The 144,179-nt window shown below is 43.8% G+C and overlaps 1 protein-coding gene across 1 annotated transcript; it reads left to right on the top strand.

The window, feature by feature from the left end:
- Positions 1 to 23,752: 23,752 nt before the first annotated feature.
- On the top strand, positions 23,753 to 143,678 carry CDKL5 (cyclin dependent kinase like 5). The gene is made up of 18 exons (XM_065422287.1): positions 23,753 to 23,816; positions 24,822 to 24,856; positions 73,762 to 73,807; positions 76,384 to 76,520; positions 79,892 to 80,012; positions 81,431 to 81,490; positions 85,578 to 85,668; positions 97,282 to 97,471; positions 111,071 to 111,151; positions 114,501 to 114,661; positions 118,391 to 119,351; positions 125,048 to 125,052; positions 126,630 to 126,726; positions 126,944 to 127,049; positions 127,775 to 127,898; positions 135,322 to 135,424; positions 142,142 to 142,261; positions 143,286 to 143,678. The coding sequence occupies exons 1-18, from the start codon at positions 23,753 to 23,755 to the stop codon at positions 143,676 to 143,678; spliced, it is 2,895 nt and encodes a 964-aa protein (XP_065278359.1).
- The last annotated feature ends 501 nt before the right edge of the window (positions 143,679 to 144,179 follow it).

Raw genomic sequence — 144,179 nt, 5'->3', positions numbered from 1 at the left:
CCACATCTAGGAGCAATGGAGAGTAGAGCAGGATTTTGTGTGTACAACTTTGACCCTGGGGCAGATGCCTTTGTGTTTCTCCTTGCAGACTGATTCCTTCTAATACTTCTGCTTACTGGATAATCTCACCTTTTGTCTTGCCTGGACCGATCTTTGTCCAGTTACTCATGATCTTGGTTTTTGCTTCACAGAGGCATTGTGCTATATCCTGTTGGGCACAGTCCTGGACACAATAATCCATATTAGGGTTGCCACCTTTCTAATTGCTTGTAATGGACCCTCAAGGCTTCACCCCCTGCCTCGCCTCTTTCCTGGTGCCCCACCCCTGCTCTATCTCTTTCCCCAAGGTCCCATCCCCATTGCTCATTCCTTTCCCTCCCTCCCTCCCTCGGTCACTTGCAGTATCGTCTCAAGGAGCCTACCTGCATGTAGGAGGCAGCCCTGGCTGAGCAGGGTCTGGCATGGGTTAATAACCCGGCATCTCTTTCCACCTTGTTTTTGGTTTGGGTGCCATTTAGGGTTGCCGGGTGCCCGGTTTTTGACCAGAATGTCTGGGCATCTGGTAACCCTAAATGGCACCTGAACACAGAAGCCAAAAACTGGACCGTCCGGGTAAAAACTGGACGGGTAGCAACTCTAAAAGGGTTTGACTTCCAAACTTGGTCATTACAACTTTTATGTAAGAATAAAGTCCCACACCCTGAAAAGGTTTCATTTGGTATAAAATGCAGCAATTTATTTATCTGAGCAACCCAGATGGTCATGAGTAAATCACTCCAGTGCTCTGCTCTCTGCATTGGATCTTCATTGAATGCAGAGTCCGCTTCAGGTTTTCTGGTCTGATATTAACAGTCTTCTCTCGGACTGGCCTTGGTTACTCAACAGATTTGTCTCTTCCTCCATGACCTCCTAAGATTGCTATATTTCAGTGGAACCAGCAATCTTCCCCCACCCCCCCAAATGAGAGGCTCATGACTAAGGCTGCGAGTCTGTCACAGAAGTCATGGATTACGTGACTTCTGCAGCATGCTGGTGCGCCTGACCCCACTGCCTTCCCTCCTCCCCCCCCCCCCCAGCAACAGTGGCAGTCTGGGGCCAGCCCCGCCACTGGCCCCCCAGCAACAGTGGTTGTCCTGGACTGCTGCCCCCGGAACACAGTGGGTGCCCTGGAGACCCCCCCCCCCCAAACACCCAAGATGTAGTCATGGGTATATACAAGTCATGGACGGGTCACGGAGCTGTGAATTTTTGTTTATTGCTTGTGACCTGCCCATGACTTTTTTACTAAAAAATACCCATGACTAAATATTAGCCTTACTCATGACTACTGTGACAGTTTTCACAGGCGCTGGATGTGGGTTACTGAACTCCTGCAAGAGATAATGACTGCATTGAGAACTACTCGCAAAACTCAACCCTACGACTTGGCTTTCCCGCAATGAATTTCTGACCCACAGGCTCTCACCCACCCATACAAAAATATCAAGCGACTATAGGCTGGGAAAAAGAGAAATGTCATTTCTATTTTTAAATACATGTGTAGTGCTTAGGGTCACTATCACTGTAGTATCTATAATGACCTAGTTAGAGCATACTAAAAGTGCTATCAAACGTAGCAAATAAGAAACTTAAAATTTTTTTCCTTCTGATGTCTGTTTATTACATTCAGGTGTGTTTAACGGTGTCTCTTAAAACTGTAAAAGTTAGGGGCAAACTGACTTGAATTAAACTTTCAGGCATATTGACTTAATAATGTTGAGATAACATTGTTGCATATATGAGTCAACAATGTGATGCTGTTGCAAAAAAAGTGAATGCGGTTTTGGATTGCATTAACAGAGCATAGCATGCAAGTCATGGGAGGTGATAGTATCGCTCTACTTGGCGCTGGTTAGGCCGCAGCTGGAGTACTGTGTCCAATTTTGGGCACCGGTGTATAGAAAGGATGTAGAGAAACTGGAAAGGATGCGAGCAACAAAGATGATCAAAGGGATAGAATGCAAGCCATATGAGCAAAGGCTGAAGAAACTAGGTAGGTTTAGTTTGAAAAAGAGGAGATTAAGGAGAGATATGATAACTGTTTTCAAATACTTGAAAGGCTGCCATAAAAAGGATGGAGAAAAACTGTTTTCTCTTGCCACAGAGGACAGGACAAGAGACAGTGGATTCAAGCTACTGCATACAAGATTTAGATTAAATCTCAGGAGAAACTTCCAAACTGTAAGAACAATAGCACAATGAAACAAACTGCCTAAGGAAGTTGTGGAAGCTCCTTCACTGGAGGATTTCAAAAAGAGGCCAGGGAAGTCCTTTGCCTTGGATGGTTTAGATTAATGGTTCTCAAACAGTGGGTTGCGACCCCATTTAATGTGGTTACCAGGATTGGCGTTAGACTTGCTGGGGCATGGGGCCGAAGCCCGAGCCCCACCACCCAGGGCCAAAGCCCGAGCCAGAGGGCTTCACCCCTGGGTGGTGGGGCTCAGGTTACAGGCACTGCTGCCTGGGGCAGAAGTTATAGGGCTTTGGCCCTCCCCCGCCTGGGGCAGTGGGGCTTGGGCTTTGCTCCCCCCCCACCCCCGGGTGGTGGGACTCAGGCAAGCTCAGGCTTCAGTCCCACCTCTGGGGGTTGTGTAGTAATTTTTGTTGTCAGAAGGGGGTTGCGGTGCAGTGAAGTTTCAGAACCACTGATTTAGATCCGTGATACTCAGACTGAGGCTCACGAACTGAAAGTGGGGCTTTAATGGGTCTCTTGTGGCTCTTTGCAGCACGTGATATTAAAACACTGTATGATTTAATTACTAACCAATCAGGATGCTTTTACTATGTTGTTATCCAGTTGTAGTGGATAAAATAAGAATATTTGGTGTGTGTGTATTTTTATTTATATATATATATATATATATATATATATATATATATATATATATATATATATATATATATATATATATATAATTTTTTTTTTAAATGAAACGAATTCACACTACTGTATCTGTTTTGGGTAATGTTGATAGTTAATTTGTCTTCTGAACCACTGAGGTCTGATTATTGGTGGTTTAAAGACGACAAATCCTGCATTTTGGCAGGGATTAGTTTAGATTACCCTTGCGGTCCTGTCTAACCCTATCATTCTATGTTTTTAAATTTGTATTATGCAGGATATCTTTTGAGAGCAAGATGCTTTGGTTTTGTGTTTTGTTTTGTTTTTATTTGTCTTTCTCCCCAGAAAATTCAATTTGGTCTTTAGTTTTAAAAAGCCTGTATCCTACAGCGCACATGGATTATTCTTTTCTGCATCTTAAAAAATACTTAACCCACATTCTGGACCATTTATAATGATTTTTAATTCCTTTTGGTAGTTTTTGTGTAGTAGGCTATTGGCAAGGTAGCTTCTTCTTCAAGTGACGTCCCTCTGGGTGCTTCACTGTACGTGTGGCAGTGCCCCCTGTGCCTGGGATCAGAGATCTTCATGACCAGTGCCCATCGGACTGCACATGCACACCTCCCCCTTTTCGCGCTGTGAGCGGGATGTATGTTTAGCGCTGTATGGTCCAACCGCTCCCCACTTTCTTCTCTACCGCCTTTGGTCTGGGACGGACATGGCAGCAGAGCCTGCTTCTCCTTTTCCCTCAGTAGATAGTGCCTTACCTGTCAGTTTTAGTGTAGTTAGTACTTTTTCTTTTTCTTTTTCTCTCTGTCTCTCTCAAAAAAAAAATCCTCAATTTTTTTATTTTCACTTTACCTTTATAGTTATTCTATAGATTACGTTTTTGTTTCCCCGCTTCTGGCCCTCTCAACTGGGAAGCTTTTTCCCTCACCCTTATGCCTGGATCTCCTGGGTTTAAGGTACATCTCTTGTGGAGCTTCCATCCCAGTAACAGTCGGCCATGTGCAGTGTATTTGCTGTGTGGGAGAGGGACATGTACCACAAAAGTGTTCCCACTGCCACGACTTGACTGCCAGGGCCAGAAAAGACCGGGACGTTCGGTTAAATCTTCTTCTCATGGAGAAATCACTGCATCCAGCATCGGACCTGGGCTCAGACTCTCCCCCTGTGCTGTCTTCAGGTTTGGCCAGTTCATCCACTAATCCTTATTCTCTGCGTCCCGCCAAGAGAAAGCGCTCTCTCTCTCTCTCTCTCGTTCTGATGAGAAGAAATTGGCTTCCTCCTCACACTGTGAGGCACAGCCCTCCAGGACTCAATCCCCTGTGAGGTCAGATGCTTCAACATCTTCCAATGGGACATGGCTTCGTGGCGCATCCAAGAACCTCCAGAACAAAACAACCATCTAAAGACCCTAACCAGGCTGACCTACAGCCCTCAGTACTGTCCCTTGGTTTTGGAGACCAAGACAAACCAGCTGCAGGAGCTATGGCACCCACAAAACCATTGGCACCTGCATCCTTTTCAGCACGGAGCAAGTCCTCAGCACCATTGAAACCACTGGCACTGAGCAAGTCATCAGCACCAACCAAGTGTCTAGCTCCACCTGCTGGCTGCTCAGGGGAATGCATCTCTCTTTCAGCAATGAATCATACACCGGCACTGATGATGCCGCCGCCGCCGCCTCCTCCTCCTCCACGGGAATTCATATACCCGAAAGACCCGCTTGTATCTGACGCTCCTGAATCACCTCTCCTCAGGCACGGACTTCCACCACTCCCACCCTCCTCTGCGGACTCATGACACTCCTCCCTTTCTCCTCCAAGGATGGCACCTCCCTTCCCTAGCAACAAGGAGGGCTCCATCGCACCTTCTTATTCAAGATAGGCTCCAAGATTTTATCTATGCATCCTCACTATTTGCAATCCGCATCCAGACCACAATCCTGGTATGGACCACCATGGATGCAACCACACATTCCACTTCCTGTATAGTGGCCATATTGGGACCGTTGGGCCATTTACAGAGCACCATTTGGGAAACCTCCCGTGGAGCAAAGCCGGAGACCTACATCTCTCCCTTCTGCATAGGTCTCTTGCCTGCCAGAAACCAAACCTCCACCGGTACCGGTTGAGGAAGAACAAGAGAAAGAAGCTCCACCAACACGACATTTCTCTTCTTCCCAGATGAAGCTATCATGCCTCCATCTTCTACGGCTGCTGATGACTTCAGGAATTATTCTGCAGGATTGCAGACTGCCTCTAGATTCCTTTGGAGGAAGTTAAATATCGGCAGCATAAACTGGTTGATACTCTCCGCACATCCTCTTCCTCCAAAATGTGCTACCTATCAACGAGGCGCTTCTTGAGCCCACGGAAGTGCACTGGCAGACCCTGGCGTCCATCCCTCTGACCTGCAAACGCGCACACAAAAAATATTGTTCCGGCGAAGGGTGTGGAATTCCTGTTCTCGCATCTCACCCCAAATTCTCTGGTAGTTAATGTGGTGCAAGAGAGAGGCCAACAATACCGATCTCGTTTTAACAATCAAGACCGAGACTGGGAACGCTTAGATTTATTCAAATGCAAGGCTTATTCATCTGCCATGCTCCAATTTCAAATATCTAATTGAGGCTCTTATGGCTAAGTATAACTATCTTAACTACTCCAAATTAGAGGAACTCTGCCATGACCTTTCTAAGGCCAAGAAAACAATTTCAGATGCTAATATCTGAGGGACATCTCTTGGTCCGTACTGCCCTACAAACCTTGTTAGACTCTGCGGACACTGCCACCTGCACTCTCTTAAAGACTCCTGAACAACTCTCTGCTCTCTCGGCATTTACATGCCAGTGCCGAAGAGACGTCTGGGGAAGTATCATTTCCCCCCACAATCCCAACCACCGCAGTACACTCCTCAATGGCACTATGGCACCCAGTGTCGAAGACACAGGCCCTCTGTCAAATATAGACAGCCCATTTCTCAAGGGGCCTCCTCTCATACACCGCCAGTCAAGCAACAATTTTGAAGGTGTGGTCGAGGCCCTGAAAAGCCTCCCTCTTTTCCAGTCATTCCAACCATCTTCAATACTCCACCAGTTTGGTGACTAATTAGCTCCATTTCTTCCATCATGGAGACTAATCACCTTGGCCAAGTGGGTTCTAGAGATAGGAAGGGGATGGAGTATCCTTCTCTGTCTATCCTGCCCTGCCACCCCCCTCCCTGTCCCTCTTCAGGGACCCCTCTCGCAATTTATTTCTCCTCACAGAGTTTATCTTCTACAACTGGGTGCCATATAACTGTTTCCTTTCCAACACGGGGGATGGGATTTCTACTCCCATTATTTTCTGATCCAGAGGAAATCCGGTGACCCATCCTGCACCTTTGAAATCTAAACAAGTTCGTCAAACTGCAGTGCTTCAAGATGGTTACCTTCTTCATCATTATCCTAGCACTTGAACAGGGGGGACTGTTTCTCAGCCCTCGACCTCCAAGACTTCAACATCACAATACACCCTGCCCAGAGATGGTTTCTCCAGTTCACCATGGGCACCGATCACTCTCAGTACAAGGTACTGCCTTTCAGACTGTCAATGGCCCCATGTGTGTTCTCCAAAGTCCTTGCAGTAGTCGCTGACTATGTCCGGAAACAAAGCATCATCATCCTTCCTTACTTAGATGACTGTCTCCTCAAGGCTTAATCCGAAACAGACGCTCTTTGACAATGGACCTTTTAATGAACCTGCCCCTTTGCATGAACTTGGACAAGTCTACTTTAACGCCACTACAACACCTGGAGTTCATCAGCACACAACTAGGTGCCATACAAGCCAGGGCCTTCTTTCCACCTCACAGATTCTTGACTATAGTGGATCTTGTATCCACGGTATGACCCTGCCCTCAGATCTCTGACAGAATGTGTATCCAGCTATTAGGCCACATGGCAGCGGACACATTGGTGGTAAAACATATATGGTTACACATGCAATGTCTTCAGGCATGGCTTCGTATAGTATATGTCCCTCACAAACATAGCCTCCACAAAATTTTATTCATGCTAATGAGGGTTAAGGACTCACTACTATGGTGGATGCAGCCCAAGAACGTCTGCATTGGGGTTCCTTTCCTTCGACCAGCGCCGACAATGATTCTCACAATCAATGCTTCCTTGATCGGTTGGGGCGTGCACCTTCCCAGTCAGACAGTGTAGGGCAGGTGGTCCTTAACCAAATCCACCCTACACATCAAACTCCTAGAGCTACAAGCAGTTCACAATGCCTGCTGACATTTCCTTCCACTACTCAAACATTGCACCATCAGAGTCATGATGAACAATATCACCTCCATGTTTTGTATCAACAGGCATTGTGGAATGAGGTCCCATTCCTTATGTTCGGAGGCACTGAAATTATGGAACTGGTGTATCTGACACAACATCACTATCTCAACCACATACTTTCCAGAACACCACTGCGGACTCATCGAGCCGGAGATTCTCCCACAGCCACAAGTGGTAACTGGATATGCAAATCCTTCTGCTCGTTTTCAGCTGATGGGGATTCCCTACCAAAGATCTTTTGCCACTCCACAAAATGCCCACTGCCCTCCATTCTGGTCAAGAGTGGGACTGCGACTTGGATCTCTGGGAGATGCATTCCTCATCACATGGGATGCACCACTTCCTTGTTCCCTCCCTTCCCCCTTCTGTTTTGAGTATTCTGCAAGACACAGGAGGACCGAGCTCACGTCATCCTTAGAGCTCTAACATGGCCATGACAGTTCTGGTATACACACCTCATTCACATGATGGAATGCTGGCTGATCTCTCTCCATCCAGTGCTGTGGCTCCTTTCACAGGACACGGGGCACACCCTCCATTCCAGTCCACAGATACTCCACCTCAAAGCCTGGCTCCTCCAGGCTTCTAGGATTCAGAAATAGCCTGTTTAGAAGCAGTTAAACAGATACTTTTTGAATATCGGGCACAACACAACTAGACACACTTACCTTCAGAAATGGATTAGATTCCAGTGCTGGTGCGCCTCCCATCACGTCGAGGCAGTACATGCTCCACTACCACTTATTCTGGGCTATATATTATACCTTAAACAATCTGGACTATCCACTAGCTCCATTTGGGTGCATTTGGCCACAATCACTACTCTTCACTACTGCTACAAAGACGGACATTCCATCTTCACACACACTCACGAAATGTTTTCTAAAGGGTCTCCATATTTTTATCCCAACATACGAGACCCCACCCCAGCCTGGGACATGGCCTTGACCTACATTCTCTAAGTAGACCTCCATTCGAACCAATGGCAACGTGCTTTTTTTATTCCCTTTTATCAATGAAAATGGTCTCTTTTGTTGCCATCATCTCTGCCCGAAGGGTCGATGAAATTGCGGCCCTTCTGGTATAGCCCCTGTACGCACTTTTTCACAAAGTTATGCTACACTCACATCCAAGATTTTTACACAAGGTTCCATCGTTGTATCATCTCAATCAATTGATTCACCTTCCTTGCTTCTTCCGAAGCCTCTCAGCAACCAGCAGGAGGCAGCTCTGCACACCGTAGATGTCAGACAAGCATTTCTACTTGGACAGGACTAACCTTTCCGAAAATCACCACGTCTATTCCTTTCAATGACCAAAAGATCCAGTGGTGCAGCCAGCTGTAAACAATGCCTTTCTAAAGTATCTAGCAATGCATACATTTGTCCTACGAACTACACAATAGACAACCTCCTACTACAATTAGAGCACAGTCTACCTGTTTGATGTCCACCTCCATTGCTTTTCTCAATAATGTTCCCATTGCTGACATTTGTAAGCTACCACGTGGGAATCAACAGACACTTTTGCCCATCACTACGCTATTACTCACGACGCAACAGTGGACATTCTCCTAGAACATGCTGTCCTATCATCTGTAGTAAATGCTTCTCCAAAGCCCCAGCCTTCCGATTAGGGGCACTACTTTCTAGTCCCCTGGAGTGGAGCACCCATAGGGACATCACTCGAAGAAGAAGACGGGGTTACTCACCTTGTGCAGTAACTGAGGTTCTTCGAGATGAGTCCCTATGGGTGTTCCACTACCTGCCCTCTGCTTCGGAGCTGAAACATAAGCTCTATGGCAAAGAAGGACTGGGGGACAGTCGGACCGCACAGCACTACACATACACACATACACACATACACACATACACACATACACACATACACACATACACACACATATATATATATAGGGGTGTGTGTGTGTGTCCAGCTCACAGTGTGAGAGGGGGGAGGTGCGCATGTGCAGTCTGACAAACACTGCTGATGTAGATTTCTGATCCCAGGCTCAGGGTGTTGCCGCACCTACAGTGGAGCATCCACAGGGACACGCATCTTGAAGAACCTCAGTTACTGCACAAGGTGAGTAACCTTCTCTTTCATTCTCTATCAAATAATCTCTTGGAAGGTGGAGTCGAAATATTTCTTTATCAAAACCATATTTCTTTTCTTCGTTAATGTATGCTTATTCATGAGTGGACTACTGACTTTTTGTTTTCTTGAGTTGATTTGGAAAAGGTAGGGGGTGGGGAGAACACGCATACTTATCAAATAGGTAAAATTAAAAAAGAGAGACTGGTATTTTGGATCCTGCCAAACTTGAAATAAGTTTCTCAAAATCTAATCTCTGTAGTATTGTACTGTGCATAATAATTCTTCAAACGATATCAGACCTGCTATCAGTTTTATAATCTAATTGAACTCTCACTAGTCTTCAACATCTCCATAGAAATACAAACACAAAATCTATCTTCAAATCAGTTAGAACTTGTTCTAACCCCTCCCCCCTACTACTTCTGAGAAATGCATCTGACTGTGACATGATGCTAATGCAATGCACTTGAGCCCTAGCTGTATAGGCATTCTTTTTTCCTTCCCTTTAAATGAAAACTACAATAAAATATAAAATATTTTAACTTCTGTGCCAATTCCAAAGAAGACTAAGTTCCTTTATTAAATGTAACTTACAAAGGGATGCCATCAATTTAAATTTTACTTCCTTTTGGAAATTTTCCACCCACTTTCCTTATAACAACTACATTTGCTATAACTAAAGGACATTAGAGAAAAGCTGTTTATTTTCTGCTCTTTCAGTATATTTATCTTGTGCATTTAACAGAACCTTGTATACACTCAATTTCCCTTATTTGTATGTGTCTGTTGCAGAGCAATAGGGCAGAGGGACATTTAAAAAAAAAAAAGGAATATGATTATAACCCCCCTCCCCCCAAATTGGCAAAGAATCTTAGGGCTGGTCTACACTGGGGGTGGGGAAGAATCGATCTAAGATATGAAACTTCAGCTACGCTATTTGCGTAGCTGAAGTCGAAGTATCTTAGTTCGACTTACCTGGCTGTCCTCACGGCAGCAAGTCGACCGCCGCAGCTCCCCCGTCGACTCCGCTTACTCCTCCTGCCAAGGTGGAGTACGGGCGTCGATTCGGGGATTGATTTATCGTGTCTAGACAAGATGCGATAAATCGATCCCCGATCGATTACTACCTGCCGATCCAGCGGGTAGTGTAGACATGGCCTTACAGGGTGATAGTACCTGAATGTTTTAACTCTTCTTGAAAATGACTGACTATAAATATAAATGTAAATATAATTAAATGAGTAGTTCATAACTCATCTTTTTCAGAATGAAAATTTAAGGTGGCTTTTAGCATCCTCACAAGGTAACATGTACCCAAGAAAAAGTTCAGGCTATTAATATTTTTTAATTAGCCATACCATGATTTAAATCTTAGATTCAAAATTTGAGTAAAATAGGCTTTCTACACAATTCATATTTTAATAAAATACTCTGTTCTTTCTCCCTCTTTCCCCTTCTCTTCTTATTCCATTCTGTGTTTTGATGTTTTTTTAAAATGTATTCATTGCCCAAGTTGTCCCCTGACTTGACTAATTTTTAGAATTTTTTGTATGTTTTCTTTAAAATGTTCCACTTTTTTGCCTTTTTTAAACTCTGTGCCATTGTTGCCCCACATCCTCTCCTTTTCCTTACTTCCCTACAATGTTTCCTGCTCTGTGCTTGCTGATTTTACCTTGGGTTGCTTCTCCTTTTTGAAGCTCCTTGGTTCTCCTGCCCCTTTCTTGATTCTCTCCTCATCTCTCCGCTGTAAATACAGGGAGAAAATAGAGCAACACATGAGTGAATACTCTTTCCCACTACTCTCACTTCCTGCTGCAGGTGGGCTTGTCTCAAGAGGGAGTAGTGCTATGAAGGAGGCTGAGAAAGAGGGGAAACAGTATGAGGGATATAAAAATGGTGATGTGCCAGGGAAGAGCTGGGCTGGCTTCCCTTCCTGATGGTGAGTTCATGGCCCTGGAATTAACAATTGAATCAGCTGATGTCATAGTCGAACAAAGTTTGAGAGTCAGGAAGTGCAACCAGTGAGTCAGGAAGAATTCAAAGTAACGAAGTTTACTACACTAGAAATTTCTTTAGGTTAATTTTAAGTGTGTGGAGGATAAGTAATCTTGAGTCAAGTAAGTAAAATATGATACTTTTGTTATCATCATGGCAAATGGCAAGTGAAGCGTCTTTTCTTTTTGGCATGTTCTGGATACATTTTTATGTTTAATTTTTTATGAGGTTGGCTGAGAGGGAAGTTATTAATTTAAAAAAAGAAAAAGAAAAAACATTCTCTGTGGGTCTGATTTGAAAAAAGCATCAAGAATGAATAGTAGAAATCTAGTAAATACTTCTAAGGGCTAGTTACACATTACATTTTTGTTCACTAATAGCAGTATAGTACCTGATGCTATTAATTTATAATTAGACATTTTGGGCTTTTTTTGGACCTCTTGGTGGTTTATTTTTAGCAGATGTGTGCTTTTTTTGTTTGTTTAAGAAAATGATTTCATGGGTTTTATTTAAAAAAAAAAAATCTGAATAATGAACCAACAATCAGAGTAATAATAGGGTTGAAAATTACATGGGATAGCAGTCATTGTGGTTATTTTGGTCTGTGTTGGAATAACCACAAAGTTTAGTTCCGGCATTCATAGGGTATTAATAAATACTCTGTATGTTCACCTTTATTTAATACCTTATTTTTCTTGTACTTTAAAGACTAAGAACCAAAAGTTCTCATTTATCCTGCAGTGTGGAGTGGAGTAAATCCTGTAGATTAATGAAAATTAGGCTCTGCGAGAAAAATGGAGAGCAGAAGATCAATGAGCAAGTGTTTATTTTTCCTTTCTACTTTGCCCTGTTCAGGAGATGTTGGTAACCCTTCTGAGTCACCATAGGCATTTTGGGCGCTATGTGATTTGGGGGCAGGCCTGCTCACAGTGGGGGATTTAAAAGTTGTCCTAAGTGGCACTGTCTCCTACTGCTCTCATTTTTCTTTTGTGTGCGTGATTAATTTTTTATTGATTTTTTCCCCCCCCCCCTTCCCCTTCCTCCCCCCCCCCCCCAGTAAAGAAACAGACAATGAAAGGAACAAAAAGTGAATGACTTACAGCTTGTATATGTTCTCAAATACTTGCACACTTCATAGGGTCTCCAATTGAATTATGCAATTTTACAACTCATCAAAGCTGCAAGACCAGACAGACAATACAAGACGAGAGAATACTACATAGACATAACATGTTATAGTTGGAGTTTCCATACTAAAATAGGAGAAGACAATACATGAATAGGGAGAGCAGGGAAGGAGAGGACCGGTCCAGGAGGAGGGAATGAGGATAGGAGGGGTTAGGAGGAATGGAGGTCTAGCATTCTTTAGGCGCGTCTAATGTTTTTATCCAAATCTGTCTAGAAACTGGGTCCAGATACCTTCAAATTCATATAACTGGTCACTAGGGTGATAAGTTGTGTTTATAAAATATGTTAGGCATCCAGTTTTGAAAATTTTGGCCATAGCTCTCTGAGGTGCTCACAAGTCTTCTTCGAGTGCTTGTTCATGTCAATTCCAATCAGGTGTGTGCATGCGCACCTGCACAGTAGCCAGAAGATTTTTCCCCTAGCAGCCTCCATGGGGGTTGGCCTGGGTGCCCCCTGGAGTCATGCCTTTTACGCCCAATAAAGAGCCTTGCCATCCAGCCAACCCCTCAGTTCCTTCTTACCGCCAGTGACGGGTAGCTGGAACTTCCCCTTGCTCTTGCTTCGGCAAGCGGCTTAGCAGTACTTTCGGTTTTCGCTGTAGATAGTTAATTCTAGTTGGTTAGTATAGCATAGTTAGTTCACTTACAAGTTTCAGTTACAAGCGGGTTCCCCCCCCCTTATTTGACACCGGGGCATGCCACAATCCCCTGGCTTCAAGACTTGCCAGAACTGTGCGAAATGCATTCCTAAAAGTGACCCCCACTTAAGGTGTCTGGGCGAGGGTCACCAAAAAGACCGCTGCAAGATCTATCAGGAATTCCGACCAAGAACTCTTAAAGAGAGGGAGCAGCAGCTTAAAATCCTCCTCATGGAGGCAGCTCTCCTGACCTCAGTCAGACCCAGGCGCCGAGGATCCTGCTCCCAGTACGTCGTCTTTGGCGCAGAGTGCTCCAGAGCCATCTTTGAAAGATCTGGTGTCAAAGAAAGACACTCCCAAGGAGGCTCGGCACTGTCATGAAGCCTCTCGGGGCACTCCAGCCTTCGGCACCGATCCTAATTGCTGGCGCAGAAGAAGAGAACAGAAAGAGGCCAATCCCCCTTGGCAAGTCTTGGCTCCGAGTCTCAGAGTGGGGCTACGTCGACTCCTGCCCAAGTGAGGTAGTCGAGTCCAGGCCCGTCGCGCTTGCTGAACCCCTCTGAGCCGCTCCCATCCACCCCATGCTTTTGAGGCAGCTCAGGACCTGCTGAGTCTCACAGTGTGGTTCTTGCCCCCGACGCAGGAGGATGCGCTAGCACTGCAGGCTCCATCCCAGTGGTGACTCTCTGGTGGTGGACGCTGCTAACCAGCAGGAGAGGCAAGGCTTTCGGGGCCCTTCCCTCAAGAATAGGGATGCTACAAAACTAGACCTATTCGTGCAAAAGGTGTACTCAACGGGGGAACTATAACTCCGAATATCTAACCAGCAGGACATCATCAGCATGTACTCCAATACCTGCTCAGTGATGACTAAATTCACGGAGTTGCTCCCCTCGGACTCCCGTGCCGTATTTTCAGCTTTGGTTGAGGAAGGGAGACTGATCTCCAGGATGTCCCTACAGGCAGCACTTGACGGGCCAGATGCTGCCACAAGGGTTATGGCCACAGGAGTAGCCATGAGAAGGGGCTCATGGCTCCAGGTTTCTGGTCTCCGCTATGAGGTCCAGCAGACCATACAAGACCTGCCTTTTGAGGGGGAGACTCTTTTTGGAGAAAATGGACAAGACGCTAAACAGCATAAAGGACTCTAGAGCCACACTCAGGTCCTGTGTCTCTGTACACCATCGACAGAGTGGAGACACTTCTGTCTGCGGCCTCCTCAGTGGTTCGGTCACGAACCTCCAGGGGACAGGTCCAGAAGGAGAAGCAGGACCGGCAGGAGAAGGCTGCGTCAACCCTCTGGCCAGGGCTTGGGACAACCCAAGCCGTATTCAGGGTCCAGACTGGCCTTCTGAAGGCACGGTTGAGGACAGTGTACCACACCAAAGATTGGATCCACCCCGCCTTACCTTCTCGTCCTGACTATCCCCTTTCTACTGTGCATGGTCCCGTATCACCTCAGACCGCTGGGTGCTCTGCATGGTAGAGAGGGGATACTCCATCCAATTCTGTGCTCTCCCACCCTTACACCCCCCTTCCCCGTCCCTCTTCAGTGACCCTTCTCACGAGGCACTCCTTATCCAGGAGGTGCAGTTGCTCTTATCTCTAGGGGCAGTGGAGGCGGTTCCTCAGGAGCACAAGGGTGAGGGCTTTTATTCCCGATATTTCCTAATACCGAAAGCCAAAGGTGGCCGCAGGCCCATCCTGGATCTGCAAGAACGCAACAAGTTTGTGAAGAAACCCAAGTTCCATATGGTTTCGTTGGCCTCCATCATCCCCTCACTGGATCCAGCAGATTGGTATGCTGCCCTCAACTTGAAGGACACTTACTTTCATATTGCAATCACTCAGCCCCACAGGAAGTACCTCAGGTTTGTGGTGAACAATACTCACTACCAATTTACAGTCCTTCCATTCGGCCTGTCAGCAGCACTTTGAGTCTTCACCATGTGCATGGCAGTTGTTGCTGCATTCCTGTGCAGGCACCAGGTACAGGTGTTTCCGTACCTCAATGACCAGGACCCAAGTGGAAGCTCAAGTCAAATTCATCAGGGCCACCTTTGACAACCTGGGTCTCCTTCTAAACAAAGCAAAATCGACTCTGTCCCCTGTTCAGAGGATAGGGTTTATAGGGGCAGTACTGGACTCAACTCAAGCCAGGGAATAACTGCCGGAAGCGAGGTTCCAGACCCTGGCCAGTATCATTCGAGGTCTGACAGTTTCCCACCACCACAGCAAGAAACTGCCTGAAGCTTCTGGGACACATGGCTGCCTGTAGCTACATGGTGCAACATGCCAGACTGAGGCTCTGATCGCTCTAGTCCTGGTTAGAATGGTGTATCAGTCAGCCCGGGACAGCTTGGACAGGATCGTGACCCTGCCTTGCCCGGCCCTCAACTCCCTCCTGTGGTGGCTCGACCCTCAGGAGGTGTGCTTAGGGGTCCCCTTCACCAGTCCACGACTGTCTCTTTCGCTAGTGATACATGCATTAGAATAGGGCTGGGGAGCACATCTAGGAGACCGCAGGACTAAGGGTCTCTGGTCTCAGGCGGATCTGGCTCTCCACATCAATGTCAGAGAGCTGAGAGCGGTGCGCGTAGCGTGCCAGACCTTCCGGGCATACTTAACGGGACAACGTGCACCAATTATGATGGACAACACCACGGCAATGTTCTACATCAACAAACGGGATGCACGCTCCTCTCCCCTGTTCCAGGAAGTCCTCATGCTGTGAGACTTCTGTATAGAACATTTCAATACACCTGCAAGTGTCGTACCTCCCCGGGGTACAAAAGGAGCTGGCAGACCACCTCAGAAGGTCTTTTCACGGCCACGAGTGGTCCCTTTGCCCGGACATTGAATTTTCCAGAGGTGGGGATTCCCCAGATAGACCTCTTCACTATGTGATGTAACAGGAAGTGCCAGCAGTTCTGCTCCTTCCAAAAATCACAGCCTGGTCTCCAGCATGGACGCGTTGCTCCTCCCTTGGGGAGGTTGTCTCCTATACGCCTTTCCACCCATACCGCTCGTTCACAAGGTACTCCTGAGCTCATTTCCTCCAGATCTTGATAGCTCCAGCCTGGCCCTGCCAGCACTGGTACATATCTCTCCTAGACATGTCCATGGAAGCGCCAGTCATCCTGCCGCTCTTCCCGGGCCTTCTGACACAAGATCAGAGTCTCCAACATCCAAACTTTGGGTCGCTGCACCTCACGGTATGGAAGCTCCGTGGTTGAACCCGGTAGAGCTTTCCTGTTCAGACCAGGTTAGACAAGTCCTCCTTGGCAGCAGGAAACCCTCTCTGAGAGCTACCTGCCTTGACAAGTGGAAGAGATTTTTAATCTGGTCGGCACAGTGCCATTTGTTCCCAATGCTAGTCTCAGTGCCACTTATTCTGGACTACTTCCTCCATCTGAAGCAGCAGGGGCTTTCGATGTCATCAGTAAGGGTTCACTTGGCTGCCATCTCGGCCTTCCACCCAGTCGTGGAGGGCAGTTCTGTCTTTGCTAACCCGATAGTCAGCCAGTTTCTAAAAGGCAGCCTGTCCCGGCTTGGGACCTCAACCTGGTCCATTCTAGACTCATAGGACCACCCTTTGAACCCTTGGCGTCGTGCTCCCTGCTCTCTCTTTTACAAGGTCATGTTCCTGGTAGCGATAACCTCGGCCAGGAGGGTGTCTGAACTTAAGGCCCTAATATCAGAGCTCCCTTACACTGTGTTCTATAAGGACAAGGTTCAGCTCAGACCTCATCCTGCTTTCCTACCAAAGGTTGTATTGCAGTTTCACATCAACCAGGTCATCTTTCTCCTGGTATTCTACCCTAAGCTGCATTCCAGTGGCAGGGAGCAAAGACTTCACTCAGTGGATGTCGGTAGGGCGCTAGCCTTCTACATTGAGAGAACGAAGCTGTTCAGAAAATCAATCCAGTTATTCGTGGCAGTGGCAGACAGAATTAAAGGTCTGCCTGTGTGGTCGCATCGCATTTCATCATGGATCACGCCCTGCGTTTGTGAGTGCTATAGCCTGGTGGGGGTTCCTGCACCTCCCATCACTGCGCACTTCACCATGGTGCAGGCTTCATCAACAGCATTCCTGGCTCAGGTTCCCACTCAGGAAATCTGCAGAGTGGCAACATGGTCCTCCGCATAGGTGTGCGCACGGGGTGTGCCGGGTGTGCCCAGGAACACCCTAATGCAGGGGTGGGAAAATGGCCCCACTCTCCCGCTGCAGCAAGCCGTGGGGTCCGCGCTCCCAGCTGGAGCGCCTGGCCGAGCGCAGCAAGTCGCCGCCCCTCCCCCTCCCGCCTTCCCCTCTCCCCTGGAGCCATGCTGCTGCATGCGCAGCGCTCTGGGGGCCGGGGCTGCGCGCTCCCGCGGGGCAGTGTTTGGCTCCACGGGGAGGCAGACATGCTCCCTGCTTATCCGGAGCCATGCAGCCGCGCGTGCAGCATTCTGAGGGGCGGGGCCGCAGTGTCTGGCTCTGCACAGAGCCAAACATATGCTGCTAGGAGCCTCATGATAGGGGGTCCGTGGACGGGGGGTTGGATAAGGGGTGGGGGCAGTCAGGGGACAGGGAGCAGGGTGGGTTGGATAGGGTGTGGGATCCTGGGGGGGTGGTTAGGGGTGGGGGGGTCTCTGGAGGGGGCAGTCAGGGAGCAGGGGGGGTTGGATGGGGCATGGGAGTCTGGGGGTCTGTCAGGGGGCGGGGGGTGGATAGGGGTTGGGGCAGTCAGGGGACAGGGAGCAAGGAGGGTCCTGGGGGGGGCAGTTAGGGTGGGGGGGTTTCTGGAGGGGGTGGTCAGGGGACAAGGAGCTGGGGGGGGTTGGATGAGTCGGGAGTTCTGGTGGGGCTGTCAGGAGGCAGGGGTGTGGAGAGGGGTTGGGGCAGGCAGGGAGCAGGGGGGATGGTATGGGTTGGGAGTTCTGGGGGTCCTGTCAGGGGGCGGGGAGCGGTTGGATAGGCGTGGGAGTCCTGGGGGGTCTGTCTGGGGGCAGGGGTGTGGATAAGGGTTGGGGCAGTCAGGGGATAGGTAGGGGGTAGGGTCCTAGGGGGGGCAGTCAGGGGACAAGGAGCAGGGAGGCTTAGATAGGGGATGGGGTCCTGGGGGGCAGTTAGGGGACAAGGCTTAGATAGGGGCATGGGTCCCAGGAGGGGGTAGTCAGGGAACAAGAAGCAGGGGGGGTTGGGGGTCCTGAGGGGGGCAGTCAGAGGGTGGGAAGTAGGAGGGAGTGGATGGGGGCAGGGCGGGGCTAGGGCAGTGTGGGGGCGGGGCTAGGGTGGGGCTCCCTGGGTACACACCCTAATGAAATGTGCTGCGCACGCCTATGGTCCTCTATTCATACTTTCACCATGCACTATGCGCTTATCCAGCAGGCCAGAGACAATGCAGCCTTCGGACGAGCAGTGCTCCAATCAGTGGACAACTCCGATCCCACCTCCTGAACCTGAACTTGAACTTGTGAGTCACCTTATTGGAATTGACATGAACAAACACTCGAAGAAGAAAAAACTGTTACTCATCTTCTCGTAACTGTTGTTCTTTGAGATGTGGTGTTCATGTCCATTCTAATACCCACCCTCCTTACCCCTCTGTCAGATTAGCCAGCAAGAAGGAACCTGAAGAGGTGGCAGGTTGGCAGGGCCATTTATTGGGCGCCCAGGGGGCGCTCAGGCTGACCCCACGGATGCTGCTGGGGAAAAATCTTCCAGCTACTGTGCACGTGTGCGCGCACACACGCCTGATCGGAATGGACATGAACAACACATCTTGAAGAACAACAGTTATGAAAACATGAGTAACCGTTCTTGTCCTGCATCTTTATCTATGATTTGAACCTGAATACAAAGTATTCAGGACAGCTTTGTTTTATTTTTGGAGGTGGACTCTCATATAGATGAAGTAGAGGATTAACAGAGCCAAACAAAACACAGAACCTGAATCTTGGCTGATAGTTCAGTCTCTAAGCTCATTCAGTCCTTTCCCCTCTCTACAGAGAATCTCAATATGTGTTCCAATTCTGGGTGTGACTTTTTCCAGTGTCCCTTTGTTTGTCTCGATGAGTGAGCTATACATGGGAACAACTGAAGTTCTAGTGATATAACTGTAAATAGGGGCTTGCTGGATTCACGTTAGTATGCAGTGGTGGTGTAGCAGTGTTTTTTCCCAGGATGTTAGAGAGACAAAAGATGGATGAGAGAATCTTTTATTGGACCAACTTCTGTTGGTGAGAGAGGCTATGTACACACTACAGTTTAAGTGGATATAAATTATGTCACTCAGGGATGTGAATAAAACAACTCCCTGAGCAAAGTAAGTTACACTGACCTAAACACCAGTGGGGACAGCGCTCCCACTGACATAGCTACTGCCACTTGCTGGGGCCGGAGCAATTAAGTCGATGGGAAAGCTCTCGGCTTAGAGCATCTGCATTAGTACTACTTAGGGTGACCAGATGTCCCAATAAAATCGGGACTGTCCTGATATTTAACCCTTTGCCCTGCGTCCCGATCAATTTACGATCGGGCCGCCATTTGTCCTGATATTCAGGTAAGGAGGCGAGCGGGAGGGAGGGCCTTACCCCACGGGTGCTCCGGTGTGTGGATGAGCACACACCCAGCAGAGGGGAAGTAGGCGCTGTAGGGGTGAGTGGCGGGCAGGGGGGGTGTGAAGAGGTGAGCAGCAGGCGAGCGAGCGGGCGGGGAGGTGAGCAGTGGGTGGAGGACTGAGGAGGGACGCAGCAAGCCAGCGGCAGCCGGGGGATGAGGAAGGGAGGGGGGAGGGCGAGTGGGTGGGACCTGGGGCAGAGTGGTGGCGGAGCCTGGGAGGAGCGGGGGTGGACTGTGGGCGGGGCTGATGGCACCCCAGTGTGTCCCGATATTTTAGTGTGGTGATCTGGTCACCCTAGTTACAGCTGTGCAGCTGAGCTGCTGTAAGCTCTGTAGTTAGCCATAGCCTGAAGCAAGCTTTCGAGATTATACAGAGCTCTTCTTCAGGTTTTCCAGACCTGAAGAAGAGCTCTGTGTAGCTTAAAAGCTTGTCTCTCTCACCAATATTACCGCACCCACCTTGTCTCGCAAACGTTAGTAGCAGTTTCATGCCATGAACAGGTTTGAGCAGCCTTGGTATTTGTTCTTAAGCAACTAAGGTTTGGCTGTGTTAAAATTTGGCTAGTTCCCTTGTTGTTTGCTTTTACAGTAGTACCTTGATAAACTGTGTATGGACACATGTTCTCTGCTCAGGTATATTACTAGATCCTAGGTTGCTGCTGGATATCTGAGTTAATGGCTATCACCTTTTCTTATCTGGATCTTGTAATGATTATTTATGCCTTTGTCACCTCAATATTAGATTGGTGTACTGTCCTTTCACTGGCGCTACACACCTGAGGCTGTGTCTGTATGGCCTCACAGTTCGGACTACGGGGTGTGTGAATAGCAGCGTGCTGAAACTCCCCTGTGTGGAAGCTGTGGGCACAAACTATAAGGTACCTAGTTTGTGTTTGATGTAATTTTTTTCAAACAGAACTACACTAATGCCAACTAGGAACAGTTTACTTTGCACCCGGTGAGTTCATATGGGGAAGTTACAGTGCAGCACTTCAGCGTGCACTGCTATTCACACCCCCTGTGGGGTAGCGTAGACAGAGCTTTAGACTGTTCTGAAGCTGAAACTAGTGCAGCAAATGGTAGTACACTTACTAGTGCAGTTTGACATCAGGAGCACAGTTGCACCTGTGCTGTGTGATCTTTGCTCATGGCCAATATGTTTTCAGGTGGAATTTGAGGTATTAGTTTTAACTTACAACCAATAATTTGTACATTGTAATATTAACTGTTGATATGCAGGTAGACTGGTTTGTGGAAGGAAGCTCATACTAATTTTTTTTAAAGTGACCTTGGCAATGACTCTCTTGCTAATCTAGCCTTTATCCCCAGTAACATATGGAACAAATATTGAAAGAGAACCAATCAAGAAAAATCAGTAAAAGAACTGAACCATAAATAGTAGGCAGCATGGCTTTATGAGGAACAGGTATTGCCAGACTTGAATTGCTGTTTTTATAGAATTTCAGAGGGTTCTTAAAGCTTTAGATATAGAGTCTCATGAGAGATTATTTTCCACTAATTCCTAATGGCTTCAATATTATCATGTACGTTTAAAACTGGATAAAGAACAAGAGCTGTTAAGAGGGTAATTATAAACACTAAAGTACCAAGTTTTGTGACTGGATTGTTAGTTATCACCGGGACTGGTGTTAGTCCTGTTTAATATCGTCATTAAAGAAATTGTTGACTGATACTAATAAAAAGTTGAAAATAAATTCTATTTTCTGAGTTGATCCTCTTTCTCTCTGGCAACTTTTTTTTCTTTTGTATAGAATGCAGCTTTTTTTAGTTTATTCTCATATATTCTCTAGCATCGTTGGTGTTTTCAGCACCAATCTGGCAGTAGTTTAATTACTAATACACAATCTGCACATAGAACACTAAGATTTGTGTATGTGCAAATGCTACAATGGGGTGGACAAAACACAGCCCATTATAGGCTGTAGTGCAGGGGTTAACAGATTAGATATCTTTCTGTGGTTTCTTTAGTTGTTTTGTTACTGTTACCTTAAAGATTGAAGGAGCTGCAAAGGGGGAGAGAGAGGAAAAAACCAAACATATATTGGGGGGGGGGGGAAGAGTGTGGAAGGAAGGGTGCAGGTTGGGAATGGAAAGAAATGCCATCTCTTTAACAGAGACTCAGGTAAAGAAAATGGTTTCTCCTGCCCGACTAAAATAACTATGAAAATATTTCAGTAATGAAGGAATAACTTTTTAAGCTATTTTTTCCCTAGCTGTTTAATTTAGGAAGACCATTCTTATCTTCATGTTATAATCACTTTAAGAGAGAGAAAATTTGGTTCTAAGATACTGTATTTGATTCTCTTTTTTTAATGTAGCTTTTGGTTTCTTTACAAACAAGTTTGTCTTCCAGGTCTTTTGACAAGGCCAGCATTGTGGTGTTTTTGCCATATCTCATACCTCTCCTCTTCATTATGTTTGGCTCACAGCAGCACTCTCGACAACATCCATTGGCAACACTAAAATAGTGATGTAGCTTTATGTTTCTCTGTGTGCAGAATCCAGCAGAGTTAGGTCTTCGATCTCTGTGGCTACATCTTCACTACCCACCTGAATCAACGGGTAGAAATCGATCTCTCGGGGATCGAATTATCGCATCTCGTCGGGATGCGACAATCGATCCCCAAATCGACGCTTGTACTCTACCAGCGCAGGTAGGAGTAAGCGCTGTCGACGGGAGAGCCACGGAGGTCGATTTGCCGCCGTCCTCACAGCAGGGTAAGTCGGCTCGGATACGTCGAATTCAGCTACGCTATTCGCGTAGCTGAATTTGCGTATCTTAAATCGACACCCCTTCCCCCCCCCCATAGTGAAGACGTAGCCTGTGCCATGTATTGGTTTAATTATATGGATTCATTCCCATCCTTCAGGCTAGTTCCTCATGAGAAGTCCCATTCCTAGGGCACTGAGATGTGAAAAACGGTTCCCTTTTACAGTGAATCTATTGGTGGTTTATTTTTCTCTACATTTTAAAATAAATAAATGGTGTATGTATTGATGATGATACTGTATACAGTGGCAAAATAAATCTTGGTACACTTATCATTCTACTAAAATTATAGGTGACAAATTTTACCTGGAGTAAAAACTTGCTTTTTGTGTTCGTATCATTTTTTTTTGTAATTACTACATTTATTGTCTGAAATTGTATAGCTTTGCTACAAATAGAACTTGGAAAGGGTATGTGTATTGTACAGTACTAAGTATATTTAATTTGTTTGAAAATTCTTATATCATAAAAAATATTTTTCAGCATATTCGTTTTAAACAGGCTCCTAATAGATTTAACCATGAAAAGTGTTAGAAATATTTCCAGGTGTAATAAAAGATAGAAAAAGAGGAGCTAGCATAGTAAGGATTCTTCCAATGAAGATTTTCTATCATGGGAGTGAGTGAAGAATAAACTGGCTAATCACAATCCGTTTTTCTGTAGCTAGCTGCCAACATAAATGGAAGAGAAACACTAGCATTTATAGGTGTGTGTTCAACTACCCACTGTGGTAGATCACTGCAATTTTTCTCTTCTACCAGCAGGAAACATTTCTTATGTAAGTTGTTTTCTTATTTTAAATGATGTCCTGCGTATGGGATTACAAAAACAGCTGTGCCATATATCAGATATGTAGTCACCTTTGCTGGCTTCCTTTACACATGCTGCAGAGCTCTATTGATTGTAAAACCCAGAAAGGGGGTGAGGCAATTTTCTTTATCAAATACCACAGTGCTGATGGTAAATATTGTGAATATATGCCATTGTTTTTCTTTGCGTGCTGTAAAACAAGATCTGCTGATGCTAATTTTACCATTCATTTCTTTCTAGGCATTAAATAGCTTCCTGGAAACTAGGACAAGTATGTAAGAAGTCCAGTCAGTCAATGTGGATTTCTCCTGTCAAAAGTCTTCAGTTTTGCCTACCACAGACCCTTTAGATACTCTTCTCTGTGCCATGCTCTGTGGCTCTCATCACAAGAGGAATTTGTCTTCATGAAGATTCTTAACATTGGTAATGTGATGAATAAATTTGAGATCCTTGGGGTTGTAGGTGAAGGTAAGTCAGTTCTTCTTAATGAAATATGAATTAGAATTAACAGAATTCAGAGGCTATTTATATATTATTCTATTACTAAACAGAAAAAAATAAAGCCTGTTCCCATTAGATGAAATTCTGCAAAATGTTATTTCTCAAGATGACTTTAATGTTGGCAGTCATTTGTTCTTAAAAATAAATCATTGTTATCCAGGCCACAAACAATTTTATTTCTCAGATTTCTACAACAATTTCTATGCTTAACTATGGACATTACAGAGCTAGACAAAATTATTTGCATATATAAGTTAACATATTAAGTAATAAAGCCATTGTCTCATTTTTAAGTTGTCAGGATGTCCTAAAAAAATGGAAAAACTATCTTACTATTACAAATCCAACTGAACCCTGATATGTCAGGGTGTGAAAAAACCATACCTTGAGCGGCGAAGTTAAGCTGACCTTAGTCTTTGTGTAGACAGGCAGCACTAGGTCAACAGAAGAATTCTTATATCAATTTAGCTGCTGCTTCTCGAGGAGGTGGATTACCTGTACCAATAGGAGAATGCCGCTACAGCTGTGCCGCTATAGCATTTTCAGTGTAAATAAGCCCTGAGAGATGCCCTAAAAGTAAACAAAAAGTTAGAGGTACCAGAATGTACATGAAATCACATATTTTTTTCTGTTTTGTTGTTTTTTTAAAAGCCAACTAATGGACTTGTTATCTACACTACTGCCACTTATTATAGGAATATGCAGTTATTCCAAATTTTCTTGCATATGCATATTTCTAAAAATAGGGAATTCACAGAAGAATTTTAAAATCATACTTACAAGCAGCTTCATTTTTAAATTTTGCTACACAAAAATGTAACAAAGCATTTTAGATATAAGTGTAAGAAGATAGTATTAGGGACAGTGCATCCATAATACATATTAGACAGCTGTGAAATGTAGTGTATTTTGCTTCTTTTTCCCACAGCATGGTAATTAATCTGTTTGTTTGTTTTTTCCTTTGTGTTTCAGGAGCCTATGGGGTTGTACTTAAATGCAGACACAAGGTAAATAGAGTGCTTTTAATTGTACATAGATGTTGATCCATGGATGAAAGCAAGAATGAAATTTTAAACATGGAGAGTGATACCTGGGTTGTTAATATATATTAGACGTACGTTTTGCTGCCTTGTTTGGAACAGGCCTTGGCCTGCAATCAGTTGTTCAAGGTCCTGATTTGACTATATTGTGACAGGAAACAGCTGCATCTAGGGTAAGCTATAATCAAAAAGACAGAGCTTAATTTTATAAATTCTAACACAAAAATTATTGAACAGAAATTCAGAGAACATATTAAGTGTTACTAGTCTGATCGTGCTTCAGATGTAGTCCTGGGAATTAATATTGAGAGTTGGATAAAAGAAAAATATTGTTGAATGATTCAAAACATTCTAGTAGAGTCTATTGTTGTGTAATTAATCATATCTTGCTAATACGATATATCTGGTTGTTTCTGTAACGTGGCAACAAATTGTTCAGCACCGATACATGGAATTTCCACGGCTGCTGTTTGATAATCTAACTGCAGTAAAAGAATATTCACTTTAATCTGGCAAAGGACAAATGAAAAACAGAAAAAACAGTTTTGAAAATGCAAATGGAGTTTGAAATTCAGTGTGCCTGAAACAAAATGAATCGCTTAATGTATCTGGGAATGTGTGATGAGGTTGCTCATTCCTTATCTTAGTTGCTGTGCTTTTGGACATGATATACTATATTTGCGGATTGCCAAAAAATATAACTGAGGCCCATGTAAATTGGGTTTCTTGCATAAATTCCAATTTTGCCATCTGGTTAGCGTTTGTGTGTGTGTGTGTGTGTGTGTGTGTGTGTGTGTGTGTGTGTGTGTGTGTATGCTTTCATGGGATCAGTGCAAAGGGAATGAAGAGTGGTGCTGATGTGAAGGGAGAGAAGGATCAAAACTGACAAAAAGTTAGGAGGAACTTGTCCAAGAAATAAATACCTCATTCTCCCTTCCAACTGTGCAGTTAAGATACCAAAATGTCTAGTGTAGACTGTCTACTAAAGATAGTCTATTTACACTTTCATTTTCTTCTTTTGCGTTCTTATTGCTTTGTCCCTCTTGCCTTTACTTGAACAGCTATTTAAAATAAAATAAAAATTGTAGAACATGTAATGCCTACCTCCTAAATCTAGTTTCAGGTGTTTAAATTCAGTTTGGGAATGCCATCAGCAGAAGGTTGATTTTCTTTTTTGGAGGTTCAGGTTCTGTTTTGTTCTGAAAGCATGCTCCACACCTCATCCCTCTCAGATTTTGGAAGGCATTTCAGATTCTTAAACCTTGGGTTGAGAACTGTAACTGTTTTAGAAATCTTACATTGGTACCTTCTTTGTGTTTTGTGAAATCTGTAGTGAAGTGTTTTTAAAATGAACAACATGTGTTGGGTCATCATCCGAGACTGCTATAACATGAAATATATGACAGAATGCAGGTAAAACAGAGCAGGGGACATACAATTCTCCCCCAAGGAGTTCAGTCACAAATTTAATTATCACATTATTTTTTTTAACAAGCATCATCAGCCAGGGCCGCCCAGAGGATTCAGGGGGCCTGGGGCAAAGCAATTTTGGGGGCCCCTTCCATAAAAAAAAGTTGCAATACTATAGTAACATGTATTTGGAAATGAAAAAAAAAAACTAGTGAAATACATTCAAAAATTAATTTGTAATAATTTGAAAATACACTAAATATATTATTTAAAAACATTAAATGCTTTAATGGTATGTATACATTTGCAATTACATAATGGGTTCTTGCTGGGTGATTGGTGCCAATGGGCTGTCGCTGCCTGGGGGTGGTGCTGCTGTTGCCCAGGGCTGGGTGGGGAGCTGGGCTCTGGGTTGGGAGCTGGGCTCTGGGTTGGGGGGTGCCCGGCTCACAGGGGCTGGGCTCAGGGCTGTGGGGAGCTGGGGTCGGGGGGGGGGCTCGGAGCTGGGGGTCAGGGCTGTGGGGGGTCGGGGGAGTTGCCCAGCTCAGAGGGGCTGGGCTCGGAGTTGGGGGTCAGGGCTGTGGGGGGATGGGGTCGGGGGGTGTCCGGCTCAGAGGGGCTGGGCTCGGAGCTGGGGGTCAGGGCTGTGGGGGGATGGGGTTGGGAGGGTCTGGCTCAGAGGGGCTGGGCTCGGAGCTGGGGGTCAGGGCTGTGGGGGATGGGGTCGGGGGGTGCCCGGCCCCTTACCATGCCACTTACCCCCTCTCCCGCATCCAGCAGCATGGTGTCTCTAGTGGGGCCTGAGTTCCTGCCGCTCGGCCGCAGCTTGCAGCCCCGCCCCCTTACCGGCTGAGACGCTGGGGGATGGGGGAAGACGGAGGTGCGGGGAGCCTCCGACATACTCGTGGGAGCCCCTGCGGGGCCCGGGGCCTGGGGCAAATTGCCCCACTTGCCCCCCCCCCCCCCCCGGGCGGCCCTGTCATCAGCATGGAAGCATGTCCTCTGGAATGGTGGCTGAAGCATGAAGGGGCATACGAATGTTTAGCATATCTGGCACGTAAATACCTTGCAATGCTGGCTACAAAAGTGCCATGCAAATGCTTGTTCTCACTTTCTGGTGACATTGTAAATAAGAAGAGGGCAGCATTATCTCCTGTAAATATAAACAAACTTGTTTGTCTTAGTGTTTGGCTGAACAAGAAGTAGGACAGAGTGGACCTGTAGGCTCTGAAGTTTTATATTGTTTTGTTTTTGAGTGCAATTACGTAACAAACAAACAAAAAATCTACATTTGTAAGTTGCACTTTCATGATCAAAGATATAGTATTTTTCAGTTCACCTCATACAAGCACTGGAGTGCAATTTCTTTATTATTTTTACAGTGGAAATATTTGTAATATTGATTTCAATTGCAACACAGAATACAATATATATGAAAATGTAGAAAAAACATCCAAAATATTTAATACATTTCAATTTGTATTCTATTGTTTAACAGTGCGATTAAACTTGTGATTAATATTTCGAGTTAATCACGTGAGTTAACTGCGATTAACTAACAGTCCCAAAAATTAGGAATAAAAATGTTTAAAAGTTTCAGATAGTACAAAATAACTAATTTTTAAGAAGAGTTCTCTGAAAGGCAAAAATTCTGCTGTAAAACAGTTAAGTTCTTGGAACATCTCTTCCTCCATGATTGTCTAAGCTGGGTATATTTCTCCCATTTTGCAGCTCCGAGTGTGACTACACATTAATAATACTACTACTAACATAAAGGGTAAGATTGAGGTACTATGCAATGGTATGCTGCTCTTCCATTTCTGCACAGTTTAAAAACTTTTTCCTATGGCTGCAAAGAGAACTGTAAATCAAATACGTTGTCATTTGAATCAAGTCTACAGGCGGCCTGTAATTAGCTTTAAGGGTCAGGAACTTCTGCCATTCTTCTCAGAGAAATGACAGCTCTGAAACCTAACGATAACAATTGTAAGGGCTGCCACTTAAAAAAGAAAATCCATTTGCAAGCCAAAAAAAAAAAACCAAAAAACCGTACAGTTGTGCACTTTGAGATGTACAAGTAAACAAACACTGAAGTACTGATTTTATATGCAAATTTCATATTTATTCCAGGAAATGGAGATTTAAATACTAAATAGCTAGTTTTCATGTACCGTTGCCTGATTCATCACAAAATTATGGTATTTGTGTATGAACGTGAATGTACACATTCTTGCATACAGAAGTGTGTTTGTCTTTTTAAAATGTGACCCTGCCACACATGTCAACGTTTTTACTACTTCACTACTGATTAGTTTGATTTAAAACGTTTATTTTTATGAGTGAGTGAAATTTGGAGTTGTGAGTGGAAAGCAAGTTCCCCACACACTCGCGCTCAGTTCAGATCCTTGTATAACACTTTACATACTAGGCCTCCTCACTTTGTGTGATTGGAATAGAAATTGCTTATCTAAAATGAATGGCGTTTCAGCTTTTTTAAAGTCTATATGTCATGTAGGCCAGTTCAGTGAGAGTCAAGTTAGGCATGTGTGTTGGCTGTGGAAAAAAAGCTCCCATTATGCCGTGGTTATCACAGCCTTTCATTTCACTGATAGATGTGACATGCTGCATTATTTATCTCATATTTTAAATAAGTAATTTTCATTTTCCTTCTGTATAGCTTAAAAATACAATGGGCAGATTTAGTGCTTATGAAAATGATGGACTGATAATAGTGGCCTGACTCATGTTTAATGCTGGTAGGGGCTGTGTAAGCTTCCCAACACAGCTGTGCCAATGCAACTCAGTCCTGATCCACAACATCCATACTATTCCAGTAAGAGTCTCTTGGACATAGACTGGAAATCCTACCAAATTGTCGGAAGTTTACCTTCTTCCCCAGTAATGATACCTCAGCAAATGCAGTTTTCCTTTTTCCTGGGAGTAGCAATTTATTCCTGAGAATCAGAATGCAGGAATTTAACTACTCCTCTTTAGAGACAGAGTGGTATAATATGCAACGGTCCTGATTCTCTGCTGGGGTAAATTTATATCAACTGAGGATCTGGCCCCATAATTGCAAAGTTATCAAAAGATATAGAGACTTACTATTAGTAAACTTCATATCTATTGGGGTGTGTGTGTTTATATGCTTAGACAAGGGGCGAATGGGATATACAAAATAAAAACCTTATTTTTGACACTTAGTTATTCTGTTCTAAGGGCGTATCATCATGAAGGCAAAAGTAAACTCCTCCAGGATGACTAATATTTCTTCATCCTAGAAATGCTAATCAACAGCACAATGCATCTGTTATTGCTAATAGACATTTGTTATTAGGATATTTTTATTTCTGTGTTCAGCTTTCTCAACAAAGTTAAAACAAACAATGTTTAGATGCCTGTGCAACCTTAATTTGGCCCACTTGTGCACAATTATTATAGTAGTCTTCGTTTCATGATCACATAGTATCTTTTCCCTACAGGACACCTGTCTGCCTTAATGGTCAGCTATTCATTGTTTTATTCTTCAAAGTTTTGGTGTATGGCCCCACGCCTTATTTACTGTACATGAGTCAAACCTTGCTCTGAAGAGAGAATTATTAATGTCCTCACTGGCTTTTCTCTGGCACTCTAGTAGGAGTGCTTCACAAATATTAATGAAATTATTTTTACAAAACCCCTGTGAGGTGAGGGGGTGGTATTATCTCCATTTTATAGATAGGGAATGGAGGCACAGAGATTAGTCAAAAGCATCCACTACCTTTTAGAGACTGATTTGAAATGCCTGTTTTTTCAGAGTACTTAGCACTTCATATGTCAGAGCATAGCTTCCTTTGACTTCAGTTACAGCTGTGAGAGCTCAGCATTTCTGCAAATCAGATCTCAGATCATGTACCCAGAAAATGAAACATGCAACTAGTGACCACCTATGAAAGGTTTGGTTTAAGTGATTTGCCAGCTCACATAGAAAATCTGTGGCAGAGGCAGCCATCAGCTGCCTGAACCATGAGTTTCCTTTCCCTTCTTTCAGTCTTGTTTTCACACACCTTCCAACTTCTGCATCAAATGAAGCAGGGAACAACTTTCTTCATTACACAAGATTGATTCATCCCAGAGCAGTTCCATTCTGTGGACTGAAGGAGGCAGGGCTCCTGTGGAAAAAACAGTATGTGATCATGTAATTAAAGACTGTATCATAATGCATAAAATTTTACAAGGGAGCCAAATTGAGATTGCACAAGCAGCCTTAATTATGGTATTTTCTACTTTGAATGCCAGCCTTTGCAACCTTAATGTTCTCTTAATGTAGCATTTTGTGTGACTTTGCTTTAAAAAAAAAAAAAAAAAAAAAAATCTAAAAAAATACCTGAAATTCAATCATGTGGGATCATGATGACACCCACATGGTGCATTAGCAAGGTTGGAACCTTTTAGATCCACTGCATAGACCTCTGCCACTTGAGGAACTGACGGCATCATTGTCTCTGTGGACTAGCATTGGTTGGGGTGGGGGAAATAAGTCATACATTTTGTTAGTATGCTTCAGATATTTGTAGACAGCAGAGGAATGATGACACTCAGTACTCTTGGGTTCCATTCGAGGCTGGGAAGTGTGCTTCAGTGGACACACTTTTCTTTCCTATCCACATCTTCACCTTGCCTTCCGAGTCTTCTCTTTGCATGAGAAACCTAGGGTGGGAGACTAGGAGCCCTTGGAGAGGAGTGGGGGGAGAGACCAGGGGTTCTCAAACTTTTTTGTTGAGTTTCCCCCACACACACACACATGCTATAAAAATTCCATGGCCCTCCTGTACCACAATAACTGGTTTTCTGTATATAAAAAGCCAGGGCTGGTGTTAAAGGGTAGCAAGCAGGGCAATTGCCCAGGGCCCCATGAAACTAAGTTGCTCAGGCTTCTGCTTTAGCCCCAGGTGGTGGGGCTCAGGGCCCCACGCTTCAGCCCCATGCAGTGGGACTTTGGCTTTCTGCCCTGGGCCCCAGCAAGTCTAACACTGGTCCTGCTTGGCGGACTCTCTGAAACCTGGTCGCAGCCCCCCAGGGGACCCCAGACCTCTGGTTGAGAAGCACTAATGTTAACTGAAGCAATGAAAAAAGAATCTGTCAAATAGATTGTAGGCCAACCTTGAAGTTTAAAACATTCTGAACACCATACAGTTAAGCATACTCCACCTCATGATTTGAGACATTTTATGTAATTTTGGGGATAGAGACATTCACTTTAACAAAGTAGAGCCGTGATTGTTACGTTGTTTTAAATCCATAACTGGATACAATTTATGGAAATAAACCAGAGTAGACAGGCACACTTCTCCCTCCAAATATGGCAAATACATTCTTACAATCCGACGTCTCAGCCAACTACAGACTGAGGAATTCCAGACAGGAGATGTACTGCCAAAGGGAAGTCAAATATCTCTCATTAATGGAAGACCTGAATAAACAGATGGCTTTTACTTCCAAATGGAGTGATGTTCGAACTAGAATGGCTCACTCAGTTCAAATCCAGAAAGCCAATGAGATTAACCAGAGAAAGTATGACAACAGAATGAGTGTGTACAAGGAAAGAACTACTTTCTTAGGCTTGGTCTACACTGGAGGGTGGGGAAATAGATCTAAGTTACGCAACTTCAGCTACGTGAATAACGTAGCTGAAGTTGACGTTCTTAGATACACTTACTGTGGTGAGTCGACTGCTGCCGCTCCCTTGTCGACTCCGCCTGCGCTTCTCGTGGCGGTGTAGTACAGGAGTCGACGGGAGAGCGCTCGGGAATCGATTTATCGCGTCTAGACTAGACGCGATAAATCGACCCCCGCTGGATCGATCTCTGCATGCTGATTCGGCGGTAGTGTAGACATACCCTTATATCCAGTCATACCTACTTTATCAATATCTAGAAACCTAGATTTTCCAATGGTAAGTATATTTCAATAAATCTCCCACTCTTGTCATTTCTCTATCTGTTTTTTGGGACCAGAATGACTAGTTGTGCCAATATTCACCAGTGGATCACACATCTTGTTGTGTATGTAGGGCAAGCTGGCAGGTGGTCGGAGGGACAAAAACACAGTTTCTATCCCTGAACCTATAGCAATTTTACAGGATACTGCCACTAAACCCAAATTTTAGTATTAAGTTATTTAAAATACTCCTCCTCTTCTCTGTTTCATCATTTTCATACTAACAACTTCCTTTAGATACTACCCATTTGGTGGTGCAGGCAGGAGCCTTTGAGCAGCAGCACTATCACATCATCGGTAACTCTGCCAGTCATCATTCCCTCCCTTCAGTAACCCTAATCTTAAACCCAAACACTGCTGTCTGCCTTGGTCAACTCTCACTTTGACTGTGCCCAGTTGGTGCTATAGAATATGTGCCTGTAGCACCAAACGGGCACTGTTTAGCTGAGCTAAAAAACAGTTGACTGGGCAAAGATGAGTCATCTTGCCTAAGCCAGGTATAGTGTGGAAGGAGTCATAATTTACAACTCCAGCCTCACTCCTACTGAGCCAGTATAACTCCTGAGCTGAAGCAGCTCCCACTATTTCAGTCCTGAACCTCTGTACCACACCCCCAACTCTTGCAAAGCACTCCGGTCCTGACCTGCAGCATCATTTAGTGTCTCCAACCAATCGGACAGATGTATCCAAATGAACTGGAGGGAGGACTGGCTGAGTTAACTTTAATGTCATAATGCTCCTCTGCCTGCGGAACCAAATGAGTGCTATTTAGAATTGTCCAGTTATCACCAAATTTAATAGGGTTTTTCCCCACTGAAGGCTAGAAGACTCCCCAAAACTTTGGAAATGACCTTTTGCAGACTGCATCTGATATCTTATGACAGACAGAGTGAGAAATGCGACCAAGTTGAGTGTTTTGCTTGACAAAAAACAGCAAGAATAATGTAAATACATCCAGATTAGCAGCTAAAATGTTTCTTGAGACAGAATTAGTAGAGTAACCTTAAGGCCCAACAGACAATGTTCCAGGATGACAAATTGATTTACAGGAATATGTTTAGCTGTTCTATTCATGCAGAGGAATGAAGTCAGAGAAATGCGTTCAAGACATTTTGGATTTTAAAAAAAGAGATTTGAGGAGTCAAACTTTACTTGCATCATCTCTACACTTTCAAGATAAAAAGATATCTAAATAAAGCTTTCACGGGGTCCACTCACCTTGAGCGGTGCCTCCTGCTGGCTATCCTCAGGATTTGCTCTGACAGCTTGTGTTCTCCCTGCAGTGTTATCTTTTCCTATCTAGTCTCACTCTGCTGCCTGCTCACTCCCGGGTCCGCAGCTTCCTCTCTGTGGCTTGGCCGTCCAGCCAGGTCACTAAAGTCCTCCCCTTCCAGGGAATTCAGTCTTTCCAGACCTGCTGCCTGACTGGCACCTCCAATGCCCTTGTCACTCCCCAGAGGCTGGTAGGGGAACCCAGGCCCCCCTCTCTACACTGGGTTCCAGCCCAGGCACTCTGTAACAAGCAGTCACAGTCTACCTGTTGCTGCTGTTTCCCTGGGCTTCTTCCTACATACTCGGCTTCCCCACTCTCTCAATTTGCCAGCCTCCAACTCCTTTCAGCCAAAGGAGTGACTGTAGCCTAATTCCCTGTATCCTTTTCCCTCCCTCTCTGCAGCCAGCTGCCTGGCTTTATACAGGCCCTGCTTGTTTCTGCACAGGTGAGTCTGTCCTTAATTAGCTGCCTCCAGCCTAAATCTCCCCTGCTTTCAGCCTAAGTAGCTGATTGGGCTCACCTGGCCTAAGTCAGCTCTTGCAGGGCTAGTATGGGGAGTCCACCCCAACACAAGGCCAAAAGATATAGGTATTTATTCCAAAGGTTACTTGCCTGTCGTCCTCATGCATAGGATAAGTTTGCATATTAGTCCTGTAATATGACCCCAAATCATCCATTTTTATGGGCTATAGGATAAAATTATATCATTGCCTCCATTTTTAAAAAATAAACCATTTCAGGTTTAACAAATCCTATTAGGAATGAAGTAAAAAGATGGGCCAGATCCTCCAGTGTGACCCAACTGTAGGGAGAACATGGCAGGAGTGTGTGTGCATACTCAAAGGTGTAGTTTTAAGCTCAGCGTTGCACTCCCTTAATCCTGCTGCTGCTCATTACAGGGCCATTTCTACCTGCATCTTGTTTAGAGCACCCCAAGAGTTGCTCTGCTTGGCTGATGATCAGCACAGCATCTAGGTGTCTTGGCAATGCCCATTGTCCAGTTTTACCATTGGCTTGAAAGATTAATGGCATTAAGGCCCCTATGTTGTGTCTTACTGTAGGAAGATCTTCCCAGGATCAATGTCCAGAATGTGTCCGCAGTGAATTTTCAATATCCTGTTTTGTGCATACAGTCAGTATTCCCATTATCAGTCTTCCAAGTGTTTCCATTCATTTTAAAGCAATACAAAGAAAGCATGTCTACCTGTCTTTGAGCATTGCCTGTGTGAAGTCCAGACCCTCTAAACTTTTCTGTACAGCATTGTTGCGCTTTATGCCTAGCCCCTGTTACCACTGTTTTACTTCTAACAGCTGTTGATAGCCAGAAAGAACTTGGCATTGTCTGTCATTGCCCCTGCTGGATGCCTCCTTGGAAAGCTTACTGCTTTTTATCTTTTTTAAAATATTTTTTTAAATTAATGATAGTGTAGTTAGTGTTCAGTATTCACCAGCATGTTTTGACTCTGTTGCAGGATGCCTTTTTTCATGATGTGATAGGATCTTCTGTGGCCAGGCAGCCTGTAAGGTCAGAGGGGGCCATAGAGGGCCCTGGGCACTCCCTCTCTACCAGGTCCCAGCCCAGGGCCCTGTGTAGCTCAACCCCTAAATAGGAGAGATGGATCTCCTTCCCCACTTCCCTGGGCTACTTCCTACAAGTCTCTTCAGTTTGGGGCATGGCCCCGCTAGCCCAGTTTACTGGGGCTTGCCAAGTCAGTTGCCCCAGGTCCTGGGGCTTATTTGTAGCCTCCCTTTGGCAAGGGAGCCCTTACTTGCCTCAAGTCGCTGTGCTGGTTGGCAGGTTGTTGATCCATCCCTTCGGGCAGGCAGACAGAGAGCTCCTGCCTCTTCGCCAGTCATGAAGAGACACAAACTTCATTGACGTTACACATGCAAGACCTTTTGTAAAGTACATTCATTGCGCTGAAGGGAGCTGTATCAAACTTCCACAGTTGGCTGTGGCAATGAAGGCACAAGAGTCCAGTACTGAAGGCTCACAGCAACTGGGACTGAGGTCTCAATCCCAGCTTGTTTGCAACTGGTAACAACATGGCTTCCTATGCCTGAGGAAAGGTGGGGTAGGGATTTGACAGTGTCCTTCTGCTGCTGTAGGTCACATTAACCCCTTTTTCATGAGCTCTTTGAACAATCACATTCCATGAATTCTGATTCTAAGTCTGAAGGAATCAGCTCCATCATGGAGCCTCAACTTCAGTACTGAGTCCATGAGTAGGCATATTGGAGCCTTTTTTCCCTGAAGCCCTGGAACAGAACCCCACAATGTTATATGTACAGTGGCTTTCATGTTCTTTGTTTGGCAGCAGTGGCAGAAAGCAAACTTGACTAGTGCTGCTAACACTTCAAATTATCATTTTCCTGAACTTAAGAATCATATGTGCTACCCATACATGTGGACAGATGTAAATGCATTTACCTTGTACGTAAAGTGCTAGTGTTTTGACAGTTTCCTGGGCTTTCCTTTCTAGTAAAATGCTTTTATAGGGTTCTCCCTAGCTGACCATTCTTCATTGTTGTCCTCTTAGCCCAGATGAACTTCATTGCCCTCTTAATTACACAAGAAGTACAAAGGTGTAATTCCATTGCCTTCAGAGGAGTTATTCCTGATTTACACCAGTGTAACTGACTGGAAAATTGAATCCAGTGTGTTTAACTTCATCCAACAGCAGATGGAAAAAAAGTGAAACCAATGAAGCAGGGTCAATCCGCCAGTTCACTTTAAGAGACATAATGACATCAACAGCTTAGCTTTTTTCCTAAGTGGGATATAACATCCTCTTTAGAGCTAGGCTTTCGTTTTTTGTTTTTTTCCCCCCTCTGATTCATTCTTCACACTAAGGCCACGTCTACACTACAAAGTAAAGTTGACTTAAGTTATGTCAATAATAATGAACTGGTGTAATTACATCACTTGTGCATGTTCACACAACGCTCCTTGTGTCACCTCAGTACATACACAGTTGGTGCTGTAGCATCACCAGAGAGACCAGTGCACCATGGTCACTGTGCAACTTGCTACCTTCTACCTCTAGGAGCTCTGGGAATAGATCGTAATGCATCGTGGGGGTGGGCTCAGCATCCCATGATGCAGTTGTCCCATCATTCCATGGGCTTCCAACTATGTTTCGTGCCCTTTTTCAACTGCACCTGTAAACTGTGTCCGCTCTCTGCCTGAAAGCATGGATCCTGTGCTGCGTGAACACAACATGGCTGATCCTGCAATATTTCATGAGCTGTGAATCTGAACAGGAATCCATAGTGCCTGCCCTCCTGTGTGCCATGGAAAGAAACAATTCAAGATTGATGTTGGCATTCACAGAGCAGCTGCACATGGTGGACCATCACTTCTGGCCTTGGGAAATATCATTTTGCAGGTATGGGATGATGAGCAGTGGCTAAGAACTTTCAGATATGCAAAGCCACCTTCATGGAATTGCGTGTGGAGCTCTCCCCTGCCCTACAGCACAAGGACACCAAAATGAGAGCTGCCTTCATGGTGCAAAAGCAAGTGGCGATTGTTGTGTGGAAGCTGGCAATTCCAGACTGCTACTGGTCAGTCGTGAATCAACTTGGAGTTGGGAAGTTTACCGTGGGGGTTGCAGTGTTGCAAGTGTATAGGGCCATTAACTGCCTCCTGCTACGAAGGACTGTGACTCTAGGCAATGTGTGGGAAATAGCGGATGGCTTTGCGGCAATGGGATTCTGTAACTGTGGTGGGGCAATAGACGCATATCCCAATTTTGGCCCCAGACCATCTTGCGACAGAATACATCAACAGAAAGGGGTATTTCTCTATGGTATTGCAGGTGCTGGTGGATCACTGGGTCATTTCACCGACATCAACACGGGGTGTTCGGGAAAGGTGCATGATACACGCATCTTCAGGAACACTGGCCTGTATAAAAAGCTGCAATCAGGGACTTTCCAGACCAGAAGATTCCAATAGGGGATGTGGAAATGCCCATAGTGATCTTGGGGGACCCTGGCTATTCCTTACTCCCATGGCTCATGAAGCCTTACACTGGAAACCTTGGCAGCAGCAGGGAGTGCTTCAACAAGAGGCTCAGTAGGTGCAGAATGACCATAGAACATACTTTTGGCAGATTAAAGGGTCGCTGGTGCTGCCTTTTTGGAAGGTTAGACCTCAATGAGGAAAATATTCGGATGGTCATAGCAGCCTGCTGTGTGCTACATAACATTCGTGAAGCTAAGGGAGAAACACTTCCCCAGGAGTGGAGAGTTAAGGTTGATTGCCTGGCAGCTGATTTTGAGCAGCCAGATACCAGTACTATTAGAGGGGCTCAATGGGGGGCTATTCGAATCAGGGAGGCTCTGAAGCAGTATTTTAACAATGAGCCCCAGTAATGTCTCTCTCTAATGCATTCAGCCAGACATTGTTTACTTGCTGCCTTGAATGAGCTTTGTAATGATTGCTGCCTGCAATCTGCACAAGCAAGTAACCGGTTTTTGTGTCATTCTTGCCATAGGCGTGGTATCTGCTGGAGTAAGGCAGATGGATGGCAATTTTTTGGTATTTGAGTTGTTGCTGTTTTCTCAACTGTAACGGTACTTATGTAAGGTGGTTTGGCCAGATTGTATAAAGCAGCATGAACTACCCACACAGTTTGTTTTGTTTTTATTTGTATTACATGGAAGATCACAGCTTCATTCCTAAAACAACTCCGATATACATGCTCTGCTGATCTCTAGAGAGTGTGGCTTATTCCTCTGGCAATTTGCTGATCCAAGAGGTTAGCAACCCAGATGAATGTGGGTCCCCTCATATAATGTCTCTCATTAAGTCCCTTCATGTCACAGCTTGTGGTGTTCAAATCAGCCTTTTTGTCATTCAATCCTGACTCTTCAATCTCTTCTAAGTGGGGGGTGGGAACCTTTCCTCTCAGTAGAGGAAACAGCCTTGTTATAGAAAGCAAACTAGTATTGTCTGGTATGTTAAAATTAAGGCAATGTAATGTTAGAATGATATTGTACTGTTAACTAATTGGGACATCTTGGTGTGTCCCAAGCAAGCAACTGCAATAGGACAATCATTAGACCAAAGTATTGACGTATGTCTGTAATTAACCCTGGTAGTGAAACTGGGGCTAGAGGAATACGATAGCAGTCAGAAATTGAAATGAATTGTCAGACACAGAGAAAGATGACAAGAAATGGTAATGGAAAAAAGTAGTGGCTGAGCCCCCATTTTTCCAGCTGCTGCAGTCCTGAACATGACTCCTAAATTGATAGATAATCCAAAGGACATATAATAATGTGTCTGTTTCAGGCATGTCAGAAAACAGGTCAGCCTCTCTTGTGAAATGGGCAAGAAATGTGTCATGGCCATGTTTGACAAATCTGGTTTTGGCTCAAATAGAAGTTTCAATTGATTTTATTATATTAACATTTGTTGAGGGTGAAAGGATAGAAAAAAGAGTTCTGCTAGAGAACTATTTTTTCATCATATCAGACCATTTCTTTCCAACTGATTAGAAATTCTCTCACAATTTGCCAAATGTATGGTTCTTGATTAATCAAAATCACATGGAACTTGTAGTCCTTTTGTAAAACACGATGTATTTCTGTTCCTTCTTTATGTACATGCTTCATGAGTTCTTGCCAGGTGCTGTGTTATGTTTTTTGGCTGGGTAAGTAAAGAGGCGGCTACCCATGTAGCAGATGACATTGCCGTTCCTTGGAAGGTTACCAGTAACTAACCAACTCCTTTGTTATTGGCTGCATGCTTCCATCTCCTCTGTGAATGAATTGTACATATTGCTATTAATGTAGGAGTCATGTTCAGGACTGCAGCAGAATCCTGTGCAGCTGCCCTAATGGCTTTGAATTGAGTTCTCTAGAGTGCCATTGCCTTGTCATACACTTGGATGTAAATATAATTTTAAATGCTTATAAGAATGTTAAAAAAAAATTCCCAGACAAATCACTTTTTTCAGTAGAAATCTGAAAATATTTCCTTTCAAACCCTGAGTATAAGTATCAGACTCCATCTTATGAGTACCAGCAGAAAAAGCTTTGAGTAGCATTTACAGAATTTAAGAAAACTAAAATCTTAGCATTTTGGCTAATTGGTAATGATGAAATGCGATTGATTAGAGAATTCTTGGCTAGCACATGATTGGTAAAGGAACAGTATTAGTACTTATTTGTATTATCAGAACACTCAAGTGCCCTAGTCATGGACTAGGATCCCATTGGTCTAGGTGCTGTGCCAATACAGAACAAAAAAGGTCCCTGTTCCAAAGAACTTAAAATCTAAATATTCTTGGTTAATCATATAGCTACTTTTGTGCTAGTGCATACCTGTTTGAAGTAGATTGAATATCAGACTAGAACCTAGTCCTGCCACTGACAATTATTTTATAATGGGCTAAGTGGCATAATTTATGCAAAGGGGGTTTTCATACCTTTTTGAGTGCTCCATGATTCACCTAAGAGGATCACAGAATAATAGAAATGTAGGCTGGAAGGGACCTTGAGAGGTATTCTAGACTATCCTGGAGGTTGTCTTGCAAAAAAGTAAAGAAAGAAAAAGCCATCTTGGAAAAGTGTTTGTGAAGGAAAGATAGGCCAAGCGATCTTAAACTACCCATAATTTCATCATTTAAAAGGAAGAATAATGCCCTGCATTTGTGATTACACTTTCCATTTGAGGATTTCAAAATGCGTTAATGAGCAACCATAGAATCATAAAAATGTGGGGCTGAAGGGACCTCAGTAGGTCATTAAGTCTAGCCCCCTGCTCTGAGGGTAGGACCAACTATATCTCTACCATCTCTGACAGGTGTTTGTCTAACTTGTTTTTAAAAACCTCCAGTGACAATGATTCCACAACCTCCCTTGGAAGTCTATTCCTCTGCTTAACTATCCCTATGGTTAGAAAGCTTTTCCTAATATCTAACCCAAATCTCTCTTGATGCAGATTAAGCCAATTACTACTTGTCCTGCCTTCAGTGGACATGGAGAACAATTAATCACAGTCCTCTTTCTAACACCCCTTAACGTATTTGAAGACCGTTAGTAGGTCCTCCCTCAGTTGTCTTTTCTCAAGTCTATACGTAGCCAGTTTTTTTAACTTTTCCTCAGATTAGGTTTTCTAAACGTTTTATTGTTTTTGTTGCTCTCCTGTGGACTCTCTCCAGTTTGTCCATATCTTTCCTAAAGTGTGGTGCTCGGAACTAGAGACAGTACTCCAGCTGAGGACTCACCAGTGCCGAGTAGAGTGGAACAGTTACTTCCTGTGTCTTACATAACACTCCTGTTAATACACTGCAGAAAGATATTAACCTTTTTCTCAACTGTATCACGTTGGCTCTTTTAATTTAATATCTAATATAAGCCCCAGATCTTTTTTGTGATTGCCTACCTGGTTATCCCCCATTTTATAGTTGTCCACTTGATATTTTTTTTCCTTCCTAAGCAAAGTACTTTGCTCATCTTTACTGAATTTCATCTTACTGATTTCAGACCAATTTTTCTGTTTGTCAAGGTCACTTTTATTCTAATCTTGTCCTCCAAAGTGCTTACAACCTCTCCCAGCTTGGTGTCATCCAGAGATTATACAGGCATACTCTCCACTCCATTATCCAAGAAGTCTTTAATAAAATATTGAATAATACCAGACCCCAATGGGATCCCAGTAGGTATGTCTTCTCAGTTTGATAATGAACCATTGAGAACTAATCTTTGAGCATGGTTTTCAACCTGTTATGCATCCATCTTATAGTAATTTCAACTAGAGACCCTCATGGATTCTTGACACGCCATTCCTCTGGGTCCTTGCTTTTCAAAAGCTTTGTTTGGTAGGAGGTCTCTGAGTCACTGGTGATACCTAGATTATAAGCCCCTTGGGGCAGGGACTGTTGTCTTGTTCTGTGTGTTTGGTGCTTAGCACAATGGGGTCTGGGTCCATGACTAGGGCTTCTAGGCTCTACAGTAATACAAATAATAAAGGAATACAGTTTGAGTATCACTGGGTTAATGCATTAATCTTTTGACATCTGGACACCTGAGGTCCAAGTGTAGCTTGCACTATAAGTGAAAAGAGGGGTTGTATCTTATGGGGTCAAATCGTGCTCATTTTACTCACAGTAAATCAATGGACTAGTCATGTAAGTAGAGCAGTTTGGTCCTTAGTCATGAATGAGCATTTAAAAAATGGAACTAATCAGTGTTGTTTTGTCCAGATGATTCACAATATAAATAGATGTATCTGGCAGAGGACTGGAAAACACAGGGGGATTAGTGCGCAAGGAGCGAGTCATGCTGGCAGAGCCATGTGAGTAAGCTTGCATAGTCCTACCACTGCTACCATCTAAAAGTACACCATGCCAGAAATCAATAGCACTAGCAAGAACCTAACTTTCAAAATCAAGGCCAGTTGGAAAAAATGTAAATTTACAATGTACGAAACTCAATTTTGACACAAATTATCCCCATTAAGCAAAAGCATATCAGACTTGGAAATTGATAGAAAGTGGTGGTCTGAATTTTCTCTCTGGCTTTCAAAGCTTTTACTAAGAACCAAGGAGACCTGATATGAGATCATGCTAGATAAATTTCTCAAATTTCAGTTTCTCAAATTTCTGCATGAAATACTTATTTTTCTTAATTGTTTTTGTGAATTTAGAGCTTTCTTACAGCCAGCTATCTTGTACAGGTATAACAGGACAGACTTTCCAGCCAATGTTCCTTATCTGTAAACCAGAGAGCCTCTGCTAGGGGCTAGAGTGTAGTACAGTCTCTCTTGTTTGGTCTGTTTCAGGGGTCGGCAACCTACGGCACACGTGCCAAACACGGCACGCGAGCCGATTCTGAGTGGCACGCAGCTCCCTGCCGCAGTCCCGACCCCGGCCCCAGCCCCACTCAGCCCCCCCGCCCACCGCTCTCACCTGCGGGGGCAGGAGGCAGAAGCTTGGTTCTGCGGCAGCCAAGCTTCCCCCCCTCCCCCGCTTCTTCCGCCTGCGTGGTGCTTTCCTGCCCCGCCTCCTCTCCTTCCCTGGCCAATCAGCTGATGGCCCTAGCGAGGGGGAGGGGGAAGAGCGGCAGCGTGCACACAGCTCCGTAGAGGAGGCAGAGAGAGGTAGGGACGGAGCCTTGGGGAAGGGGGTGGAACAGGGCATATCCCTTCCAGCCCCCTATCATGAGCCGCTCAGGGCAGGGGGCTGGGAGCACCCCCACGAGCCGAGCACCTCTGCCCTGAACCCCTCCACACCCAGCCTTCTGCCCTGCACCCCCCACAGCCCCATCTGTCTGCCCTGCACCCCCCAGCCCTCTGCCCTGAACCCCTGCACACCCAGCCTTCTGCCCTGCACCCCCCACAGCCCCATCTGTCTGCCCTGAACCCCCGCACACCCAGCCTTCTGCCCTGCACCCCACCAGCCCTTTGCCCTGAACCCCCCCACCCCAACACACACCCAGCCTTCTGTCCTGCACCCCCACATCCCCCAGCCTTCTGCCCTGACCCTTGAACCCCCCCCCACACTCAGCCTTCTGCCCTACACACCCCAGCCCTCTGCCCTGAACCCCCCCCACACACACCCCAGCCCTCTGCCCTGACCCTTGAAACACCCCCACCCCCAGGTCTGGGGTCCTGGCCATAGGCCCTGCTCAGCCTGCTGCTGGCCTAGTTGAACAGAACCCCAGGCTGGCAGCGAGCTGAGTAGGTTGGTGGCGTAAGATCAGCATTTTAACTTAATTTTAAATGACGCTTCTTAAACATTTTGAAAACCTTGTTTACTTTACATACAATAGTTTAGTTATATAATATAGACTTATAGAAAGAGACCTTCTAAAAATGTTAAAATGTATTACCAGCACGCGAAACCTTAAATTAGAGTGAATAAATGAAGACTCGGCACACCACTTCTGAAAGGTTGCCGACCCCTGGTCTATTTGCTCGGTCAACAAGGGTCTCAGTTAATGCCAGTATTGTTGTAATGGATAATAAATCATAACTTCTGAATGTCCTGGGTAAAGTAGCTTTACACAACTATTTAGTCAAATGTAATTTTAGTGGAACATTCTCTTCAAAATGGTTTCTCTACCCCTCCCTTTCTGATTAGAAATAACTGGCAAACTTGCTGGATTGGACTCATTTGAGGGATAATAATTTTGGCTACTTTTAAGAGGCACTAGTATATAGCTTATTTTGAATGTGGCTTTCTAATAGATCACTAAAATGGAAAGCATTTGTTCTAATCATTTTATAAATGATCTCAGGGATATTTATAAACACTTACAAACTTTATACAAGGCATTAATAACTAAATGAAATACAATTTAAAAAGCAAGCTGTCTTATTTCCCTCATTACATGCACCTAACACATTTCAGTCAGGCAAAAGCCCGAGGGAATAGTTGAGCCTTGTATCATACCTTGAAAGTTCAACAGACTCTGGGTCTGATGGGATGCAAAATCAGATTCCAGAACTGGGGCCATCCACTGAGAATACATTGTCCCCAATATTCATATCTAGGGAATTTTAGCAGAATTGCTTCCACTGATCTAAATTACTGTGGGAGTGCATAAACAGACAGGCATTCTTTCAGGCAGCTTGAATCTGATTCATGTTTTACAAATGCAATTTCCTCCAACATGGCTCCCCCCCTCCCCGGTTATTGACAAGCACACTGACAATCCAGTTGTGTTTTGGCTTCTGACACTTCAGAAGAATGTTCATTTAAACTGTTATTTTATTTTAATTTAAAACTCAAATTCATGGAAATGTTTATATTAGTATTAACCTCCTTAACTTTTTTACACTCGCAGTGCTGTGTCCCTTCTCAACCGTAAATTCTTTTAATGTGGTAAGGGTTTCAATCTTCTCTCCCCACTGTGAAATATCAGCCATTATGTGGGACTTTATTTTTCCAGATACATTGGTATGTGGGCTGTTTGTCTGAAGAGCTGAAATAACTCCTGAATGAAAGCAACCATTAACACTATTATCAAACTAAGCCCTGGTCTACGTGAATAACGTAGCTGAAGTTGACGTACTTAGATCGACTTATCGTGGTGTCTTCACCACTGTGAGTTGACTGCTGCTGCTCCCCCGTCGACTCTGCTTGCACCTCTCGTGGCGCTGGAGTACAGGAGTTGATGGGAGAGTGCTCGGGAGTCGATTTATCGCGTCTAGACTAGACATAACTCGATCCCCTCTGGATCGATCGAGCTGGCGGGTAGTGAAGACATATCCTAATAGTGGCTTGAGCCTTACAATAACCTGGATAAGACTTTTACACCTTTTCTTCAAGATGAACAACAAATAGTATATAACAGTGCAACAGACCTGCTGTACAAGCATGAATGAGCCCTGGGGTTTAGTGCTTCTGAGGCTTTTCATTACTGTATTCTCTGTGTCTAGTATTGATTTCTATTACACAATAAATTAGTGCAGTATTCGGTACAGTCCAAACCTTAAAAATGCTTTAAAATATAGATTAATTTTGGTTCTGTCTTGTCTCCATGGTGTTTCAAACCACAAATAGCCTTATTTAGTTTATCTCTTTGAGGGTCTCCTTTTATTAACCATTTAGACTGCAAATTTTAAAATAGTAAATGTTATGCTGTGTTGAGAAGGATTCCAACTTGTGTAAGGCCTTGTCCGAATATGTGGGAGATATGAACCAAAAGAACCATTTTACAAATGTAGTAATAGAAGAACTACCCCACGTCTTTCCATGTTGAGAACTAAATACAAAATGTCTCTTTTAGTCTTGATTTGGCCTGAACAAGTTCCCCACCCATTAACATGCATGATAATTCTGCTACAAGCCATGAAGAAAGCAATTAATTTTAGTTATTTGGGGTGTATTTACGTAGAATAGTAATGGGGGGCTGTTTAAGTGCCTAGATGGTATGATGCATTCTGAGATGTGCAAGGGAAGAGTTTTACAGGTTCAAAACACACTTAATCAGGATGGGGCAAGTCAGTAGTTGGCTTGCTCGCCCACCTTCTTTGACAGCATGCTTCTTGACCAGGCGGTGAGCAATCTTCTTCAAGCCAATTAACATTTACAACAGATATGGAGTAGTGCCATATTTATGAAAGGAAGCACTTTACAAGCAGGCAGCACCATCTGCGGAGTGAAACTGACTAGTTGGTTTTTGCTCTGCAGCCAGTACTCTGGATGAAATGTCCTTCATGAATGTTGGACGTTTTTATTTTTTCATGCAGCAGCAGCAATTTGAGGATGGGATCAGAAATATTTGGGGTAACGCTTTCTAGGATTACAGTGTAGGTTGTGGACATGCTCCGACTCTGAGGACACACCATGACTCCACCACCATAGAGGCCTGGTGTGGTGAGCAAGAAATCCAGATAGGCCTGGACAACAGAAATCCACAATAAAAAAAATACATTGCTAGCTAATCATCTGCATTTCCTTCTAACTGCATATGGGGATGCAGTGAGCATGTGTTGGTGAGTAGTGCCAGCCCCCATGAGCAACAGGGAATTCCTGAGTAACAGCTGAGAGGAGCAGGGGGCAGAGAGAGGGGCCAAACAGCGTTCCCTCCCTTGGATTCCAGCAGGCAAACACCCCACTCTGAGTGCCCCTCCCTTCAGAGACACCAAGCTCCAGTGACCATCCACACTGTCCTGGTGGTAGAGACTGCCCCAGTGAACTCTTTGGATTTTCTCAGCAGCAAATCAGGGAAAGGCCAAGCTGATGCCGCCTATTCTCAAACCCTCTCCCTCCCCCCGCCAGCCTTCACATCTGGATGCCTGTGATGTCAGGACATTGTCTTCTGTTTGTTCAACCATATCCCTTCCCCCCCCCCTCCCCTCAATGTCCTCCTTCCCCTTCCCCCCCTCTCTTGTTCATATTTATGTAATCATAACTAGCTTCATGATAAGAATGAATAAATTGAACTAATGAGGCATTTGCACATCATTATTATGCTTGTGTATTGTATCCCTTAATGTTTCTGGTTTTGTTTGTATGGTCTTCAGTGTGGGCATATGTTCCTATGTATTTGTACAGAGCCTAGTACAATAGGACCCCAATCCTGAGAGGGACCGTGGGTGCTTGTGCAATATAAATATTGGTGCAGTTGATGGAATTTTATTAACATTGTAGGACACATTTAAATGATTAGGAACAAATTTTTATCTTCTTAGAACGCCCACTTGGAATCTCTTTTTTTTGTTTTTGTTTCTTTTTTTTTGTTTCAGTGTCTATAGGGATGTTGAATCTTAAACTGTAGCAGTTTTTAGGTCTTTTATTTAAGGATTGAGATGCAACAGTCAGCCTTCTTCTGTTCTGGTAAGCATAGTTAGATAGAGATAGTGAAGCAATACCAGGTTTCCTACTGCCTCTAAGCAATATATTTTTAAATAATACACCAGATGGGACACAATATCTGCCATGTCATGCTGATCATTCCTAAACTTATAAATCTGAATATATGTCCATTATACTGTGCAACATGACTTGTAAAGGTTGAATCTGCTAGCTTGGCAAAAGGGTTGGGAGAAAGTATAAATGCTGAAGTGAAAAATCAGTAAAATCGGCTTGTGGTAGAGCTTCTGTAGTTCTGGCTGAGGGGTGACTTTTTCTTTGTAGGCCCACATTTCAGACACTTTCTGAAAAATTACCCTCTTTGTTGAAATCTTATGTTTTTCTTATTTCAGAGGTGACTTTGTATATAGATAAGACAAAATTCTGTTTACCATTTTTGGGGGAGGAGTATTTATAGTTTTAAAGTACTTGTGTGTTTGGATAACTCCAGTTTCTAACTTCAAGCTCGCCATGAATGCAATTTTCAGTAATGATATGTCTTTAATATTCCTGAAAATATTTGGCCGAGGACTAAAGTTGCATGAAAATAGTTTGTTCATGCACAGAATGTGATTATTCTATCGAATTAAGTGTAGCAAGTGGCAAAGATGCAGAAACCATCTACACAGAGTTCTTCATTAGAGTCTTGGACCTTTGGAATCATCTTCCCCTCTCAGCAATAATGAGACTGAGTTTAACATTCGATACACACCACAAGGCCTATTTTTCTCCCTTAAGGAGATGGAAGATGGGTAGAGCTGGGAAGCAGTGGCGTAGAACTCCGGTGGAGGTTGTGTGGGAAAGTTGATCAGTTAATTATCTCTAGGCTATTTTAATTTTAGGTAACTGATGGATCCATCTTGTTAGTATTTTTAATATTGTTGATGGGACCCAGAGCTTGAAAAGCACACTACTTTATTGTAGTGTAGTAAAAATTCAAATTAATAAAAACAAATACCATGTCTGCAGTACTATATAATGAAATAAACACAGATGCTGTACATCTCAATGGTTAGATATTCTAATCAACTTAGATTTTATGTTGCCTAACGTCGACATTATTATTGAATGCCAACAGAATGCTTGGAGCTGTACAGATGTAACTGAAGGCAATCTTTTCTTGAAGGAACTTTGTCTTTTGGCATTATCTCTGTTTGGTTTAGACTAAGAAATACAGTGAAGTGTGATACTTAACTGGTGCCTTTCTTAATTTATATATATATATAAATTAAAGGATTTTTATTTATATAATATATTAATTACCCTAAAATAATCTGCAGTAACAAAATTATTTTCAATAGTAAGCAATAACAAATTTGCTCAGTATAAATTAAAGGGCTCAAAATCCCTGCTTCCAGAAAGAACTTGCAAGCCTTCCCAAACACCACCTTTGACTCAAGTGTCTAAATAGTTAAGCCTTGTGGCATGTCTGGAAGAACTCTGGCAGACCAGCATATGGACTGCATTTTAAATCCACAAGATTTTCCTGAAAACCTGTCCGCATAAAGTCACTGAAGTCTGAGGGCTGTTACTACAAAACTTCAGTTCAGCTCTGCTCTGCTTTGGAGAGGCCATAAAGAGCTTGAATTGTATGAGGGGAAAGATTGGAAAGTTCAGGAAGCAGAGTGTGAGTGTCCTTTGAAAACACAACCTAAACAGCATGTTCTGTGCAGGTGTAGCCAAAATGTGTGTCATTACATTTATCCAATCTTGAGGTGATAAAAATGTAAATAGCTGTGGTGAGGCCTGCACCTGATTGGAAAAGTTGTAATTGCCTCATGAGTTGTAGGTGGGTTGAGGGGGATAAAACACTCTAGGCAGCAATGGTTGCTGCTGTTTTACTCTTAGATGGCTATCTGACCAGATCCCTAAACTAGGGGTTTTTTTAATTAGCTAATGCATGGCAAAAAGCTCTTCTGTTGAAGCTCTTCTGACAATTTTAAAATCAAGATTGGATGTTTTTCTAAAAGCTATGCTCTAGGAATTATTGTGGGAAAGTTTTATGGTCTGTGTTAAACGGGAGGTCAGATTAGATGATCACAATGGTCCCATCAGGTCCTTGGAATCCTATGGAGTGTATGACATAATCTCCACCTTCTCTAGAGTCTTTGTTCATGGATCCACCATCAAGTCTGGGTTGAGCTTCATCTACCTAGCTGTCCTTCTGACCTGATTTGGGAAAGCTAATGTTGCACTGTTGAGATGTGATGAAAAGGAGCTTTTAGAGCTGGCTGTCTATTCCTGACAGAGTTCAAAAGTGTTGCACTGTTTTGTGATCAAACTTATCTAAAGTAGCCAATTGAAACTAATTTTGATTAACTCCTGGACAGGAGATGTCAGTGGGGATTGAACCTTGGAGCAGTAGCTGTAAAAGCATGAGCCAGTACTCTTTTAGCTAAAAGAGTGAGGCCCAGATCTTCAAAGGTATTTCATTTCAATGGGAATTAAGTGCCTAATGTGAGTTAGGCACCTAAATACCTTTCAGGATCTTGGCCTCAGTTCTTTGTCTAGAAGCACTAGCAGACTCTCAAACCTCTTATGTGGTCTAGCCCCTGGGAGAAGGATGGACACACTGTTTCTAGTGTTGGTTATCTAATCATTGATTATACTTTTTCTTGTTCATGACTAGCAAGGAACCAGTGGCCACCATGACCAGTGTGGTTTCTGGCGTGGCACTTAGACCAAAGACCAAACTGATAGGGCCCAAGGATATTTGAGAATCCATATAGTAACCGAATTAACTTGCCACAACCTCATCAATCTTCTATTAAAAAATAAAGGTTACCAACAAGAAGATAACTGGTGAGGTTCTTGGAATTGAAAGAGTTCGAGTAAGGGTTTAACTGCTTCCTGAAGGAAAGCTGGCATCTTACTTTTTTGAAAGAAAAAATTGACAAATTTCTCATATTATTTTTATTACTGTAGCACATGGAAAGTCCCAATTAAGAGCAGGACCTCCATTGTGCTAAGTTATGTACAAACAATATATTACAATTTAAGGCAACAAGCAACACATGCAGGATGGGGGGAGTAGGGTACAGTCATACACATAAAATGTTTACTTTTGTATAATAAAATTCCAGTTCTCCCTCAATCTAGCCATCATTAATTTAGTTGACTGCGTATAGGTTTGTCATGGTAGTGTGTGTCTTGGAACAGTTCATGGATGGTATTTCATCTTTAAGGGAAGGCATGGAGATATTTATGTGAGAAACTGACAGACGGGTGGAAGAAGGTGATATAAGTAGAGCAGAGGGGAAAAGGGAATTTTAAAAAGCAGTTGAACCAATAGTGGACCCACTGTCTCTTGAATGGATTTTACCAACCAAAAAGGTCATGGGTTCACAGGTGGAAGCCTAAAGCACTCCGAACACTTTCAGATCTTAATTAACACTGGCCAAAACTGAAGTAGAGAGAACGTTTGTCCCTGTCCCCAGTCCACACCTCCTACATATTGTTTATGATTATCTGACAGCTTAGTCCAAATCTGAGTGATCTTATCCATGTACTAGTTAGAAAACCACTGCTTCCAAGAAACTCTACTCTGCAACTGAGGAAACAATCCAGTGTCACCAGGCTATTTTCCACTCAGAACAGTTCTATTATTGGCACTTCATTTATTTTTTGCCACCACTAAATATTATCTTATCATTGGTGTGTATTTGTTCAACTGTTTAAAAATATATAAAACAGTTTTTTGATGGGCACCAGTATGAAGAAATACAGCGAGAAGGAGACCCAATAATTTTAACATGTATTTTCTTATCTGTGTAAAACATTCAAGTTCTTAGGGTATGAGCAGTGTGCCTCAAGTGACATGTGACCAGGATTTATCACCAAATTTGGTCCGCTGATTGGATCATTCGCTTCCCCAGCCTGAGCTGGGTACTGACGGGAAGCGCGACATGAACACTGATAGTGCTTGCTTGATTCAAAATCATAGAGCTACGTTCATTACAGTGGGAATGTAGCAAATCATCTGGATGCTGCTCTGAGAGACAAACTTTTAGAACCAGTTTAATGTCATTGTAGGGTGTTGAAACACTTAAGAGAAGATTAGAATTTCTGAAGTCAGCCTCTTCTTATGCTAACTGTGGCAGATTGCCTTGTGGGATGTGATAGCAAAGTTGACGCTGAACAACTGTGTTGGCAAGGTTGATATTCTTTCTTGTTCAGCAGCAAAGATGAGACTATTTTGTTTTTTATTAGTAGCTTTAGTGCTGAGAACACAACCCAGTTGATTGAGAGGACGGTATTCGTTCATCTAACAGTGGAACTCGAAACATACCAATAGAGTTGTTGAAATGTGGCTGAAATTAAAATAAAAATAATATTAAAAATGACATATGTATATCCTGAAAGTTAATTTAGTGATCGAACTATATAAACTATAAAGTTTATACATGACCTTATACATAAACTATGTTAAATATTAAGGTTGCGTAGTTTTTAGCACTGAAGTTTTCTCGGTGAGATGACACTTCAAAACAAAACTGTTTCATTTCACCTAGAAAACTAAAAAATTTAGTTTGTTTGAAACTAACCAAATTTGTCCCCGATCTTTTTTTTCAGTTCAGCCACCAGACTGAAATATCAATTGTTTGCTTAGCTCTACACAGAGCGGAGCTGCTCTGGGCTGAATCATGGTTGCGTAGTGAATAAGGCTGTTGTCTGTACGACCGCAGGTTCATTTGTTGCAGAAGTTGTACAGAAAGGTGTACAGAAAATGAGGCAGGGAGTTGCAGAGATATGGTTAAGACAGTTGAATATTGCCTCGGCGAATTGAATTCTATCCCTGTCTTTGTGATAGCAGTCTTGTGTGACTTTTCAGAGGTGGTCACTAATTGTACGTTTCTCATTGTATGGTGACTGACTTAATACTGTGAGGTCATATTAGCCAAAGTGCTGAGCACTTAAAGCTGCAGCTAAAGTCAGCAGGAGCTGTGCTTAAAGTTTATATATAGCACTTTAAATTCAGAGTACTCTGAAAAATCAGGTCCTCCGTGTCTCAAATTGGGTACATGAAATTAATGGATCCTTTTAAACTTAGTTGACTGTTAATGGGGTTTGGGCACCTTAATGCCTAGATCCCATTTGAAAATAAAATGTAGGCATTGCAGCATGAATGCAGCAAAGCCTAAATACCTTTAAAAATCTGGACCTCTGTGCTTCCATTTCCCATTTATAAAATGGGGATAATTCCCCATCCCCTCACAGAGGAGTTATGAAAATAATTAATGTGTTTGAAGCACTCAGTTACTATAATAATAACAAGAATTATACTTAGCTCTCATAGCACTTTCTCAAAGAGCTTTATTACAGTTAAGTATCATTATCCTCATTTCCTAGATAGAGAAATTGAGGTACTGAGTTGGGGAATGATTTGCCCGAGGTCACCCACTATGCCAATGGCAGAGCCAGGCATAGGAAGGGGTCTCCCAAGTCCAGTGCTTCACCCCCTTAGGGTGACCAGACAGCAAGTGTGAAAAATCGGGATGGGGGTGGGGGGTAATAGGAGCCTATATAAGAAAAAGCCCCCCAAAACGGGACTGTCCCTATAAAATCAGGACATCTGGTCACCCTACATCCCCAGGACCAAACTGCCTCCCCCTGCCTTCACACTGTCTCAGCTCCCGAAGCTAATGAGTTCAGGTACCCAAGCCCTGATCTTATAGGCTCACTTTCCACCCACCTGTTGTAGTGTAGTGCAGCCTTGCTTTTCCTTCTCCTACACCTGGAGCTGTGATGAGGAGAAACCAAGCATATGCACCGTGGTAGGGTTGTATCTTACTTCCTGTGTTGCTGCGTAGCGCTGAGTCATAATCTGTTCCTTAAAAACCATCCAAAAAGGATCCTATGACTATTCCCAAAAGGAATCCAAGCCTTAAATATTTAGGAAAGTAAAATGGTAGTCTGGCAGCTCAAAGGGATTTGTTGCAACTCCGTGAGGCAGACAAGATATTGTGCAGACTGCCTCAGGCAGAGAAAGAAAAGACCCTTTCTTCTCCACAAACTGAGATGAATGAGCTTCTAACAGAGATCAAGGCATTGAGCTGATACTTACCCCAAGATATGCTGGTCATAAAAAAGGATGTGGCTGACCTCAGTGAGAGGGTCAGCATAGTTGAAACTGGAGTAGGAAAGAATGATGATGTGATGATATTGAATCTGTGGCATGGTTTCAAGAAGTTAGAGACCGGGACAAGATGGGCTCTGTAAAATGATGGGAGAATTAAGGAAAAAAGGACTAATGGGAAATGAAAAGAGCCCCTCTGAAGGTTGAGGTGCTTTTGCTCTATTAGTACAGCATATCATTAAAGAGCTTTAAAATCTGAGCATAGAAGATGAAGTAGTAGCAGACTGTGCCCTCAGAGCTTTCTCCCTACCAATTCATGGAATCACCCTAGGGATATAATTATAAAATTGTATTCCTATCAACAACAAAGGCTAGAGAGCAAAATCCAGATATTTCAGGAGTTATTAGCTACTATATGATGAGTGCATAGTGAAATGGAAGAAGGAACTGAAGATATAAAATACAGATGGGATTTCCCACTCAAACTTATCTTCTGCCAGAAAAAATAACCTTTGTTGTTAAAGATCTAAAAAAGGGGAAAAAGTTCTATGATCCTTCTGTCTACTTGAGGAAAGACATAATGAGTTGCCAGGGGAGACACCAGAGAAGTAAGGGGAAATTGTGTGGCAGGCCGTCAAAGCCGAAGTAGGAAGAGATTCCCAAATAAAACCAAGGAACTGACCCCATCAGCTGCTCTGAGGACTAACTATGTTGGTTGCAGTTAGTGACACAACGCTAGATTCAGGTCTGGAATAGTATGAACAAGATAGCAGTATACTTCTCTTCCCCCACCTCCAGACTGCAGACAAGGAAGGCAGGTAAAAGAAACCTTATTGTGAAAAATGTTTAATATAGTGTCCATATATGCTCTACATCAAGAGTAGACCGTATTAATCAACAGTTTCTTTCTTGATTCTAGGCAAGTTTAGATACATGTTAAAAAAATCATAAAACAAAAGCAGATAAGGATAACTATCACAGATAGAGCATCTGTCCAGTTATCATTCAGTAGTGCATTATTATTATTAGTAGTAGCCTATTTCCCTGTTAAACCATGTACAAATATTACATAAAAACTGCCATACAGGGTCAGACCAATGGTCCATCTAGCCCGATATCCTGTCTCCAACAGAGGCCAGTATTAGAGCTTCATGGGGAGTGTACAGAACAGGGCAATTTTAGATTGATCCGCACCTGTCTTCCCCTCCTGATTTCTGGTTTTGGCTAATAAATTAAATTAAAACACCGCTTAAGCATATACGTGCAGATCAAACAGGCTCTCTGTCACAGGCAGATCTGCCTGATCAAAGGCAGACCCATGTATGTTGTTAGTGTTAGATTTTTATAGCGCCTTTGATCAAGTAGAGTGGGATTACTGATGGCAGTTTCAGAACAATAGGGAATTGAATACAACCTTCTCAGGTTAATAACATCACTATATTTGCAGCCTGCTGCAGGGTGAAGATTAATGGATACATGTTAGAAATTTACACTTCTAGAGGTACCATCCAGAAATGGTCTTCCTGCTTTTTCCATTGGGCATGGATCCACTTACTGAAAGAATATGCTACAATTAGTACTGAAGTAAAAAGAATAGCTGATGTCCAAGACAAAATTTCAGTATGTGCTGACAATGTTATTTTGTTACTTGTGAAGCTAAATATATATACATCATCATATAATTATGTAATTAACATAAGGGGATTAGATTTGACTTGCAAGTTTAAGTGGTAAAATATGAGAAGAATCACACCAAAGGGATGTGGAACTAAGAAGTATGTAGCACCAATAAGTATGTATTAGATATATAAGTAATATAAGGCTGTAATACAAGACCTGCAGGTTCTAGATGTATAAGATATGTAGCTTGGCCATAGAAGGCCTCAGGCCTGAAACAGATTGGCGTGACTAGTTGACAGCAAGAGAACCCTGTACCAGTAAAATATAAGATTACAGTAAAAGATGCGTTAAAGTACTGATGTTCTGGAAACTGCAGAAATAAATTGGAAAATACGTTGCAATGGATCAGTTAATACCTGAAGATGACTGGTAGTAACATCAGGGGAAATTCTGTAATGACTGCATATTACCATAATAATTCATTGATATAAATGCTAATGAGAAACTAAGGAGTTAGCCTAAGAAAACTAAGGCACCCTGAAATTAGTGAGGTGGAAAAGTACAGCTTAAAAAAAAGGGCTGAAACCATTATGCATAAGGTACAGGGGGCGTCAGTATAACACACTATAAATTCTGTATTCTGGCCTGCATGCCTTGGGGGATGGCGACAAGGAGGACAACCACTGGTGATGATAATAAGAATAATGGTTGATATCTCAGGGTCCCTACTAGAAAGTGTAAATAATGCCCATATTAGGACTAGACATGCTGTTAGCCCTTTCTTTCCTGTTGTTGTGGAGTGTTTTTGATATTGTTTATCTGCTTAGTTAGGGCTACCATATGTCCGGATTTCCCTGGACATGTCCGGCTTTTCGGTCTATAAATAGCCGTCCGGGGGGGATTTTTAAAAATCTAAAAATGTCCGGGATTTCCCCCCGGTCGGCTATTTATAGATAGAAAAGCGGCGGCCAAGCGCCGCTGGGCACCCAAAGCCCCTTCCCGTCTCCCCCCATCCCCTGCAGCCTTACCATGCTGTCGGGCCCGCAGCTGTCTTCCCCCTCCTCCCCTCCCCTGAACGCTCCGCCCCCCTGCTCCTCCCCCTCCCCTGCTTCCCGCGAATCAGATCTTCGCGGGAAGTCTCAAAAGAAGCAGGGGCAAGCGGGAGGCAGCAGCAGGTAAGCTGGGGCGGGGGGGCGCGAGGAGGAGAGCTCCGGGGAGGCGCGGCCCGGGCTGAGCGGCTCCCTCCGGCCCGGCTCGGGCCCCAGCACCCCCAGCCCGGACCCGGCCCGGCTCGGGCCCCAGCAGCGCCGGCCCGGCCCGGGCCCCAACAGTGCCGGCCCGGCCCGGGCCCCAACAGTGCCGGCCCGGCTCGGGCCCCAGCACGCCTGGACCCGGCCCGGCTCGGGCCCCAGCAGCGCCGGCCCGGCCCGGGCCCCAACAGTGCCGGCCCGGCTCGGGCCCCAGCACGCCTGGACCCGGCCCGGCTCGGGCCCCAGCAGCGCCGGCCGAGCACCTCCGGCCCGGCCCCAAGCCCCGCAACCCCAGCTGGAGCGCAGCCCAATTCCTGGGCTCTTTAAAGCCGGCCCTGGTCAGGGGACAGGGAGGGGGGGTTGGATGGGTCGGGAGTTTGGGGTGTGGAGAGGGGTTGGGACAGTCAAGGACAGGGAACAGGGGGGGTTAGATGGGTCTGAGGTTCTGTGGGGGCTGTCAGGGGGCAGGGGTGTGGAGAGGGGTCGAGGCAGGCAGGTAGCAGAGGGGGTTGGATGGGTCAGGAGTTCTGGGGGTCCTGATGGGGAGCAGTTGGATAGGGCATGGAAGTCCCCGGGGGTCTGTCTGGGGGCGGGGGTGTGAATATGGGGTGGGGGTGTGGATAAGGGTCGGGGCAGTCGGGACAGGTAGGGTCGTAGGGCGTTCTCAGGAGGGGGCAGTCAGGGGACAAGAAGCAGGGCAGCTTAGATAAGCGGTGGAGTCCTAGGGGGCAGTTAGTGGCAGGGGTCCCAGGAGGGGGCAGTCAGGGGACAAGGAGCGGGGGGGGTTGGGGGTTCTGAGGGGGGCAATCAGGGGGTGGGAAGTGGGAGGGAGTGGATGGGGGTGGGGCAGGGGCGGGGCTAGAGCGGGGCTCCTCCCCCCCCCGTGTCCTCTTTTTTTGCTTGTGGAAATATGGTAACCCTAGCTTAGTAAGAGTCTTAATAAAAGTACTTACAAGTTTTCAAATGTCCATCAGTTATGGTTATTGTTCCTCATGTGCTCCTAGGGTCCCCCATGACACTCCTAATGATGATTCTCACCCTGCTAATCCTGATACTGTAGTTAACTACGAGGCCAACCTCTTAACCCATGTCACTAATATAAAAACCAGTCTATCAATAATCCTATATTAATCCAAAAATTAATAAGGCTACACTTACCAATTCCTTCAGTTACCTTCAGGAAACAATCAAAGAATTAGGGTATGTCTACACTGTAATTAAAAATCTGCAGCTGGCATGTGTCAGCTGATTTAGGCTCGCTGGGCTGTTTAACAGCAGTGTAGACATTTGAGCTCAGTCGGTTGCCTGAGCTCTGGGACCCTCCCCACTTATGGGATCATAGAGCTGTGGCTCCAGCCTGACAGCCTGAGCCCCCCACGTCTGAGTCAGCTGACATGGGCCAGCTGTGGGTGTTTAAATGCAGTGTAGACATAGCCTTAGTTCAATTAACTTTGGGCCCTGACACTATTTCAGACTCTTAAGTCTGAAATGTTGGGTATAAACTTTTCAGCATCAGAAGAACAATTGGTAGGCAGTAAATTTCATTTTAGTTGACCAAAGGTTCAAATAGATATCTTGGAGTCCAGCAACAAGTACTGGTAGTTATGTTTCCGTAATAAGGTAAAATTAGGATCATTCTGAAAAAAGGCTTGGGAGAGATGGAACAACACTAATTTACTGTGAATAGGCAGGATACCTGTAATCAAAGTGAACATTCTACTTAAAACTCTCCTTTATGTTCCCAACAATTCTGATTACTGTATTGTACAAATGCTTTATATGGAGGAAACAAAAACCTGGCATAATTAGAGGAATGGCAGTTTCAAATAGTAAAGCACTATTCTTAGTCTGACAGTTAGGAGCTATTATTGATTATCTTCAACTTGACCCGGTGTTTTTTCTGGGTGACATTCAGAGCAATGGGAATGTTCAGAACTAAATATTAACAAATTACCTTGAATTCAAAGAATAGCTCATTCTCACAATGTAAACTGTTGGGTGGGGTAAAAAGCTCTTCACCTCCTTTTGCACCCATTCTGTCTCACCAACAGAATTCCATCTAACACTATTAAAGGACAAAAAAAAAAAAGTTGCCCTCACCACCTTCCCTGTTCCCTGGGAGCTGGCAGTAGCCAATGGGAATTCTTTGGATACTCTCCAGGTGCAGTCAGTGTTTTAGATGTACCTACATTAAACGGTGGAGGCAGTAGTTGGGCATGCTTGTCTGTGATATGAGGACATGTGCGGATTACTTTGACGTGTGTGATGGAGCAGTGATTGTGATATAGAGAGATCTGTTTTGCACCCTTTTGGGTGTGAAGGAAGGGAGGAGGCGCATGTGTACCTTCGGGAGAAAGTATGCATCATTTTTATGCAAAATTATGTGGGTTATGTCAGCAGCAGAGCACAGGGCTTTTATTACAAAGGATATTGTCGTCAGTAAGGTGGAATATAAGAGGGTTCTAATGCTTTAATGATGGTTAAATGTGTAGATTGAAATGGTATCCTGTTAGTAAGGGTAAGGGACTTGTAAAAGGCTGTGAAGTCGGTCTAAAACTGTACACATGTGGTATTCTTTCTGGGGAGATGACTAAGTGTGTGAGTGTATACCAGGATCTGGACCTCCTGAATCTTAAAGTGCCAAGGGGCAGTGCGCACTATTTGCACTGTGTGCGCATATTGGGGCATTACTCAAAGAGGATAGAGGGAAAGTGGCATGTGCAACTCCCCCTGCATCTTCCTCCCCCCCGCACCCTTCTGTCCATTAGTAGTGTTAGATGGAATCCTGTGGATGAGAGGGAATGGGTTGCAAGAGGAGGTGAAGAGCTTGTACATTTCAGCAACTGTGGGGTTTTCAGAGTAAAGGTATGTGCATTAAGTGGGCGTATTGGGGCATTGCTGAAAGAGGGCAGAGATAAGGTTTCATGGGCAACCTCTTAACATTGTATTTCCTAGTTTTCAGAAGTTTGAGTTTTCCTCAACTCTGCTTTCTGCCACGGGGATGATATACCACCAAGCAACCTCAACTCTGTATTAACGTAGTGTTTTGTCATTTAATGTATAAATATTTGCTCATTAAGGACATAAAGGAGAACCCTATCTTTCTCAAGAGATGGAGAAAAAACGCACATTGAGGAATGGTTAGTGATTTGGGGTTAGCAATTTTTGAAAGCTTCTGAGGGAGATAGGATCACAAGTCCTTTGAAAATCCATTGGATTTGTACTCCTAAATCCCTTAATTGTTTTTGGAAAATCTTTTCTCTAGTTTTTGTGAATCCTTTCTGTTTTAAGATGCTCCAGTGAAACTTAAAAGAATTTTATAAAACAACCAGTAACTGAGGTGTTGAGAAAAGATAGGAAACTTTATTCATATGTGGTATTGTCCAGGGCACAAGGTTATTGGGGCAGGAAAACAGATCAGATCTGTAAACAGTCTTCCTAAAGACCCATTAGTGATTCATTTAGGTCCAGTTAATGATGTGGCCTTCCAAGAACCTGAATCTTTAGTAACATTTATTATTAGTAGCACTTCTTTTATTAACTGGGAATTGGAAAAAGGAGACACTACCCTGTGTTAGTACTGGTCACATTATAGTTCGGGATGTAGTGATGATGGAAAAATTAATGTATCAAATTACAACGATCAAGAAGGGAGGAAAAAAGTGGTAACATGTAGGCAACTGGATTCTGTCTATTGAATTTTAAGATAAGGTGTATTCACCTTTTTTCTGCAAATCTTTTCAAATATCTTTTTATTTACCAAAATTACAGCTTTCATGATGAGCATTTCTTTATAAAGGGTAAATAATTTCATCCCCTTATTGTAATGGTACTGTAAGACTTTGGTGAGGCTCATGTAGGGACACTGGTTAATTTTCATTATTTAAGTTTTCATTAGGTTATTTGTGGGATAATTGACAGGTCAGTCGTGCACATTTTATTGCTGCAAAAATGCAATATTTGCGTAGGCCAGAAAAATCACATGCAGCACTGGTTTTGTTTAGAAAGGCCATTGGATCAGGAAGATATTTTTGACTGAATTCTGTTGTTGAGGGAAAGAGGGAGGGATTCTTTGTTCATTTATTTTTAAGCTATTTTGTGACAAAGCAAATGGGCCATATGTAATCCTAGTTTAGTGGAAATTAAGTGAGATTGCAAGCTGTTTTTATGTTATGGATTAAATTTTATGGGTAACAAATATTTCTCTTGTGCAATAATTCTGATTCTATGTTTCTGCAAGAAACTAAAAATGTATTTAATTCTTGACCTGCAGACTCATGCTTCAACACATCCAAGATGTGAATTAATCTACCACTAAAACATGCCAAGTCATGGGTTAAAGCTATATTTATAACTCTTTGTGTAAATGTTCAGTGTGATGCATGGCGTATGATTGGTGCAGCTCCTATTAACATTGATGGGTGTGTCACAGCTACCTCTCTGTGCAACACGTTAAACATCTACCCGTGATAATCTCTATTCCTAATCTTGTCACTCCTTTTATATACAACCTCTTCCCTCAGTTAGTCACTTTAAAGATTCACTCTGTTTAATCACTATTGAACCCTGTCAGTGCTTATTTATTCATTCCAGTTCCACCCACAATATGTGCAAGTAATTGGAAAGTCAGAGCACACATTGCTTTTTAATTCTGAGGAAAGGGAAATGGATTACCTCTTCTCTTGTTTTCTCATGGCTGCTAGTATAAAAGCCATAGTGTGTGCTGGGGGGTGGTGGTGGTAATATGCTTGCAATAATAATACACAGCTCCTACAGGGCATTTTCTTTCCTTCAGCATTTAATTAATTTCTCCTGATATGTGCATAAAAAGTGTTCATCATTTGTACCATTTAAAGCAAAAATGCTAAGTTAAGAAAGACCATTGCAGTATAGGGGGAAACACTGAATCCATGCCTATTCTTTAAAGAAAAATGGAACAAATTTGGAGATTTTAGACTTCATATTTATCTTTCTGGAATATTTTCATGTGTACAGTTATGGTACCCAAGATTTACTGCAACTTGTTAGCTGCCTCAGAAAATAAAGCCATTTCATCATAATTTGGCATGACATTTGTGGCATTAATATTTACCTTTTTGACCTACGCTATTCTGATTTAAGATTTCTGACCTGAAGCCAGTGGCCTGTATGGCACTGTAAAAAAAAGATAGGCTATAAAACAAACCTTAGTTAAAAACTGCTTAACTGATTACTGTACCACCTTAATTTTAATTTTGGCTGCTTAACTAAAGAAACGGACTCGAGAGTTGAATTGAGTTTTATAGAGTTTTATTAAATAACCTTAACAACCGCAACTAACAGTATAGGAGATAAGACAACAAACTAGTATTGATTATGATTTGGCTAACATAAACTAGAAAATTGGTCAATATAACCATTCACGTTTTCAGAATCAAATCACACCACAACAGAAAATAATACAGTAGAACCTCAGAGTAACGGACACATTGGGAGTGGAAGTTGTTTGTAACTCTGAAATGTTCTTAACTCTGAACAAAATAATGTTGTTGTTGTTCTTTCAAAAGTTTACAACTGAACATTGACTTAATACAGCTTTGAAACTTTATTATGCAGAAGAAAAATGTTGCTTTTAACGCTCTTAATTTAAATGAAACAAGCACAGAAACAGTTTTCTTACCTCGTCAAATCTTTTTTTTAAACTTTCCCTTTATTTTTTAGTAGTTTACATTTAACACAGTACTGTACTGTATTTGCCCTCCCCCCCGCCCCTTTTTTTTTGGTCTCTGCTCCTGCCTGATTGCGTACTTCTGGTTCTAAATGTGGTGTGTGGTTGACTAGTCAGTTCGTAACTCTGGTGTTCGTAACTCTGAGGTTCTACTCTATACTCAATCTCTGTGTTGGGAAGGTGAATTGTGTTTAGATTTTGGACCATGCGTCCATCAGAATAGGGCCTCACTTGTGCCAATGGGCTATTGACTCCTATATTGCTAACACAACAGGGGGTGAGAGAGGGAAAGAAACCAATCTTAAGATAAAGCATACGACAATTTTGGTCAGTTTCTCATATGTCAGTTCACCAACATCTCCTTCCCAATGAATCTAAAGTAGTCAACCCTTTTAACCTACTTCTCCACAAATTATATTAACCCCAGTATCTGACTAACACTCCTAACTACCTCAGGGTACATGTACACTACCCGCAGGATCAGCGGGTAGTGATCGATCTATTGGGAATTGATTTATCACATCTAGTGTAGATGCAATAAATCAATCCCCGATCGCTCTGCCGTCGACTCCTGTACTCCACCGCAGCGAGAGGTGGAAGTGGAGTCGACAGGGAAGTGGCGGTAGTCGACCCCGTGCCGTGAGGATGCAAGGTAAGTCGACCTAAGATATGTCGACTTCAGCTATGCTATTCTCGTAGCTGAAGTTGCGTATCTTAGGTCGATTCCCCCTCCCCCCCTTGTGTAGACCAGGCCTAAGATAAACTCCTACATTTATAAGAGACTGTATAGACTGAGTGCAGTTCAAGAAGCTTGTGCACTTTGGTCTGTTTCATGTCTGTATACATCTAGAACTTGGAGGGCAGTATGAAACTGTTAACTATGGTAGACACATGTACAGTGTTCTACAGTCTTAGTCAGGCCTGCACAACTCGTAAAGCGGCGAGGGCCATATTACTCCAAAGAAAATAGCCGAGGGCCGAAACCCCCCGGCCGTACTGAAACGCCCCCCCCCCCCCCGTGCCACCCAGCCCCGCCGAACCCCATCTCCCCCCCCCAGCGCCGCCCAGCCCCCGTGTAAGCAAGCAGGACTCACCCCGGCGGCGCCTCCTGCTGGTCTTCTCGGGAATTAGCTCATCCAGCCGTTGGAGGGTCCGGGGGCATTAGCTGCCTTCCCCGCGGAGCCTCTGGCCGCCCGGCCCGCTGGAGCGCAGCCGAGTGGGAGAGGTGCGGGGCTCCCCGGCAGCGGCGGGGAAGTTTATCGGTTTGGGGGACCCTGACCGGCTCCTCGCCCCTGTACGCCGGCCGCCCCGCCTGGGACAAGTCTCGCCCCGGCAGCCCCTCTCCGCCGCGTGTCTCTGATGGGTGGCCCACACCCCCGGGCCGCGCCGCCCACCCGGGCCCTGCCCGCTCCGCGCTGCCCCCGGACGCACCGTGCTGCCCCGTGGGCTGCAGGGCTGGAGCAGCCGCCGCGCTGCACTGCAGCGCTCCCGGCCCCGGCCGGCCATGGCCCGTGTGCCCAGGCTGCTGCACAGGGGCATCTCCTCCCCAGGCCCGGCTCGGGATCCAATGGGGCAGTGAGGGGGCGGGGCGGGGCTGGAGGCAGGGATTTGGGGAGAGATCCAATGGGGGAAGGAGGAGGCGGAGTGGGGCGGGGGGGGTGAGAGCCCCTCCGGGCTCCGCCTGTGCGCCGGAGCAGAGGGCAAAATTGTTTGTTTGTCCAGTGTCCCGACCGAACATCGTTCAGGACGCGGGACAAACAAGCAAATATCAGGACAGTCCCGATAAAATCGGGACGTCTGGTCATCCTAGCGCCGCGTCCAGGAGCAGCCCTGGACAGAGCTGCAGCGGCGCTGCTCCAGAGAGGCCTGAGCTCCTCCCGCTCAGAGCCGTGTGGTAAGAGGGCGGGGCTGCGAGCTGCAGCCGAGCAGCGGGAGCTCACGTCCCGCTGGAGCCAGGCCGCTGCAGCGCTGTCCAGGGCCGCTCCTGGACGCGGCGCGCTGAGGCTCTGGGAGACTGGGGAGGCGGGGGTTAGCAGCATGGTAAGGCTCTCTGAGCTGGGCATCCCCCCCCAGCCCTGACCCCCAGCTCCGAGCACAGCCCCTGTGAGCTGAGCAGCCCCCGACCCCATCCCCCAGCAGCCCTGACCCCCAGCTCCGAGCACAGCCCCTCTGAGCCGGACACCCCCTGACCCCAGCCCTGACCCCTAGCTCCGAGCCCAGCCCCTCTGAGCTAAGCACCCCCCGACCCCATCCCGCAGCAGCCCTGACCCCCAGCTCCGAGCACAGCCCCTCTGAGCCGGACACCCCCTGAACCCAGCCCCCCCCGGCCCTGACCCCTAGCTCCGAGCCCAGCCCCTCTGAGCTAAGCACCCCCCGACCCCATCCCCCAGCAGCCCTGACCCCCAGCTCCGAGCACAGCCCCTCTGAGCCAGACACCCCCCCCCCCCCGACCCCATCCCCCCCGCAGCCCTGACCCCTAGCTCTGAGCCCAGCCCCTCTGAGCTGGACATCCCCCTGACCCGGACATCCCCCTGACCCCAGCCCCCGTGAGCTGCGGCTAGAGCCCAGGCCGGATGCCTCCCCCCTCGCTCGGACTTACCAGGTCTGCCTCGTGCCCAGCCAGCGCTTCCCGCCTCAGCAGCCCTGGAAGTGACGCTGGACGCCAGGCAGGAGGCGCGGGAGATGGCGACGCGTGTGCGGGGGGGGGGGCCGACCTCACAGCCCGCGGTGGGGGGCAGTTTCCGAGTTCACCCCCTGCCCGGGGGGCCCGACCTCACAGCCCTGCTGGGTTCGCCCCCTGCCGGCGGGGGGGGGCGACCTCAGCCCCGCGCGCCGCGCTCTGACTGCCCTGACAGTCAGAAGCGCGGGGCAGGGGGCGAACCCGGCAGCCGCGCTTCTGACTGTCACGGCAGTCAGAGCGCGGCGCGCGGGGCTGAGGTCACCCCCCCCCCCCCCGCGCGCCGCGCTCTGACTGCCGGGTTCGCCCCCTGCCCCGCGCTTCTGACTGTCAGGGCAGTCAGAGCGCGGCGCGCGGGGCTGAGGTCGCCCCCCCCCCCCCCCCCCGGCAGGGGGCGAACCCGGCAGCCGCGCTTCTGACTGTCAGGGCAGTCAGAGCGCGGCGCGCGGGGCTGTGAGGTCGGGCCCCCCGGGCAGGGGGTGAACCCGGAAACCGCCCGCCACCGCTTGCCCGCGGGCCGCACAGTGGGCCCACGCGGGCCGCATGTTGTGCAGGCCTGGTCTTAGTTAACAACAGTAACTTCTGTTTCAAATCTACTTTACAACAATCTTTATTGGAACCTTTTACAAAAGAACAACACACACTGTAACTCTGTGACAATCTTTAGAGCACATATGCAAGAACAGGCCTGCACAACACGCGGCCCGCGGGCCGACTGTGCGGCCCGCGGGCAAGCGGTGGGGGGCGGTTTCCGGGTTCACCCCCTGCCCGGGGGGCCCGACCTCACAGCCCCGCGCGCCGCGCTCTGACTGCCCTGACAGTCAGAAGCGCGGGGCAGGGGGCGAACCCGGCAGTCAGAGCGCGGCGCGCGGGGGGGGGGGGCGACCTCAGCCCCGCGCGCCGCGCTCTGACTGCCGTGACAGTCAGAAGCGCGGCTGCCGGGTTCGCCCCCTGCCCCGCGCTTCTGACTGTCAGGGCAGTCAGAGCGCGGCGCGCGGGGCTGAGGTCGCCCCCCCCCCCCCCCCCCCCGCCGGCAGGGGGCGAACCCAGCAGCCGCGCTTCTGACTGTCAGGGCAGTCAGAGCGCGGCGCGCGGGGCTGTGAGGTCGGGCCCCCCGGGCAGGGGGTGAACTCGGAAACTGCCCCCCACCGCGGGCTGTGAGGTCGCCCCCCCCCCCCCCGCACACGCGTCGCCATCTCCCGCGTCTCCTGCCTGGTGTCCAGCGTCACTTCCAGGGCTGCTGAGGCGGGAAGCGCTGGCTGGGCACGAGGCAGACCTGGTAAGTCCGAGCGAGGGGGGAGGCATCCGGCCTGGGCTCTAGCCGCAGCTCACGGGGGCTGGGGTCAGGGGGATGTCCGGGTCAGGGGGATGTCCAGCTCAGAGAGGCTGGGCTCAGAGCTAGGGGTCAGGGCTGCGGGGGGATGGGGTCGGGGGGTGCTTAGCTCAGAGGGGCTGGGCTCTGAGCTAGGGGTCAGGGCCGGGGGGGGCTGGGTTCAGGGGGTGTCCGGCTCAGAGGGGCTGTGCTCGGAGCTGGGGGTCAGGGCTGCTGGGGGATGGGGTCGGGGGGTGCTTAGCTCAGAGGGGCTGGGCTCGGAGCTGGGGGTCAGGGCTGGGGGGGGCTGGGGTCAGGGGGTGTCCGGCTCAGAGGGGCTGTGCTCGGAGCTGGGGGTCAGGGCTGCTGGGGGATGGGGTCGGGGGCTGCTCAGCTCACAGGGGCTGTGCTCGGAGCTGGGGGTCAGGGCTGGGGGGGGATGCCCAGCTCAGAGAGCCTTACCATGCTGCTAACCCCCGCCTCCCCAGTCTCCCAGAGCCTCAGCGCGCCGCGTCCAGGAGCGGCCCTGGACAGCGCTGCAGCGGCCTGGCTCCAGCGGGACGTGAGCTCCCGCTGCTCGGCTGCAGCTCGCAGCCCCGCCCTCTTACCACACGGCTCTGAGCGGGAGGAGCTCAGGCCTCTCTGGAGCAGCGCCGCTGCAGCTCTGTCCAGGGCTGCTCCTGGACGCGGCGCTAGGATGACCAGACGTCCCGATTTTATCGGGACTGTCCTGATATTTGCTTGTTTGTCCCGCGTCCTGAACGATGTTCGGTCGGGACACTGGACAAACAAACAATTTTGCCCTCTGCTCCGGCGCACAGGCGGAGCCCGGAGGGGCTCTCACCCCCCCCGCCCCACTCCGCCTCCTCCGCCCCACTCCGCCTCCTCCTTCCCCCATTGGATCTCTCCCCAAATCCCTGCCTCCAGCCCCGCCCCGCCCCGCCCCGCCCCCTCACTGCCCCATTGGATCCCGAGCCGGGCCTGGGGAGGAGATGCCCCTGTGCAGCAGCCTGGGCACACGGGCCATGGCCGGCCGGGGCCGGGAGCGCTGCAGTGCAGCGCGGCGGCTGCTCCAGCCCTGCAGCCCACGGGGCAGCACGGTGCGTCCGGGGGCAGCGCGGAGCGGGCAGGGCCCGGGTGGGCGGCGCGGCCCGGGGGTGTGGGCCACCCATCAGAGACACGCGGCGGAGAGGGGCTGCCGGGGCGAGACTTGTCCCAGGCGGGGCGGCCGGCGTACAGGGGCGAGGAGCCGGTCAGGGTCCCCCAAACCGATAAACTTCCCCGCCGCTGCCAGGGAGCCCCGCACCTCTCCCGCTCGGCTGCGCTCCAGCGGGCCGGGGGGCCAGAGGCTCCGCGGGGAAGGCAGCTAATGCCCCCGGACCCTCCAACGGCTGGATGAGCTAATTCCCGAGAAGACCAGCAGGAGGCGCCGCCGGGGTGAGTCCTGCTTGCTTACACGGGGGCTGGGCGGCGCTGGGGGGGGGGAGATGGGGTTCGGCGGGGCTGGGTGGCACGGGGGGGGGGGGGGGCGTTTCAGTACGGCCGGGGGGTTTCGGCCCTCGGCTATTTTCTTTGGAGTAATATGGCCCTCGCCGCTTTACGAGTTGTGCAGGCCTGTGCAAGAATGTACAATTCCTTACTAATTAGGTGCCTGGTTTGAGGAAGCAGTCAGATGACTGATTTGGGTCAGTACCCAAGAGAAAGTCTGTGTGTTACTTATCACCAGATCTTTGCTCAGCCATCAGCTTTCACATGCGGGAGTTCACAGCAGAAGTTGACATTGCAAACACAGGTGGAGCGAAGGATGGCCATGACTGTAGTCTTTTTCTGGTGTGCTAGTGGGCAACCCTGAATTACTGGAAAATACAGACAGTTAAAGATGCCAACATCTTAGATAGGTACTTGATGTCACCAGGAAGACTCCCAGGTGGCAGGCCCAGGACCTCAGTCTTCTCCCTTCCAGGTGTATTTTTGGCTTTTGGGAAGTTGTGCACTGAAGGAGACAGGCTATTTTATCCCATTTCTGCTGGGTAGTCCAACTTGGTTCCTCTTCTTGGAAGTGCTGGTGTGGACCAATCAGATGGCAATCCATATCTCTTCCGAAGAAGAGTTGTCCCGTCTCACTATCCAGTCATGGAATGAGGCATCACCTTTTGAGTACTGGCAACTGGGGCTGAAATTTTCCAGTCTCTTTGTGCAACATATCTTGTCAGAACAGCTCGTGTAAGACAAATTGGCCATAGCTGTTGGTCCAACCATCTTGGGACATACCTTGAACAGTATCTGGTTTATTTTGGTCACTTATCTCCACAGTTCGGTTTCATTGGGCCCCTCTGTAGTGCATTCCTGGGCCAACTTAGCAATTATGCTTGCTCAAGTTGCATTTTCTCCATCAACTCTGCTAGCTGGGAAAATGTCCAGTTTAAAGTTCATAGAATATGGAAGAACTTTTATATAAATTATTTTATTCTCTTTAAACATATTTTAACTGTTAATTATACAATGCAAAGCCACTTCAAGAACTGTTGTTCTGCAGAACAGCTGTATAAATCTTCCATTTCTGTTCTTCTTGTTTTAACAGTGATGGGTCCTTGGTATTGTGAATGGGCTGAGTCTGTGCATTATTAATCACAGTTACATTTCTGATGATTCCACTCTGTGATCAAGTGTCCTTATAAAGACATAATTTGGTTTTCAGTTCCTTTTATTTTCTGTCTCAGCACAGGTTGATTTCTCTTACTTGATAGCATAAGCTTGATTGGATACATTAACCTTACTTCTTCAGTTTGTCACTAAACTAAAAGAAATCAATGTGAAAGCAACTTGTTGTTTTTTCCTCCCTAGTGGGATTGCCCTGCCATTAAAGTTTACATTGTTTTGCCCAAACTGTTTCACTTATAGTTGACTTCCCTTTGATACATATAACTTCATTTAATCACTGTATAAGAGTCCATCAAGTTCCCTATTTTTTTCTATGGTATCAGGCAACATCATATGACGTCTTCACGTTTGATATAATTTTTTTAATTCATTCATTCACAGACAGGGGGAAAAGGGAAGTTTCTTCAACTGCACCAACAGTACATTCTTGTAAAAGGCTGCAGCAACTTTAAGTTTTATCAGACAGCCAGAAGAAATCTTGCCATCAGCGCTTGAGATTTTTTCTCTCAGCCTTCTGTCCTATATTTTCTAAATAGCCTTTATGACTGGGCAGTTTTTAAACAGTAATAACTTTGGGGACTTAGTTACTAAAACACATACCCCAAAGTACTAGCATTATAGCAAAATAAATTGTTTTCTGAAACACATCATCTTAGCTATATTTTTTAAGGACTTGTTTCCTGCTCTGCGCCTGAGGTCAGAGCTGACAGATGGGTCCTTGATACATAAAGAGAAACTTGTTTTACTCCATTAAAGCATGTTCATATTGATTCTTTCTTAATCTAGGACTTTTCTGCCAATCCTGACATGAGGCTCAGCTTGGCAGGTGTGACATGTCAGAGAAAGAGAAGTTAAGGTGGTAGGACATGTTTCTCTATCCAGACAAAAAATGGCCACAGGTTCTGCCACCCTTGCTTATGTTTAGTAAAACTGTACTCCTTGATTAGTTGCACCATTGACATTAGGGACTTTTTTTAAGGAACCAACTGAAGGAAACAAATTAAATTTAAGGTTTCCTGCACAATTGAAATTTTACATAATTAACAGTGAATAAGAAATGAGGTGACACCTGTGCTTTCAGTTGTAATCTTTCATGATTTGCTTGGGTAGAAACATACAAATGCTTTGATACTAGGAAATTGATCTAGATTCATAGACTTTAAGGTCAGAAGGGACCATTGTGATCATCTAGTCTGACCTCTTGCACCTTGCAGGCCACAGAACCTCACCCACCCACTCCTGTAATAGACCCCTAAATTCTGGCTGAGTTACTGAAGTCCTCAAATCATGGTTTAAAGACTTCAATCTGACTCTGGGGGAAAATTCCTTCCCAACCCCAAATATGGCAATCTGTTAGACCCTAAGCATATGGGCAAGACCCACCAAGCAGATATTTGGGAAAGAATTCTGAGAGCCCTCCCCATCTAGTGTCCAATCTCCAGCTGTTGGGGATTTTTGCCGCTGGCAGTCACTGATGGGCCACATGCCATTGTAGGCTGTCCTGTCATACCAGCCACTCCATAATCTTTTCAAGCTCAGTCTTGAAGCCAGTTAGGTTTTTTGCCCCGCCCCACTCCCATTGGAGGGCTGTTCCAGAACTTTACTCCTCTAATAGGGATCCTGCACCAATGATCAGAAAAATGATTTTTGATCATAGATTCCAGGCATGCACCACGTGCAGAACTCGGCAGATGCAATCCTCAGCCTTACTCCCCACCATTGAAGAGGACATGCAGGCACAGAGGTGGATTTAAGCAGCAGGCCACAACTGTATTAACTTAGCCTCCCTTCCCATTGTTATCGGTTTGCCCCCTCTGATGTACCAGACATTTAATTACGGTCAGTGTGGGATTAACGGGCTCAAACCATGTAATCAATACTTAGTGGAGGACCTTCTTAAACATAATCTAGGACTCAGCTCGCTTTTCAGTTTTCTCCCTTGCCTCTCAGTGAAGACTTCAGATCTCCCCTTCTCCTTACAGGTAGGGTTGCCAGTTTTAGTTGGACGTATTCCTGGAGGTTTCATCAAATGATCTTTAATTGAAGATTATGTCAAACTTTAATTCCTGGAGACTCCAGGACAATCCTGGAGGGTTGGCAGCCCTATTTACAGGTAGAAGAACCCCCAGCCATATCCAAAGTCTCGCTGGCCCTTTTAGCCTTTATCTGCACTCAACACTGGCTGCAAATTGTAATGAACTAAACATTCCTATATTACGTCCTCACATTAAAATTCCTGTTCTTACTCCTTCTAACTTAAACTGTGACTGCACAATGCTGCAAGGAAGCCAAAAATCCCTCCAGACTCCTGTTTATTTGCAGCAACTGGAAACAATTATTTTCGGATCCCCAAAACAGGCAATTAGTCAGACTCGCACCATCCTAAAACCACAGCTCAGTATGCCTCAAGTATAGGGGGTGGGAGGGCAGCAGTAGCAACAAGATAGCTCCTAGGTGCGGGATTGCTTTACATTCAGAGAGAGAACCGTGAGTACTAGCTGGCTCCAATAATTGCCCCCCCCACACACACACCTGGCCAGTAGGAGGCAGAGGAGTCCCTCCTTAAGACAAACATCCACGTGCACATGGAGGCACAAGAAAGAGCTTGGCCACAGTATGTATGCGCATGAGCTCTTCCCCCTCCCAGCAGCTGGTCCATTCCTTTGTTTGCCAAACCAAGTTTCCCCCCTTTCTGCTGAGACAGGGCGAGGCATTAACATTAACAGTCAGCAGAGCAGTCTCCATGAATAACTTTGGTTTTGCATAAAGATGGCTCTATAAGGTGGACGGACATATTTGAGTTTTGACACTGAGGTCACTCATTGGTGGTGATACAACCAGTAAGAACAATTTGCTCAATTTAGGTTAGACTAAATTAATTAATAATTAATTTATAATCACATGTATGTGTGCTGCTGTATTTGAAGTGAGGGATACAAACTTCTCAGAATGCAGTTCTAACTACAATTCAATATTCTGTCCTCAGCCTTGTCATCCCTTTTTTCTGTAATTGGTGAGCAGAGCTTTTTCTTGATCAGTTGTCTTATTTCAGCTGGATTTACGTAACACATGAGCTTTCAAATTAGGCCAGTATATTTAGGATGGGTTTTGGCAGGACAATGTACTGTGAGAGATGATCAGGAACTAACAGCAAAAATGACTTCCACATGAGTTGCTTTTGTTAAATTCACTTTCCTCAGTGAGGTCATTTAGAGGCCATAGTCGGTCATTAAGATCAATGCACAACATAACACTTGCCAGATCTGGTATAAATATCATGTATGATGATCACAGAATTAATTTATTGCCACATGATTACTTATTTTGTTTTCACATAGCATGAACAACATGCCTGGTGCTTCATAGGGTTGCCACAACACCCAGTTGAAAAGGAATCCTGGCGGCTCCGGTCAGCACTGCTGACCTGGCCGTTAAAATTCCAGTTGGCAGGGCAATGGGGTTGGCAGGCTCTCTGCCCGGCTCCATGCAGCTCCCGGGAAGCGGCGACATGTCCCTCCGACTCCTCAGTGGAGGGCCGACCACAGGGGCTCTGCGAGCTGTCCCCATCCTGAGCGCTGGCTCCACAGCTCCCAGTGGCTGGGAACCATGGCTAATGGGAGCTGCAGAGGTGGCATCTGCGGGCGGGGGAAGTGCGCAGCAGAGCCCCCCTGGCCAGCCTTCTGCCTAGGAGCTGGACGGACATGTCGCCGCTTCCCGGGAGCCGCTTGAGGTAAGCACTGCCCACAGCCTGCACTTCTGACTCCCTCCCACACGCCAGTCTTGAGCCCCCTTCTGCACCCAAACTCCTTCTCAGATCCCACACCCAACTCTCTCCCTCCACTGCCTCAGCCCGGAGCCCCCTCCTGCACCCCAATTCCCTGCCCCAGCCCAGAGCGCCCCCCCCCCCCCCGCTGCACCACAGAGCCCACACCTCCAGCTGGAGCCCTCACTCCCTCTTGCACCCCAATCCCCCGCCCCAGCACGGAACTCCTCCTGCACCTTGAACCCCTCATTTCTGGCCGCACCCTCAAGCTCTTACCCCCAGCTGGAGCCCTCACCCCTCCCGCATGCCACCCCCCTGCCCCAGCCCAGTGAAAATGAGCAAGTGAGTGAGGGTGGGGGAGAGAGAGCAATGGAGGATGGAGTGAGCAGGGGTAGGGCCTCGGAGAAGGGGCGGGGTAGGGGTGGGGCAAAGGTGTTCAGTTTTCTGCAGTTAGAAAGTTGGCAACCCTATGCTTCGAACAAGCATAAAGGCAGAGTGCCCTGAACAGCTGGCTGAGTATTTTAATGTTTCCACGCTAACAGCTCTAAAATAAATATGCCACGCCTTTTTTATTGGCTATTGCTAATATTAATGACTTTCATAAGGATCTCAAAGGACCTGAGTCAATTCCCACTGAAATAAATGGTAGTCTTCCAACATGCTTTTATAGACGGATAAAGTTTTCATTCCGGATCACATATTGTGGACATTTGGTGACATTGAAGGACAGAGAGCAGATGCTCCTATGTTCTGCTTTAATAATTAGTTGTGTGCGTGTTTTCACATTTGTAAATATAACAAGTATGAACAAGTTCCAAAATGATTTAACTGTTTTGCTGCTGGCCCCTAATTCAGCCTCTGTACGCTGACAGACCTCAGGATTGTGTGAAGTGCTGTTACTTCTCTAAAATACTGGCATTTTAAAAAGAGATGTACCTCCTACATTTGGTAGCATAGGGACTTTCTTGTAGCATGTTGCAGCATCCTACACAGACAAATACATAAGACAGCAAGTAAATCTTTCTTTTATATTCATATGTGCCCTATGTGAATAGGCTGTATGTTTGTTTTGGAGGGTATGGGATGCTCTAGTAGAAATAAACTAGCGATGTTCAGGAGTAAAATGGATACAATGTGGTGACGATCAGTTTAGATGAGAATCCTTCCTGGGTGCAGAGGCAGGACTAGATTACTCAAGAGGCTCTTTCAAGCTCTGTTACCTGTAGTTCTGAGGTAAGCACACAGGCCAACATTTTCAAAAGTGACTAGTGATTTGGGGTGATTAGTTTTGGCTGCCCAACTTGAGGTACCTTAACTCTCTCTCAAACTGGAGGTACCAAAAACCTCTCACCTTCCAGGTGTTTCAAGTTGGGGACCCAAAAGCACTAATCAGTCTTGCAAAACTTGGCCATCAGCTAATATTTTTAAATTTTGATGCACAAATATAGGTACCAAAATCCATATTTTGATGACCTAAATAAATGGCCTGACTTTCAGAGCAGCTGAGCAATGGGAACTGCAGGGGCTCACTCCTTTGAAAACAAGGCCATTCGTTTTATGTATCTGAATATGCATTTTTGGTGTCTAACTTAAGAGTTTCATGGTTCGGTGTCTAATCATTGCATATTTGCTGAATATGCTTGTATATTGCAGTTGGCCTAATCATTTAGATTTTTACTAGATTCTGTATTCACTCATGTTTGCTTTTGTGTGCCTTTTGCAAATGTAAAATGAAAACACTGTATTTAATCTGGATATTTTGTTTGATCCAAGTGCTCAGAAAAAAATCTTGCGTTTCTCATCTCCTGTTTTGTTTTTTGTTTTATAGGAAACACATGAAATTGTGGCCATCAAGAAATTCAAAGACAGTGAAGGTAATTGCTTCCTCTGTGATCATTTGTGTAAATAAACATGTTACGAATACTTGATGAAAATACAAGACCTCACATATGAGAGATGACTTAAAAATGACAACCTCAATGATGGTGTGTTAGCTGTACTAGTGTCCTGTGCTTTGATACATTAGCTCCTGTGTGAAGGCTAGACTGTGCCCTTGAACTAGGTAGCCACAAAAAGAAATAAACTCCACCTCCCCATCCCCATCCCCACCTTCCTCTCCTGTGCAGCCATATTAGCATTTCCTGGATTATGGCACCAGGCAGAGTGGCAAGAGTAGGGACTGGGGTGCGTACAGGATAAGGAAATGAACAGAGCAAAGGCTCCACCCCCTACTGTCCATGCACTGACAGTCAGAGCTGGCCAGGCACAAGCAGAGGAATAAGCCAAGTGTGAAGTGACTTTCTTCCCCACTGTAGATCAAAGGGGTAGCAGTTGAAGAATTTTTATCCAAAGAGGCATAATTCCTTCCTGGGATGTTGCAGCTATGTCTGACCACTTATGCTGTATTGGCTTAATGGCTCATTATAACCTTCATTATAAAGCTCAAAAATGCCACCCATTAGATTTTGGTAAATATTTTATCTATGCTGTTTGCCATGGGATGTGGCCAATGAAGATGCAATTGGTTGTCACGGATGTATCAGGGAAGTTAAATTTACCTCTGTGTCACTTCATCCAGTGCAAACTCTGACCAACACCAAGATGCCTGGATAATGTATTCAGCAAGTCTTTTAGCTTTGTCATACACAAGTCCTGTTTTATACCTGAAGCAGAAAATACTGGCTGAAATGAATTGTGATTATCCCTATCAAACAAATCACAATATTTCGGAATAGTTTTTCAGAACTGGAGCAGGCTGTTGAAGAGAGAACCCTGTTGTAGAAAACAACCGTCTCTGAGCTCTCCACAGGATGCTTATTCTGCCCAGATTTCAGGAACTAGAATCATAGACTGTCAGGGTTGGAAGGGACCTCCGGCGGTCAATCTAGTCCAACCCCCTGCTCAAAGCAGGACCAATCCCCAGACAGATATTTGCCCGAGATCCCTAAATGGCCCCCCTCAAGGACTGAATTCACAACCCTGGGTTTAGCAGGCCAATGCTCAAACCACTGAGCTATCCCTCCTCCCCATTGAGTGACTTATAGAACGCATGATTATCTTTCTTTCTTTCTTTCTTTCTTTTTGTCAGTAAATGTCACAAATCAACATAAATTTCACCATACATATAAATCAATAAAAACCAAAAAAGCTTTAAACCAAACATCAATATAATCCACTGGAAAAAAAACTGACTGTTGTCAAGCCTAACAGTATGGAAGACAATGGCTAACTGGCTTGCTTTATTTATTTATTATTTTAGTTAACATTTATACTGCATTATTGCCCAGAGGACAGCCAGGTCAAAGCCCCATTGTGTTAACTTATAGTAAATGACAGTCCCTGTCTTAAAGAGCTTAGACTCTAAAAGAAGTCATCTAAGATTGAAGTCCTAGACTCCGTAGAACAACCGGTTCAAATCTTTACTACATCAACTTTAGCCCTTCCGCCTTCTGAGATGGATGAATTGAGTATCTGTATCATTGAACACTATATTGAAAGTCTTTTGTGTGAAATGTTTAGAACAGAAATTCTGTGTGCTCTGCTCTGTTTTCCTCCCCATGGCTGGTAGAGATCTATGGTACTTTTCAGAGTGGTATGGGTTTGTCCTTAAATTGTTGGCCAAAAATAGCCCTTTATCCCCACTGTTTGCAGCGTGCTATGCACTGAGTTCCCACTTCTTTGATGCTGTCCACTGTGTACACATAATTGGTAACACATACTAAGATTCTTCAGGATGAAAAGCATGTAAATGCAAACAATTGTCGGATAACCAAAAATTTGAAGAGCGGTGGGGTGAGGGATATCCAGGGGCGGCTCCAGGCACCAGCGCAGCAAGCGCGTGCCTGGGGCGGCAAGCCGCAGGGGGCGGCCTGCCAGTTGCTGTGAGGGCGGCAGCCTGGCTGCGTTCGGCAGCATGCCTGCGGGAGGTCCGCTGGTCCCGCGGCTTCGGTGGCAATTCGGTGGCAGGGACGCTGAAGGCCTGGCACCGGCGGACCTCCCGCAGGCATGCCGCCGAAAGCCGCCTGACAGCTGTGCTTGGGGCGGCAAAAAACATAAAGCTGCACCTGGGGATATCAAGTTTACACATGATTGTACAATATTTTCCCTCTTCTGATGCAGAGCCAGCCAAGCAGCAGAGGGAGCCCAAGTTAAATCCTAAACCTTCATCAGTGGTATCAGAGAGAGAGAAGTGTGCAGTGATTATTCTTTGAATGTTTAAAACTAGAGTGCTTGAAGTCCGTTATAATAGTTGTATATGTGGACTGGCAGATATAGTTATATTTAGTACCCAAATCACTTAAATAGCTTACAGTTTTTTAGATTGCTTTTTACTGTGAGTGTCCACTGAATTTTGTACATTAGTGTACAGATTGTTAACCTTGATTACTAAGGTTATTGTTGCTTAGTACTAAGTTTTGTTTTACCACACTTACAATTGTTTATATTCTAGAAAATGAAGAAGTCAAAGAAACCACTTTACGAGAGCTTAAAATGCTTCGCACTTTGAAACAGGAAAACATAGTGGAGCTGAAGGAAGCTTTCAGAAGAAGAGGAAAATTATATTTAGTGTTTGAATATGTGGAAAAAGTGAGTTGATCTTTTACATCTCTTTCAAGGCAAAATCATCAAGTAATTTATGAACAATAAATACAGGGATTTGAACTCTAAAAATGAAGCTATTTTAATCTAGGAATGGGAAACCAAGAAATTAAATAAAATCTAAACAGAATGTATATATCTTGTCCCTTCTTCTGCTACGAAAATTACACAAATGACATAAGTAATAATATTTACATAGTACAGTGAAGACACTAAATCAAACAAGCATTATTAGACTGGAATATGTGTCATTTGAGAAAGGGTTGTTTGTCTGTTCTTTTGCCCAAAGGTCCATAAACCAGTTTAATTTGAAGGTTGAATGATTGTCAAGTGTTTACCTCAAGATTCCTTCTATAGTGTGTTTTCCGAAACAGGAACATAGATTGCTTGTCCTCATGTAACTGTTGGTTCTTTCTCTTTCTCCTCTTGTTGTTAAAAATAGGGTTGCTCTTTTTTTTTTTTTTTTCCACATAGAAATCTAATCTTTAGAAGACGGTTTGAAATATTTGAAATGAACTAAATTGTAGGACCTCACAAAATCTCCTTATGACTGACTGACTTAAATTCCTTCCATCCCTGACTGCATCAGAACCCATTACACCTTGATCTGCTTCTCAGGAGAGACAGCCCAGGACAGACTAGTTATCTGCTATTTCTGTAAGCCCTATAGGGCAAGAGTAGGCTGTAGCTCTGTATTCTAGACTCTGGTTTCTGTCTTTTCATTTGGAAAAAACAACAACACTTATTTTTGCTGGAACCTTCATCTGCCCTTGCTTTCTTTCCTAAAATCATAATTTTATGTCCTTCTGGTGCTGTGCTGTGGACCAGCTTGGAAATAGGCCTCCTCAGTTTAATCCCCCTATATATATAGTCCTTCCTGCCCGTATTTGTAGCTAACAAGATGTGCAGTGCTTCCTGTATGAGTATTCATGAGACTCCTAACCATTACCTGCTTGCCTTATCTGAGATTATAAAATGATCATGTGATGTGATCTGAAACATCTAGGGTGAGGTGACACTAAGTCTATATTGCATATTCTGGTTCTTTGTCCATAAATTTTGTGATGCACTACCTGACAATCAGTTAATTCCTACTGCATTAGTTCCTCTCTAGCCTTAATGTCTGGATTCTAAAGTTCCTGCTTTAATTAACCTGTGCTCACTATGATCAGTGCAGTCTTCTGTAAGTTAACCGTATGTGTGTATAAAAATATGGATATGGACAATGCTGTATATTTAGTTATATTTGTAGTTATTCACTTTATATAGTTTTTATTAATGCTGACATTGCTAAAACTACTATACCAAAAGTACAGAAGACCAGCATAAGGAAAAAGATGAATATTTCAACTGTGTATTTTAATAATCACATATTTTGAATTATTAATAAATATCAAGAGAATACAGTAGGTTTCACATGTTTCTATTATTCATTTCCTTCCTGTGTTAGGAAGGAAATGTATTTTTGTGACCCAACATTACTTTTTATTAATGTAAAATTTTATAATCATGAGGGTAGCTGCTATGCATAATTTTTGCTTGATATCATTGCTGTTGTAATTATCATCTCTATTTTCAATTACACTTAGCAGTTTATAAATGATTATTGCTTTCAGAATGTGTTAAATGAATTCCACAGACCCTTACAGATATTCTTCAGGGCCATGATAAATGTGTAGACATTCTTATATTTTAAGTGAGGCAGAGAGAGAAGAATTGAAGAAAACGTTTTACAGTTAGCCAATTTCTGTTTAGCCTCTCTGCTGGTTGATGAGCACATTTTGTCCTTTAAAGAGTATTATCTCTGCAATACTAAAATCCAGATTACACTAATCCAAATTAACTAGTCTTCTTTTTCCATCATCTCCTTAGCTGATGTTGTCAATAAGCATATAGGATTATGCTTCACCCACTTGATACTGCTATTCTTGTTCAGATTAGAACACTAAGGAATTTACTGTCCTATTTGTCCAGGTTTTTACAGTACCTCCTAGTGAACAGTACTCTTGTCTAAATCCATTAGAGTGTCTTAATAGACATATCTGTAATCATTTGTCCATGTTGTAGATATGGATTTAACAAAACCCATACCCCATATCTTAAATTACTAAATCTATCAATAGATTGAAAAGCATTCAAGTGCCTTTGGAATACCACCACATTTAAAAAAAATACTTTGATTTTAGTGTATGCTTTGTATTTTGTATTCATATGTTAAGACAGCTTCCAAGAATAACCTCAAAACTAGATTGTAGAGTAGAAGATAATGTGCACCAAAGGTGAAGTGAAATGCTTTTTTAAATGTTAAAATCTGTGTAAATTCCCAAATCAATAACTGTATACTTTGTGGAAAACAAAATATCCAAAAATATTTTTTTCCATTTTCCAGCACAGGGATCAGAATTTTCTGTTTCCCTTGCAAGCATCATAAGCAGTGATTAACTATTGGTATATGTTCAAGTAATGGTACTTCAGGCTTTTGAGGCTGATGTTTTCATATCCCTCTTCCTACCTTAATGAAACTGTACTCTAGAGAGCAGCTGCTGCCTACCACCCATTCAAATGGGATTTAGCGTAGACTAATCTCTATTGTACATTTCTGCACACAAAGTTGATTGGGAGGTAGCAGGTCTTTGCCAATATAATTGAAATCTCAGACCTTAGCTGCACAAGGGTTTTGTACCAATATCACTATTTTGGTTAGGGGGTCTGGTTTCCCCCCCCCCCTACTGAAATAGTTAAATTGGTACAACCATTTAGTGTGGACACAGTTATGTCAGTGTAAATGTAAATTCTGTAAATGTGCCTTATACTGCTACAGTTTATTTTCCCTTCCCTATGGGAATAGGTAGCTATATGGGTATAGTTAAAGCAGTGTAATTTTGTGTGTAGACAAGGCCTTAGTATGTGAAACTGGTACAGCTGGCTGAAAAGTTTAGGAAGCACTGGCATAAACTATTGCAGGGTAATTAGTAAAATGCTCTGCTTTAGAGAAATGTTCATGTTGTCACACCATGCAGGGGAATTCTGTTCTAAGCAATTATTTGTAAATAAAATGAGCTCATACTGAATATTTTTTAGCAGTTTAAATCTATAAGTCTGCTAATTATTTGGGGGTTTAAGCAGTTATATTTTAACAAGAGCCTTTTAGTTTACCTTTACAGAAGATGGTATTCACTACTAGATTTTTGTCTAGAATGAAAGCCGGCTATATATGGCTAGATTATGGCCCTTGGATATTAAACTGCTGGTTTGCGGAGCTAGATTTACTGGCATAGTTATGGTACTTTAGTATGTTAGAATCATATTATGGGTCAAGCTACTTTTAGCAATTAATATCTATATTTTAAACATTTTAGAATATGCTTGAATTGCTAGAAGAAATGCCGAATGGAGTTCCACCTGAAAAAGTAAAAAGCTATATCTACCAATTAATCAAAGCGATTCACTGGTGTCATAAGAATGACATTGTTCATAGAGGTAAGTGTGTATAGCTTTTCACATGGAAATGAACCCCTTGTAGTAATTTTCTTTTTATAGGGAAAAGCACTACAGCTTGTAAATATTATCATAAATGTGTTTGGATTTACTTTAAACAAAAAGTTTCTGTTAAAACAAACCATATTTAAGTGGGTATAGAAAAATTATTTCAATTTAGCTAAGCCCTGAAGTCACCTTAAATGACTTCAGATACTACCATATTACCAGGAGTGGCTCCAGGCACCAGCGCATCAAGCGTGTGCCTGGGGTGGCAAGCCGCAGTCAGGCTGCCTTCGGAGGCATGCCTGCAGGAGGTCCGCCGGTCCTGCGGTTTCAGCAGCAATTTGGCGGCTGGTACGCCGAAGGCGCGGGAGCCTGACTGCCGTGCTTGGCGCGGCAAAATACATAGAGCCACGCCTGCATATAACTACCTATGCAGACAGACTTCTCTTCAAACAAGACTGCTAAAGTTTCTCCCTAGAAGCCACCAAAAGCATGGGATCCCTAAGACTACTTTAAAACATTGTTCATCAATATAATAGGCTGCTGTCTCCTGGGTATCATTAGAGACAAAATTGTACCATTTGCATAATGAGACAAAATTACAATGGAGACCTTGCCAAAGGAAAAGGAATTATGAAAATGTTTATTAAGACTCACATTTTCCCCTCTTGCTCTTTATCCTTTATTATTTGTGTAACACATACTGTAAGGTGTGACTTTATCTAATTTTATTATGTTCTTACTTTATAAAGCCTTGTTTTCCAGTGTGGTTCCACAAGGTGTTTTTTTTTTCTTTTCCCCCCCAATGGATGATTTCAATATGTAATGGAATACAAATAGAGAACAAAATGACTTACAAATGAAATTAAACAAAATACAGGGGAGAGAGCTTTTCTCAAGTACATTGTAAAAATTTAACTACTGTATACAGGTTCCATGTACTCAATAGGTACTATACAAAATGTATCTGAGTAAACAATGTTTATGAAACTAGAGCAAAAATATTTCTAGAAGACAAACACAATGAGCCCCAGAAGGTAATTTTAAGTGTACAAATATTGAGCTTATATATCCTACATTTTGCTAATAAACTGGGTAATTAAATGACATTTCCACATGCACAAGTTGATTTTGTGCCCTTGCATAAGTGCAAGTGCACATTTACTCTTCACATGTTTCTTCTGAGAAATTTTTAAAAAGAAACCACAATACAGAAGCTATGAATTCTACATCTTTAGAAAAGTACAGGATTGTTTGAAAATTAGTTGTACAGATTACACGTACTTTCTACTATGGTCTATTTTTGTTATCACTATATGAATACCTGTAATTCTCTTACAATTAAATAAGTTGAAAATTAAAAATGGACGTTAGGAACTGTCTTACTTTTTTTTCCTCTTACTCTGATATTTCAGATATCAAACCAGAAAATCTCTTAATAAGCCACTGTGATGTTCTGAAGCTGTGTGACTTTGGTAAGTTGCTTACTTTTTATTTTTTGAAAGAAGCACTTTTTACCTTAAAAATTCCACATTGTTTATCTGCAAGTTCTCCAGCATGTGTATTTTGAGCACATTTTAGTGGTCAGTATTCATTATGTTCATATTTCTGGGTAGCACATTAATTTGTAAAGATCTCTAACCTTTGATTTGGACCTGTTGTTAAGTATGTTTTTAAATATACTCATTCTATAAATAAAATATGGTTCCCAAAGATTGGTTGACATATTCCTATAATATTCATTTTCTTTTCAACTATTGGCAGAGATTTCCTTATGTGCAGTTCAGAAGATGAATCAAGTATGAGGCATGCTTAACTGTGTGGACCTATTTGGCCCACACATCAGTAATTTTTCATTACTCTTTGTTGTATCATAAATAATTTAGTATGTTGAATAAGTATTAGTTTACTGTATATAAATGTTTTTTGTGGACTGCCTGACATACATGAAATAGTACACCATATTACAAGATTCTACACGTCTTTAGGCTTGAAAGAAGAAAAAGTATGATATTGTATTTGAGAAACCATATGCGATCATATAATTAAAGACTGCACTGCAATACATGTGCCCAGGAGACAGACTTATGGTCATGTGCAACTTTAAGTATGGCATTTCCTGACTTGTGAGTGCTTAACTATGCCTCTTTAGGCTCTAATTCTGCAAAGCCTTAAGTACTTGAGCAACTTTACACACGTGAGTAGTCTCTATTGAGCCCCAGTCAAGATCAGGCCCCGTTTTGCTGGGTGCTTTATTACCACAGAGTAAAACACTGTTATGTCCATAATGAGTTTACAATTTCGTTAACCCAGTCAAATGAAAACAAATTTTACAGGAGTACTCGAGGGCATTCCTTGGTGAGGGCTATTTCCATGCCAGTTGCCAATCAAACCTCTTTAATTTTGGCCAAGAGGAGGAGCTGTTCAGAAAACAAAACTGCAAAAAACCCCACAAACCATTTTTGCTTAAACATGCTTTCACAGGCAGCAAGTCTCTTTTTAAAGGGAGATGGGTCCTAGCCTTATTTATGACACACAGCTTGCCTCCCCAGGTTGAGAAAATGAATGTTAATGATCTGGAGGATGGCGTGGATTGCACTCTCGGCAAGTTTGCAGATGACACTAAACTGGGAGGAGTGGTAGATACGCTGGAGAGTAGGGACAGGATACAGAGGGACCTAGACAAATTAGAGGATTGGGCCAAAAGAAACCTGATGAGGCTCAACAAGGACGAGTGCAGAGTCCTCCACTTAGGACGGAAGAATCCCGTGCACTGTTACAGACTAGGGACTGAATGGCTAGGAAGCAGTTCTGCAGAAAAGGACCTAGGGGTTACAGTGGACGAGAAGCTGGATATGAGTCAACAGTGTGCCCTTGTTGCCAAGAAGGCTAACGGCATTTTGGGGTGTATAAGTAGGGGCATTGCCAGCAGATTGAGGGACATGATCGTTCCCCTCTATTCGACATTGGTGAGGCCTCATCTGGAGTACTGTGTCCAGTTTTGGGCCCCACACTACAAGAAGGATGTGGAAAAATTGGAAAGAGTCCAGCGGAGGGCAACAAAAATGATTAGGGGGCTGGAGCACATGACTTATGAGGAGAGGCTGAGGGAACTGGGATTGTTTAGTCTGTAGAAGAGAAGAATGAGGGGGGATTTGATAGCTGCTTTCAACTACCTGAAAGGGGGTTCCAAAGAGGATGGATCTAGACTGTTCTCAGTGGTACCTGATGACAGAACAAGGAGTAATGGTCTCAAGTTGCAGTTGGAGAGGTTTAGGTTGGCTATTAGGAAAAACTTTTTCACTAGGAGGGTGGTGAAGCACTGGAATGGGTTACCTAGGGAGGTGGTGGAATCTCCTTCCTTAGAGGTTTTTAAGGTCAGGCTTGACAAAGCCCTGGCTGGGATGATTTAGTTGGGAATTGGTCCTGCTTTGAGCAGGGGGTTGGACTAGATGACCTCCTGAGGTCCCTTCCAACCCTGATATTCTATGATTCTATGTGACAAATGGGTCACGTGGCTAAATCAGCCATCTGGGTCATAAAAGAGATCCCTGCAGAGAGCCAGAAGAGGCCTTGGGTCCTCCACAGAGTGACTTCAGATAGGGAGTGGCTGCTTGATAGGGAGCAGAATGATGGTGCGAGCAGCCCTACGCAAAGGCTCTTCTTAGCTCCTAGGGACAGGGCCTGAGCTGTTCTGAGACCCTGTTCCAACCAGCAAGGCTGAAGTGTAGGAACATTTGGCTGAAGGAAAAGCCAGGGAGTTTTAGGGAGTTTTGTTTTCCCATTTGAATTTTGTGAGTAAACCAGATCTCTAGAGGTGTTATTGCACACATGAAAGCCTTTGTGAATTACTGAGAAGGGAAATTGGAGCAGCGGCTAGCGTGAGCCAAGACTGGATAGGCAACAGACACTACACGTTCCAACAAATGATGAGCCTAGAAATCTTCAGTCAAAATTGAAGTGTCTCAATTAAGCTCAATTTATTTTACACCAGAAAGGAATTCGTAGACCTGAAAGGATGGAACAGTTTTGTAGGGAAATGAAAATCCAAGCAAATGTGTTCATATTTTGGTTGACAGCTTTGCCACTAAGAGACTGATAATAATGAATCCTGGCTTGTCTCAAGCAATTATGCTACTTCATATAGTCTAAGCACAGTGATTTTATTCCCCATAAGTAGTGGCCAGACTTTACCTACATTAAGTAGAAAAGAAAGCCATACCATAATGCACCTAAAGTACCTAATCCCTTTCATGCTAACTCTTCTTTTTTTTTATTTTTATTTATATAGGATAACATGCTTGGAATTTTGCTTTGTATTTCAGGTTTGGTTGAACTGAAATCACAAAGGAAAGCTTATTTGATTTTGCTTAATTTGGAATTAGTTATAGTAGCTTCACTCAGTTTTACTACAAAGAGACAATGTTAGACTAGGATCGGCATAGTCAATAGACAGACTGGAAGCCAAATCTGGACCACCAGATGCTTTTGAACAGACCCCAACATCTTTTTATTTACTTATTATTATCTTTATTGTTGTTGTTTGTTTGTTTTTAGTACTGTCTCTGGAGTCTGGATCTTGACTATGTCTTGGCCAAGAAATTTTGACCTTGACCAAAAAAATTGATTACCCCTGGACTAGATTAAGCCATTACTTAATACAACCAATTCCAGTAAGCACGCTTTTATTGCACTTTGTAACCATATAGGTTTCAAGCACATATTGTCCTTCTTTCTTTAGACTAGAATTTAAAGGTGTGATGTTAGATAATACATGCAAATTAATACATAGTAAATGTCTAGTGTAGACAAAGCTACAGATAGGAAGCCAGTGTTGTGTGCTGAGCATCGTATGAAGTGTTTGTCCTGGCCTTTGATGGCTGCTGCAGGCCTTTGTCCTGGCCTTTGATGGGTTGTAATTTTTGGGTGGTAGTTATATTCAACCCAGTAAGTTGTAGTAGTCTAACATGAAGGTGACCAGTGCATGAATCTGTGTGGCTAGGTTCTCATGTGAAAGGAGTAGATGGAGTCGTTTGGCCAGTCAAAGACAGAAGACCTTCCTTACCATATTTGTAATCTGTGTGTCTAGAAGCAGCACTTATTGGTGAGCCCGCTACTCACGGAGTATGTTAGAGCGCTAACTTTCTTCTACAGATACATATCTTATCCTGCTGCATATGGGATTTCACAATAAGACTTAGTACCTAAGTTTGAATATAGCTAGTGCAACCTCCTCAGAGGCCGTTTAAACAATCCAACAATGTTCCATGCTGGTGAAGACCCAAAAGCATAGACCTCTGTGGGACAGACGCCAGTTGAACTTGTCAGTGAAGCAGAAACACACATTTTCACCAATACATGAACATATGCATATATTTAAGAAACAATAGGGTAACAATGAAATATGTAATACTAATCAGTTATACTTAATACCTATTTAAGGCATTCATTTTAAATCAGATGATACGAAAAATTGATTTGACCTTTAATACGATAATCAATAGTAGTATGTAAATCTTCATTTAGGTGGAGACATAATCTTTTGTATTATCTTTTTTGCAGGCTTTGCTCGGAATCTATCAGAAGGAAGCAATGCAAACTATACAGAATATGTGGCCACCAGGTGGTACCGTTCACCTGAACTCTTGCTTGGGTAAGTACACTTTCCAGAAGTAATAGCTCTGAGATCTAAATCTTGTATGATCCAATGCATTTACTCAAGTACTTTTGTGAGGATCAACCATTGGATATGGTAGTTGGTTAATAAATTGATTTAATTATGTCTCATTAATTACTTTGGATTATGCTTCTTGTAAGGTGGCTTGATGTTATGATATGATAGCATATTTTGAACAAATTGCTATCTTGATTCAGGTTTACATATTAGTAAATTATCATAACTATGTTTTAAACCATCTCTTTATTTTTTTTAAAAAGGGTATTTAGTGCTTGTGAAAGGTGCTGGATTAACAGACCTGGAGTGTGAAATGTTTTGTTAGCCACAGAATGGATACAGCACAGACAGTGCTCCACGCTGCACTGCTAACACTCCTCACCCTTGGAGGGATCCCACCACTCTGGCTTGAGAGTGTACTTCAGTCTCCATTTCATCTTTGCCAGTTCTGCAGAGATGGCTAATAAGCAAGGTGTCAGTTTTAAGGGTGTCTTTTTGTTGGCCAGGAGGACATATGTCCATGTGGCAGGCCATCGGTTCATTTCACATAAGGTTCTGTAATGTGATGTGAAAGAGTTAATATGGGCCTGAGAGGTCAATTAACCTGCCTGCAACACCTGAAAGGTGGGCCAGGATTAATTAGAAATAGCTAGGGGAGAGCAGGGCTGGTTTCAATAAAAAGCACATCTGGGGAGAAGAATCCTAGAGGGAACTCCTCCACTCCTCTATTGTGAGAAGCAGCCTGAAGGAAGGCTGAGAAGGAAAAAGGGGAGACCAGACAAGCTTCTCCGGGGGTGAGCCTGGAGGCTGAGCTGGAGCCTGCCTCAGCCCTTGAATAAGGAGGGGAGTGGACCAACCCCTGTATTGTGGGGTCGATTAAGGCACAGACAGTCTAAAGCAGCAGAGACATGCCTGTGACAAGGTGGCTGCCAGCTGAGCCTAGTTGAGCTGTAGGTTTGGTTTTTGTATATGTTACTGTAGGACTTTCCGGCCCCAGAAGAGGCCGGGTTCTACCAAGTGGTCTGGCCTGAGGGTCAGAATTACTCCTATGGCAGAATAAGGTCAAAAGACAGTGGAGGAAACTTGAGGCAAAAGTTGCTGCCTCATCACAGCCAGTCAGGAGGCCTATTGAGGCAGCAACTTTGCCACAGGCACTGAGCAGCCAGAGCGCAAGTAATAGTTCTTCTTTGAGTTGTTCACACATGTATTCAGCTCAGGTGCACGCAACCAGAGCTGGAGAGTTTTCTGTAGCAGCACGCATGCCCTATGCTTCCTCGTGGCCTCAGCCAAGTCCATTTAGGGGTGGTGCCACCCCAACCCCCCTCAGTTCCATCTCACCACCTGTGGCCTGAGTTGAAGCTCCCGGTCAGGTTTATCTTGCGGTTACTATGCAATTAGCAATTTTTTCCTATATTTGCTTTTACAGTTCGTTCTTTATAGTTAGTTATAATTTAGCAGTAGTACCCACTAGTTAGTATTAGTTTAGATAGTATTAGGAGAGAGATCAATGGCGTGCCTTCACCAGGCTTCAAACATTATTCGTTGTGTGGGGTAGCTATCCCGATCAGTGATACCCACCTGAGCTACCTTTTATACCTTGGTGATGGGCATATCAAAGAGAGGTGCGGTATTTGTTTTTGTTTAAAAAAAACCCAGCTCTCTAGAGAGACTCACTTCAAGTAGCACCTCATGGAGTAGGTGGCATGATCTGCTTCGGCACCGGGGCCTTCAGCATCCAGCCCCACAACCAGCCTCTGAGGTAGCAATGATCTTGGACAGGCCCTTGAACTCAGACTCTCCTTCTCCTGTATGGATTTTCTATGAACAAGAACCCATAAAAACGGACAGGAACCATTCCAAGTCCAAAAGAGTCCCCTCTACATCAAGAGGGGACTCCAAACATCACCGGCATTCTCCCAGTGCCAAGGGTAGAGCAAGGCCTTCATCCCATGGCTCCCTGATACCATGATGGGATGCTACTAATGCCACTACTTCTGATTAAATTCTTCCTCCCAGCTGATCTGGCTCATAATTGTTTTCAGCTTTGTGACATTGGCCCTGTTAAAGCACCAAATATATATATTAACAGTCTGGACTTTATTCTGCTTGCACGTTATAAATGTGATCAAGTCATGATCATTTGTATCTAAACTACCTTTAATTTTCAGTTCTGTGGGCAATTCATTTTTATCTGTTAAGACAAGGTCTAATAAAGAATTTCCCTATTTTGGCTGCAACACTTTCTGAGTTAGGAAATTGGCACCTGTAATGTTCAGAAATTCCAAGGCAGTTTTAGAACTGTTATGCAGATTGAAGTCCCCCATGATCTCACAGCTTTTCCCCCTACACACTGCAGGTAGGTGTGTAAGGTGGCAGTCATCCTGTTCCCTAGTGTGATTTGGTGGTCTATAGCAGACACCAACTAGTACCCCATCTTGTATTTTATCTGTTAGGGCATTGATCCATAAGCATTCAAGATAATTTTCTTCTGAGTTATCAGTGACCCAGAAACACGTAATGCCATTTTTTACGTAGAATGCTACTCCCCAACCCCTTTTGTCCATTCAATCCTTCTTAATTGGGTTTTAACCATTGATTTTAATGTTTCAATCATAGGAATCATCTCACCAGGTTTCAGTAATAGCCACCAGATTGAATTTATGCTCATAAATTCCTCTTGTTTGTTACTCAGGCAATTAAAAAATTTCTTCCCTTCATGTCCTTTGGTTCCTTGATTAAGTTTCTTCTGAACATCTCAATATTGTTCTGAGTGATCATATCTTCTCTCTTTTTACCCTCCACTTTTGCCATTAGTTTAACGCCCTCCTGACTGTTCTAGCCAGCCTGTCCCCAAGGAGATTGGTTCCCCTTCTACGGAGTTGGAGGCCATCTAAACTATACAGCCCCCTCTCTGTATAGATGGACCAATGTTCCACAAAGTGAAAATCCTCCACAGTTAGGTTCACTTCCAGAATCTTCTGCCGTCTGTCTTGCTTTGCTCGTGAGGATCTCAGAGAAGATGACTTGGATCTTCATGTGGCAGTGCTACCAAGCCACAGGAAGTTCCAGAGATTTGTTATTTGGACTCAACGTTATCAGTACAGGGTGCTTCTCTTCAGAATGGCCTTGGCCCTACATGTATTTACCAAGTGGTGGCTGCCCGTGTGGGGAAGAAAGGGATTCACATCTTCCCTTACACAGATGTTTGGTTAGTTTGGGGCAAATCAGAAACCAAAGCTCTCCATCACATTCAAGTCATCCCCTATCTCTTTGATCATCTGGGTCTCGTTAAATAGAGAAAATCCATGTTACTTCAGACACAAATCATGTTCATTGGGGTCCTACTTAATTCTACAAAATCAATGCCCTTTTTTTCCTCAAGAGAGGTTTCAAGTAATTTACCAACTTTGTCCCTTAAATTCCACCTAACCACTATGGTCTGGATACGTTTGAGACTCTTGGGCCACATGGCTTCATCCGCTTACGTACTACTACGTGGAAGGCTGCATGTGCACATTCTCCATGGTTGGCTAAAGTCTATTGACCAAACTTCCATTTGCTAGACAAGTTGGCCAGGGTTCCTCCAATGGTTCTGAGATCACTGGAATGGTGGCAGGATCATAATAATGTTTGCAGAAGCATTCCCTTTCCCCCATCCCCAATGATGACCATAGTTATGGATGCTTCAAAGTCAGGTTGGGAGGCACATTTGGAGTCCTTGCAAGTCCAGGAGGTATGGACAGAATGAGAGGCATCTCTGAACATCAACATGCTTGAGCTCTGAGCAGTTTTCACTACCTGCCACGCCTTCCTTCCCCATGTCCAAGGTCTGTCTGGATTCTCATGGACAATAGGACCATGATGTATTATGTGAACAGACAAGGGAGGGCTTGGTCCAATCAACTCTGTCAAAAGATGATGAAGCTGTGGTACTTTTGCATCAGGGAAAGTATCTCCCTGATGGCTACTTACTCACTGGGTTCTCAGAATCATTTGGCCAATCATGTCAGCAGATTCCTTTACTGCAATCACAAGTGGTTCCTCAACAGTAGAGTATGGAGGATCATTTTCAGAACTGCGGTTATCCCATCATTCAATCTGTTTGCTATATGACCCAAAAAGAAATGCCATCAGTTTTGTTTTCGGGCAGGTCTCAGTCTGGACTCAATAACTGATGCTTTCTTGCTGAAGTGTGGCCCGGACCTCATGTATGTGTTTCCTCAAACCCCCCCCCTCCCCCCCATTCGTCAGGTCATTCTCAAGTTTAAGCAGGACCAAGCCAGGATAATACTCATTGCTTTGGGTTGGCTGAGGCAGTGCTGATTTTTGGACCTCCACAGCCTCGGTCTAACCTCTACCACCTGTACCAGACCCGTTGTTACAACATCACATTTGGATTTGGCACTCGATCCCAAGCAGCCCGAGCCTTGAGACATGGCTGTTGAATGGCTAGATCAAGTAAATAAGGCTTCTTTGAGTGTAGTCCAACACGTCCTGCTTAGTAGTGGAAAGCAATCTACAAGGTCCACTTACTTGGCTAAATATAAGAGATTTTCAATCTAGTCAGCTGGCAGAAGTATTCAGCCATTGTTTGCTAAGATTCAGGCCATTGTGGAGTACTTATTGCGTCTTCAGACGAGATAGCCATTCGTCTTCCAATGGATGGAAAGTAAGTATTTTCTAATCCAATTGTAGTTAGATTCCTCAAAGGTATTATTTGTCTCTAATTCCCTTGTAAAAAATGCAGTTCCCGTTTGGGACTTAACCACAGTGTTGACAGCCATTTCAGCCTTTAGCTCAGTGGTTTTCAACCTTTTTTCATTTGCGGATCCCTAAAAATTTTGAATGGAGGTGCAGACTCCCCTCCCTTTGGAAATCTTAGACATAGTATGCGGACCCCCAGGGGTCCGCGGACCACAGTTTGAAAACCACTGCTCTAGGTAATTGCTGTCTAGCTCTCCTTTCTCAGAGGATTGCTTTTCTTGTTGCACTATCAGCCAGAACAGTGGGAGAACACATACTGATGGCAGGCCCTCCATACATGCAGTTCGTCAAAGATAAAGTGCCCTTAAGACCACATCCAAAGATTTTGATGAAAGTTGTATTGGCCTATCATCTAAACCAAATGATATACTTACCTGTATTTTTTTCTTAAACCACTCCAGTAGGGATGAACAGAATTTTCATGCATTAGATGTGATATGAGCACAGGCATTCTGTTTAGATAGAATTAAGCCTTTTTGAGCATCTCCTCTCCCCTTTGTTTCTCATAGCAGTAGAATGAAAGGCCAGGAAGTTTCAGCACAGACTAGGTGAACTACAGCATGCACTACAACAGCCTAAGGGGTAGTGGACATAAGAATGGCCATACTTGGTCAAACTAATGGTCCATCTAGCCCAGTATCCTGTCTTCTGACAGTGGCCAGTGCCAGATGCCTCAGAGTGTATGAACAGAACAGGGCAATTTATCAAGTGACCTTCCCTCACTGGAAAAACTGCTAGCTTGTTCCACAAGAGTGTGAGCTACTTCTGTAGCCTTCTTACAAGACACTTCTATTTTGGACATCTATAGGGCTCCATACATACCTTTATTCAACATTATACTATCACAGCTGCTTCCAGATCTGATGCAAGCTTTGGAAAAATTGTTTTGCAGTTGCTATTCAGGTAGGCTCTGAACTTCTTGGTAGTCACTGAATCATGGGCGGTTAGGTGAACGCGCCCTTAGATGCTCAAATACAGTCGTGATGCATTCTCTAGAAAACCCCATATTTAAAAAGAGAAAAGAAATCTCAGATGTATCTATTGCAGTCTTTCCTTTACCATCAGTTTCTGCTGAAAGTTTCCTATATTTAAGGTGAATAAAGCATGTTAGTATGATCAAATTATGCTATTATCTATATGTGCTGTATGTTCTACAAGTACAGAGATTTGGTCACTATAGGGTCTGATTCTGGGAGTTGGGAGAGCACACACAACTCCCAATACGCTAAATGAGAGTTGCAAGTATTCAGCACCACCAAAAAACAGATCATCTTATTGGAAACATTTTTTGAACTTTTATAAGTAGATAGTAGAAATTTCTTGTATATGTCAAAATTGAAACAGTCATTACCCTTTTAATAAATTCATCCCACTATTTCCAGCGCTGTGCTGATATCATTACTGTAGGACTTTTGTTACTGGTGCACAGTGACAGTGACATAATAAATTATTATATGCACAATGGTTGTCATTAAACAAAACTAGAGAAATATCAGTTTGTCAGCTTGTAGAGATATATTATCAAGATTCTATTAAAGTGCTGCATGTAATGAAAAGTTACAAAAGAGAATAAACAGTGGCTTTTTAGTTATATAATATGAGGGATTGGGGTTTTTTTAATAAGTCTTTGTATATTAGTAAGTAGGCTCATAAAGGAAGAAGGTGATGAAGTGTAACTTTTGACAGTAATATACTGTGCATTCTTAATGTAAATTGACCCTTAATTTTCAAAAGTGTTCTGCTATCACAGGAAAATACAGCATAAAGTCTTGGTGCACAATATAGACATAAACTTTGAATTAGCTTGTACAGAAGAGAGTATTGATTACAAATATGTTTGACACTGTGATGTCTTTAGCTATTTCTGATACTTCATTTTAAAGTTAGGTTTTTATTGGCGCAACGTAACGTGTGTTCCTCTGCTGCACAGAATATGACTGCAATAGTAAATATTTGTACTCTTTAAAACCGTGGAGAATATTATAATTTTAAAGAGGCTTATGTGTTCATTTAATCTGTGTGCATAAAAAGTGAAAGTACTTAACTTTTTCATAAGGGGAAGGAAACATTATTGTACAGTATCCAATTAATACATTATCCAAAATCTACTTACTTTAAAGAGCTTCAGGTAACTTTTAGTGAAGTACATTGTACCTTTTGGGGGTTATAAATTATTGACAAATACTAGCTTGTTTAAAGACATACCGTCCTGAGAGACCAATTGAATTAGTGTCTGAAAGCATAATCTGCATTCTGTGCAGTGAGGGACTGTTATACTTCCTTTTTATTCACTGTGGGTAGGCCTGTTGGTCTGTGTAATGTGTAGGAGTTCTTTCTCTTATACAGGCTCACCATGCCTACATTGTTTCCTCTGTTCTGCAGTTTGAGGAGGCAGGACCTCACCTGTCAGTCAGCTGGTGGAGGTTTGACTTATGCTTTTGGAAAATGTCCTAGTTTAATCTGCTGCTTTATTGCAGATGGGCAATTTTTCAGACCTCTTGACCTACAGCACACAATGAAAAATCTATTAAACTGCCATTCTGGGTCCAGAATTTTTCTTCTCATTGCTCGTGTTTGCAAGGAAGATAAATTGTTACTGACTTACAGGGGGGTTTAGCTCGTTTTCCAGCTGTAGACGAAGCTTGCTCCATAACATGGAGCAGCCTTCCTTACTCCTTCCCTAGCCTAAGGCTTCACATGGGGGACCAGCCTACCAAGGAAAAGCCCAGGGAGAAAAGGTGCTTGTTGTGCTCATTTACCCTACAGCATTGCCAAACAGGAGAGTTGTACAGTTTTTGCTCTCAGAAGCTGCTCTGCTCCAGGAACTCCACAGCTGCCATATACCCCCTACGGCAGTGGGTCTCAAACTTTTGTACTGGTGACCCCTTTCACATAGCAAGCCTCTGAGTGTGACCCTCCCCCCCTTATAAATTAAAAACACTTTTTTATATATTTAATACCATTATAAATGCTGGAGGAGAAGAGGGGTTTGGGGTGGAGGCTGACCCCCAGTTTGAGAACCCCTGCCCTACGGGCACCAACAGGAGAAGCTTCTTATCTTTGGAACCTGTACCTAGCAATGTGATGCAGATTACAGTGGGGACAAGAGCACTAGCCCTCCTTTGACTCCCACCCTTCTCCCAAGCTGAATGTACTAGCAGCATCACAAAAACAAATGGCATTGAGAAATTTCAGCATCAGGTCTGGGGAGCGGGGGTGCATGGGAACTGTCTCTGCTAGATCAGCAAGAGGAATCAGTGGCCCAGGCAGCTCCAGTAGCTCCATGTATTACATTTCCAGTAGCGCCAAGCCCCACCAGCACCAGAGACAAGATACCAGCAGGGCCGTCCTTCATGGGCCTTTCAGGAGCTTCATCATGCTCTGCCTTGCCATCCTTGGGCTGCTGCCAACACACTTCTCCAGCTGAGATAAGTAATTTTTCTTAGTGGTACTCCCCTCTCCCCCTAAGTGAAAGCATCACAGTGTCTCATGGCAACTTCTGGTAGGCAACCAGTCTATGCACCTTTGGCTTCCTACTTCATATTTTCTAGCTCTCCACCCTTGGAGCAGGCTGGACTCAGTGGGCCTGTTCTCAAGCAAGGCTTCCCTGTGGGACCTGCCCAGGTGGAATCAGGTTCTCACTCCAGCGTCTCAGGGCCCAAGCTGTCTCTGCAAGTAACCCTCTTGAGCCCTCCCCTCACAAAGTGCACCAGAATGAAGTAACTGACTCAGAGCAACCCACAATGTAAGATTCAATCATCAAAGTAAGGAAGAACATAACAGCTATACTGGATCAGACCAGTGGTCTAGCTAGCTCAGTATCCTGTCAGTGGACAGTGCCAGATGCGTCAGAGGAAGGAACAGAACAGGACAATTTTGAGTGAGCCACACTCTGTCATCTAGTCCAACTTCTGGAAGTTGGAGGTTTAGCGACACCTGGAGCATAGGTTTGCATCCCTGACCACCTTAGCAAATAGCCATTGATGGACCTATCTTCCAGGAACGCCATTCTTTTTTGAACCCAGGTATACTTTTGGCCTTCACAACATCCCCTGGCAATGAGTTCCACTGGTTGACTGTGCTTTATGTGAAGTCCTTTCTTTTGTTTGTTTTAAAGCTGCTGCCTATTAATTTCATTCAGTGACTTCTTGTTCTTGTGTTATGTGAGAGAGTAAATAACACTTTCTTCACACCATTCATGATTTTATAGATCTCTATCATATCACCCCTTAGTCATCTCTTCTAAGATGATCAGTCAGTCTTTTTTTAATGTCTCCTCATATGGAAACAGTTCCATGCCCCTAATATTTTTTGTTGCCCTTCTCCGTACCTTTTCCGATTCTAATGTATCTTGTTTGAGATGGGGTGACCAGAACTGCAGGCAGTATTCAAGGTGTGGGTGTATCATGAATTTATATAGTTGCATTATTATATTTTCTGTTTACTAATTTACCACTTTCCTAATAGTTCCTAACATTGTTAGCTTTTTTCACTGCTGCTGCATGTTGAGCAGATGTTTTAAGAGAGCTTATCCACAATGATTCCAAGATCTCTTTCTTGAGTGCTAAGAGCTAATTTAGACCCCATCATTTTGTATGTATAATTGGGATTATTTTTCCACTGTGCATTACTTTGTACTTAACAGCATTGACATTCATGTGCCATTTTGTCACCCAGTCACCCAGCTTAGTGAAATCCCTTTGTAACTCTTCACAGTCAGATTTGTACTTAACTATCTTGAGTAATTTTGTATTATCTGCAGATGTTGCCACCTCACTGTTCACTCTCTTTTCCAGATCATTTAGCACTGGTCCCAGTGCAGATCCTTGGAAAACACTGCTATTTACTTCTCTATATTGTGAAAACTGACCATTTAATTCTATCCTTTGGTTCCTGTCTTTTAACCAGTTACTGATCCATGAGAAAAGGGAGCAGATTTAGAACAGAATCTGTCAGGGCTTCCAATTCTTAATGACTTCTCAACCTAGAGACAGTCAAGCTAGTCAAGTATAAGATACCCTTTAAAACAGAATGTGAGCGCTCAGATTCCAGTGCTGAAAAGGAAAAGAGATGACAAATTAGTCTCTAAGTTCTGCCTTTATACCAAACGTTTGTTATTTCAGTGATCTCAGGAGAGTTCTCCCTACAGTCTGCTCAAAACATAAATATCCAAAAGAGAGTTTGTCACATGCTGCATGTCCACAAAGCAATTAAAATCCACCTTGCATGAATTCAAGTACACAGAAAATGAGTCGCTTTGTTTGTTTTGTATCATCAGCACTAAGAGGCCAAAAAACATCTAAAAGGGTTGCTAGATTTCGGAAGTATTGAATTGAAGTAGTATGTGATACGAAAGAGCAAAATCTTAGAAGGAAGATCAGAGACCATCAAATAAGGGATTACCTACATCCAGGGCTGAAAAGTCTTGTCCTCTGAAGAGATCTACCAGGCAGCAACTTGGTCATCCGCTTGTATGTTTACCAGACATGTATATTAGACTAATGTGCCCTTCTGGACATTGCCTCTAATGGGAGAGTCCTGTATGCTATGCTACCTGAAATGTTTTCTTAACCATTTTTTTTCAACTTTGAAATAGTTATTGGAGGATTCCCTTTGGGATTCATTGATTTTAAAATTCTTTTGTAGGAGTGCTGAGCCTGGATAAGAGAAATTTGATACTTGATAATTTCTGTTCTCTGAGTAGCCAGTTTCACCATTCTCACTCACCTTTTTCCACAGAATAAGAAAAAAATTGATTCAATTATATTCTATTCAGCTATGCTCTGTAGACAGGAAAAATCAAGAGAAGTTAGTGTTAGCTTAACTTTGAACATTAGAGTAATGTCTGTTTTTCTGCTTTGAAAATGTTCTTTATTGGTGAGTTTTCCAGAAAAGAAATGAAAGTCCTCAAGGGTAATTGACAAGTCTGATCTTGCCTTCTCAAACTGCCGTTCAGTTAGAGAACCCACTCTGTAAATGGGGAGCCTAGAGAAGCAATGTAAGAGGGTCTGGACTCACCCCTGCAGCGCCTCCTGCTGGGCGTCCAAGGAATTAGCTCGCCAGCCTCTGGAGCGCCCTCTGCAGGCCGGTGATCCACCTTGTCCTCTTCTCTGGCCTCCGTGTCCCTCCCAGGACCCCGGTGCCCCTTGCCCTGGGTGCTGCCCCCTGGCAATACCCACACACACGCTAGGTCTCCCCTCCCAGGGGAACCCCCACCCACTAACCCCACCTCACCTCAGGATAAGGCCACTGCCAGTCACCAGCTAGCCCCCACTCTCTGGGGCAGACTGCAGTATAGGCCACTCATCATCAGCAAGGTTGGGTTTGGACCTGCTGCCTTGGCCTAGCCCTGGGCTGCCCTCTGCAACCCCCAGTACCCCTTGGCCTATTACCAGGCCGCAGCCTGGGGCTATCCAGGCTGGAGCTCCCCAGCTCCTCAGCTTTTCCCCAGCCCTGCTCCATTATAGGTACCCTGTCTAGCTCCCTGCAGCCAGGCCCTTCTCTCTCTGAAGGCAGAGAGAGACTCTTGAGCTCCTGGCTCCCAGCCTCTTTATACAGGCCATCTGGGCTGATTAGGGTGTGGCCCAGCTGCAGCCACTCCCCCCAATCAGCCAGGGTTTTACCTTGCCCAGCCCAAGCCCTCTGCAGGGCTTTTCCAACCCCTCAGGGCAGGAGCGGGTGTCCACCCCGCTACAAGCAAGTATCAAATTTATTTTCCCTGCTACAAGTAAGCTTAATGTAGACAAAAAGTTAGTTAATAAATGCAAATAGATTGTCAAGAAGATATTTTTGTTGATTAGTGTGAACATTGTTGTACTTGCTTTCCAGAGCCCCCTATGGGAAGTCTGTGGATATGTGGTCTGTAGGCTGCATTCTTGGGGAACTTAGTGATGGGCAGCCACTATTTCCTGGAGAAAGTGAAATTGACCAGCTTTTTACAATTCAGAAGGTGCTAGGACCACTTCCATCAGAGCAGATGAAGCTTTTCTACAGCAATCCTCGTTTCCATGGGCTGCGGGTAAGGGAGACTGACCAAAAACCTTTTCTTTCAGTCTTCTGTTGATGTGGTATTTAAACCATTATCCAGTAGAAAATAAATGTTTTAGACCTTTTCCCCTCAGGTTTTATATATTCTCTTATTTATTCTGAGCACTTCCATCTAAAAAGGTAAGGGATAGGTTTAGATTGTGAGGAGGTCATGGATTCATAAATAAAATTGCATTATGGTTACGCTGTTGCATGTGTAGATGTGTACATTATCACTTAAAATTATTTACATCATTGCTATGACTTTTTTGGCAGGTTAGAGTGTACACTCCAGTTAAGCATTTGTTTAGACTAGGAGACTGAATTTATCTCTAGCTCAGACAGTCGGTTCTGTACATGGCAAGATCCCAAAAGAGTTTTATATTTGCAATTACTGTATTATCTCCAACAGCTCGTGTCTAGAGGTCTTGTTTGTGGTTTATTACAATTTAGTTTTGGTTGTCTTGACAACTGCTGCCATTTTGTCAATTTAATATTATTCAGAATGATGAATTTCTGCTCTAATCTGAAGTATTACACATGTTATCACAAAGGTAATACATTAAAAGTTCTCCACAGTGTAAAGTGCTATCCTGATTCACCTCAGTTCCAGCCATCCAACATAAACTTTATTGGATTAATGCATTGTAAAATGTTACACTGAGGAATGGAATAAAGTATATTTATTTTGTAGATTTAAAAACTCAAAATTCAGAAAGAAGGTGTGATGTTAGTGCGATTAGCATAGGGCTGGGTGTCATGAAGACCTATGTCCTAATCCTGGGCCAGTGATTTACTGGTTGTTCTTGGGCAAGTAACTGCCTCTTTATCCCCATTTGTTAAATTGGAAGAATAATACTTACTCACCTACCAAATAGGGGTCATGTGAGAATTAATGAGGTAATATCTGTACAGTGCTTTGAGCATGCAAAGAGCTGTAAAAATGTTAATTATTATTATATTTAGTAATTCAGACATGGGAAGGTTAGATAGACAAGAGAGCTGGAGTCGCTCTTTCCTGAGTGGGATGTTGACATCTTTTCCAACTGCATGTACACTATATGCTTATTCAATAGTTTTATAGTGGTGGTACAGCTTCCCTTTTGAACAGCATGAAACACTTAAATATAGAATTAATTTTGTCCCATGCTACCAAAGTGCTTTAAGAAACTGAAATCCTCATAAAGATGCTCTTTAGGATTAATAAATATACGACGCATATATTGGGAATATGCAGATCTTACACATAAGCAATGCCATCATGATCCGTTCACAAGAGTAGGCACCAGACTAGCCTGTGAAATTCTCTGAAGAAATTAATCCATCCATCTCTAGGCTTCAGGAAACCCCACATTACCTTAATGCAGTTACCACCATCATGCACCATCTTCCTGTCTAGGATGGGCACTTCCAGCAATATTTTAGAAATTCAGATAAAATACTCCTCCCCCTCCACCCTCCACATAGCTTTTTTCCTTCAGTGGTGCCACAGACTGATCCCCTGAACATCCTTTCAGCCAGGAGCGGCGCCAGGGTTTTTGCCGCCCTAGGCGGCAGCGCTCCTCCTCTGAGCATTCGGCGGCGGGGGTCCTTCCGCTCCACGTCTTTGGGGCGCTTCGGCGGCAGGTCCCGGAGTGAGTGACGGACCCGCCGCCGAATTTCCGCTGAAGACCCAGAGCGGAAGGATCCCCCGCTGCCGAATTTCCGCCGAGGGCAGCAAAATGCAGCCCCCCAAATCCTACCTCCCTAGGCGACCGCCTAGGGTCACCAAGTGGAAGCGCCGGCCCTGCTTTCAGCCTCAGTAACTCACCACAACAATTCCAGGTCTCCTTCACTGTCTCCATGTTTTATTGTATTCCTCCAGCAGGCCACAGCCTGTAGTGTTGTTTACATATATTTACGATCTATAGGCAGCTTCCCCACTTGCTTCTAAGGAAGGGAACAGTACTAGCAGTATCTAGTCCTGTGTACATCAGCCATCCTTCAGGCTCCCTGCTCCTTATCCACACTTCCTTCCTGTCTGTTTTATATAATCCTAGCTGCTGGGGTTGCATCCCCCCTCAATTACCCCTCAGCTCTAGCTCTGCTGGTTGGCATTAGAGTGACAGGGTGCTGAGAGAGCTCCTGGCTCCAGACACCCTGTTACATCTGGGTCTTGAGGAGCAATGGGTGGCCTCTCTACCACCCTGCTCGAGGAAAAAGACAGCTGTTGCATCTTAAAGACCCCAGGAAAGCAGCACAGGGAGCAGAAACAAGCCAAAACCCACCCTAAAGATGTTAACGAACATCCCAAGATCTAAACAAAGGAGATTACTCCTAGCAGAAAACAGGGCTGGCAGTGTAGGGCTCTATAAACATCATCCAATAAATAGGTCGAGGTACATGCAGGTGATAGAATTAGAAAAATCCCTAATGGGAAATAGTTTCTAGATTCTGTCACCTTCTCTCACAGCTCTGACAACATACATCTCTCTAGTGGCTTCTTATTCAAGAGGCTACTAGATGTCAGTTATTCCATTTGAAGACAGGAGTACTCTCCACCTGGACTGTCCTCTTAAACAAGTTCTTGGAGAGTAGAGTCTGAATGAGATTCCGTTTGTTCTAAAAATGCTCCTTTTTGGCAAAATGGTGGCCCCTTCTGGAGATCCTCTTGCATCTTGTTAGATTAATGAATTGTAGCCAAGGCTATAGTTCATCTAAGGTGTGCTCTGAGATCACATAGCAGACTTTCTATAAAAATATAACCCTGTCACTGATAGTAGGCAACCACCAGTCTCGAAAGACAATGGTGTAAGCGCCAGAGCAGTTCAGTTACTCTGGGTCATGCTGCAGTATCACAGTGCCGGACTAGCGCATGAGGTCTGCTATGGTTTCCTATTTGTTCTCTTCACTTTCCTCCCCTCTCTTCAACCTCTTTGATTCCCTAGTGCAGTGCAGTCCTTCAGTGTGGCCTGTTGCTAGCTACATCTGCCCAGTTTGTGGTATCAATGCTGAAAAGTTTTCAAGTCCCTCTTCAACCTGAGTCTCAATTGGCCCAGTGGCCTTGGAGCATCTGCAAGTTCTCCATACATGAGATCCGTTGGAATCCATCCATTGTTCATCCAGTACAGGTGGCCAAGCCATGCAGATGGACAAACCTATCACTGGTAAACCACTGTAAAATGACGAAAATAAAAATAACTTAAAGATTAGTAGTATTGTGACTGCGAAAATAGTGAACATGTTCTTTTTATCTCCCCTCAAAGTTCACATCATAATGCAATTTGTGAACAATAATGCTAGTAGAAACAAAGAAGAAACAACGTAGTTTCTCTTCTATATGCTCAGAATTGCTGATCTCAAATGGAAAAATATTTATAAATTGTCTTTGGATAGAATTGAATTACTAATATTTACAGTAAGGAAGCTTTACTAGCGCTCTAGATGTGAGAGGGTTGAAGAGTGCATATGAGAAGGTAGTACTTAAAAGTAGCTTTACAAGACTTCCTGCTCAGAGGCTGTTCGTACCAAGCACCCAGGGTTAGATTCACAAAAAGGACATAGGCTCCTAACTGCCACTTTAGGTGCCCAAATCCCAGAATCAGGCCCCACTGGGATTCACAAAACCCCTGCTCAGCAGCCTCTGAGCCCCGGAGGCACCTAAAATCACTCGGTGCCTAAATTTTTGCAGTAACAGTTCTCTAGGCACCTATGTTTTTGCCTATGAGAATGCATGCTGCATCCCCCTGCCAGGCATCCAGACGCTTAATCCCAAGGCTTGCACCAACTGGGAGCAGATGAGAATTTTTCCACTTAACTGGCCTGTGAGGTCCGATCTCATAAGCTTCACCACACCTAAGTTTCTTTATGAATCTAGCCCTTAGTTCTCTAGGTCTTTCACTTTTTTTCAGTGACAACTGTGCTGTATTCTAAAATGTGCATACGTTTTTGTATTTTACCTTTACTTTTTTGTTGTTGTAGCTTGTTAGGAGATGCATCTTAATCTGTTAACTTAATTTTGTTTCTTTCTGGTATTCTCAAGTTATTTCAGCTCTTTAAAATATATTTCAGCATTTTATATAATCATACATTAATCATTGCTGATGTTTTTTGGCAGGTACAGAAAAAGTGTGAGTGGCAAAGAACACCATGTATTCCATATTCACAGGATTTTTACTTTAATGCAGTTGCTCAAGCATTGGTAGAAAACATTTTTGACATAGTTTATGGCAGGTTAAACTCACAATTACTGCTCATGTTAATGGAGACTTAATGCAAAACTTCCTGCACACTACTTTGGAAATTGTTCAACTGTATTCAGCTGTTAACAGAATGTCTGTGTTTACTTCTACCAAATCCACATAGCTTTGAAAACTTACCCTGAGCTGTGTAAACAGTACTTACCGAGCCATCACACTGTTCATAGGTTCATTATGTAATTTTGACTATTATCTATATGCATAAAATACAACTAACACCATTATTGGTGTGTGACAGTAGAGTATTAAAAAACCCTTTTAATCTTAATTGTATAGTTCAGATGAGATACGATTAGTGGTGCTAGACTGGATTTTCATAAAGGCCTCTGGCAGTTAAGTGCTCAATTCCTATTAGAAATCAACAGAAGTTGGTCACCTAAATCCCTTAAGCCCATTTTAAGATCCCAACCTTAGATTCTGATCCTGAAAACACTTACATGTGCCTAAGTTTAAAAATGTAAGTTCTCCTTCAACTGATTATGCACACATACGTTCCACTGCAGGTGTATGTGCACTCAAGGCACTTTGAGTCAGAGATATTTGCCAGCAATACCACTAGGCGTCTCACATGATCCATCTCTTCAAATACTCTCAGATGAAGGCATAAAATGGGTGTGTCTGCCACTTCCCTCTCAGTTCCTTCTCACCACCCATGGTGAGAGTTGGAGTTCCCCATGGTATTTGCTTTAGTTAGCCAGTGTTTCAAAATGCCTATAATGTACATAATAGTAGCTACTTGATTTGCCTTGGTGAGGGCCATGTGAGGGGGAAAATGCCCTATTTGTACCTCCTTCCCCACCAAGACAAAAAACACAGGGCTTTCTGCCTCAAAGTTCACCGTATGAAAGACCATGTTTCCCATGTCGGAACTGAGACCTGACCCCGAGGTAGCAGATTCAGAGTCCACAAGGAGCACCCCTCCCACTGCCCATGATTCAAAGTGTAAGTCTGATGAGAAAGGTCACCCTTCACCCTTACCACTAGCCTCCTTGAAGCGCTCCAAGCATTCTGTTGCTGACTAGTGCTCTAAGTCTTGTTCTTCTCCTAAAAAAAAAAAAAAAAAAAAAATCAGGAAGTCTGGTACCAGTTCAAGACATGACAAATCTAGGTACTCACCAGCTCTTGTATGAGGCAGCGCTTTTGATTCCATCTGTCTCCATCCTTACCGGTTCCCTCTTCATCATTCCAGCCGATCAAGTCTATCTCAATACCAGTGGACAAATATTTACCCTTTCAGTGCTCTCTATCTGCAGCCCTTCTTATTGGCAAGAAGGTCCCTATGTCTCCCCCCAACTGGTTCTGCTCAAAGCAACTTTGGTGTCTTTGAAATCACTAACGCACTCAGCACCTGTTATGCCAGCATTGGTCACTTTGTCTGCATTCCAACCACCTCCAACAAAACTGGATCTCCAGGTGTCTCCATTACACAGACCACCTCAGACCCCAGTGGGGACCACTCCTCTCTATTCTGTAGAAATCTACGTTTCTTCTTCAGACTCTGAAAGGGAGGAATCTGAATCACCTTCAAGGCCTTTTAGATTATCTTATAGATCTCCTACCAGGGTCAAGAGAACTGAGGGACCAAGACTGGTTTCTTTATACTGGCTGGCTCCAGCATGTTGTCCCCCACCGTGCATGACTTGGACAGTGCAATATCCTCCATGGCCTTATTGGTCTTGGACTATCCCACATGCCTTTTTGGGTGGTTACAGATGAAGCAAGATCAGAGAGCAATATTAACAATAATAATAATAAATAATAAAGTGACCAGTCTTAATGATCTAGAAAAGCCCAAATTACATATCCGACTGATGCAGATAGAGATTCTGAACATGTTGGGTGGACTATGCTATCTGAGATGCTATCTAGTCATTATGGCCGAGAAAACCTTTCTTGACAACTTTTCTAGGTCATTGTGATGTACCTAAACCAATTTATCTTTGCCATCTTCTCAGTGTAAAAAGTCCAGGGATGTAACTCTTTCTTGCTGTGATGGGGTGGTCTAGGCCCAAAGGCCCCCTGGTGGAGGCCTCAGGGTTCTGCCATACCCATCTCAGGAAAGGAGCAGTGGAGAGGTCCTCCAAGTGGCCTACAGTGGTTGTGAGGAAGCAACCAGTCAAAAGAGCTGCTGGAACAGCCAATCATGGGCCAGGAGGGCCCTGTGAAAAGGAGCTGCAGAAAAGAGCAGTGGTTAGTTGCTTCTTGGAACTGAAGAAGAAAGGACTGCATGCCTGGATGGAAGAGCAGCAGGACTATGCTTGCTTGCAAGAGATGGGTGCCGACCCTGTTACACTTGTCTATAAATATCCCATTGTATACATTTCTGACTGTGCCGCTACTGATATTGAAGGATTGCTTTAGCTCAATCAAAATTAGAGGTTATCAGTCATGGCTTTTTGAGTTCTCCTTCAGAAATTTAAGAGCACTTCAAAAAAGGCATGTGGAGGGAAATGTTTCTAATCCTTTTTACTGTTTCTCTGCTCCTTTTCATGTCCAGCCATAGAGTTCTTAAGAGGGCCATTCTTGAGTCTTAACACATGCTGAATATTTTTTTATATCTGAGAGATGAAATTATTTTTAACCAAGTACCAAACAACACTCAGTAAGGTGGCCTGTACTATTGGTAATGATTATGTAAATACTGAGGTGCAGAAGTTTGGGGGGATATGACATTTAGATCATGTTTGGGGGGATATGACTAGGGATGAACATCCCATCTTTCATAGTATCAACTTAGTTCACTGGAGCTCAACTAGTTTTAGCTACTTGACCGCTGCCTTTTCTTTGCATTTTTCCCACCTCACCCACGAAATTCTTGTCTACTCAAGCTTTCGTCATCAATAATCAGTGAAGACAAGAAATCCATGTGTGGTGTTGGTTACATATTGGTTTTTATTTTTAGTACTGGGAATGTTTCAAGTTAAGTAAATTATTCCTGGAAACTCCTGTCCTCCCAGAATGAAACTCCATACTATTAACATTACCTATTTAGAAGAGTCACTTTCACACTCTCACATACTATGTCACAACAAGAAAATAACTTTAAAAGATTTTTGATACAATCAAAATTTAACCAGTATTCTGTGTGTGTGAACACCTGTTATTTATCAGATATAATTTTCACACTTCTGGAAAAGAGATTGAACCTGCAAAAGTTAGCCCTGAGTCTCCTGAGAGTTGCCAGGAATTGAGTTTTAGAAAATTTAGTTGTGGGCATTTTAAAATCCAAGAAGCATAATTTACTGCATTTATGGTTCTTTTCATTACCCTAATACCAGGAAAAGATCTTATCCAGAATACTGTAACTTTCATGAAAATTACACCCCTTCTGTTAAGTTACTGTTTCTGTGCTCATTTTCAGATCTAACTAAATGTCTACCATTGGTGAGGTTCACTTTTTAAAATTGTTATTGTTATAGCCCTTTCTTGGACGATGCAATTATATTTTTCACCTCTGTGTTCTCTAAGCTCTCATAAAAACCTATGAGGTCCCACTTTCACATTCCAGATTACCGTGATGAGCCTCATATGAGAACCTGCACTTTGCTTTCCCCATCTTCAAAGCATCCATGTCTCTCTTGTCCATTTTTCTGGATAATGGGGGCTGGGCTTGGACACAGCCTTTGATTGACTTTGGCAAGAGCCTAATAGACAAAATGCCCTCAAGGTCTGTGTTTACTGCATCTATACAACAGTTGCCAACCCTTGCACCAGCTAGAGTTAAGGGAGTGATATTGAGTCTTAAAACATTACTATATGGGAAATTATGCAACCAGTAGCCTGCTGAGATCCAACAAAATTAGTTTTTCTTCGAGTGCTTGTTCACGTCCATTCCACATTAGGTGTGCATGCGCTGCGTGCACGGACTTTGGAAACTTTTTCCCTTAGCGGCTCCCGAGGGAAGCCGGCAATGGTGCGCCGCTCGAGGTCACCACCCCGGCACCGCTCTCAGCGCTGGCCCCGGTCAAGCTCAGCCTCCGTAGACTCCCAGATGCCCTTGACCCAGCCGGACTTGGTGGCACCAGAGCTGAGCCAGCATGCGGCACTTGCCCCATCGGTGCACTGCTCCCCGGTGCCGGCGCTAGGATGGCACTGAAGGAACGTAAGGCTGAGGACGCTGGCCCCAGACAGAAGGCACCGATCCCGGTCCTGAGAGCATCGGTACCGATCCCAGTTGGTAAGGAGCCATTCTCCAGCCTCCCGACGACACCAAGCCACGGCACCGCGTTGGCCATCGAGTTCGGCGTCTTCGGAGTCAGAGGTTGACTCAGGCCGCTCCAGCTACGTCCGCAGGGCGCCAGCGGGCAGGGAGTCCCAGGCCGCGTGGCAACCCCAATGGGTACTGCCAGGACAATGGCCCTTTTGGACCCCATGGGCCTATCATCAACAGCAAGGGACCTCCTCCAGAGCTTCAAAGTCCGGCTATTCGGTACATCAATCCCGATCCCCGCGCAGGCACCCCTCCACAGCTAAGAAGGCCACGGTGTCCAGGCCGCAGAACACTTCTCTGGAGCACCGGCGAGCAGAAGTGGCACCGAGCCCGGTGCCGTCCCGGGGACAATCAACCAGGCAGGACCCGGACGTGCCCCTTGCTATGAGGAGGAGCAAGAAGGGCAGGTGGAGGAGGCACAGCAGCTCCTCACCTCCTCATCATCCCTAGTCGAGGCTGTGGCGGGCACGACGGTGTCAGGGCCACCTCCGATAGACCACAGGGCGCACCAGGAGCTGCTCCGCAGGGTTGCCCAGAACTTGGCCCACAGGCGGAGGAGATGGTTGAGCGGGAGGATCCTATGGTGGACATCCTAAGCCCTGGAGGTCCCTCCAGGATTTCGCTCCCACTCATAAAGACAATCCAGACCAACTACAAGATGGTCTGGCAAACCCCAGCCTCCAGCGCACCAACGGCCAAGGGGGTAGAGAGAAAGTACTTGGCCCCTTCCAAGGGCTACAAGTTCCTATTTTGTCATCCGGCCCTCTGTTCTCTGGTCGTCTCATCCATTATTGAACGGGAGCATCATGGCCAGCAAGCCCCGGCCCCCAAGGCCAAGGAGGCTAAACGGTAGGACCTCTTCGGAAGGAAGGTGTACTCCTCTGGAGGCCTCCAGTTACGGATTGCAAACCAGCAGGCAATCCTGAATAGGCATAATTTTAACTCCTGGGTGGCAGTTTCAAAATTTAAGGACCTCTTACCCCAGGGCTCTCAGCCTGAGTTTACGGCCCTTGTAGAAGAGGGAAAGGCAGTAGCCAAGACCTCTTTGCAGGCCTCTTTGGACTTGGCAGACACAGCAGCCAGAACAATCGCCTCGGGTGTGGTGATGCAGTGCTTGGCGTGGCTTCAGGCTTCGGGCCTCCCGCCAGAGGTCCAGAACACCCTCCAGGACCTCCCCTTCAAAGGGTCTGGCCTCTTTTCAGATCAGACTGATGCCAGGCTGCATAGCCTCAAAGACTCCCGGGTCACCCTCAAGTCATTGGGAATGCACACTCCGGCGACTCAGAGGAAGCCGTTCAAGCCTCAGCCGCCTCAGCAGCGGCAGTACCAGCCTCGTCCTAGGCAGGAGCCTTATCGCAGGCAAGGCAGAGACAGTAGGCATACAAGTGGGATACATGCTGCAGTTCTCCTCCTTCCCTCCTACCCACCCCCCTTCCCCGTCCATCTTCAGGGACCCCTCTCACGAGCAACTCCTTATGCAGGAGGTTCAGTCGCTCCTCGAGGTGAGTACGGTGGAGGAAGTCTCTTGGGAACTAAGGGGGAAAGGGTTTTACTCCCCTTTTCTCATCCCCAAGGCAAAGGGGGGCCTTCGGCCCATTTTAGACCTCTGCGGACTCAACAAATTCTTAGTCAAGGTCCGCTTCCATATGGTCTCCCTTGGGCACTATTATCCCATCCCTGGATCCGGGGGATTGGTATGCTGCCCTCGACATGAAAGACGCATACTTTCATATCGCCATTCACCCTGCTCACCGGCGGTTCCTACGGTTCACCATAAACCAGCACCATTACCAGTTTACGGTCCTCCCATTCGGCCTGGCAGTAGCCCCCGGCGTGTTCACGAAATGCATGTCAGTAGTGGCAGCCTTTCTGCAAAAGAGGAGAATACGGGTATACCCGTACCTAGACGATTGGCTCCTCACTGGTCGGTCCGAAGAGGAGGTCCGTTCCCATGTGACGGTGGCCCTGGACACATTCCGCAGGCTGGGTCTCCTCGTCAGCATGCCCAAGTCTTCCCTGATACCAACGCAAAGGCTGGAGTTCATCGGGGCAGTGCTGGACTCGGTGCAGGCGTGAGCGAGCCTCCCAGAACCCAGATTCCTGGCCATCCAGCGCGTGGTAGAATCGATGCTAAGGTTTCCCACTACCACAGTCCGATGCTGTCTGCAGCTTCTAGGGCACATGGCGGCGTGCACTTATGTGGTCAAGTACGCTCGGCTGAGACTCAGGATCTTACAAGCATGGCTCGTCCGATCGTATCGCCCGAGCAGAGATCCCCTAGACCTCGTTATGACGATTTCTGCCCAGGTGTTGGACTCCCTGCGCTGGTGGCTGAATCGGACGGTAGTATGCAAGGGTATCTGCTCTGATGCTAGTGACAGATGTGTCAGACCTCGGCTGGGGGGCTCACTTAGGGGACCTAAGGACACAGGGCCTGTGGTCCGGGGACGAAGTGTTGCTCCACATCAATGTGAAGGAGCTCAGGGCAGTTTGTCTGGCCTGCCAAACCTTTCACGCTACTTTGGAAGGTCACAGCATGATGGTTCTGACAGACAACACCACTTCCATGTTTTATATAAACAAACAGGGCGGAGCCCACTCTTCTCCCCTCTGCCGCGAGGCTCTTCTCCTGTGGGACTTCTGTATAGTCCTCTCCATCCATCTCGAAGCATCATACCTTCTGGGAGCGTGGAACGAGCTGGTGGACCGCCTCAGCAGGTTGTACCACATGCACGAGTGGTCGGACATCTTGCAATTGGTCTTCCAGAAGTGGGGGTTTCCCCAAATGGACCTCTTTGCCACCAAGGACAAGAGCCAATGTCCACAGTTTGTTTGTTCCAGAACCACAGTCCGGGCTCAGTCGCAGATGCGTTCGCGATCCCTTGGGGCGGGAGTCTGAAGTATGCCTTTTCTCCGCTCCCGCTCATCCACAGAGTCCTCCTCAAAGTTCGCAGGGACAAGGCGACGATAATTTTGATCGCCCCCCTTGGCCGCGTCAACACTGGTTTACGATCCTGCTAGAGCTGTCAGTGGCTGCCCCGATTGCCCTATCCCTGCACCAGGATCTCATCACGCAGGACTGCGGGCACCTGCTCCACCCAGATCTACAGTCTCTGCATCTCATGGCGTGGAAACTCTGTGGCTGAATGCTATGGAGAGCCAGTGCTCTCTTCCGGTAAGGCAAATTCTCCTTGGCAGTTGGAAACCCTCCACTAGGGCTACCTACCTAGCTAAGTGGAAAAGATTCTCCTGCTGGTGTGAGCCGAAGCAGGTACAGCCGCTCCAGGCCACCATTCCAGTCATCCTAGAATACCTCCTACACCTCAAGCATCAAGGTCCTGCCCCTTCCTCGATCAGGGTGCATCTGGCGGCCATTTTGGCGTTCCACCCGGGGGAATCCAGGTGTTTGGTGTTTTCTAACCCCACGGTAGTGCGGTTCCTCAAGAGACTGGAGAGGGTGTTCCCTTACTCATGCCCACCGGACCCGCCCTGGAACCTAAATTTGGTCCTCTCCAAGCTCTGGGCCCTCCGTTTGAGCCCCTCACCTCTTGCTGTCTTCTCCACTTCTCCTGGAAGGTGGCATTCCTGGTGGCCATTACGTCCGCAAGGAGGGTGTCCGAATTGAGGACCCTCACCTTGGAACCGCCTTATACAGTCCTTTATAAGGACAAGGTGCAGCTCAGGCCGCACCCTAAATTCCTCCCTAAAGTAGTCTTGCAATTTCTTATGGGCCAGGACATGTGTTTGCTAGTGTTCTTTCCTAAACCACACACGGACCCGAGTCACCGTATCCTGCACATTCTGGATGTCCAACGGGCCCTGGTGTTCTATTTGGAGCTGACCAGGCCTTTCCACAAGTCGACACAATCGTTTGTCGCAATAGCTGACAGAATGAAAGGTCTTCCGGTCTCGGCGCAGCGTATATTGTCATGGATTGCGGACTGCATTCGCGTGTGCTACGAGCTGGCTAAGGTTCCAGCCCCGGTGATCACGGCCCACTCGACCAGAGCGCAAGCATCTTCATCAGCTTTCCTGGTGCAGGTCCCGATCCACGAGATTTGTAAAGCAGCCACTTGATTCTCGGTGCACACTTTCACAGCCCACTACGCGGTCAATCAGCAGGCCAGAGATGATGCGGTAGTTGGCAGGGCTGTTCTCCAATCAATTGTTCCATGACTCCTACCCTCCTCTGATGGTAAGCTTGTGAGTCACCTAATGTGGAATGGATGTGAACAAGCACTTGAAGAAAAAACGGTTACCTACCTCTCGTAACTGTTCTTCGAGATGTGTTGTTCAGGTCCATTACACTCTCCATCCTCCTTCCCCTCTGAAGGGGGGTCGGGTTGGCAGGGGTGTATATGCAGCGGCATGGAGGCGCCACTCTAGGGGACTCCCCTGCCGACCCGACGGGAGCCGCTAAGGGAAAAAGTTTCCGACGTCCGTGCACGTGGTGCACACACACCTAATGTGGAATGGACATGAACAACACATCTTGAAGAACAATAGTTACGAGACGTAGGTAACCGTTTTTTCCAGAAGGTTCTTGCTAGACTTAATACTTGGAAAGAAGATTGGTTGTTCTATTTCTAGGTGATCTTCTTTCCCAAAAAGTTTTCCAAGTAATCTGTTTAATCCTTCATTAATTAATTCCATACCATTCATGCTCAAAATGAGATTATTTTCAGGTCAATTTAGAACGTTTTGGAATAAAACCTGTGTTCAGCTTTCTTGTACTTCTCCCATTATTAGCTTGTTTATACCTTCCGTATTTCTATGAATCGTAATACCAGCGACAGCCAGTTGTATATCTGACTGGATTATTTTAGTCATTGATGAGAACATCTGGTTGAATATCTTGTTCACCAAGGATACCTTCCCTTGCTCTGATTGAATGAACTGTTGTACATATGGTATATCAACAGAAAACTGTATGTTTAATGCTATTGTTGTGTTTCAGGTACCACTGTGTCCACTTTAACACACCTATTATTTCACATGGTACCCCTTTTACTTCCTACTACCTACTCTCTCTTGGTGTCTACTGGTTTGACAGAACAAGCAGTGTCTAAGCCACTTCCCTTTATATAAATGTTTTGGACATTTACAGACACCGTACATTTATGCTGTATTCTTATTTTTACAGTTCCCAGCAGTCAACCATCCTCAATCTTTGGAGAGGAGATATTTAGGAATTTTAAGTGGTGTTTTGCTTGACCTTATGAAGGTAGGAAAAGCTGCATTATTTGTTTGTGTATATTATATAGGGGAAGTTCGCAGTGACCACTACATTTATATTTCCTAATACAGTCCCTTTTTAAAAAAGAATCTTCTGAACTTGTTTTGATAAACTTTAACAACCTCCATTGTTTGCAGCAGATCTTTGATATTTCCTGGGGGAAAGCCCCAAGGTCAGAAAAATACCTTTTGCTAATGCCATGAAATTCTGTTCAGATTTGGCTGAGTTGTAATCTGCTAACAATCTTCATTTCTCTGTTCTGTATTACACTGTTACTGCTTGATTTTGGCAACATGCCAGAAACAATGAATATTCCAAGCTTGGGTCCCCGCCATCACTCCAGCACCATACACTGCACCCTGAACAGTTAGAAGTCGAAACTCAGCCTGGCTGTTGTTGGAGCAGCTATACTGGCAGGGGTGGAGAGTGAACCATCTTTGCTCCCATCAGCCACCCTCCCTTCTCAGCATTGTAACTGATGGAGCACTACAGGAGACCTTTTCCCTTCCCCACCTCCCACCCCCACTTGATGGGAGTGAGATGGGAATTCCTGGAGCAGAGACAAATACTAATAATTCATCATGGGAACCAAGATAGCATGAGTTCTAAACTCATCTTGAATATAGTGGGCCCAAATATCATCCATTGAGCCATATTGCCTTTCAAAAAAGAGCTGCTCAGAGCTTTATCTTTTTCTGTGGAGTCTGAAATTGGGCTACTTGGGCATAATCCACTGTCTCAGTGTCTTGTGCATCCCCCTTTATTGGCTGCTTTCATATTGTTAGCTAATGTAATTAGTAGAAGCTCAATTGGTAGCAGTCTGTGTTGCTGTGCTGAGGACTGAAACACAGAGGTCATGATGCATGATAGGAAGGGTGTTGTTTGTAATAAAATTTGTCTTTCCCCTTCCTCTTTCTTGTAACTAGTTTTTTTTGTATGTTATTTCCTAGATTTTTAAGTCATTTGGGTTGCAAAATCAAGCACTTGAAAATTAAGAAATGCCAGAATTAAAGTTGTCTGTGAAACCTTAATTCTATCTTTCTTGTGTATGTTCATGGGAATTATTATATGGTTTTTAATTATATGATCTCATATTATCTTTTCCATAGGACTCTTTCCTCATTCAGTACACAGAATGGGGTGGTGCTCAGGGGCTGTTTAGAGAATGAGGTGGTTGTCAGAAGAACCCCTAGAAGTTAGAAGTATGTAAAGAATGGGGCTGTGGACTGCAAGAGGAGAAATGATGATTTTGTAGTTAAGGCAGGTGAATGCTACACAGGAGAATTCACTAATATCCATGCCTCTACTGCAAACTTCCTAAGTGGTGCTGGGTGAATCACTTAAAATTTTGACATGTGGCCCCTATTTGTATGTTCCTCAGTTTCTGCATGCCCAGACACATGGAGCCTGATTGTCAGAACTGCTGAGCATTCTCAACTGTAATTGAAGTCCGTTGAAGCTATGGATTTTCAGCTCCTCTGAAGTAAGGGGCTGTGTCTGGAGGAATGAGCACCAGGGTGGGAGTCCAGTGGCCCTGAATTCTAACCCTGGCTTCACCAGTGATTTGCTGTGTGGCCTCAGGCTCTTTGCCTTACTTTCCCCATCTGTAAAATGGGGGAGAATAATAGTCTCCTCTCACAGGGGACTTGTGAAGAAAATTCATTAGTATTTGTGAGGCAGTCCAAACCTGTACTGATGAGAGCCATAGAAAAGATCATAAAAAATTAATAATTCCGTGCATTGTATGGTGTGTAGTACAGGCAAGTCTACGCATTGTACTAGGAGGATAAAAAGAAGCCTCATTTCCTGAGCACCATCCATCCTGTGCACTGAATGAAGCAAGGGTCCTGTGCTGGGGGAAAATAGTATGTAGTCGCGTAATTAACAGGGTGTTATAATACAGACACACACAGGGGCTGAATTAAGGTTGCACAGGCACCTGATTCTATCATTTCCTAACTTTTAAATGGTTGACGATGCAACATGAATAACTTTATTTTAATATAGGTTTTGTTTTGGGTGTTTATTTATTTAGAAAGAGGTAAGGGATACAGAAAGATGAATTATGAATATAATATATTTATCCTCACTGATGATCGTATATGTTCTATTGACAGGACCGGCTCTAGGCACCAGCGTCCCAAGCATGTGCTTGGGGCAGCACTTTTCAAGGGGCGGCATTCTGGCCCTTTGGGGCAGCACTCCGGCCCTTTTTTTGTTTTGTTTTGTTTTGGCGGCGGTGGCAGCACTCCGCTTTTTTTTTTTTTTTTTTGCTTGGGGCGGCAAAAAACCTGGAGGCGGCCCTGTCTATTGAGCCAATAATTTCTAAGTGTGGCTGTGATCCTCCAAAGACTTATGCATGTGTTTAACTTTAGTTTCCATGCGATTACTCACTGTATGTAATGGAACAACTTTACACACTGTGAGTAATCTGTTTGCTTTCATGTTCCACCATGGTATGTATTCATTCTAAATATGAAACACAGATAGCCTTAGGATATCTTACCGCTTTTTAAAAGCTGTATTTTTATATAAATTACCAATAACTGTTGGAGGATAAGAGAGAACATAGAAATAATATGTTCTCTGTGTTCATAGTAGACAAAAATGTCCTATTTTAGTTCAAGCATGAGTATTGTTTGCTTATCATATTAACTTACCACAACTATTAATATATTTCTTACAGAACTTGTGCAAATAGCAGTCATAATATGTTGCAAATTAGTCTCCCCTGTTAGTTTCTAACTTTATAATTAAATGTTCATTCTCTAAATATCAAAAACATTGTCTGTCTTCAGAAATAGAACAAACATCACAAATTTATAATAGGAATTTCCTTCTGACTACTGTAGATGAATTACTGGTGAAATCATAGCCCCACGAAATCAATGACAAAACTCCCTACATTTCTGTGTGTGTGTGTGTGTGTGAGTTTTAAAGCATATTTTTATAAATAGCAACGCTCTTTGAATGACCTTTGTTTATCAAACCTCTTTTATTATGTATCATTTTTGTGTGTATGTTTATTGCTTCTGAAAGCAGAATTGTTCTTCACTCTCACACTTCCGTGGCTTTATCTTGCAATTAGAAACAAGGAATTGAGTTTCTTAGAGACCTGTGCAGCTCAGTATTGAGATGAGTTCAATACAGTATAAATGGAGTGATGATTTGCTGTTAAATGGTATATTAATATAACTGTAAATCATTCTTGCAGTTGCACATAATAATCTCACAGAAACTATTGAGATGAGAAGCTCAAAACTATTGAGCTACAAGTTTTGCTGTGACTGGTTTAAATACTAATACTTGTTTAAAATCCAGACTTTGTTTTCCAAAGAACTTGCTGAAGCTGGATCCAGCAGATAGATACTTGACAGAGCAATGTTTGAACCATCCTTCATTTCAAACTCAGAGACTCTTGGATCGTTGTGGAAGTTCACCTTCACGGTCAGCTAAGAGAAAACCTTATCATGTAGACAGCAACACATTGTCTAACAGGTAAATACAGTAACCAGATCCTCCTCAGCTTCATTTGTTGCATTAATGAGTAAGTTCCTTTCAGGTTTAAATATTAAATCATCTTCACAAAAAGAACACAAGTTGTCTGATAATTTTGTCATATTGGTATACATATTGTTTTCTATGTCTGAGGTTAACATGAGAGATAAAGCCAGTTTTTGCATGCTAAGAGATAAAGCCAGTTCATCCCTAAAACACACTTCTTCCACACTCACTTTTGGTAATCGATTAAAGATAGGTTAAAGGCCCAATTACATAAAATAAAATAAGTGTGTATGTGTATGTGTGTGTATATATATATATATATATATATATATATATATATATATATATATATATATATATATATATATATATATATAATTTTTTTGTAGTTGTAATAAAAATATGGGGCTGATAGCACTGCCTGTTGTTAAACTTGCCCAACACTCCCCATTATAAGTCACTGTTTTCAGTTGCTTACAACTTTGTCAAACTTCAACCATTCAAGCTGAAACTTTCCTTTCTAGGTGTCTGGCTGTGGCTGATATTTTTTGAAAAATTCAGCAAAAATGGTTCAGCCGTTTCTGAAAATGAGCCTAGGGTTTGCCTATGTTAAAAAAAAAATTGCCTTGGAGCAGAGACTTAAAATTTGGCAGACAGATGGCATTTGTGACAGATGTGCCTTTTGTTGTTCCCCTGAAAATCCACCCAAATTTGGCCAATTGCATTTCACACATATCAAGTACAGTCAAACCCCGCAATAAGGCGCCCCGCCATAATGCGAAATCGCATATAACGCGATCACAATTTGGCCCCTGTTTAAGACATACAGTAATACAGTATGTACCAGTGGTCCCCAACACCATGACGCCTGCCGGTACATTGATGTGCCCCCACCTAGTGCCAGGCAGGGGAGAGAAGCTGCGGCCCCGCGCCTGCCGGGGACAGTGAGCACCGGTGCCCACAGCCCTGTTGTTCTCTGTCCCCGGCAGGCGCAGGGCCGCGGATCCTCTCCGAGAGCTCCAGGGCTGCGGGCGCAGGTGCTCTCTGTCCCGGGCAGGCGCGGGGCCGCAGCTTCTCTCCCCTGCTGGGCACTAGGCACTAGGGGCACTAGGCGGCACTGCACTGCCTTGGGGACCACTGACAGGCTTGAAACCCCGCTATACTGCGACCCCGCATTTAGCGCGATGTAATTTTTTGGACCCCAAACATCGCGGTATAGCGGGGTTTCATTGTATAGACTTCTGAGATTTTAAAGAGACAAGGTGGGTGAGGTAATATCTTTTATTGCACCAATATAAAAGGTTGTTACAAGGAGGAGGGAGAAAATTATTCTCCTTAATCTCTCAGGGTGGACAAGAAGCTTAAATTGCAGCAAGGGCAGTTTACATTGGACATTAGGAAAAACTTCCTAACTGTCCAGGGTAGTTAAGCACTGAAATAAATTGCCCGGGTAGGTTGTGGACACTCCATCATTGGAGGTTTTTAAGAGCAGATTAGACAAACACGTTTCGGGGATGGTCTAGATAATATTTAGTCTTGCCATGAGTGCGGGGGACTGGACCAAATGACCTCTTGAAGTCCCTTCCAGTCCTATGATTCTGTGAACTTCTCAATGAAAGACATTACCTTATCCATCTTGTCTTTCTAATCTCCTGGGAGCGACATGGTTACAACACCACTGCAAACATTAGATTTTGGCAGCTGGATATTTTATCTGATCTGGGCATGCTCCAGCCTGGGCCTGAGCAGGACTATCTCTGCAATAGCAGCTCTGGGCTGATGCTGGGTCTAGATACCTGAACTGGGAGCAGGGACACAATCTCAAGCAGTGTGGAGGAGGAAGCTGTCTGGTTCAAATACACAGGGGATAAGAGCCAGACCTGCAGTGATAGGGAATAGATTGGGAAAAGGAGACTGGGTGGGGGGGCTAAGATTGTGACTGGAATCCAGGGAGGGAAATGAGGTTTGGGGGTGGTCTGGGAGTCAGTAGTTGGGATAAGGGTGAGATCAGCTGAGGAGCTGGGCAGGAGACTGGGACTGGCTGCACAAAAAGACTGGGACTGAGAACGATGGACAGGCAACCTTAATCTTAGCATTTCCTCACTTTTGAGTGCTTGATTTGGCAATCTTAATGTTCTCTTACCATAGTTTTTTGTGTGCAATACATAATATACATCTAAACTGTGAAGTGATGATCACAACCCAAAATAACACCACTTACTCTTAGGTTATGATTCAATTTGTGTGAATATTTGAAGTGAATTCAACTATTAAATTAGAAATCTGAATTATTTTTAAAAAAAAGAAAAGACCTTTTATTTTATATTTAATTATTTTTTGTGAATAAAGGACTCATGTCTACTTTTTTAAATAGCCCTATAATATATGATATTGATCAGTTCTTCTCTCTCAAAAGTTTGATCATGTAAATCTAATTTATTTGTAAGTGAAAGAGATTTAAAAAATAAACCGCATTATAAGCATTTAATGCCATAAATGCTTCTATCTCTATTGTGGAAGATGCTAGATAAAAATAGACATTATATGCCAGTGTGTAAGAATACATGCATAGCATTTTATATTTCAGACCTTTAGACAGATGGGGCAGGTGGATGAGGGAATCAGGAAGCTCCAGTCAAAAGCAGGGTCCTTTGTTGTGATTGACACTAGGAGTTCTAGAGGATAGGCATCTTCCCTAGTGGCATCCCTCCGAAGATATGCAGAGCAGTGACTGATCTCCTCTGGATCTTAGACCATCTGCAGTCACAGGCCTTTTCTCTTGCACGCCTCCTATGATTCACTGAAATTGAGCACCTATTACCTTCACTTTGAGATCTGGGACAGCAAAGTTCATCTTCTGTAAATCACCTGAGATGTGCAGGAGAGAAACTCTGTTGTTCTTACAGGTGCCTAGGAGATCTCCTCTTCTCTTGTTCTGCTCCTCTTGTGCACCTTTGAAGGCATGATGTGGAGGAGATAGATCTAGCCCCATAAAAAACTTTGTGCCCAGTGCATAAAATTTCCCATGTCAACCTGATTAAAGTTTTCAGGACTCCTTCTATTTCTTATATTTAAAAAAAGTTAGTTTAAGGTTGTTGAAGTAATTATTATAACCCTATGCAAAATACATAACTAGATAATGAAAGCGTTACCATTAAAATCCTAAGCATAAAAAGGATAGAAATAACCAGTTACGATTATTTGCATAAAAATTGTATCACCTTTTCAATCTATCCATTGTTTGACAGTACTGATGTGACACTTCACCTTGCACATTTCAATAACTGTTACATCTGATATGTAAGATGTACTCAAGAACTGTTTCACCAGAACATAGCTATTCTTCTCTTTCCCCCCCCCCCCATACATATATTAGCGCTGTAGATATTGAAAGGATTCAAAGCTGCTGTTGGAATGTATAAGTTAAGTTTTAAAATGTATTGTCATTAACTAATTGTATGAATTAGAAGCAAAAATTTGGCTATCAGGACATAATACATTGTTATTTCTTAGCAGCAAACACTTGCAAATTTATTTGTTCTAGGGATTTGGGATGGTGGAATTCCTGGTGCCTAATTTGCAGTATATAAATCACCACAGTTAAATTAGCTCTCAGTTTTGAATTGAGTACTCCATTTAGAAATTAGTGTATTTTATTGAAGTTGGGAGTTATTAATATGTATGGTACTGTGTTAATCCTTGTTCATATGCTTTTTAATGTAGAACTCAAGCCAGCAAAAGCTCTGCTGTGCAGTCACATCACAGATCGAATAGCAAGGATATGCAGACTCTAGGGGCTGGACTGCAAAGAGGAGAAGAGGTTCTTCCAGCAAATGAAAGCTTTCTAAATGGAAATCTTCCTGCAGCTGCACACAGTCCAATGCATACAAAAAAACCAAGCAACCCACCTGGATCTGGCAACAAGGATCTAGCCAATAACAACATACCACATCTTCTCAGTCCAAAGGAATCAAAGACAAAAACAGAATTTGATTTTAATTTGGACCCAAAAGCTTCTGATGGTCCAGGTACAAAATATCTGAAGTCAAACACCAGATCTCAGCAGAACCGGCACTCATTTATGGAAACTTCTCAAAGCAAAACTGGCACTCTGCAGCCAAGTGAGAAACATAGTCGCCACAGCTATATTGATACTATACCCCAGTCTTCAAAGAGTCCCTCCTATCGGACAAAGGCAAAGACTCATGGGGTTCTAACAGATTCGAAATCTGTGGGTAATCTTTCTGAGGCCAGGGCTCAAATTGCAGAACCAAATAGCAGTAGGTATTTTCCATCAAGCTGCTTGGACTTGAACTCTCCTACCAGTCCTACTCCTCCCCGGCACAGTGACAATAGAACTTTACTCAGTCCTTCGGGCAGGAATAACCGAAGTGATGGTACCCTGGATTCCCGAAGACCGCCAACAAGACATTCCAAAACCATGGAAGAGTTGAAATTGCCAGATCACATGGATGGAAGCCATTCACATTCATTATCTGCCCCACATGAATCGTTTTCATATGGTCTAGGTTACACAAGTCCCTTTTCCTCACAGCAGCGCCCTCATAGACATTCCATGTATGTGAGCCGAGACAGAGTGAGGTCCAAGGGCTCAGAGGGTGGCTTAAGCGTAGGGCAGGGGATGGCAGCCAGAGCAAACAGCCTGCAACTGTTATCTCCACAGGTGCAGCATAGGTCACTCACACGATCTGTTGGCTCTTCACGGGAAGACTGTACAGAAGATACTAATAGGGTTAGTTTGAAATGTTGCCTATTGAAGAAGTTTTTTTTCCTCTGTATTTCTTGCATGCATGTAGGCTCAGATGGTCAAAAGTGGCCTCTAATTTTGTATGGTTTTTTGTTTGTTTGTTTTTGTTTTTTTACTTCAAAAGAAGGGAGGTTGAATTTTCTGAGATGCTGAGGTATCCACCATTCAAAATAAGAGGGCACTTTTAAAAATTTGGGCCACAATGAAGCATACAGTCACTTCTAGCAAAATACTGAAAATGTGAGAACAGTCAAGTTGTGTAAAATAATGTGATTTGATACGTGGTCACTGAACCAGTGTTTATGCTAACTGATGTAATTTTTACTAGGTTGTTTTTCTTAATTAACTTTCTCTATTTGGATTTTGTAGCATGCCTTGCTGTAAATAGTAATCTTAAACATTTCTGAATTGAGATTTTCTGTCACTTAACCTGCAGCATTAGTTTATTGATACAGTGGTCACGGTTAAAAAGTCAGCATTTGCTAGCGGGTGTGACAGTCCGGTATCTGAGATACGGCCGTATTTCTCTACGCTAAGGGTATATCTGCACTGCAATTGTGAGGTGTGATTGCAGCCCGTGTAGACCTACCCGAGCTAGCTTTGATCTAGCTAGCGTGAGTAACAGTAACAGTGAAGCCACAGCAGGCACAGCTGGCTCCACGAGCTAGCCCTGCCTGCCAAAGACCCTGGGTACATACTTGAGTGGCCATCGCCTGTGCAGCCTTTCAGACTTCCCAATTGCAGTGTCAATGTACGCCTAATGTAATAAATAACTGGGGGATGTGAGAAACCGTAGCGTAGGAATCGTTAACAAATGCTAACTCTCAATGGTGATCCCTGTATGTGTCACAAACCCACTTGTCGAGCTTGATAATTTACATAGTCTATGCAGAACCATCTCCTCTCACTTTGCTTTTACACTGCCCCTTTCTGGTCAGTGTGAACTGAGGTTATTTTGGTTATGCACTTCACAGTTATGGTATCTCTCTGTGGAGACTGTAGTCTAGCCTTAATTTGTGTATTATGGATCTTCTCCAAAGAATGGGCCAGATTCTGTGCTGATTTGATTCTTTATTCAGTCCTATTGACTTCATTGAAAGTGTACATAGGGTTGTAAATCAGTACAAAATGTGTCCCAAAATCTTTTTTTTTTTTTTTTAAACTTGATACTGTTCTTGGAGATTTTTGCAAAGTTGGACAGTAATATGGTACAAAGAGAAGTACTTACATACAATGCGCATTTCACATAAGTACCTGCAAATATAAGCAGCATGGTGAATTCTAAGGGAATTTAAAAATGGTGTGCAATTTGTTGACAAATTTGAAAGGGTTTCGAAAAGAGCTACAAGAATGATTCAAGGTCTAGAAAATATGCCTTATAGTGAGACATTAAACAAGCTCAATCTATTTAGTTTATCCAAGAGAAGGTTAAGAGGTGTCTTGATCATGGTCTACAAGAACCTACAGGGGAAGAGATCTCCAGGCCAATAGAAAAGGCCTAAACCAATCCAGTTGTTAGGAGCTGAAGCTAGACAAATTCAGACTAGAAATGAGGTGCAAACTTTTTAAATAGTGAGGGTAACTAACCATTGGAATAAATAACCTAAGGATATGGTGGATTGTCCATCACTTGAAGTCTTTAAATCAAGACTGGATATCTTTCTAAAAGCTATGCTGGAACTCAGACAAAAGTTATGGGCTTGATGCATAAATTATTGTGGGAGGTTCTTTGGCTTGTGTTATGCAGAAGATCAAATTAGATGATCATGGTGTTCCCTTCTGAGTTTAAAATATGTGAATCTATGAAATACTTGTAATAGAAAGGTTTAGGAATATATCCAAGGATAGCATGAGATTAGACAAACTTTTTTATGCATCTGTGTCAATTCCAATATCTAATGAAATTGCTCTTTCATTCCTGTTTAATCATTGCCATCCTTAACCATCTGCTGAACTCTATCAGCTGAGGGGACAGCATAAAGTTTAATTGATATCTGGGCTAGAGCTATTTTTAAAATTCTGTACCATGTAATCATGCATATCCAGCTATTTGAGATGTATTTGGTTGCCTGGTTATTCCAAGCTGTGCTTGGTTCCCCATTACACAGTATCTAATAATAGTAGTTGGAATTTATTGACCACTTCACATGTTCTGAGCACTTCACAAACATTGACTTTAGTCCTCCCAGCCCACTTTTCAGGCAGGTACATAGGTAAGATGTAGGATTCCCAGTTTACGGAGGTGGAAAGTGAAACAGAAAGATGATATGAATTCCCTAACGCCACCCAGCAAGACATTGGCCAAGCATGGAACCACCTGATGCTTGTCCCTCTATGCCATGATGCTTCCCAGCCGTACTACCTCTTTCTGTATCTTTCACTCTTTGCTTGATAAGCAAGGAGCCATCAATTAGGTATTCCTAATTGTCTATAAATTGAATGTTTCTCTGTTCCTGGACATGTGGATCTCTCTGAGAGAGAAATAATATTTGCCGATGCACTAATTCTTAAAGTAATATGACCCGCTTTCTAGAAAGCATATTAATTAAAAAAAAAAATACTTGCCACATCAGCTCAGACATGATTGCAGTAGGAGAAGCCCTTCCGTTCCATGGATGTCCCCAGGCATGACAACTGTGAACTATTTTAAAAGAAAAGTAACCTTTAAAATGGTGCTGCAGTAGATGCTTTGCAAAATTAGGTTTTATTTCCCCCGTGTGTGCTCATTTTCCAGCTTGCATTTCAGTTAAGCTGGTTGTATTCATGATCACACAGTCAGTATAATGGTTACTGAAACAGAGCAGTGGTTTCCACCATTCAGTGACAGGGTACTTCCTGATTGCTAGCTTATATTTTTATTCTGTGATTTAATAGTATCTTTTACAATGAGTCTTATTGTAATGAATGTTAATTCAATAAGTAATTTTAATGGTATTTCACATTGTGTGGAGACATTGAGTGTAATTATCAAATCATTTTTGTCTTTTGACAACCAGTTGACAAATGCATATTTTAGTTAGGAAAAATGTTGTACCTTCCATCTCTATTGCATTGATTCATTTTGGCTTGGTTAGGAATGGCTGTCTGACTTAGCAGTTTCTAATTCATTTTATATGCGTTTGTCTCTTAAGGCTAACATTTTCAACCCCGAATATCTCAAGTAATGTTTCTAAATCCATATTTAGGCAAAGTAAAGATGTAAAGGAATAAAAGTGGCTTCATTTTTCTGAGTTGCTGAGCACTCATAAATCTCCCTGATGCTAATAGAACTTAATGGTGCCTATTACCTTTTGAAAATCTGGCAATTTTTACGTACATGCTTAAATGTGGATTTAGGAGCCTAGGTTTGAACATATTGATCCAAAGTAAGAGTTAAATACTTTTTATGCTCTCTCCTGCTCTTCCCCCTATATTGAGGTACAATATCAAGATAAAGTTAAAATGGATTTGTAAACTATTATGGTCAGAAAATTCAGTCATAAGGAACAAGGATAATGAACATCAGGAAGTTTGTAAATTCTCAAATCTCTTCAACTATTGTTTGTTTTCACAGGGTTGACAAAACTAGTTAGAATTCATAAACATTTCTGATTGTATAAAGTAATTTTTTTCCAAAACTTTGGGGGGGGGGGATTAGGTGGAGTGGTGTGGTCAGGTCAACTGTATTTTAGTTAAAGGAAAGCCTGTGCTCTGTATTAAAAGAATTGCTCCCCAAAGCTCTTTGCTCAAAAGCTGAGTTGAGCACAAATTTGTCTTACATACTTTATCAAATTTTCAGATTTTTCTCTTCCCTACCTTCTCTCTCTCTCTCTCAATCTGTTTTCTGAATTTCCTTTTAGCAATTTCCTTTCCTCTTCCTGTTAGCTGTACAAGGTCTGTTTAAAGGGAAAATTCCTTGCTTGACTGTCTTTTAGATGTCACTAAGTCCTTTGGTGGGAGGAAAAAAGTCAGATTATTAGCTTATTAGATAGATATTTAGATATTAGCTTTTGGGTTGTTGTTTAAGTCCACTTTTTGGGTGGGTATTTGTTTTTATTTTGTGTTTTGTTTTAAAAGATGAACACAAGAGAGTAAAAGAATAGGAAAGATAAATGACATCTTCTGTTTCTCTCACTTGCAGTTTAACCGCTGAAAAATCACAGGTACATCAAACAAGAAGCAACTTTATCAGGCATTTTAGCACCTTGCAAACTTTTAGCAGAATTGGGCTGTAGTTTAAGGCATGTTTTTAGCTTGCCTTTTTGGTAACAGCAGCATTGCAGGATATACTTATCTGGGCTGACTAAACCAGATTTTATTAGATAGATGGCAGGATAGAAGGAAATAGGCAAGAGGAAAATGAGGTGGGGAAGGAAATTAATAACTCGGGGGAGTCAATAGCAGAAACCTTAAATTCACATCCTAAATATTGCTAAGGATCTAACCGACCCACCGGTGGTGGGGGTGTCATCTGGCTATCTCTTCTCACAGGGTCTGGCTAGAACAGGGGTCTCAAACACGCGGCCCGCAGAGCTCTTCCCTGCGGCCCGCCAAGCTCCCCGCACCCCCCCCCCCAGTTACTTCCTGTTGCCGCCAAACTCCCCTCACCCCCACCCCGAGTTATTTTATGTGGCAGCTAAGCTCCCCGGGCGCTGCTCCCCAACGTTTGGGGCTGGGTCTCTCCCCCGGCCCTGCCTGCCGCCCCCACGCACCTCCCCCGAGTGTCCCCTGGCCTCACCTGGGAGCCTTGCAGCTCATGCTGACTCGGCTTTGCTCTGCCTGCTTCCAGCATCACCTGCTGGCGCAGGGTCCCAGTGCCCCCCTCCACTAGGGCCAGGGCAGGCTGCCCTTCCCCTGGCCTTCTGCCCTAGTCCTGAGCTTCTCCAATGCCCCGAGCCTCTCATCCTCAGCCCTCACCCCTGCACCCCCTCCTATCCCCAAACTCCATCCCGGAGCCTGCACCCCCACCCCCTGCCCCAGCCCGGAGCCTGCACCCAGCACCCAAACTCCATCCCAGAGAGTCTGCACCCCAGACCCCCTCCCCCATCCAAACTCCCTCCCAGAGCCTTAGGCAGGTGGGAGCGGAGTTTGGGGGGGCAGGTTCTTGGCACCCCAAAATTTCTACAAACCTGCCACCCCTAGAAGAGGCAGAGCAGGGGTGGAGTGGTGGTGCAGCCCAGTGCAGTGGGGGGGCTTTACTGAGTGTATGTATTTTATTAAAACAGCTTGGAGGAGGAGGTGGAGAAGAGACGGGGCAGGGGCGGGGCCTGATGGAAAGGTTGGAGTGGGAGCGGGGCCAGGGGCAGCGAGGGGGGGTGTCAGTGATGCGGCCCTCAGGCCAATGCACTAGTCCTCATGTGGCCCTCGTGGTCATTTGAGTTTGAGACCCCTGGGCTAGAACATCTTTCCAAGTCAGGAAATAATTGGTGGTAAATTTCTGGGTCCAAGCAGATTCTGGCAATTGGGGGCCATAGGCACATCACGATGCAGGGTTCCCCTGTGGCTCTGTCCCTGTGGCCCCACTCCAAGACTGTGGCTCTTCCTGAGCTTGGAGAAACTGGGGCAGCAGCACAGAGCTTCCTTCTCCCCCAACCAGGAATGGCAGCAGGAGGCCCCTCTTCTCCTGTGGAGAGCCGGGGTGGCAGCAGGATCCCCCCCCCCCCCCCCCCAGTACTTACAGCTTGGCTGCTGAGGTATTTGGGCAAATGAGCAGAGCCCTCTGCACTTTTCTCTCCTAATACACATACAGTCCTCTACTGAAGTTGTCTTGGCAGCTCCTCACACCCCTCCCGCCACCCACAGCAGCAGGTCTTAGAGTTAATACCTCCATTGAGATACATTCATTGGTTCACCTGTCTGAGAGCTATTATTTCAGGCTTTCAGGCAAACATTGCTCCATTAGTTACACTTGGGTCACGTTATCAAATTTTCTTCACAACCATAACAGCCAGAGACTTTTTTTTTAATGAAAGCTAAGATTCTGGTGTAATCACGTAACTCCAGAACCTGGGACCCTAGGCGTGAGCCTCTAGTGCCTCTGCCTTAATCCCTTCCTGATGACTGACCGTCATTACTGTGAGGCTGATAGACATGCAACACCAGTTGTCATCTGCTCACTTCTTCCTCCCAGCAAGTTGTCACACAGCCTCAAGAAAAGCAATGTACGGAGTGGGGTGGCAGCCTTGCTCTATCAAAATTAGCCAACCAAAATGCCTGTTTGGTGAATGCCTGTATTCCTCTCCATATTTGTAATCACACCAAAAGTCTTGAAAAATCCCTGAGCATTTCTTCCAGTTTAAACACATCTAGTGTGTACCAATCTGGGTTTGCAATTTTTGCTTATTTTATAAACAGTTTTATAGGACAGATTGAGCAAAAATTTGGACAATTTAAGACTTTAACCTGGTGTGCCGGACTCTGCACAATGCCTCGTCTAAGCAGAATGCAATGATGTTTTAGTTGATCTCTAGAACCCACAATGATCAATGGATTCAAAACTAATTACACCTCTACCTCGATATAACGCTGTCCTCGGGAGCCAAAAAATCTTACCGCGTTATAGGTGAAACCGCATTATATCGAACTTGCTTTGATCCACCGGAGAGCGCAGCCCCGCCCCCATGGAGCACTGCTTTACCGCGTTCTATCCGAATTCGTGTTGTATCGGGTCACGTTATATCGGGGTAGAGGTGTATAATAAACTGACCCAGCCCTAGTCAGAAATACCTTTTGGTGGTTTTGTGGTTAATCAAAGCACTGGACTGGGACCTGAGAAATCTGGGTTCAGTTCCTGACTCCATCACAGATTTCTTGTGTGATCATGGGCAAGTCACTTAAAATCTCTGGCCCCTATTCTAGAAAGCCCTGCAAGCACCTGATTAAGTTTAGTCATGTGGTTAAGTCCGAATTAAGTCAAAGTACATGCGTAAGGACTTTCCTAAATAGACCTGGACTTTAAAATGCTTTCCTGAATCAGGATCTCTTTATCTCATTTCCCTATCCATAGAACAGAAATAACAATACTTTCTTCCACTTTTTCTCATGTTTATTTAGATTGTAAGCTCTTTGGGGCAGGAATTGTTGCTTGTTGTTTTTATGTACAGTGCCTAGCACAATGGGGCCTCTAGGCACTACCATAATATACATAATAAGTGCTAATGATATATTATTGCACATATCATAAATCACATGGTTTTAAATTTGCTATCGACAGAGTGACCAGATCCCACCAGAGATGAATCTAACAAGACCTGCAGTTAAAGATTCTTCCAGAGATGTTACTACTTCATTTCATTCACGGCAAAAGTCTGAGGTCTGAGTCACTTTCAAATCCATAATATTATGCCTTTGGGGCAAATATTTTTTTTTAATGCCAGCTTTGTCTTTTTGATTGCATAGTGTTGGATTTCATTATAGCAACGGTTCATAAAACAAAAGGTAAACTGTGGCTGGATTTTATGCTGTGACATGGCGTGGAAGAACAGTACAAGTGTCATCCGTTTTTAATAGATGTTTTTTCTTTGGCTTAGGGTGGAACGTATCATGATCCGCACCCAGAGGATGGAGCCTCTAGTAAAGAAAATAGACTTCTGTATAATGACCCTATTCCCAGAAGAGTTGGCAGCTTTTACAGAGGTAATTTTGCAATGTGCCTTACACAATTAACCAGTGTTTTAACATACAGTAGAATCATAGCATTAAGAAGGATATTCTGAGCTATGCAAGAACAAGTAAAAAAGGTGACTGGAAAAAAAAATACACCAAGCTAGTACTAAAGTCTATAGAGTCCTTCTGGTTTCTCTCTTGTACTACAGTGCATAGCTACAAAGTATTTTCTGCAAATACTACCTTTTGCTGATTCACAAGGCATACATAGTATAATACTTTGCAGAGCACAAGACAATTTGCTTACATGGGTATTGGGGAAAAAATAAACTCAATGAAATTAAGGAGTTTATCAGGGTTTATATACCATTTTAATCACCAAGGTATCTGATCACATTTAGCAATATACAACACACAAGGACATAGTTAATGAGCTGTCTTTGTGTTCAGAAAACTTTCTTTCCCAGTCTGTACCATGCACCTGCTGTCGTGTCCATTTTAACTGATAGGAGTGTTTTAAATACAAAAGGTTAATTATTAAAGACTGGGTGGTACCTTTCATTGGTATACTAGCCTTTCATCTCTAGAGACCTAGATTCAAATCTGTTCTTTGATTTACTAAAGGACAAAATCCATTCTTTAAATGAAGCACATTTATATACGTAGATCTCCAGTAGCCATCTAGAGACCTGTTTGAAGGTCATTGGAGCCAACGAGCTGTTCTGATAGGTTCTGATTATCGGTATTTCTTGCAGTGCCATCTCCACGTCCAGAGGGTACATTCCTTGAAACCAATGTGTCAAACAGAGTCAGTGCACTACCAGCAGACAGCAGCACTGTGACAAACCACTCAAAAAGACAAACTACCTTTGATCCATGGTGAGTTATTGTTTACACAGACATACACAGGGTAATATGGAAAGAGAGACTGCTAAAGAGCGGCCTCAATTAGGTTTTTCTTTAAAAAAGTCATTAACGTGATCACCTTGCTGCCTATAGTTGTGTTTGGCATGCAGACATCCTTATATGTTCCCTTTGCATATGCTGAAATAACATTGTATGATTTCTGCCCCCTTCTGGATCCTCAAGAAGGATCTCATGAAGTTATTCCAGCAAACATATTTTTAAAAAATATATAAATGTTAATATATTTGTGTATTTTTTTCTGATTTTTTCCATTACCCAACATATGTCATCTGTGATTAAAGATAAGAGGGAGTGTGTGTATATAATGTGGCATACAAGGCCAGTAGTCCAATTTGTGGATTCCAGAATCCGCAAGTGGCAGACCAATGGAAAAAAATGTCCAAGATGCATGTCTTCATATATAATTTAGGACTGTATTTATGAAGAATATAGTTATTGTTCTACATGTGGTGATTGCTTCTCTCCTTTTGCTCATACACCACAGAACTACGGTAGGTAACACTGCAGAAAGAAATGGATTCTTTCTATTGGGAGGACAGGACAAACCTTCTGTGTTAGCTCTGTATATTGTTTTTAAAAGATTAGAAAATTGTATACTCAGTTACCTTTCTAAAGTATTTTATGTGCCAGTTTTCTTCATTCCTACTAATAAACATAATCTAACTCCATCATATAACAGAGGAATTAATTGTCTGTAATTGCACCAGTAATTTGACAGCCCTGAAATAAAGAAAAAAACATAATTTGGTCATTGACAATTATTTAGCCCTTAAAATCTTGTCATTCTACCGCTTTGTACAAATACAATAATTTACATCAAATAAAAATAAGTATTACTCTTGGAAAGGATTGTGACTCATCTTTACATGATTAAAAATGGTGTTGGTTCTCACTAATGCACTAACTATCCTTCAAACTCCATTATATCTTTTGCAAGATTTTAGTAAGATCTTTAATTGTGTTAATTATACAGTGGCTACAAAGGGAAATATAGTGTTCTATAATGGATGAACTCCAAAGTAGAGCAACACGTGGTTCTGTGTAAGAAGTCCTAGCAATGGTTTAACGATATTGCAAAATTGTTCTCTGCTGTAAGTGCAACTTAATCACATTTTTCATTAATGTAGAGTCTGTGTTTCTCTACTTTATATCTTTTTGTGGGGGAAATTCTGTAATTGCATGTAAAAATGTTAACTCTATTTTAATAGAACATGACTCTGATTACATCATTTTATGATGAACTAAATATTTAATGTTCTAATGGCATACATAATTGGTATGTGAAAACTCATCTCAAGTTATGAATGAATGTGTAATCCAGCTGAACTTCCTACTACTCTAAGATATTGCTTCTCACTCATCTTATTGCTCTTTGTTACCTCTTTCTGATGTCAAAGGTTTTGTGAATGTTTTAGGCTGAACTGACACAGATGTTCCCTTGTCCGTGTATGCATTTGTACACCCGAGCTTCGCTGTCCTGCATCTTTAAAATTAAAGACATTATACTGCTGAACTTGTCCATTGTCATTAGGATTTACTCTTAAATGACTTAAATTATATCTGCACTTAAGCAGCCTGAGCTAAACAAAAACATGTTTTTCATCCTATCAGGAACTTTTCTATTTACCACACTCACTTTATATTCCTCTAAATTCTTGGGTTTTTCCATTTCCTTCTCTATTTACGAGAGTAGATATTTTGCTCTCTTTCACTTAATTCTCATGGAACTAATGCAGATGACAGTAATAGCCTGGCCTTGAGCCAGATGTATATTACCTGCCTGCACTGTGAGATTACCTGCATAGCTCTACCAATGTACCCCAGTCTTGACCTGAATTATCCCTACTGCTACTACAGCTCTCTTCACTACAGGCTATAAGTTCTGTTGAATTATGCAACAGTATGTTGGAAGTCTCTGAAATGGCCACATATTAGACATTTGGGGGCTTGTGGGGAACTTCAGTTAGTGAGATCCCTTATGTAGGTGTAAATGTTTTTCAGTGCCTTTATGACAAATGGCCGGTCACATCCTCTTTATTGCATGCTACCTTTCTGCAAAAATGAATACGTTCTTTTCTTACCGTCACTTCAACGAATTCATAGCTGTGGGCTGAAGCTTTACCAACTTGACATCTGCAGAGTGCCTTAGGCTTATAGACATCTCCCATGAGTTTTCAAGACCAGAGTTCCTTTACACTTCTGGAATTTGACTAGACTATTGCAAGGAGCTGCAGATTTGTAATTTCAGTGGAGCTACACTCATTTACTTGAGCTGAAGATCTGGCTCTTTATCAATGCCGCATAGCTTGGTCTTGTTCACATCTCCTGATAATATATATATATTTCCCTTTAATTTTTCCTGCATAAATCTCTTTCTTATGCATCAAGTAAGCCCCATTTTCATCTACAGTATTTGCCTTTTTTCTTTTCATCTACTCCCCGGTGTCTGAGCCCTCATACTTGTGCATGCAGTCCTCACTTCTCATCCTAATTGTCAGTACTTCATGCCTTCATCTTCCTCAGCCATCTATGGTTTTGTTTGCTAATCTTTTCCTTGTTTGTTATCAAGCCATAGTGCACAATTAACATATTTAAATTCGGGTAAATACTGATCTTTGAACTCTAATCTTTTGGAATGTTGTCATGCCCTGTTACACTGCCCATTATAATGGGAAAGGGGAAGCCAGAAGTGCACCTGAGGAGAGAGGAAAGGACCCTTTATTTTATTTACAATAGCTTTCCAAAATCCTGTAGGCACTGTGATTCTGTCTTGGAAATAAAGCTAGTGACACATACATGATACCAGTTTGGGGAATTCCGGTCCAGCCACTTTTAAAAGTTTAACAGTTAATTGCACAAAGTGATGCAGTTTGTTTTCATAATAAATGATTTACTTATTGAGGCCAAGCACTGTCGTCTTGTTGCATTTCATGTATTTCTTGTAGTGACACCTGGTGGTACCACTGTGTGTCTGTTTTTCTACTAGGAAGCTCCTTTTTCAAATGATTATAACTTGGCAGTAAACATTTGCTGTGTTTTTACCCCTATGTGCAAAATCTTTGTCTTAGATCTTGGGGGACAAGGACATTTAATTTTAAAAGGTAAAAAAATCCTGTTCTTAAGAGAACTGGTATTTAAAATAGTTTGCTAGTTTCAGATGATGTCTTGCCTTCATTTACAGTAACTCAATGACTATTATTCTTTTATTTTTTTAAAAAGTTAACCTAAAAGTCAGTATTTAACTTTGAGAATTTAATTACTGGCCATGTGTGGTAAGCACTTTTCAAAGAAACCTTCATAAAGATTTTTAAAATCTCTTTGATTAGGACAAAATCTAACTCTCAGATGTGTGAGAGACAGTGTGTATGTCTACACCAGGGGCGGGCAAACTTTTTGGCTTGAGGGCCATGTCAGGTTTCTGAAATTGTATGGAGGGCTGGTTAGGGGATATGTGCCTCCCCAAATAGCCAGGCGTGGCCCGGCCCCCACCCCATATCCCGCCCCATCCACCTCTCCCTGTCCCCTGACTGCCCCCGGACTCCCTGCCCTGACTGCCCCCCACTGCCCCATCAAATCCGTCCTCTCATTCCTGACTGCCCCCTGAGACTCCTGCCCCATCCAACCACCCCTTCTCCCCGTCCCCTGACCGCCCCCAGAACCCCTGCCCATGACTGCCCCCCACCGCCCCATCCAACCCCCCCCTCCTTCCTGACTGCCCCTCTGCCCCCATTCAACCCTCTGTTCCCCTCCCTCTGACCTCCCCGACTCCTATCCACACTCCCACCCCGACCACCACCGGAACTCCCCTGCCCTCTATCCAACCCCTCCTGCCCCTTACCGCCCCGCCGAGAGCACCAGGACAGGCAGCCGCGCCGCCCGGCTGGAGCCAGCCACGCCACTGCGCAGCACAGAGCACCGGGTCAGGCTGTGGCTCTGCAGCTGCGCTGCTCCGCAAGAGCTCGCAGCCCAGAGCATTGCGCCGGCAGCGCAGTGAGCTGAGGCTGCCGGGGAGGGGGAACAGCAGGGGAGGGGCCGGGGGCTAGTCTCCCAGGCCAGGAACTCAGGGGGCGGGCAGGACGGTCCCGCGGGCTGTAGTTTGCCCACCTCTGGTCTACGCTGTGCTGTGAAAACTATGGCAGAGAGTCTCAGAGCTCAGGTCTGCAAGCTCAGGCTGGTGGGGCTAATGCTACAGCACTAATAACAACTGTGTGGAGGTTAAGGCAGGAGCTCAAGGTTTGAAGCCCAGGGAGGGGGGTGGGTTTCAGAGCCCGAACTCCAGCCCAAACCACAATGTCTAAATTGCTGTTAACACCATAGCACAAGCCCCGTGAGCTCAAATCTGTAGACCCGGACTCTGAGACTCGCTGGTGTGGGTTCTAAAATGCAGTGTAGAAGTACTGTCTGTTTGGAGACGTACCGTCAGTATGCACGCAGCAATGCCTCTGGAGCTGTGAACTACTACTGAGCACATTAGCTAGGACCCCAGCCTACTGTGAAAGCTGGATGCTGGCCTGTTGGTACATGCATGTTTGCTGCACCACCTCCACTCCAGCTCAGTGCACCTGTACATGACAGGTGCCCTTACATGTGAGCAGTGGAGTCTGACTCTGCTCTTTACTTAATTTTAAATTTTTGTCCCCACATCCATCTCGTCTGTGAAGCCAAAACACACAAGATGACCAGTATTGCCAAACCTAAGCATTCAAAAATCATGAGACAAGTTTAAAATTGATGAGGTTTTATTGCTTTTTTTAATTTTTTTAATTGGGTTGTTTTTATTTGCCTTCTTGTTTCTGAGCTGTTAGGGTGCACTCAGGTCACGTTATCAGGTTTTTCTCTGCAACCATAAGGGCTAGAAAATTACTTAAAAAAATAAAATAAAAGCTATGATTCTCATGTAACTGCTTACCTCCAGGAGCTGGGGTTTTAACAAAAAACACCAAATATCACAAGACTTGTCATAAACTTGGAAGAGTTGGTAACACTGAGTGACTATACATCCCACTTTTACCAGGCTAATCCTGTTTATTCTTATATTGGCTGGTGTCTCAATAACTTCTTTTGGATCCTTGAAATGTCCTGGTGTTCATGTTCTCAATCAAAATGTTCTATTTTTTTAAATCAGTGCAAAGTCTTTGTTTTGAGATTTTCTGCTCTAATGCTATCTCTTTGTACCTTATTTCACTCTCCTCCTATAACGAGCATGTGTTTTTTGTATCAACCATTGTTCAAGGCCAAAGCTTGTCAGACCACAGCATATGCAATATGAGTTTGAGGAGTTGAGCACCAGTCTAATCAGTGCAAAGCCACTCCATTGGCCCCTTGAGCAAACGGGTTGGGGAGTAAGAGGGCGGATACCTACCACCCTGTCTGTCCATCACTTTCCTTCTCTTTATGGAGGAGAGGGAAGGGAAGAATAGAGCTCCACCTCCCTCCAGTCTTCTCTGCTGCTACAGGCAGACATTTTCTGACCTGGATGCAGTGAATCAAGGATGGGAGCCAGAACATAGAGCATTTGAATATTTAATTACCCTGAAAAAAATGGTGCGAAAAGTGTTTGGTTTTGATTTTGAAGATGCGATCATCTTAAATAGACAGTGACTCTTCTTTACATGGGATTTGGAGGCAGAAAAGCCATGCCAGGAAATTCTGCATTACCCAATGTGTTATAGGGTCAACCTCTGTGGCAAGACGGAAGGGTTTGTATATGGGCCAGTGGAGCAGTATAGACATGGTCACTGGGTTTGCAATTTACACTGAGTCAGTTTTGTTGTTTAACACCCATGTTTTGAGGAATGGCAGGCAGCAAACTGTCCTGTTTTCTCCCACCCCAGCTCTCTAATAGTAGTAGGTGCACAATTAGATACTAAAGGGTGAGGCTAAGGATTTCTCAGCCCCACTTGCTCAGTGCACAGCCCGGTGGCTTGGATTCTGTACTTCTAGGATTTGGCCTACAAGTTAGGGAAGATGGAACTATCTCAAACCACATACTTTTATGTCAATAACCGTGTGTGTGTGTGTGTGTGTGTTGGCCATGTTACGCCACCTTTGATGGAAGGCATCCGTAAAGCTGTCAGCAGTTTACTCTTGGATTTCCTCCATGCAGCATTAAATGGGTGAATAGTTAGAAGACAGCCTTTCTGCAGTTTTGCTGTATTACCAAATGCAAAAGGCTGGATGGAATTGGGAATCCCTAGTAATTTGATGTCTTTTAAATTTGTATAAGAATCTAGTCATTAAATACTATACTAATGACTTTTTTCATGGAAGCTAATTATAGCTTTGTAATTTTCTAATGAAAAGCATATTGCTGAAATCTAGAAGGAGCATTTGCGGGGGGGGGGGGGTTGTTAGTGTAGATATATGTTCCAGAACCATAAATTATGCAAATCTCCACTTCTCCTTTCTTCCTACACATCAGAAAACCATCCCACCTCCTCAAAAAAAAAAAAATGATTGAGCGAATGCAATTTGTGACAGCCTTTAGACATCTCATACATTCGTATTTGGATTCCCATCTGACTTTGCTTTTATATAGTAAATATATAACATCCAGAAATTGAGCTTAACTTCTGATATAATGAACATACTTTGAGCATGGGATATGTCCTAGCCTTTTCATCCATATGATAAATAACATTTGTAGTTGTTTTCCTTACATTTAAACTAATCTGTTGCTGATCAGCTCTGGATCACAGAGTTTTTGGCAGCCTGAAATTTAAAATTCAGTCTTTGCAATAACTCCAATTTTCTGTGGCTGTCTTCACTTGCCAGCACCGTCCCATGATCCAGAGAGAGACCCATCCATAAGAAAAGTTTAAGAGGAGTTAAGTAGAAGTGAACAACAATAGATCTCCACAGCTTCCGTGATGATAAATTTGGAGCCATGTCAGCAAAGCTCAAGAATTTTTGTAGACAATCTTTTGTTTCAGTCTCATGATCGTTACAGCTCTTCTGACCCTCAAACAAGTGATGGGCGAATTAGAACTGATTTTATCTGTTACAGATTGTTTGTACGTTTGCTCAGATATTACTTTATTTTTTTATAATATATTCTGTGTGATGTTTTTGTTTTGAATATAAAATCCCAAGTGAAAAATTAGACAAACTTGCAAGATAATCTTTTCCCTAAAGTACCTCACTGGATGTTTTTAGTTAACCATTTTAACCTAACAATGTGTCCTTAGCTTTCCATTTAATTAAGAATGTTTTATCTATTAGTTGTATGTTAATCCTTGTGTCATAAAGTAATAAAGTATTTTGAATAGCTTTGGTTTAAAAAAATCTGCATTCTTTAACAAGAAATACAAAGAGATCATATGATGACCTAACATCCAAAAAATTTTCTCTGACAATATTTTTTTTTCATGTTTAGGAAAAGTCCTGAAAATGTTAACAGTCAGTCAGAGCAACTCAAGGAGAAAGAAAAACAAGGTTTTTTCCGGGCAATAAAAAAGAAAAAGAAGAAATCTCAAACTGTAAGTATACCCAGTAGTTTCTAAAATAGTGTATATTTTCCATTGTTTTGAAGCTGCTACCATAAAGTGGGCTAGACCAATGTTGTATTGTTATATTACGTGTGTGTTGGCATACCTGTGTACATCTGTTAGCTTTTTAACTTGTGGAAGTAGTCTTCTTTTCCTGTTCAGGATTTACCTACTTGCCTATTCAAATATTTACTTGCTAAGGAGTTATACTTTCTACATTTATTTGCTTACATCCAGGACCCCGAAATTCTATTACACTTGAGGTAGGGTTGCCAGGCGTCCAGTTTTCAACTGGAACGCCCGGTCGAAAAGGGACCCTGGCGGCTCTGGTCAGCATCACTGACTGGGCCGCTAAAAGTCCAGTTGACGGCAGAGCAGGGCTAAGGCAGGTTCCCTGCCTGCTCTGGTCCGTGTGGCTCCCGGAAGCAGCAGGAATGTCCCTCCGGCTCCTAGGCACGGGGGCAACCACAGGGGCTCCCCACGCTGCCCCCGCCCTGAGTGCCGACCCCATAGCTCCCATTCGCCGGGAGCCACTCTGCTGCTGTTTGGCAAAACAATAGGCAGCATCAGAGATGCTGGAAGATGTCTGTCTTCAGACTTAGGCAGATAAGATTGGCTTACACCCAACTACATCTAGAAGGTTTTCTTCACGTCTGCATGGACTGTAAGTATGTAGACTGCCTCACTCATCGGAGCAAGCTTTACTACTCATCAGTGGTGAGTGGAATTTATTTATTGATTTTGCTGCAGCATTTAAGATCCCTAAATTATTGTTTCTGTCATAGAATCACCAACTGGCTGCGAAGCCATATTGAAATAATGATCTGATACTGTACACTAAGATCTGGATCCAAAGCCCATTGGAAAGACTCCTATTTACGTAATTGAATTTAGGATCAGGCCCTAAAAGTGGGTAAATGTTAAAAATTAGGTCAGTGTGCTTCACAAAACAGCCTGTACTACTGAGGGGTAAAATGTATGTGAACAGAAGTTCAGTAATATAGAGTGATTGAATTTTTGTTTACAAACAAAAGTTTACAATGACTTTAAGTTTAAAAAAAAAAATTGACAAATAAAGAAAAACTTTAATGTTGCCAAATTTTAAGATGGAAAAGTCTAGGGGGATTGGGATGAGAATATGTATTAGTAAACACAGATTATGAAAAGCAGCACACTTTTTCTACTAGTAAATAAAAAACAAGGAAAGAAGCATGTTACTCGTAATGGCTATACTTGGCTTTCGAGGCATTGGTGTTTTGAGTGTGTGTAGTTATTGGAGTGTTTATAAACTGTTTGTATTAAATTGGGAGGGTCAGATTCTAATCTCAGATGCATGGTGTGAATGATCATGTATCTAGAAATATCTTCTTCTGTGCTGGTTTGAGAGGAAGGATGGTTTCACTGCTAAGGCAGTAGATTTGGGATTTGAGTTTGATTCCAAGCTCTGGTGAGACCTGCAGTTTGACCGAAGCAAATCACTAATTTCTCTGTGCCTCAGCGCCTTCTTAAAAATTGGGAGAGTATATTTCCTTACCTCACAGGGACATGGGGACAATAAATATTTTAATGATCAGTTACTGGAGCTACAATCACGGTAAAAAGTCTATAAATAAAAACAAATTGCAAGTGTTTTGTGGGTATATTGTGATACACGCTAAAGAGCTGAGATTAGAAACTGTCCTTTAATAGTGTCACAACGTGCAACATATCAATCTTCTGTCAGCTTCAATGTTCTTATAGGCCTTCATCAAAAAGAAATGGAAAGACTACTGCTGACTTCAGTGGGAGTTAGAGCAGATCCTACACAGAAGCAGAGATCTCACCTTTTTTAAATCAGATCTTCACTCTCAGAACACTCCTCAGATCCTTTCCAGAGCCGAGAAGGATTCCAAATGTGTATCTGACAGAACTGATTTTACTCTGTGTTCTGGGAAAGTTGGGGGAGAGGAGATTAATCTGGTTGGTAGCCACAGCTACAGTAATCTTATGTCACAGTATTTTTCACCACAACCTTTTTCTATCTCTCTCTGGTGTTTTGGTTGCAAAATCAGCAGTGCGATGCATAAATAAACCTTTTGAACTGGGCTAATGAAATACAAAGACTCTGGGTCAGATTTTTCTCTCATGCACATCAGTATTTGTACTTGTTGAGCACTATTGCCTTCAGTGGAATCATCCTGGTTTACACTGTAATGACTAGAGAAACAGGCCTGTCATCATCATCGCACGAAATGGGCCAGAGTTTTAGATGATATCATGTGGGAGAAAGGGAAGCTCCCATGATTTTAGCAGCAATATATCAGCTGGCACCACATAATTTCTCCATTTAACTCTGGCTCAGCAGATCACTACTCTTGATAGTGCACTCCTCAGAGAAAGTAAGTGACTCTTGGGGCTGTGTGCAGCATACGCTTCTTAGGATCATGGTTCAAGTTTATATAAAGGACTTCTCCCACAAATGCCCTCAGTTCCTTTCCTACCATTATAGTTGCAGGTTTCCAAACATGTATTTGATTAATTTACATTGTACCAGTCCGCTGTCTCTTTTATCTGTTTATATGTTAGCGGTAGTTTCAAGACAAAAATTAAAAGTATTTAATCCCCCTTTTTATAAATGAATGTTAGTGTTGATTAAGGCTAGTTAGATTTGTGCTGATGTGTGTTTCTAAGCTATTTGTACATGCTGTTGCATGGGTCTGAAAATATTTGTCTGCTCTGTTGCCCAGCTAAAAATTGATCTGTTGCATGACAGACCCAGATAAAATATCTAGATCTAAAAAGTGTGATTATGTGGTAGTAAAATGTTAATGACAGATGAGCACACTGGATGCAAGTGGTGGTTAGTGAGAAGGGTATTTCCTAAAGAGATGCTGAATTTGCACAGGTTCTACCCTACTCTGGTTCAACCCATCAAGGAAGTGGTGTCTCAATCTCATGTTGATGATAGAGACCTTGAAAACCTAGCAGATAAACACTGAGTCCACCTTTTCCAGACCAAGCTCCGTGCAGGAGTTCATACAGTGTGGATTAGATTACACTGCACACAAAGCATTCAAAAAAATCGAAACAAGCACTTTGATCTAAGAGCACAAAAAAGTCAATGTACATGGGTCTACAAATCTTATACAGAGTGCTTACTTCTGCTCTTCTCCATTCTTAATAAGAAGTGGCACAGATTTGGAGCCAGAGTCTGATAAGAACCATAAAACCTGGTCTGGGGACCTGTTGACTCCAACTGGGTCTTTGGATCCAACAGGTAAGCACTGAGGCTACGTCAGTCCCAGTATCAGTAGCCTTGACCTCTTGGCATTGTTGGCTCGCTTATATCTGTGTACTCAATCTGTTCTGACAGTGAACTGAAGGAGGCAGTGACCAGTGTGCCACTCCGTTTGTTTAAGGCAGTGGGAAATCATCTGAGTCTGAGCAGGCCAGGATCTCTTCCAATTCCTGCTTCTGCATCTTCTGTTCATAGAGATTATCTCAGGTTATGTGTGGATGGTACTCAGTGTGAGGTGCTCCTGTTTGGTTTAGCGACAGTTCCTTGAATTTTCACCAAATACCAGGCAGTTGAGGCAGCCCACCTAAAGCATCAGGATGTTCTATTAACTCATAATTGGATGACTAGCTTCTCAAGGCCCAATCTCTTCTTCTCTGCATATTATTTTCTTCCTACTCTGACAATCTAGGGCTTGGGATAACCTAGAAGACTACTTTCACTTCCATGCAGAGATTGGCTTCTGTAGCAGAAACTCTTAACAACACAGTGTTAACTGCTTTTTTACCACAAGAAAAATTCATTGACATTCAAATACACATTGCTCATAAGGATACAGTCTCATGGCAAATCAAGTCATTTCTGAGATTCTTAGATCTCATGGACCCTGGCAAGTACATAAATGCACGTGTCTGCTTCAGAACAAACCCATTGCAGCCAAATGCGGATCAGGGCTTTGAAGCCCCATTTGAGGCACTGATCTAAAATTGTAGTCTGAGAAATCAGTCTGCAAGCAGTGCCTCAGCGAGCTGACAGTGCTTCAGCACGCACTCTGGCCTGCTGGACACTACTGGACTGTCTGAGTCTTTTGGCAAATTTCATTTTGCCAAAGATCTCCAGTCCTAATCCTGACCCTTTCTCCCGCAGAGAGTTATTCCTGATAATTGTTCTCCCAAGAGTAGGGCTTTCCAGAGGCAATTCTTGAAGGAATAAGGAAGGTTACTTGCCTATTACTGGAGTTCTCACAGAGGTAGTGCCTCTGCAGAGCCATTCCCATCCACTCTCCTTTCCCTCTTGCTTGGAGTCCTTCCTAATATAGCATAAAGGAACTGAGGATAATTAAAGCCTCTGTGGCTCTTTTCATAACCTAGAATCAAACATTTTGATCCACGTGAGGGGTTGTGTGCAGTCTCAACAGTCACTGCTTTCCACCTGGACCCAGATCTTGTAGCATTATGGCACATACTCCATGGTGTGGCTCTGAAGAAACATGTAACTGGCTTTCTTAGAGAACATTGCGAGCACCCTTCATGGTGATCATTTGTTTTCGTCAAAATTTGCTGAGTTACAAATAGTGTGAATCTTCAGACTATAAGATTTTAAAGGAGCTAAGCCAGCTAATGAATCTCTTGTCCTTAATTTATACAATTTCTAGCTAGAAATTAGAAGCTGAGCTGTTTTAAAAACCTTGAATTTCACCAATATGCCTGTCTTTCTGTTAATTAATGTTATATAGTCTAAAATACTACTGTCAAGTTTTCCTTTATAGACAAAATAATACTGCACATATTTTACAAATGTCCATTGAGAGGGAAGTGTATCCCATTTGTGATTTTGACAGTGGACATTGTTTGTTTACTTGCACCCAGTGCCATGACGTCTGGTTGTACTCTCATACATTAAGAAACAAAATGTCAGCCAGTAATCATGCAACTGTAAATGCCTTTTTTAAAGGTGCTTTATTCAAACGTGTATCTGAGGCCCCAAACTCTTTTCAGCCAAATTAGAAATACTAATGCTTTCGTTTATTTTTTAAATAGTTAAAACATAGTACGATTATTAATCATACATCTGGAACATAAATATTACATACAGTTTCACAGAACATGCAAACTTCTCTAGTAATATTTCTGCTAGTAAAATATCGCCACAATTATGGGATTGAACTCAGTTAATGAGAGTCTTAAAATGATTGTTTCCATTGATTTCAATAAGATTTGGATCAAGCTCTGTAGATCCAATGAAGGATCAGCCTGAACGTAGACACACATTCATTGTTGTTTGTACATTCTTTACATATATAGAGAGAGGTTAGTGATACCTGGGATTCCTTTCATAGGCATCCTTTTCTTCAGAATAGCAGTCAATTTGAACTTCAGAAAGTATGGTATCTGTTAGTTATTGTTCATATTTAAAAGTACCATTTATGCATGAATATGTCAAGGACAGATCACTTCATTGAAGCACTATTTCTGCATTTAGTTTTTATATCTTATATTGCAGATAGAATCAACCAACGGGGAGAATCCAAGCATCAAGAAATCCCTCTTTCCTCTTTTTAATTCAAAGAATCATTTAAAGCATAGTTCTTCTTTGAAAAAGCTTCCTGTAGTCACTCTACCCATGGTATTAATTTTTAAGTACAGTACTGGAGCATTTTTCAGTGCTAAACTTGTTTTACTGACTACAGCAGCATGTATTATATTTTCATGGGATCACATTCTCTTTAAGACACTTAAGTATCTTGGACCAGTTCCATAAATTCAAATACAATCAGCAGTCCTATCAGAACAAATCTAATAAAAAGGATTCATAATTGAGTAGTCTAAGATATACTCAAAATATAATATATCTAGTTGCTAAGAAAGGAAGAGCCTGGGACTAAGACTAAAGAAGGCAAATTCTCCTGAAATCAGTTACACTGTAAAACAGAGTGACTTTCCCCTTTTGGTTGACCAGTAAAAATAAATGTTAAAATAATTTGGTTTATAAATTGTATTTATACTTTGTTTACAGATTGTTCTCTTATGTCCAAATTTAATTAATCAACTATTGTTACTGCAGGCTCAATGAAAGATCAATTTTTATTAGCTTGTGCTGCTGCTGGATTTTTCTTTGTCCTAAATAAAAGGTGACCTTTTATTAGTGAGAGCAAATTTTGGTAGTTTTGTTTTTGTCTGTTATTCCATGGAATTGTGGTATGAGGTAAATCCCCTATATATTAAAAAGCTTTACATTTTCTTCATCCTCACCTCAAGTTTTACAGAGACACAAATATGTTGAGCTTGAGGATAGGGTCCCCCTGCAGTTGTAGCAGCAAGACTCAGCAATATACCCAATTAAATACAGTTTTGATCTTTTTTTCATCCAGGGCGAAATTTGGCTTTACAGAACTGGCCCACGGTCTTAACTGCAATATGGAATGCTATTGAAATGAGGATAAGGCACCGCAGGGCTTTTTGTAGGCTTTTTAAAATGCTCTCTCTTCCAGCAACTAACAGCATGGGAATGCTTTAAGGGTTGAGGTTGTAACAAATCTGCATGATATCCACAAATATTATCCTGTAATATGGGGGGAAATATTGAGAGGACATTGCAATTCAGCTGCAGTAGTGGGCTTCACCTGCATTGTATAATTAACGAGGAGTGGCGGATGATTCCTACATCTGTTCTTAAGGACCTACTGAAATCCCCTTTTTATTATTCTGTTGCAGATGCCCGGCAGTGATGGTCAGGATCTTTTGGCATTACAGAAAGCCATTCACTCTTCCAATCTCCAGAGCAGCAGGCAGAAGGATTGGCATCCTGAGAAGATGACAGAAATCCAGACGCATGTAAGTGTCATTTTCCGTTCCCCGCACCCTCTCACTGTGGTGTCTTGACAGGCTTTTTCTGCAGTGAACAGAAAAATTGCATTTGCCATTATCCTCCGCTCACTTCTCAGTCCTGTGGCTACCATTCTGCATAATTGAGAAGTAAGGGACATGAGACAGAGATACTGTACAATCCATACAGTACATATCACCTGCTGGAAGGACATCACAAACCTTCCTCCTTTCCCCTCCCCACGCCTTGGATTCGGGGCAGTACCAATAGGACTATAGCAGTGGCAAAAAATCCAGAATGGAAGCCATAATAGTTCCTGTGTCCACCTTTTGAGGCTGCAAAAGCTTTGGTTATGTTTTTGCATTAGAGGCGCTTTCAAACAAAAACAGAATATTTGGCCTTGTCTACACGCACACTTAGTTTGAGGCAAGCTGGGCTGTAAATCTACCCCATGCTACCCTGCCATGCGCTATGCATCTATGTGGACCATGCTGCTTGCTGGGCACTACAAGTTCTCTAGTGCGCTTTGATCTACTCCACTTGGAAACAGGAGCAGATCAAAGCACACTACAGAAATTGTAGTGCGCAGCAGCAGCAGCAGCATCCATGTGGACACGTACATCCCGGCTTGCTGTGAACTAAGCGCTCATGTAGACATCCCCCCTAGAGCTTCAAAACCAGACAGGAGAACTTCATTGCAGCTGCCATATTTTAAAAAAATAATTGGTGGAACAAAGTTTTTCTACTGTAGCTATCTCAACTGTTCAGACAGCAATAGTAGATGCTGCTCATAACCACCAAGCACTTTATGTATTTCTGTATTCCTATACAGTGGGTCCTAGTCAGTGGATTGAAATTAAATATTCAGAATTAGTAAACAGTAAAAGTGACTAAGTCCTGACATTTTTTTAAAGTTAAGCTGGTTCCGTTTAAGACATGCTCAAGGCAGTTAGTTTTCCTACAGAAAGGCTGGCATGCTAGTATAACAGCAGGGCATAAGACCAAACGTTTCCCTCATTCTTTGTCTTCCAGAGCCAACCTTTAAAATCCCTTCGGAAGCTGTTACATCTCTCCTCCTCCTCAAATCATTCTATCCCCTCTGAATCCCGCTTCCAGCCATTACCGAGTCAGCCAGCCAAAGCTTCTTTTTCTGAAGTGCGAATTCACCCCATAAGTCAAACTTCCAGTAGCAGCAGCAGCAGCAATGTGCGGCAGGAGCCCCAATCAAAAGGCAGGCCGACACTTCAGATACCAAGCCAGATAGAACCAAGTTGGCATGTGTCTCCAGTAAACAGGAGTGCTAGTGACGGGACTTCCTACTCTGATCAACTGCCTTCCAAGAGTGGACAGAATGGGCCCACGTATAACCGAACAAACCGATCCCGAATGCCAAATCTGAATGATTTAAAGGAGACGGCCTTGTAATGGCACTCCCGATTGTACACCAATTAACATGGGAATTTGAGTCGAGGGTTTGGTGGTGGTGCTGGTGATAGTAAGACTGTATTTTCAGCTTTATAAAAGTGTGCAATATGTACCTGTGGGGCTATACTGTTTGGCACCACACTGATAGTCAGGGATCATATAGTAAAACAAGATGAATTATTAATTACCAGTCATCAGAAATCTCATTTGATGATAGTGTGTGCAATTCAGGGAGAAGAAATGTGTTGCCATTTTTTCTCATTTACATTCCAGCTCAGTGCACATCTGTCTGACAGCCCGGGTGAGTTTAAGTATGTACTGGCACTTCGAGGGGTGAAAACAATTAGTGTCTAGACTTATGCCCTTACTACATATTTTGCTGCCTAGTTAAAACAGTGGGGTTTATGTGATACAAGTATCCCTGTTAAGGGTTAAAGTTGAATTGTATGTCTTAAATTTGTTTTTTAAACTTCCACATTTGATAGGATTTGTAATATTTAT

The sequence above is a fragment of the Emys orbicularis genome, chromosome 1 (genome assembly GCF_028017835.1).
Source record: "Emys orbicularis isolate rEmyOrb1 chromosome 1, rEmyOrb1.hap1, whole genome shotgun sequence".
Classification (NCBI taxonomy): Eukaryota; Metazoa; Chordata; order Testudines; family Emydidae; genus Emys; species Emys orbicularis.
The sequence above is the reverse complement of the archived record's forward strand: the minus strand, read 5'-3'. Positions and strand labels throughout refer to the sequence as shown.

Coding starts and splice junctions, on each gene's coding strand:
- CDKL5 (XM_065422287.1), top strand. CDS start 23,753: ATGAAGATTCTTAACATTGGTAATGTGATGAATAAATTTGAGATCCTT. Junction 76,521..79,891: donor TGTTTGAATATGTGGAAAAA/GTGAGTTGATCT, acceptor TAAACATTTTAG/AATATGCTTGAATTGCTAGA. Junction 80,013..81,430: donor GAATGACATTGTTCATAGAG/GTAAGTGTGTAT, acceptor CTGATATTTCAG/ATATCAAACCAGAAAATCTC.